Source organism: Nyctereutes procyonoides, unplaced genomic scaffold, assembly GCF_905146905.1.
Source record: "Nyctereutes procyonoides isolate TBG_1078 unplaced genomic scaffold, NYPRO_anot_genome, whole genome shotgun sequence".
In the NCBI taxonomy this organism is placed as follows: domain Eukaryota; kingdom Metazoa; phylum Chordata; class Mammalia; order Carnivora; family Canidae; genus Nyctereutes; species Nyctereutes procyonoides.
The window spans coordinates 1-129,158 of NW_026575146.1; the positions used below are offsets into that span (position 1 = coordinate 1).

Here is a 129,158-nt window from a genome sequence, read left to right on the forward strand (position 1 = left end):
TCAATCCTGTCCTGAGTTCTGTGCAAAATTAGAGGTTTATGCCCTTTCTGGGCTAGACTACACAGGTCTTAAACGTTTTAAATCTCAGAAACTTTAGGACTCCAAGAATATCTGCTAAAAACTATACATTAGTTCTGTAGTTTAGAACAGTATCAGAAAATAGTAATCAATAAATGTCAGCAATTTGTATATGCATTTGTATATGTGTGTGTGTGTGAAAGCAGTAGTAGAAGTTGCAGTAGTAGTAGTAGTAGCAGCAGTAGCAGCAGCAGAAAAAGATCTAAGCCTGTCTTCACTCCTCTGCTAAAGTTAAAAGCTTTGAGCAAGTTTGAGCAAGCAAGCGGGTACCATTGCGTCAAATTTTAAGCCATTTACTCAGAAAATTGATGGAGGCAACCTGGTCACTTCAAAAATCTTTAGAGCTGGGAGAGCAAAGATATGTTTTAGGGATTAAATCTACTCAAAAGTTCCCTGGGGTTCAATCCCATTGGTCTTGCTGAGCAGAAGTCCATGTCCTGGCATCTTAGTAGATCCTGAAAAAGAGACACTCTATCCCAAAAGGATTAAACAGAAATAGAGGATAAACATTGAAAATAGACATGCATATTTCAAAGTTACTGAAAGAGTTAATCTTAAAAGTACTTATCACAAGAAAAAAAATTGTAACTATGTATGGTAACAAACATTAGTTAGACTTATTATGGTGATCATTTTGCAATATATACAAACATCAAATCAGTATATTGTATACCTGAAACCATTATAATATGTCAATTATACATCAACAAAAATTTTTTTAAAAATCTGTGGGATTTTCTTGTTGTTAATTCTTCCCAAAAATGTTCTTAGTGGCCAATACAGATGTTCTTTATGTTGAATAAAGTAGTGACTCTTCCTTGCTTAATAAGGATTATTAATTTAACATTCTGTTGTCTGTATAACAAAGAAAAATTAATAGAAAACAACAGGTGATTAGGGATTTCATTAAATGCAAGAGGAACATGCTTCCAAATACTTTAATAATCTTCGTACAACAACCCTGTGAGATAAATACTATCATCATCCTCAGTTGGAGAAACTGAGATTCAGAGATGGTAAATAATTTTCTTGAGATCTCAGATCTAACCAAGTGGTAAAACCAGAGTTCAAAGATAGGTTTTCTAATTCCAGAGCCCATGATCATAGATACCAATGTGGTCCTTCCTCCTCACATGGCTACCAAATGAGAAAGAAATTAAGCTGACTTCATTTCTATGGAGTCCTTCATATTTCTCAAGTACTCTCTTGGCATGTATTTTATTGGGTTAGTTCTCTGCTTGGCTTTTCCTCTTCATATTGAGATCCAGGAGTGTGGGGAAATAGCCAGCCTCCACAGCACCAGTAACTCCTGAGCTCTTTTCAGGAGAAAATAAGAAAATCTTGACTTATTTCCTCTTAATTCCTCATGTTTCAGGGTCCTAGCAATTGCCTTAATAATATTCTCATGTGCCTATAGCTTACCAGCTAACAACAAGCAATTCATTCACTATCTTTCACCACCTGGTTTTGCCACCTATTAATTGTAATATTGGATAACTTACTTAAACTCTCTAAGCTTCATCTGTAAAATAGACCTATACAAGAACATATCCTAAAACAGAGTTGTAAGAATTCAGGGAGATACTTTGTTTAAAATTCTTAATAGCAAATAGAAACCATTTCACAGGCTAATATATTATTATTGGGTTTTTATTTTGGAGAGTTTTTTCCCATTTGCTCTAGCTCTTCTCACATCCTTTTCGCAGAGTGGACAGTATACAAGCATGGCCCCAAACTTTAGTTTTCATTAATTGACTCTAGGCTTCTCTAGGAAGAATACACATATTATTGATTCCCAAATTGCATTTTAAAACAAAGACTCTTGAATATTAGATTTCTTCATTTGATGCCCTTAGTCATGGGGGTGACTGTAAAACCATTACACGTTCTTCACCTCTTTACATCCCTGCCATTGGAATGCAGCTTCAGATCTTCCTACTCAGAGCTGGAATCCATCCAAGATTGCCACGAGTCTTGCTTTGGCCAGTGGGACATTAGCAATTCTGAAGCAAGCAGAGGCTTGAAAAACTCTTGCACTATTGGCCTTTTCAACTATTTTCTGTTTTGGAAACTCTGCAATCCCCACCATAAGCAGAAGTCTGGGCCAGTTTCCAGAATGACAACAGATATGTGCTTTAGTCACTCTGGCCCAAGTCTGTCCACCTCCAGACATGTGAGTTAAGTCATCCTAGATAATCCATCTGATCTGTTGGATTAACAGATCAATCAATCCAATCTGATCTGTTGGCTGACCACATATGCATGCAAGAACCCAACAGAGACCATTACTCAAGCCAGATTAGGAGAAATAACCACCTAAACCATGTGCTAAATAAATGCTTGCTTTGACCATTAAATTTGAGGGTGGCTTGCTATGAAAAAATTCTTAACTGATACAGATATTGGTACCAAGGGTCAGGTGCTTCTCTAATAAAAACCTAAAAATATGGCATCATCTTTGGAATCAAGCAGTAGGCAGAATGTGGAAAAGTAACAAAGAAACTAGTACCAAAGGCAGGAAAAGTAATGTGAAACTATTGGTGGAAGCTGGAAAAGCATTGAGAAAACAATTGTAGCAGGGTGGAAATATGGTAACTCTTATGACATAATACCAAGACAATTGGCATAAAAGTCATCTGAAATAACTTGGAAGATAAAACATGTACTAATGAAAATTTGGACTTGGCTAAGAAGCAATCCAGAAGGAATTCTAAAAGTAACAGTTTGGTACTCCTAGTCACATTTGATAAGGTATAAGAGGAGACCAATGACCTACTAAGGGGCCTAGAAATGAGTTTGCAGGGAAAATATAGAGAGATCAGGATTTGCTATGTGAGAATTCTTTTGTTTTCTCTTTCTTTCTTTTCTTTTCTTTTTTTTCTATTTCTAGTGTCCCTGGCAGGTAAAAATTCCTAGTGCAAGACATGTTAAAAAGCAAATCAACAGTATGACTATAACATCCTTTGATAAAACTCAGAATATTTAATACATGGCTAATTGATCATCTCTATTAGACAAAAATTTTCTAAAAATCATTAAAAGCATTGTCTCAAATAAGCCTAATCCTAAAATAGCAGTAAATGTATATGTAGAAAGAGGTATTTCTTTAAAATAATTTTAGGTATAACTTTTATTCAAACTAAGTGACTAAGTGCATTAAAACCAAAACATTGAAAACTAAAAATGCAATTAAGAGAGTTGTACCAGCAAACAAAACAAAACAAAACTACTAGTTTGAATCAAATGGATACTAGTCAGACTGTAAAAGACTTATGGTCCTCCAAATTTCTAGTAGGGAGCAGTCTGAGGAAGTTATCCTGCTTCAAATGCAATCATGTTTTAATGAAAAAGGTCAGATTTTTTTCAGCTAAGAACATAAAGGATGGAGTCACAGACTATTGACAACAATGCAGCAGGAAACCATTTCAATTAAGAAGTACAGTATAGGAGACTGGGGAGCATCTTTCAAGAAGTAGTACTACGTCTTAATCAGGGGATATTCTCTGCCTTCAGAATAGGGAGAACTGGCAATATGTTCCATGCAGAATTTCAGAATTACTATGGACCAGTGACAACAGTATGCCTCCTACTCTTCCATTTTGGAAGTGGAGGTATCTGTTAGAGTCATCCTACCCCTGTATCTCTATCGTGCATTAACATTGTACGGAAGATAATGTTTCCTTTTGTTTCATTAGATTCTGGATCACAAGGAGCCATATATCAGCCACACCCAGATCTGTACATGATGCAAATCACAGAACATTGCATTTCAACCACCCTAATTAGATGAGACTTTCACCATTTTGGAATGAGTGTGACGACATGTGGGAGAAATATGAATATATGTGTTCAGAGGGCATATTGTGGTAGCATATAAAATTAGTCACAAATTTTTCCTATTTCTGCACCCATGTGACTGCAGAACCATCAAGCAATTGTAGCTCTTTCTCATATCTGTGTTGGCCGTGTAACTTGCTTTGCCTAATGTAACATTAGCAGACATGAATCAAGCAGAGGACTAAATAATGCTTCCAGGTTGGGGATTGCCGTCTTTTGCTGCTTCTGGTATCCTCAACTGTTAGCATGAAAAGAAGTTCGGGTTGTCATCCCAATTAATAGCCCCATCAATTGCCAAACACATGAGGCCAGAGTAACTATAGTCACTATCTTATCTGATGAGTTTACCTTATATTTGGAAGGCAAAACTGAGAATTCATCATTTACTTCTTAGCATTTTCCCCCTTGGAAGCCAGTTGTCCACAGAGATTAGCAGTTCTACTCTGCTCTTCTCATGTATAAATCTTAAAGAGGCAGGGAGGGAAAGACAGACATGGTACAGTATTAACCAGGCCTGCACTTGTGTCTACCTAAGAATCACACTTTCCCAAAAAGAAAAACCACATCCCTCATCCAACATAATCTTTATGGTAATAATAGCATAATAAGGGTGATATTTTAGCAACCATATGCTTTACTCCTTTGTCTTATGACTCAATTGGATCATAACCTATAAAGGGAAGAGCAGTATTATATATTTGGTCCTTCATAGCTCCCAACAATAAAAATGATACTGTGTTTCTCCCATCTACACATGCAATTAAGGTTCAAGCCAATTTTGTTCCTCTCTGAAAAAACAAAGAAGACTTCGATGATTTTTACATGTCTGACCTTAGCATATAATGGGCTAAATAAACACATTCATAATTGTACATGGTAGGAGTCAAATCAGAATTCCTCCCATGCAAAAGATAGTTTTGGTTTTTGGATGCCCTTTCATAGGAATCCATACATAGCAAACCTGGAATTCTGTTTCTTTTTTTAAGATTTTTTTAAAATGATTTATTAATGAGAGATACAGAGAGAGAGAGAGAGAGAGAGAGAGGCAGAGACGCAGGCAGAGGGAGAAGCAGGCTCCATGCAGGGAGCCGGACATGGGACTCCATCCCAGGTCTCCAGGATCAGGCCCTGGGCTGAAGGCAGCACTAAACCATTGAGCCACCCGGCACTGCCTTGGAATTCTGTTTCTGAGAAGAGGAGAACATATGCCAATTTCTTTCATCCAACAGCTCTGAGGGATCATTACATTGTCCATGTTTATTTTCCGTATTCAGTACAACACTCTGATTCAACATGGCCACTGCCCCTTACCCACTGGCTGCAACTGCATGTGTTATACAATCACTTCTCTACTTGCTAAGGAGAGCAGTGAAGTTGTCTAGAGTTACAACTTTCACAGATCACAAACAAAACAAAAATGAGAAAGGCAGGTGAAGAAAAAACAGATGTGATCTGCCATTAGCTATGGAAGTATGGGTAGGTGGAAGATACTCTACAGATGTATTAGTTGGAAGGCATCTCCTTGTCTGTTTTGTCCCCTGCTGATCCCAACACCCATATCAATGTCTATCTAGCACTTGATGTATTTATTGAAGGACAAAAGAAAGAAAAGGCAGGATTATTCACATGATTTTTGCCAGATCCTGAGTTCATCTTGGTTGGCAGTACACTATGTTTTTACTCAGAATGGAGATCTAACTACAGATTTTTCCATGTCCATAGTAAGCATTCAGCAAAAAGACAAATATAGCAAGATATCAGTAATATTTGATGTTGTAATAGCTATCATAATCTGTGTTACAGGTTTTTTTTTAAGATCTTATTTATTCATGAAAGACACAGAGAGAGGGAGAGGCAGAGACATAGGGAGAGAGAGAAGCAGGCTCCATGCAGGGAGCGCGATGTGGGACTCGATCCTGGGACTCCAGGTTCACGCCCTGGGTGGAAGGCGGCGCTAAACCGCTGACCCACCCAGGCGTCCTTGTGTTGCAGTTTCTTAAATGTCCCAGAAATTAGAGCTATTTTACAAAAGTAAACAAGAAATAATCAGAACTGTTTCCTATGTACTTATCTTTTCAGACATACCTAAATGAATGCGGGGGAAAGATCACTGGACATTTTGGCGAAAATTCTAAGCTTAAGAATCCACTGATTTACATATAGGCAATTCTCAGGTAATTGAGAGGCATTGAGTACTCAGAGCCCTTGTTGGATTGGCTTCTTGCTTTGCTGGCACTCCTGTCTGGCTGGCTGGCTCTGCTGACAGTGTAAGTCAAGGGATTATTAGATTGACCACATGCCCTCTGCTTTTCTTTGTTTTTGTTTTGTTTTGTTTTGTTTTGGGAGAGAGATAGGAAAGTTGACTGGGGCCCCAGAGATCTATGAAAAAAAAAAAAAAAAGACAGAAAAGGAGGATGGGAGAGAAATTTGCAGTGATAAGTGTTTTCTGCTGTAAGAGTCATGAGGGAATATGAGTTTGAGTCTGACAGAGGCGAAGTGGCAATGTGGGTCAAAAATTAACCCACAGGGATGCCAGGATAACTACTCCTGAGACATGTCTCTAAATTACATCAGAAACTTCTATGAAGGATGTGTAAGTATTATACAAACAAGCAAACAACCAACAATTGTTTGAGTCTTGTCTTGTATTTTAACCTGATTTGCATAAATGTTGATGAATAAGAACCTCTACATATATGGAGAATAATATAAATATCAACCATATACTCAAAATATTCTGAATTTAAAACTTATAAGGAAAATAATTCAGGAAGTACTTTTAGCTGTTAGTGTTTTAAAGTAGCTCACTCTCAATTCGATACGTAAGAAGTGGAAAATAAGCTGTAATGACAATTAAATAAACATAATTTGGTTGTTAAGACAGTGTGCATACCAATGAGTTTAATATTAGATCTGTTATCTAATTTTCTAAAAGAGCTCTTAGATATTCTAAGATTCTCTTGATTTTTTTGCAAAAGGATTACAGGGGTAGGGAAAGTCATTGAATGCAGAGCTTTTTAAATATTTCCAAAATTATACATGTGATTAGCAACATGTCCCTATTTGTTGCATTTCATATTTTTGGAATGGAAAGGAGTGAGCAATCTATGATGAAGAATTTGCATTGGACTTGATGAGGTCTAAAGTTATATCTTGCCTCAAAAATTCATGAATCTTAAATATTTTTAAATGTGATAATGAAAACACCCTTTAAAATGTACATATTTAATGTTTGTTTTCAAAACATCTTTTTCTCCTAAAACCATTAACAGGTGAAGCCTCCAACCGTGATCGGTCAATTCCACACCCTTTTCTTTGGATCAGTAAGAATGTTCTTCCTTGGGGTATTAGGCTTTGCAGTCTATGGGAATGAGGCTTTGCACTTCAGTTGTGATCCAGACAAAAGAGAAATAAATCTCTTTTGTTACAATCAGTTCAGGCCAATCACTCCACAAGTAAGTTTTTCTGTGTGCACGTAAACCTTCCTCTACACCAGATAAAAAATTGATTTTTTTAAATGTAAATAATGTCATAAGACAATGAAGAATGCTTTAACAGGTATTATTTCTAGAAATATTACTTTTTTCTAACTGACTGTATATTTCAGGTAAATTAATTTGAGTTGGTCAAGAGTTTCTTCCATCTCCAGAATTCTGTTATTTATTGATGTTAGAATTGTACTCTAGGCCTATAGTTAGAAAATGGAACTTGGGTAGCTACTAAATAAAATATTTCATTATTATTAGTAATTGGTAGCTGATGACAGCAAAATAGGATTATCTTTTCACGATTACTGAGATGTTGAAAATTTTAAATTATCTTAGTAATTGAATATGTTCAACATGACTATCTTCATTATATTAGTTTTAGAATTGAGACTTATGAAACTTAGAATTGTTAAGTTTGCCTCTGTTGAGAGTCATTCTCTTTGGTGTGTTTTTGGTAACATGTTGATTGATTTGACTAAGATATTTCTGACATACTTTAGGTGTTCTGGGCGTTACAACTAGTGATTGTCCTGGTTCCTGGAGCTATTTTCCATCTTTATGCTGCATGTAAAAGCATCAATCAAGAATGCATTCTTCAAAAGCCTATCTACACTGTAATTTATATCCTCTCTGTTTTATTAAGAATTAGTCTAGAGGTGATAGCATTTTGGCTTCAGATTCACCTCTTTGGTTTCCAAGTTAAAGCCCTCTACCTGTGTGATGCTGGATCTCTTGGGAAAAAATTTACTATTATAAAATGCATGGTGCCAGAACACTTTGAGAAGACCATTTTTCTCATTGCAATGTATACATTTACTGTGATTACAGTGGTATTATGTGTTGCTGAAGTTTTTGAGATCATATTTAGAAGATTATGCTTTCTAATCAGGCAATGACCAAAAGGTTAATTATCTACTGTCAGGCCACAATTCTTCATCAATCATTTTTATTAGTTTCATCTTATTCAGTGAATATCTCAATTTCAAGCATAAATATCCGTTCCTAAAGCTTACCTCAGTGTGTCTGAGCTTCATGTCTAATATAAAATATTATACTAAGTTCTAAGGCAGGTATTCTTGAACAAACATTTCATTCTATTTTAATTTTGTCACATGTTAGAATATACATGCAGAACTAATGTTAACTCTTTTTTAAATAGTACTCTTACAGAGTTTTCTCACATGAAACATCTTAAATAATTACAGTGTTTTGTGGCCAGAGAAACTTTGATTATCTCTTTTACACAGAGTGGAAAATTGAGTCTCAGGGAGATTAATATTTATGCTCAAAGTCATCCAACCACATTAGAACTAGATAGAAGGCCTAACCCTTTTGGCTAAACTTTGAGGGTCTAATTCTATTTGCATTCATGTAAAATGTAACTTATTTAAGCACCAAAGTTGTAAATTAATCATTAAAAGTCATTCTATAGTTTGATCACTAACTTAAAGAAATGGAATAATTACATTTTTAATATTACACTGTTTTCTTGAAATTTTTAACATTAAATGATATGGTAATATAGCCAGCAAATAAATTAAAAATGCTATGGCAAATATTGTGAATGGTTTCCTTGTTTCTTGTTGAAAAAAAAATCCTCTCACAGATACCCTAATAACTATAGCTTTTACATTCAAGATTTTTGAACTGGAAAATTATATTTATATTGAATTAGACTTCCTAAAGAGCTATAAAATTATCTCAGAGAAATTTGTATCAGTTCAGCGTATTCTTTGTATCTGCCTGCCTTACCTTTATTTGATATCATTTAAAATTTTTATGTATGACTGCCTTGTATTGATGCCTTATTAGCAAAGAATGTATAGTTAGTCAAATCTTGAGGATTTCAATTTTTTTTCTTAGGCATTATTTAGCCTATGTTTAATACCATGTATTTCTAGATTTAGGATTTTAAGGCATTGAGATTTTTCTCCACAAAGAAAGCACAGGAGAAGAGCCAAGTTATTTTCACTTAGCAAAGAGCTGCTAAGAATTTGCTGTTATTTAACATGTACTGCATTAAGACTTCATATACAAAGATAACCCAGATTTAGTGCCTTTATGAGATATTTAGTGAGTGGTCTAGTGCACCCTAAAGAGCAGGGACTGTGGAAATAGCCTACCCTGAAAGGAAGAAGTATTGATTCTTTGTTTAGAATCTCTGGCCCTATGTGCTAAGAAACAGCAATATTTATTCCACTTTGTTATTATTTTTAAATTCTCTATAGATAACACACCTTTTATTGCCTACACTCAGGGTGGATTGCTTTCACCAATCCTCCCACAAACACATTTATCTTCGATCTATTTTCCTGTACCTTTGGAAGGCTGGTAATTTTTTTACTCGATGCCTGATATTGTATGTTTTACTTTGTTGGATACAAGATATTTTTGTCTCCCCATGAATATTCTTCTTTTAAATTTAATTTATTTATTTATGAGAGACACAGAAAGAGAGGCAGAGACATAGGCAGAGGGAGAAGTAGGCTCCATGCAGGGAGCCTGATGTGGGACTAGATCCCAGGACTCAGCCAAAGGCAGATGCTCAACCTCTGAGCCACCCAGGCGTCCCTTCCCATGAAGATTCTTTTTTTTTTTTTTTTTTTTATTTATTTATGATAGTCACACACACACACACACACACAGAGAGAGAGAGGCAGAGACACAGGCCGAGGGAGAAGCAGGCTCCATGCACCGGGAGCCCGACGTGGGATTCGATCCCGGGTCTCCAGGATCGCGCCCTGGGCCAAAGGCAGGCGCTAAACTGCTGCGCCACCCAGGGATCCCTCCATGAAGATTCTTAAACTTTATGCTGGAGCACAGTTACGTTACTTGCAAATGGTTGATCCTCTGTGCTTCCTTTTAAGTTCTCTAGATAGAACCAGTGTAGCTCTCTCTAAAGGGCTAATTTTGCCACCTTACTAAGGCAAATCTTTGCTGAGTACTCTATAAGATAACCTTTTGGTATTTTGGAAATGTTATCTTTCCACCACACTCAGAATTCTATCCTCAAGCGGGTTGACTCCTGTTAGTCCATTTAGACTGTTATTGACAAGATATCATAGATTGGATGGCTTATAAACACAGAAATTTATTTCTCACAGTTCTAGAGCCTGGAAGTCTGAGACCAGGAGGCTAGCACAGTCAAGTTCTGGTGAGATCCCTCTTCCAGAGTTACAGTCTTGTCCTGGGTCCTCACATGGTGGAAAGAAGGTGAGGGAACTCTCTGGGGTTCCTTTTCACAGACACTAATCCCACTCATGAGGGTTTTACCCTCATGACCTAATCACCTCCCAAAGGCCCAACCTTTTAATATCATCTCATTAGATGTTAGGATAATAAAATATGAATTTGAGGAGGGGCACAATCATTCTGTTTATTGAATTCTGATTGCTACATAAATTGCTGTGGCTACAGGAAACAGGTCTTTGAGGTATCAAAAGAAAGAAGGGAGAGGGTAGCACAGGACATTCTCCCTCTTAGGATTTTTCTCAGGAAAGACTTCCTCAACCCCCCCCCGCCCCCCGCAAAGGAAAAAAAAAAAACAACAGGCTCCCCCTTCATGTTACTGCCCACTCATAGGCGAACACCTATTTATTCTTATTCTGATTCATCCTCTAGTAAATTGTTAAAGTATGATTCTTTGTAAAGAGATTTTCTATCTTGCCTGTTGTGAAAAGCAACCGGTCTCAATCTTGTGAGTATCTTGGTTACTGTTTCTTTCAATGTTTTCAGTCGTTCTTTTCCTTGAAACATATTTAAAGACCTTTCACTGAGCAGGACTCAGTTGGAGACCCTTTACAGATCTCTGGAGCGCTCTCGCTTTGCAATTCTCTCCTCTAGGGTAGTCTGTCCTGCAAAATCTAACCTCTTTGGCAGGTGCCCTCCCCCCCCATCTCCTCACTAGACAGGTGATGGCATTTCTAAGCCACCATAGAAACCCTACTTGCCTCTGCTTCTTTTCAGCAAATAGTACAAATTGTTATGTTTCAAGATACAGATCCAGTGAGAGAGTTGGTTTGGATAATCTTTTTAATTACTTAATGATCTACTATTTTATGATTTTGTTTGGTTGGTAACTATATCAGGATTGTTAGCACACAGTTATACACTCCTGAATAACAAATGATAAACATACATATGGCATTTATACAGTGTAAATATAAAGTATTCATAAAAAAGATTTTTCTCCCAAAATGCAAATGTAGTAAAATTAATAAGACTGTCAGTATTTTATAAACAGCTCATAGATCAAACAAGGTAATTTAAACTGAAATTTTTCTGTATTTAAAAATGAATAACAGGGCAGCCCGGGTGGCTCAGCGGTTTAGCACCGCCTTCCGCCCAGAGCATGATCCCGGAGACCTGGGATCGAAAGCCACATCAGGCTCCCTGCATGGAACCTGCTTCTCCCTCTGCCTGTGTCTCTGCCTCTCTCTCCCTCTCTCTGTTGCTCATGAATAAATAAATAAAAAAATTAAAAAAAATAAATAAAAATGAACAACAGAGTACTACATATTGAAACCCATGAGATAGGACCAAGTCTGTAGTACACAGAAAATTGACAGCTGAAAATATATTTATTATTAAAAAGAAATATTAAATATAATTTAAAAAGTAAAAATAAGAACTTCAAAGTAAAACTAAAAAATACAAAAATAGTTTAATAAGGAAAAAGGCAGAAAGTACAGTAATAAATTAGAAAATATCAGAAAACAACATATAAAATATATACAAAATGGTAATGGAAAATAATAATAAAATAGATAAACATGGTGAATCAAATTAAGTACGGAGGTATACTATTAAAAGATTCTCATATGTAAAGCTGTATATTATCTCTTGAAGTAGACTGTGATAATTTAAAGATGTATACTGTAACATATAAGATAACCGGTAAAACAAAACAACAAAATTTGGGCTAAAAGCCAACAAAGGAAATTAAATAAAATCATAAAATTAATTAACATTCAATTCATCCAAAAGATGGCAGAAAAGAGGAAAAGGAAACCAAAAAATGATAGGGAAAATTGAAAGGAATGACAAGGCAGTAGGCCTAAATCTAAAAATATCAATAGTAACAATAAATATAAAAAGTATTAGCACCCTAAACAAAAGCAAAGATTGTCCAGATGCATTTTTTAAAAAACTAGACCAAACAACAAGAACACCACTTTAAATATTTTTGAATATTTAAAGACTTAGTATTTAAACCATTCAAATATTTTTACAATAGATAATAAGATAAAATGGAAAAAGATATATCATGCAAAAGCATAAGAGAGCTGACGTGGCTAAATATGAGAAAACTCAAGTAGATTTCAGGACAAGGGAGAATGGCAGGTATAAAAAAGACATTTAATAGTGATTAAAGTATAATTTCATCAGGAAGCAGAACACTTCTAAATGTTTGTCACCAGTTACAGAGTAGCAAAATACATGAAACAAAATCTGACAAGATTCAGAAGAGAAATACATTCAGTTATAATTAGAGATTTCAACACCCCTCTCTCACTAATCAGTTCACAAATTAGAAAGAACATCAGAGAGGATATGGAAGATTTACACGTTACTGATAACTGACTTGCACTGATTGATATTTTCAGAACCTTTCACCTGACCCCAGCAGATCATATATATATTTTTTTTCATGTACATGTGGAACATTCACCAAGAGAGACTCTTTGCTGGGTCATAAGAAAGCCTGAAGGAATGAAATCATACAGAATATGTTAGTTGATCACAATGGAATTAAATGAGAAGTTAATAAAAATAAGATATCAGGAATATATCCAAATATTTGAGAAACTACCAATACAATTCTATTAGCCCATAGATCAAGGAAGAAATTAGGTGGAAATTGAAAACCACTATAAACAAATGCTAATGCAAACACAGTTTCTCAAAATTTGTGGAAAGCACATATGTGGAAAGCATAAATATTCTGTTAGAAAAAAATAAGTTATAAAGTGATTTAAACTTCTCACCTTAAGAAATTATGAAAAGAATAGCTTAAATACAAATTAAACAGAAGCGAAATAGAAATAAAAGCACAAAAACCTTGAAATAGAAAACTGAATGACAATAGGGAAAAAAATCAATGAAACAAGAAGTGGTTCTTTGAAAAGATTTGTAAAATTGATACATTTCTCGGTTAGACAGATTGGGATAATAGAAGAAAAAATGAAAATGACCACCATCATAAATGAAAAAAAAGAGACATCACAATCAAATACTTAATTGATCATAAGGAAACATCAGGAACAACATTGTGTCAATAAGTTTGATACTTACATAAAATGGACACATTCCTTGAAAGGCACATATTACTAAAAACTTAACAATTAAACAGAAATATGAGTATCTTTATACTTATTAAAGAAATCACCTTTAAAATTAAAAACCCTTCTGACAAAGAAAATGACAGACCCAGATAGCTTCACTGGTGAATTCTATCCATGCCTTCCCCTAACTTGCCAAGATCAAGCCCCAACCTTGAGGATGACGTGTTATCCTTCAGTAATTGTTCAGAGCTGGAGAGAGGAGAATTTGCGTCTTTCTTCATAGTAATTTCTTTATTATAAAATATTAACAAGAAGGAACAACCTCATGTTATTAATATCTATTTTCTTTTACACTATATTTTTAATGTGCCGTTTTGCTAACGGTCTCTATTAGTTTTCTTCCTCACGTCAATACTCCTCTTTTGATAGGAGTACAGGGCTCGAAAAGAAGAGAGCGTGTGTTGGCAGATGGACTAAAATCCAATTTTAACTATTTCACTTTACTTATTTTACCCCTTTCTTCCTAGAATATCTGCAAATGAAAAAGAGACCTGAGAAACCTCCAGTCCCAAAAGGAAAGATCAGAAGAGTAACAGGAAGATAGAGCTTTCTCTAGGACTAGGAACTCATGATTTTCAGACATAGATCATTCAACTGGAAAAATACAAAATACAAGGCTATATTGGTCTAGAGAGACATTAAAGTCAAGCATTAGTGGTTAGATTCGTAGGCTCTGAAACCAAAGCACATGGATTCTAATACCAAACACTCGTATTTACTGACTGTGACCTGAAGTTACATAACTTCTAAGTGCCTCATTTTTCTTATGCGTAAAATAATGAAAATGATAATACCTTCTTCATAGGATTGTGGTAAAGATTAAATCAGTTGATGCAAAGTTCCTAGAAACATACATGTAATAGATACTCAGCAAAAGCTAGCTAGTTATTATTACTTTGTTGTGGCAGAGGTGAGGTAAAAGGATTCATAGCCTGTGATCAATTGCAGTTTCTGGTCAAGGCAATCAGGACAGGCAATCTAACTTAAAGAGAGTAAAGAAGGTGGGATCCCTGGGAGGTGCAGCGGTTTGGCGCCTGCCTTTGGCCCAGGGCACGATCCTGGAGACCCGGGATCGAATCCCACGTCGGGCTCCCGGTGCATGGAGCCTGCTTCTGTCTCTGCCTCTCTCTCTCTCTCTCTCTGTATGACTATCGTAAATAAATAAAAAAATTTAAAAAAAAAGAGAGTAAAGAAGGCTTGAAACATCAGGTACATATTGATGACTTATTAGGGCACTGGTCCTCAACCCTGGATATACCATCATAATTCCTGAAGATTTTTTTAAAAGAACTAATATTTAGACTCCAACCCAGAACAATTGCATCTGGGTGCCCGGGGGTGAGACCTGTATATGAGACTAAAAACAACAACTTCTTAGGTGAACTTCAAGGACAACCACAGTTGACAGTCAAGAACAGGAAAAGAATAAATGATCAGTCATAAGGACAGAGAGATGACATTTATGGTTATCCCACTCTACTTTAGTTCCTCTACCAATCCAACTATTCGGACTGGAAGTTTGGATAGTGAAAATAAGAGGAAAGAGAAATCATACTGTCTTTGTCCCTTCAGGCTGCTATAACAAAATACCACAGACTGGGTAGTTTATAAGCAATAGAAATTTATTTCTTACAGTTTGGAGGGCTGGAAGTTCAAAAATCCGGGTTCCAGTTCAAAATCAGGTTCTAGTGAGACCCCTCTCCTAAGTTGGAGACTTCTAAGAAAGTTGCTTTCTTCTTGTATCCTCACCTGGTGAAAGGGCCCTCTGAGTCTCTGGGGTCTCTTTCATAAAGGCATTAATCCCATGTATAAAGGCCCTGCCAGGATCACTGCTCAAGGACCCCACCTCCTAATACCATCACATCGGGCATTAGGTTTCAACATATGAATTTTAAGGAGACACAAATATTCAGTCTGTAGCACATACATTCTCAAGTAGTAGTGAATGTGTTCCTGAGATTGGGGAGAATAGAGGACTCTGTTTCTTGTCAGGTGAGAAAAAAAAAAAAAAAAGCAGACCCAGAGTAAAGTAATGTACTCTGCAAGCAGAAACAGACAAAGGATGTGCAGCTGAGGTAATAATAAAAATAGAGCAGTTTCTGCAGGGGTGGGGGAGTGGGGAGGACGATCTGATAATTAGAGAATAGCAGGCAGGGCAAATTTCAGAGCTTGAGATATTTTTTCCTTGGAGATGGTGTGATTTCAGTGAAACCTAGTTTTAGGATGAACCTTCAAAATTGGTCAGTGAGAAAAAAAAAAGCAATAAAGATGGTTATTAGAGGCGGCTAATAAGTGTAAATAAAGTCCTGGAAAATGGCATAATGGGATGTAAGAGGAAAAGAACTGAAGTCACTGACGGTGGAAGGAAAAGTTGATGCTTACAGTGGGATGAGTCAAATACTGGGCAAATTATTGATCATTCTCCTGAAATAAGTGATCTCCAGGTTACTCATTCACTAGTGTATACCTATCCAGTTCGAACAAAAATTCATTTTGCTTTAAGCCTACTGTGCTTAGTATTGAAAAAAATTCTGGTTATTCTATCCAATATGTCAAGATAGAAGAACTCAGTATAAAAATTTCAACACACCATCTTTCATCTTCCACAATTACTGAATTTAAAGCTTCCAAAATAAAAAAAAAATAAAAATAAAAATAAAGCTTCCAAAATCAGTAAGGCTTCTAAGGATGCTATTAAGGTAATCTGAGAAATTGGAAGTGATAATTTCGGAAAGATGTCAAAGGCAATTCACACCTTTACTCTCCCTCCCAATCAACAAACTATTCTTTTGTTTTGTTTTTGTTTTCCCCTTTCTACCTTCCATTTCGCTGAAAGAGAGGAAGGAAGGAGGAAAGAAGGAAGAAGAAACGAAAAAAAGGCAAGAAGGGCGCTACCAAGTAAAACAAAAACTCTTTCCCTCCCCCCCCCCGCCCCCGCCGCAGCCAGCAGAGAGCGCTGATGCCACAAGCGGCACGACCGCAGAGCCAAGAGCCAGGTACACTGAGCTTGTCCCTGCTGGCAGCCCGTAGTTGACTTGCTGTCGCTTAGCAACGGGAAAGTGGGCGGGATTTGCCTTCGCGTTCCTGCGCGCGACCTACCAGACGGAAGCGGAAGTATCGGTGGCGCGCGAGTAGGAAGTGGTGATCCCTGGAATAGAGATGGCCGCGCTTGCTCCGCTGCCCCCACTCCCCCCCCAGTTTAAGAGCATACAGCATCATCTGAGGACGGCTCAGGAGCATGACAAGCGGGACCCTGTGGTGGCTTATTACTGTGAGTCTTCCCGAGTCGCCGTGCCCCTCCTTACCCTCCAGGGCCCACACACCACCCCCTGTGTTTAAGCCAGGCCCCGCCCCTTCAGCTTTAGACCTGAGCTTTGACCTCTCGCCTGCCCTGGGAACACCGTGGGGCCCGCCCTTTTCAGGAATCGCCCCACCTCAGCTGCTCTCCGCCCCCTCGCAAACCCCAGAGTAGCAAAACGTAGAAAGAACAGTTGGTGTTCGCCGCCTCCTAGTCTTGTGCTTAACTTCCTAAACTGGCAAATGGGCTCCTGAGCTAACACGATCTTGATTAAGGTTTTCCGTTGTGTACTCGAGAGAGGCTCCTGTCTCGAAAATAACCTGGGTAATTAAGTCATTGTGTTGGGGCTGAAGCGAAGGTGAGTGTCCCCAAGACAGTGAAGATGGGGACAAGAGGGAGGTAGACTAAATTGAGAACGTAGTAATAAGTGCAGATTAATTGTGACAACATGCACGCCCATCAAAAAACTCATAAATAGTAGTTGCTACGAAACTTAGCACTTGAATTTGACCATTTTCCCACCAATGAAAATTTTTTTTGTCTTCTTTGAATGATACTTGGAGTGGAGACATTTGGTAGACGTACTGTCACTTTGGTTGATTATGAGACATAGAGTCCACAGATGATGGAGAACAGATTAGGTTGTTCGAACTTTTTCCTTTGCAATAAGTCCAGCAATTTTATGTAAACTTTAAACTTGACTGCAAATAAACAAGTGACCAAGCATCCGTAATGTTCTGTAAAGGATTGTTAGCATCGAAAAGTTCAATATGATGTGTCCTCCGTTGCGAATATTGTAAGGTTCACTAAAATCTGGTCTGCTGTCTTCCCTACCATACTCCAGTACCCCATTTTCATTTCTCAAGTGTCTTGTACACTTGAGAACCTTCAACCTCCTGTTCTTCAGTTTCTTGGAATGTCTACTGTTTTTTCCCACTTGTCAAACGCCTCATGATTCAAGATCGAAGTCAGATGTAACCCGTTCTTATAGGCAGTAAGTTGTTTATCTGTAGGCTGAACCTCGTTTTGTTCAGATCATACAGTATTATTTCCATATTTGTTTTTCCAGTTCCTCAAGTAGGGACTATTAATCATGTATTCACCTTGTCTTTATTGAGCTTCTTCCTGTTATCAGGTATTACCAGGCACTGTGGCGGCGGTTCCTGCATCGGTTCCTGCATCCGTGGAGCTTATACACAAGTGGGGAGGGGGGGGGAGATTAAACAGTAAAATGAGTATATTATATGGAATATTAGAAAGTTTTGAAGAAAAAGCAGGGGAAAAGAATAGGGAGTGCTAGGAATGAGGTGTCAGGGAGTAAGGAGGGGATTACACTTTCAAGGTACTCGGAATGCTTCACTGAGTTCACTGCTGAGCAAGGACTTGAAAGGCATGAAAGGCAGGCTTTGCATCATTGGAAAAGAGTATTCTCTGTAGAGGGAATCACATATGCAAAAGTCACAAGGCTGGGGCTTGAAGGAGGATCAAGGAGCCCATTGTAACTACAGTGGATAGAGCAGTAGGTCAAAGAGGTAATTTCTTACAATGAAGTAGGAACCCTTGTTCTTGTCAGAAACTAATTCCTATTCATGAGCTCAGTATTATATACCTTTGTGAATAGCGAGGGACTTGTATTTTCTGTGTCATCATCCTCTACCTTTTGCTGTTTCTTTCTAAACTTGCCCCAGTTTCCCTTATTTAAAAAAATAGAATAAAATAAAAAGCTCTCACTGTGACATTCTCCTAAAGTTATAATCCTGTCTGCCTAACTTCAAGGTTAGCTTGAAATAGTTGTCGGTGTTGTCTTTGCCTCCTTATCTCATAGAGCCTTTTCAGCTCATTGCAGCATGCTTTTCATGCCCTTTATTTCACTGAAACTGCTCTCAGCAGGGCCGTGGACAAACGTTTTCATTGCTAAATCCAAGTGGTACTTACAAAATATTTTTGCTATGAAACGTGTGCATATTAAAGAACAGTACAATTTGTATATACAGTTTAAGAAATAATAAAATGAACACCAAGATACCATATTTGAAGTTATTAGACTTTATAATTTTTGCCAATCTGATGAGCATGAAATTCAAGCTAAATTTGCAATTCACTGAGTCTTAATGAGGTTGAGCATCTTTTCATATGTTAATTACTATTTGTGATTTCTCCTTTGAAATACCTATTTATTGCTTTTGTCCATTTTTTAAATTTCAGTGCTTGTTTTTTCTTAACAATGTAGATACTGCTCATTTGTTACATGCTTTGCAAATGGCTTCTCCAAGTTCATAGTTTGACTTTTCACTCTATTTATGAAGTCCTTTGATGTTCAGAAGTTCTTAATTTAAAATATAGCCAATTTATCACTTTCATGACTTATGTTCTGATTTTCTAGGACTTGATTTGTTTTCTTGTTTGGATTTATAGATGGTGTCTGATAAATTCTGGAAAATTCTCTGCTATTATCTCTAGAGGAATTGTCTTCTGAAGTTTTCATTAGACGGGCTGCACTTTTCTCCTTTTTTGTCTCTTAATGTTTTCATGATTTGCATCCCTTTGTCTCTCTGTGCTGCATTCTGTTGTATAATTTCTTTAGGTCTGTGTTTACTTCATATATCCATTTATTGAGTTTCTAGCTTCATTTTTTATTTCTGGATGTTCTCTTTTTTTTTTTTTTTTTAATTTACTTATGATAGTCACAGAGAGAGAGAGAGAGAGAGAGCAGAGAGAGCAGACAGGCAGAGGGAGAAGCAGGCTCCATGCACCGGGAGCCCGATAATGGGATTTGATCCAGGGTCTCCAGGATCTCGCCCTGGGCCAAAGGCAGGCGCCAAACCGCTGCGCCACCCAGGGATCCCTGGATGTTCTCTTTTTTTGTTGTTGTTTTTAAATCAGCCTAGCCATTTCTGATTGCCTTTTGTTACTATCTTTTAAACACTCTTATTTCTTTAAACACTTTAAAAATATTTAATATTTGCTATCTCATAATTTCTGTAGCTGCTATATATGTGGGTCTGATTCTGTTATGTAGCAGAAGACTGCTCATTGTGTGACTTCTTGTGTTTTGTGCTCTACACATACCAGCCAGTGTTCTTCAAACTTTGGTATGCAAGAAATTCTACAGGAATCATCTCCCCAATTCTCAACCTCTGTATTTCTTCTCTGACAAAGCTCCTTTGATCAGGGTAGCAAAGTAGTATACTGCTTCTTTTTTCCCACATCCTGTTCACAATTGCCCTTCTACTTTAAAGAAGAAAGACATACTCTCATGTATCATGAATATTTTTATGGTGTGTTGCCCTGGGAAAGAAGGTGAAAAACCTTCCAGGGTGTCCAGAAAAAAAGGGACAATTTAAATTACTGGTGAAGTGAAGTCTCTTAATTACGGTGTTAAGGAGAGCTTCCTGTCCTTCCCTGTCTTGTGTGGAAGAACATCAGAGCAAAGAATAAGCTTTTATTTGAAAATGCTGGGCATGAGAAAGGATGTCAAAAGCAACATTCTAATTTGGGGAATGAGGATGGAACATTTTGTAAGGGTGAAGAGGAAGAATCGTCCTTAGATATTAGTAGCCATTATTTGATCTTTTGGGACTTTATCCAGAGGGGTGGACAGGGGAACGGTTTGGTACAGGTCATGTAGGAGAGAGTGTGAAAAGCTTTAGTTGTGGAGGCGAGGACATGGAAGGACCACAATGAAAAAGTCTCTTTCAGAGGTCTCACACTTAGAAATATATCTGTTAAGGGTAAAGCTTCATGTTAAAACCTGGCCAGTATTGCAGCGTTCTGAATTCACAAAATGTAAAAGATTTCATGAAATGACTTAACGTTTTCATTCTTTATTCACTATTATAAGGAATATAATTCCTGTTATAAGAGCAAAACCAAAAGAGAAATGCTGAAGTGAGTAGTGCCTTGTTTCAATCCAAGTGACATAAGGATCTGTGGTTGAGTGAAATTTTGGAATTAGAAATCAGATGAGATGAGACAAATGGGGACATGGGTTAACATATTTGTTTGAATTGGAAAATTAAGTCATAATTTTCTGAGAAAGTAAGCCTCCACTGGCTGACTGGCTTAGCATTAACAGCAGGTTTTGCCATTTATGTTATATGGTAGATGTTCTCAAACTAAATGAGTGTAATCCTCAGTTCTGAGGTGGTTTTTTTGTTTTTTGTTTTTTTTTTCCCCCAGAAATACATGTTTTACAACAAGTGATAAGGGAAAAACATCTTAATTGGTTTTGAGTTTTGTTTTATTTTTTTGTTTTGTTTTCTTTGCCAGAGGATGTTGAAATGAACAATATTTCAGTTTTCCCACTCCTATCATAGTGTCTTAAAATAATCCTGTCTCAGTGTCATAAAAGAAAATGATGAATCTTTGTAAGATTTTTTTTGTATGCTTCACAGAATTAAAAAAAATTAATGATTTTAATGATGGGGTGACAAATTCTTTTTTAGCTTTAAAACAAATTTTGAGGCTGACCTATATGAAATGTCAGGTAAGGGATTATTAAAAATAAATTTGATAATAAGTGATTATATGCTTCTAAGCCAATAACCCAGAAAGAATTAAAAGAATTCAGTGAGTTTGCTGTGATGAAACTTCCATTCTCATCTGCTGCTTTATGTGAATCAAGTTTCTCCTGTGTTAAATTTATAAAAATTAAAGTGGGAATAAAACCAATGATTTAAAAAAAAAAACAATGATTCTGTATGATAGCAAATCATAATGATTCCTAGATACACCGTTTAGCTCATTATAAGGTGCATTTCCAATAAATTTTACCTTTTTATTTTTTATTTCTTCTTATTTTTTTAAGACTTTATTTATTTATTCATGAGCAACAGAGAGAGAGAGAGAGAGAGAGAGAGAGAGAGAGGCAGACCCACAGGCAGAGGGAGAAGCAGGCTCCATGCAGGGACCCTGACGTGGGACTTGATCCCTGGTTCTCCAGGATCAGGCCCTGGGCTGAAGGTGGTGCTAAACCGCTGAGCCACCCGGGCTGCCCTACCTTTTCTTTTTAATGAGTATTGTAATATGTAATGTTGCCATTGTTTTGATCAATTACACATTACAGTAATCACATAATTTTAACACTTAGAGGAAATCCATAGGAAAAAATTTTCATACTTAGCGTCTTATCTCACGGAAATTTTGATAAATTTAGACTTCAATTTTAATGCCTTTTTTGTTGCAGAGAAATATGATAATCAAGTTAGAACTTTTCGAGCATACAAATACATTCTTTTATAATATAATTCTATAGGATAAGTAAATGGAAAAGGTTAAAAAAAGTAATAAAATGAATTATTTCTGACTCTTAAAGAGCTTTATGTGATCTAAAATATATTATGATAATCAAATTGCTTTGATACAGTTGAAAGTGATACAATTTTTAGATGTCTATTTCATATACAGAAATTGCATCTTTTATACTTGCTTAACCATCTGATGATAAGTGGTAGATACCAACTTAAAAATGGGTGAAGGGAAACATTTCTATAATCTTAGTGCAAACAGTTTTCTAAATTCCTAGAGCAAAGAATTTTTGATGAGAAAAAAAAATCAAGATTATTATGCTGAAGTACTTGCTAACTGGTGTAAAGCTCCATTATTCTTTTTTACTTCTGGGGCTTTATATATGCTATTCTTTGCCTGGAATCTCTGACTTCCTCTGAACCTGGCTAACTTACTGATTCAGTAAAAATTACACTTTTTGCAAGCTGCTTTCCATTACCTGCTAAGGGTTGTCTAGAAGCTGTTCCTGTGTGCCCCTCATCTGAGTTACATTGTGTTAGGAACACCTGTTTACCTTTTGATCTTCTGGATTCTCCCAGAGGACAGGAATTACTGTCTTATTTTCTCTCACCACTGGATACATAACTGACATTCATAAACATTTAATAAATGCCATCTCTATAAATGTTGTTAATATTTCCCTAGAGTGTAAGCTCTGTGAGAGCAAGAAGTATGTCTTACGTTGATCTTTGAATCTCTAACTCTTAAGATAGTGCCTAAGACGTGATGGATGTGTGCAAATTTTGTCTGGTGATTGAATAAGTGAACTTTATAGTAGCTATGGGAATTTATGGCTTTTAACAGGTTCTAATTACAGTAATGGAATGTAATGGAAAGAATTCCAATGCTCTGGATTTTATAACTTACTATATTTTAGATTGTCATAGGTATGTTCTCATAGGACATACCCACTGTGTGTGCCTCCTCCATTTCAGTATTATTTCTAAAAATGATTTCTCTCTAGTCTTAGGGTGAATACTCTAGTGTTTTATCATTTTTTTAATTATTACCTTAATATTTCTGTATTCTTTTCTGTTTGGTCTTTTGTTTTCTTTTTAAATCAGGAATGTATTTGGAATGCTATAGATAAATTACTTTTTTTTTCTTTTTTACTATTTGTACAAGTGTTAATATGCTTATGCTTGCTTCTTTGAACTTATTAATGTAGTCCGTAATAAAATAGTAAATGTCCTCTTATTTGGAAAAACTCCTCCATTTCCTGGTAAGAATCCTGTTTGTTTGTTTGTTTTTATTAAACTTTTTATTTTGAGGTAATTCTAAATCCACATGCATTTGTCAGAAATAATGATCCTCTGCATTTTAACCCATGTCTTAGAGTTGTAATAACTTGCAAAACTATACTATTATGTCAGTATACTGACACTGACAAAAATCCACCAATTTTACTCAGGCTTCCTAAGTCTTATGTGTATTCCTGTGTGTGTGTGTGTGTGTTAATTTAGTTCTAAACAGTTGGTCAGGTATAGGTTCCTATATCACCAGTCAAAATAGACAACAGTTGCCTAAGAAACCCTCCTTACTTTCTTGTAGCCACACCTCTATCTCCTCAATCCTACCACACCCCTGTCCCCTGGTAGCCACTAACCTCGTCTCCATTTCTAAAATTGTATCACTTAAAAAAAATACCATGTTAATGAAATCATACATTTCATACCCTTTTGGAATTGACTTTTCCACTCAGCGAGTAATAATTGCCTGGAAAGTCATCTAAGTTGTCACATGTATCAATAGTTTGTTTCTTTTTTAATGCTCAGTAGTATCCCTTGGTCTGTATGTATCAGAGTAACAGTTCAGCCATTGAAGGACATTTGGCTTGTGCTTTGGTCTGAATATTTGCCTTCTCCCTCCCCATTCATGTTGAAATCCTAATCCCCAAAAGTGATGAGTAGTGAAGTAGTAGGTGAGCCTTTGGGAGATGATGAAGCCATAAGGGTGGAGCCCTCATGAATGGGATTAGTACTGTTAGGAGAGTCTACACAGAGCTCCCTACCTTCGTAGTGTTTATTTTATAAGAAATTGGCAAACTGTTTTTAAAAGGATTGGCTGTACCATTAAACATTTCAGTCAGCAACATGAGTGATGAGTGACCCAGTTTCTCCACATTATCATTTAGTATTTGGTGTTTCACTCTTTTTTATTTTAAAAAGTTCTAATACTTATGTTGATATCGTGGCTTTAATTTTTTTTTTACCTGATGGCTACTGAAATTAATATTTTTGCTTGTGCTTATTAACTGTATGTGTATCACCTTCAGCAAAATGTCTGGTTTTGCCCCTCCCCCCTTTTGCCTTTATTTGGTTTTGAGAGTTCTTAATATATTGTAGTTACTAGTCCTTGTTGAGATACATGTTTTCAAGTATTTTCTCCCAGTCTGTAGTTTCTCTTTTGTCTTCATAACAGGGTCTCACAAAGTTTTAATTTTGATTGTGCCTAGTTTATGGTTTTCTTTTCTTTTTTTAAAAGATTTTATTTATTTATTCATGAGAGACACAGAGAGGTAGAGGCATAGGTACAGGGAGAAGCAGGCTTCCTGTGGGGAGCCCAGGACCCCAGGATCACAACCTAAGTCAAAGGCAGACACTCAACCACTGAGCCACCCAGGTGCCCCCCAGCTTTTCTTTTCTTAATATCATGCTGTTGGTGTCAGGTCTTTGTATTTTATTGTGTATTTTTCTTAACATCCTAGTCTGTTTGTCCTTTTTTTCTCTCCCAAGAAGAGTTCCTAAGTAATACTGATTCAGCCTTTTAATTTTTTTTAAGTATTATCATTGTCAGATTTTTAGTAACGAAGCGATGTCATGCTAGTTTACTAAATATCGTTAAGATGGTCCGTGTATCTGATGTGGATTAAAACACAGTAGGTTTATCTCTTTCTTTAGCTTAAGGAAAAGTAATTGAGAGGCTTCTGGGTGGCTCAGTCAGTGGGTGTCTGCCTTTAGCTTGGGTCCCGTGTCTGGGATAGAGCCCGTCATTGGGCTCTCTGCTCAGAGGAGAGCCTGCTTCTCCTTCTCCCTGTGCCTGCTGCCTCCTCCCACTCCGACTGTGCTGTCAAATAGATAAAATCTTTTAAAAATGATAAAAAAGTGGGATCCCTGGGTAGTTCAGCAGTTTAGTGCCTGCCTTTGGCCCAGGGCATGATCCTGGGGTCCCAGGATCGAGTCCTGCGCCAGGCTCCCTGCATGGAGCCTGCTTCTCCCTCCACCTGTGTCTCTGCCTCTCTTTCTATGTCTGAAATAAATAAATAATGAATGAATGAATGATAAAGCAGAACTTTGTGCTGTTGGGGGGGGATTATTTTATTTACTTATCAGTTTATTCAATTTGAAATATTTTTGGTTTCAACCAGTATTGATATATTAAAGTTTTCTGGGATATTTCCCATTTCTGTCAGATTTACAAATGTATTAGCTAGAAATTACAAATTTTTAAAGAGATTTATTGGTTTATTAGAGAGTGTGAGGGGAGGGTGTGGCAGGGGGTGGGAGAGAGAGGGAAGCAGACTCCCCACAACCCTGAGATCAGGACCTGAGCCCAAATCAATAGTTGGATACCTGAGCCACCCAGATGCCCCAAATTACAAAGTTAACCTTTTCTCGCTTCCCTCATATCTCTCACAATCAGTCAGTCAGTAAGTTTTTAAAATTTTACTTATCTCCTCAAGTTTCTTTGGTATATCATATCCTCATCCTCTACCCAAACTACTGACAGAGCTTCCTAGTTTCTACTTCAAACAGGTAAGCTCTTTAGCCACTAGAAAAATCTGCTTTAAGTGCTTAGTTTAAAAAGGAAAAGAAGTAAAAGAATGATAACGTTGAGTATCAACATTTAGAAGTTCTGCATGACACCAACAGTATAATTAATTTAAAAAACATTGCAAGGGAAAAATTTTTCCAGTAGATGAGACAGAGGGCTGGTATAAAACACTCATACAAAACTATTTCATAAAAACTAAGATCCCCATAGATAAATGGATAAAGAACATGTATGTATGACTACTAAAGGAAGGAATGCTAATTATTAACATTGAGCTTAATTAGTAATATAAATTAAAATCACTTGTTTGGGCTGTAAAATTATAACTCAGTGCAGATGATTATATGGTGAAATTCCCATTGACAAGGCCTTGTGAGTTGGTACAAAGTTTTGGAAAGCATTTTGGCAGAATGAATGGAATTGTAAAATATTTGTAATTCAGTAATTTTGGTTTTAGAAAGCTTGTGCTTAGGAAATCATCACAAATATATTGAGAGCTTTATGTGGAGTCCTCTGGATGATTATACATTTGTGAAAAATGCAAAACAATCAAAATACATGTCATTGTGGAAATGGTTCGTTATGGCACTTTTACTGAGTGGAAGGTAATATCAGTTAAAAATTACAGAGCATCTCGTAACATGGGAAGAAGTTTATATGAAAAAGCAGGATATAAAATTATATATATATGTGTGTATATATATATATATATACACACACAATATGAATTAAGGTTTTATTGTGTGTATATCTGGAGAAAGAGATTGTAACATTTAGGTTCAAGGTGAGTTTTTCTTCTGTATTTTTTGTTTATTTTCTGTTCTATAAGTGAACATGTTCCATACCATAGGTTTATTTTTTTTTCCATACCATAAGTTTAAAAACAAAGCATTTATTAAAGACAAATTCATTTTTGAAAGCCATCTGTATAGTAGCTCCATATATGAGTGCTCTTAGTGATTTGAACTTGAATCATCTTTAGCAGGTTTTTTGTTTTGGTTTTTTTTATCCCTAAAGATTGATTCATTTACTTGAGGGAGAGACAGAAAGCAGAGGGAGAGGGAGACAAGCAGAGTCCCCACTGAGCAGGGAGCCCAGTGTGGGGCGCTCAATCCCTTGACCCTGAGATCATGACCTGAGCAGAAGTCAAGAGTCAGCCGCTTAACTGACTGAGCCACCCAAGATGCCCCTTTAGCAGTTCTAATCAAGGTGAATTTTAATCTGTTTCTGGAACCTTTCTCATTTTCTGTTGTCTTCAAAGCCTTCCAACATTGTATTCTCCTCTGGCTTCACAACTCTTTCGTTCTCCCAACACACTGGATTTTATCCTTAGACACTAGCTTGAATGTCACTTTTTCAGGGAGACCTCCTAAACTTCCTAAGGTGCTTTTTTTCTGTGTTCTCTTTGTGTCTTGTGTGCCTTACATTAATTGCTTTTCATTTATCTAAATTGTCCTTTCAGGGTTTAAACTTCAGGCTTGCACCCTTGTGGGTGCTTTTTAATTTATTTACTGTGCCTCCCAGTGCTAGGCCACTAAAGATACTTACATAAAAAAGAAAACGTGCTCAAAAAATGTTTGTTAAATTGACCAGGATTTTAAGGCATCAGTGTTCTGTTCCCTAAAGGGAACTAGGGACACAGGGTTGTCACTGAATAAAGAAGACAATTAACATTCTTGTAGCTCTTGACCATTTGCTTTCTTTCAGGATATCTGATTTGAACCCCACAATAATTCCAGTTCTTCTATTAGTAAGTGTTAGAACCAGGAACTGAATGGCATGCTAGATGAGAAATAGTTATATGTAAAATTGTTGATAGCAGGTAGTAATTAGAAAACTGGTTATGGAGTGAATGAGAGAGAGTAAAGGGCCTAGTCATACTGGTGAAAAATGAAAGGAGGGCAGAAAGGCAATGCAGTAATCTGGGAGATTTCTAATACGTGGAGAGTAGAAATGGAGGACAGGCTTGATGTTATTAACATAACTCTGAGCAACATGTGTTTCTTTTTTTGCTCCCCCTTTAATGAAGCCAGAAAATTTTTGAGTCTCTACTAAATTGAACACCATATGGTAAATATTTTGATTCTTTCAGATTTGGTGTTATGGATAAAGTTAAACCCATAAATATTCCTTCCCTTGAAATTTAGTTAAGTAGTTAAGCATAGTTTCAAGTGTGATTTTTTAAAGTTTCCTCTAGGGGGTGACGGTGTATAATTAACAGACTTTCAGTGAAAGTGTGTAAGTGTTCTTTCAGAGTAATTTGTTTATATGATTACAGGAAAATTAAATACACTCATTCAGGAAGTTGTAAGTACGTATGGATGTTTCAATTCTGAGATGTTACAGGTGTAAAAATTTAATTTAGTGTACTAAATAATATTGGATTTTTTAAACTGATGTGTTAAGTATGATGGATTTTAGGATTAATAGTTGCCTATTTTTTCTGTTGTTAATCATGCAGGGATTGGATCTTTTAGTGCCAGTGAGACATACTACCCAAACCAATAAAAATGAGACATTTTTTCTCCTTTTTTACTGATTTCTGAATCTGTGTGATTAACTGAAGCCCATAGTCCTGTTGTTTAAATACTTATTTTTTATTATAGGCTGACTCAGTATACTTTACTGTAGCAATGACAGGTTAATAATGAAAACACACAAAGTTGGATACCTGGTTTATCCATTAACATTCCATTTATTTACCATATGTTTGTTTTTGTAGACGTGCTGTTAACATGAATTTTATTTTGTAAAAAATGGTCATTTTAATAGTTACTCCTTTTTTTGAGTGAAGTAAATCAGTTTTTAGACTCTCAGCCTGTCCCTGAAGTTAAAGGGAGGGGTCAGTGGTGTCAAGTAATTCGTCCTTAACTGTCATTGTCTTTGTTTGGCACCCAGGCAAGTTTAAAGCATCTTTGTAAGTTTCATTTTTTATGACAGTTATGTTTGATGTTCAGAGTGAAAACTAACTCTTGAGCAGTACATTATAATATAAAAGAGGTTTCATTGCTTAAGTTCCTGTTTTCATTCAATTTGTCATTTATTTTTCTGTGGGTTCTCAAGGTTTTTTGGTTAGATTTTTTTTTTTTTTTTAACCTTAGTTACTGCTTCTCTTTGGAAGCACTTTGGATTCTATTGTGTCTCCACTAGGGGTTTATTATATTCCCTTTTGTTTTATTTTTTTAGCGATTGCTGTAGTGTTTACTAACCTTATCATAGCCTACTATCATATAATATACCGCCTCACATTCAAGGTAAGAACTTTACTTTTTTTTTTTTTTCCTTCTCCAGTCCTTTGGCTAAAGTTGTTGCATGTTTTACTTATAAATATGTCATTAACCCTACACTATATTTTAATTTCTTTAGTTGTCATTTTTTAAAAGAAATTTATAAAATGAGGAAATAAAATTTTGAAATATTGTCCCACATAATTACCATTCTCAACACTTGCTACTCCTCTCCCTAGATCCAACTTTTAAATCTGGTATCATTTTCTTTCCTGTTGAAAAGTTTTATCATTTCTTATGCAGGCTTGCTGCAGGTGAATTCTTTTTGTTTCTATTGTGTGAAACAAGCTTTTATTTCATATTTATTTTTGAAAGATAGTTTTGCTGGGTAAGGAATTTTAACTTTTCAGTTTGTTTTCATCAGAACTTTCCTTCCTTCCTTCCTTCCTTCCTTCCTTCCTTCCTTCCTTCCTTCCTTCCTTCTTTTCTTTCTTTCTTTCTTTCTTTCTTTCTTTCTTTCTTTCTTTCTTTCTTTTCTTTCTTTTTTTTTGTGCCACACCTCCCCATCTATCCTCTTTGCAGAATCCAGTTATGCATATGTTAGAACACTTGGTATTTTTTCCTAATTCACTGAGACTCTGGTTTTCTGTTTCTTTTTCTTTTCAATCCTTTTTACCTCTCTTCAAGTAGTTTCTATTGCTGTGTTCTGAATTCATTTAATCTTCTGTGGTGTCTCAACTACTATTAATTCTGTCCAGCAGATTTTTCATTTCAGATATTTTTCATACAGACATTCCATTTGTGTTCATTTGTGCATGTTTTGTTTCTCTCCTCATTTTATTCATAGTTTCCATTAAATACTTCATCATGATTTCCCAGTAATTTAATATCACTGTCTGCTCTTTCTGTTTTGTCATTGCTCAATCTTAATTGGGCTGTTCATATTTCCTGCTTATTGCCACCTGTAGTAACTTTGGATTAGTTGCAGGACATATGAAGTTTAAGTTCTTTAATGTCTGGTTATTATGGCCTTTGAACATATTTGATCTGGCCAACAATTAAGTTAGATGCAGTTAAGTATGATATGTTTGTGTCTTTGTTTTTAGTTTGGGGGCAAGTCTAAAGTAGTTCTAAGGACCGGATGATCCTACTACCAAAGGGTATCCCATTTGAGGTCTCTACTAAATATCTTGGGTAAGCATTTAGGATTCTCCATCCTTTTTGGAACTTGAATGCATCCCAGCTTTGGAAATGTGCTTTAGGGATGATCCAGCTCACAGTTTCTGCAGATCTTGTTTTTTTTTTTTCTTGACTTTGTGGTTTTCATCTTCATATGCACATCCTAGTATTCAGTTTGGCCTCAAGTTTATCCCAGTACAGATTTCTAGGATTCTTTTCTGAATGGCTTTGCATCTTCGGAACTCTGCCCCTCCACTTAGAGCTATTTCAGTCATCTGAGCTTTAGTCTGTTTCTCAACTCTACTAGACTGTATTCTGCTTAGGGCTCCCTCTCCCCACTCCTTAGTTTAGAATGTGCTTCCTGGAAGAATGCTGGACTGATCATTGGTGGAGTCATCTCATTTGTTTTTTCTCCAGGTGTCATGGTCTTTCCATCTGTTTCCATTTGTGAAAAAATGTTTCATATATTTTGTCTAGTTTTTTGTTGTTTATGGTGGAATGTCAAGTCTAGTTACTCCATCATGGCCAGGATTAGAATCTGGTCTCATTTTAGTAATCAAGTAGTCACTTAGTTTTTGCTCTTTGCCAGCACAATCTTTTCGTAAGAATTCAGGAGTAGCTCACTTTTTCTTAAAGCTACTATATTATGACAGGAGCTCCAAAAATATTTGTTTAGTGAAGGAATAAGCAAAGTAAATACCTTTTATTAGTAGGTACTCATTCGTACTTTCCTTTTTATCTTTGGCTCAGAAATGCCTTCATAAAAGCTAATACTAACCATGTAGCAAGTATTGACAATATACTTATGAATAGAGTAGTATATTCTATTTATTGGCATAAAATCTTTTAACAGTATATATCATAATGACTCCTAATTGAGTGCCATGTTAATTTAACCTACCAAAGCGTCACTCTTTGTAATTGCTTTATGTATCTTTTTTTTGTTTTTATCATGCATTTCGTAGTTTTATAGTTCTCATGTATAAGCAAGGATTTGTTAGAATGTTAGTGTTTAGATTTTATGGAACTTTGAATTACACATACCTTCAGGATTACTAAATGTTTATCTCCTAAATGCCTCACATTAAATTACAGTTAGGTTGGAAAGTATTTAATCCTTTTGCAAATGTGCCTCATTACTCATCTTCAAATAATATTTATTCATAAAAGTAAACATATTTCCTTGAAATAAATCAAATATATTTTCTTATAGATGATTTTAGCTACATATTCTGTTTTAGTAGGTAATTTTCCATGTTAGACATTAATTTTTCATCATCCTGCTGCTGCTACAATGAATTAGTTGTCTTAAGCTCTATGTGAAAGTAATTCCTTTTTTCATCCTTTATGGCAAAAAGATCTTCTGGTGCACTTGCTAATTTTCACAAGTAGATTTAAGGTCTTTTTGCTTTTATTAATGTTAAAAAATGTACCACAAGATAATTTTCTGTATTTAAGAAGTAAACTGTTATTTAAGAAGTAAACTGTATGAAATATTCAAAAATGTAAAAGCCAGACCTGTTTTATCCAAATATTTCCAATTCTGAGGTGATTCTTCCCAGTTCTTCAATTAAAGGTGTTATTATGTAATAATGCCCTGGTAATTGCAAAGACTTAAGTACGTGTGCTAACCAAGAAAGAAAATGCAGGTGAAACCAATAAACTATATTATCATTACATTGTATTTCAAGTAACAACCAACCATCTGAGTTAAGGTTAACTTTTAAAGGATAGAAGCTGATATTTTAATTTTTGTTGTGAAGTAGGATAATGTCTGTGGTAATATGAATTGGGAATAATTTGATTTTTGTCTCAAAGGAGATACAGATATTCTCCATTTTTATTGTAAACAACAGTAGAAATAGTTACAAATAATACAAACAGAGAGTTGTACTTTTTACAGATGAATAAATCACTTTCTCATGGTGACAAGAAAACTGCTCAATTTAACTTCTGCATGTTTGCTTAATGGTTAAGTCCTGGATGGCTGCCACTAAAGCCAACGTGAACATAGGAATCAACCTCATTTTTTCTGTCTATGCCAAATAGCCAATTATTCCTAAACTTGGTTCACCAACCACATTCTACAACCTACACTTCATGGATTGTAGGATTCATATAGTATTCACTACTCTGTTAGGAAGATAGGAGAAAGACATCGTAGGAAAATAAAACTGTTCTGTATTTCCTCACATTATCATGACATCATGTTGGCCAATAGTATGTATAAGTAGTGAATAATTAATTAACATCCATTAAATTTTCTGTGCATATTTTAGGGTGAGGTGTTATCTTAAAGAGATTGGCATGTGTTTTAAATAGTCATTTGGGAGGTTAGAAAGGCAAGCATGAAGCTCATTTCAGGTTGATAATTATATTTATAATGGCAGTAATCTGCCATGATCTCTATATAGGCATAGAGAAAGGCATATGGATTTGTAAATGAGTGTCCTTTTGCCAAAGAAATACAGTAAAACGATTAAGGAGTAGAAGGAGATAGAACAGTAAAGTTCTGGAAGAATATCTTATAAATTCAAAGCTGGTTGCAGAGAGAAGTTAAAGGAGAAAAGACTAATTGTATTGAACAGTAAAGTTCTATAAGAATATCTTATAAATTTAAAGCTGGTTGCAGAGAGAAGTTAAAGGAGAAAAGACTAATTGTAATGAAATAGATGCCAGTGAACTGGACACCTGTTGTAATAAGCATAATTTCAAGTTGGAAGAAAAAGAAATTGTTTAGAGTTGGTGCCTTACTCCCTCATTTAAAACAAACTCTGATGTTGGCAGTACCCAGCATGTGCCAGTTCCATGAAGTTATCAGGACCCAAGCACTTTCCAATTTCACATCTAGAAACCAGTGCATGATTACCATTTCCAAGGTTGCCTTCTGATCTAAGATGTCTTACTAGTGTTTCAGTCATACCATTTCTGTTTTAGGCAGCAGGAAGAAGAGGGAAAGCGACAGTAAGATCTTTCCTCCGCTGTCATTTCCCCTTTAAGGTGACTTCCAGTATTCTCTCCCAAGAACTTCTGATAACCAGTCTTAGTTACACGGCCACATCTGGCTTTGAGGAATATTGGGAAAATGTACTATTTTGGCTAGGTACATTACAACCCCCTTAATAATTAGGACTCTCATTAGCAAAAAAGATAGGAAGAAAGAATGTGGGTAGGCAGTTAGTAGTCTCTGCCACAAGTGTTTATTTTCCATGTGAACAGCCAAATTTTCAAGATGATGGAAAGACAAGGAAGGACCTTGAGGTTCTTGGTCAATTACAAGCATTAGCAAGATCAAGTAGAAGAGAGGGACTTGAACTCTAGACCAGTGTGTTTAGAAGACACTGAGAGAATACTATAAGTAGCAGTAGGATGAAAACAAACAAATCATACTTGCCAGTCCTGACATAGGAAGAATGTAAGAGAATTTCTTAAAGTGACATCTAAGATTTAGTTAAGACAAAGAGGGAGAAGGAATCTGAGGAGACACAGGGGATTTTGCTGATTATAAAGCCGTAGTTCCAGGAATTATGGTAAAAGAATTGGGGTTCTGTGGAAGAGGTATGGGCTAGGGTAGGGTGAGAAAATATAGTTTATAATTGAGAGGAGCAAGGATGTAGCTAGTAGTGATTTCTAAACCTTTTGATCACCTATCTATGAGTTTTAAAAAATTAATCTCAAATATTATGCAAATTACATACTGATGTACAAATACTATATTATAAAAATACATGTATTATTAAAGTTGTAGAAACATAGAATTTTTTTAAGATGTTATTTATTCATAAGAGACACAGAGAGAGAGGCAAAGACATAGGCAGAGGGAGAAGCAAGTTCCCTGCGGGAAGCCAAATGCAGGTCTCAGTCCCAGGACCCTGGGATCACACCTTGAGCCGAGGACAGACATTCAACCACTGAGCCATCCAGGTGCCCCGAAACATAGAAATTTTTAAAGAATTATTAAAAATCATCAGTAGAAATGCTAAAGATATTCTTTTCCACACTCTAGGCAGTTATCTTGCCAATCCCTGGGATTGGTCCTAGGTCCCAAAGGCCACAGTTTCAGTATAGCATAGGGTAGGGACTCTGTTAGGGGACATATGAGCAGGCTGGCATGGAATTGGTCCCTATTCTCAAGCAGAAGCCTTCCTCTTGAAAATAAGAACAAGAACACTTAAAACTCTTGGTAAAATTTTGGTAATACAGTAAGACATAGCAAGATTAAATTTGGAGGAAGAAAAAGCAGTTATCAGAGATACTGTCATGTGTAGAAATGGCATTTGATCTGTGATCTCAAAATATCAAATAGCCAGTAAATATAAAAAGTAAAAATATGCAGGGGCACCTTGATGGCTCAGGCAGTTAAGTGTCAGACTCTTGATTTCAGCTCAACCTCCGGGTTGTGAGACCCATGAGCCCTGTACTAAGTTCCGAGCTCAGCACAGTCTGCTTGTCTTCCCTCCCTCTGCTCCTCCATCCATTTGTGTGTGTGTGCTCTTTCTCTCCCTAAAATAAATAAAATCTTTTTAAAAATGATTTTTAAAAAAGTAAAAGTAGAGAACCACAAAATCATTAGTGAAAGGAAGGATCATTTATTAAGTGTATTTGAGATAGATGGCAGTCATTTGGGGAGAAGAGGAAATGCAAGTTAGAGCGTTAAGTTTGAAAGGAAAAACTAGAAAAATCATGTAAGTGAATATCAAGTCCCTTAAGAGATAAAAGAACTTTCCCAAGCTTGGAATTGACAGGAAAAAAAAAAAGGTAAATAATAGGTTTGAGTACATAAATATTTTAAACCTCTGTGTTTTATTTTAAAACAGCATTCAGAAATTGAAAGGTGGCATGATATTTGCAGCCAATATGTTTGTTTTCCAAAGAGCTCATGTGATGTACTGTAGAAGAAGAAATGCAACAAAAACACTGGAAGAAGAAACCTGAACAGCTCTCAAAGAGGAAGTGTTTGGGAGTTCTGGTCACAGTTTAAGAGAAGGAGTTAAGATAGGGAGAGTTCTAGAATAGCTCAAAAGAGATGTGACTGGTTTAAAAGGAGGTGTTTAACCATGCTTTAAGAGGTGTGGGGGGAGGGGAGAGATGATGAAAACCTTAGAGACGAATGGGTAGAGGGAAAACCTAGCCATGTTGCTAAAAAAAATATGACTAGTTAAAAGAAGAAAGAAAAAGAAAATTTGATCGCATTTGTTATCAAAGCAATAGACCTTGAAAATAAGTGGGTTTTTTTGTTTTTCAAATTAGAATTTGGTTTGGGGTCAAAGTGATACCCAGTGCTAGCTGGTATGCAGTGAAAACAAAAGCCCTGTGCTTTTTATACTGTGTGGCTATGTGAATCTGTACAGTACTTTTGGAACTCCATTATTTTCTCTTGTTAATAACTAGATAGACCAAACCCTGAAATCTGAGATATGAAAATAAATACATTAATAAATAAAGCATCAAACTCTATAACATGAGATAGCCTTAAAAGCCTAATCTTAAAAAAGCAGTTTCTTTAGAGAAAGCTTTTAAAATTAAAAACACAGAATAAATAATTGCGTATTATGTGTATACGCACTTCTTTCTTTTTAAAGAAGATATCATCAAGTAAACATAATTGAATTGGAAATCCTGAGAGTAACTAACAGATACCAAGCCATTTACAAAGGTCTAGTGATTAAAACAGCAATAGGCCAGTAGACTAATGAAGCAGGATAGACAGTATACAGAATTGGGCCCTTTTATCCCATGGAAGCTTAATATATGATAATGAATGATGAAAGTGGCATTTAAATCAGTGGCATAGAATGAGCTATTCTTTCATCCATGTATTTTTCTATTCAGAAAATGTTTATTGAAGGCCAGGCACTATCCTATATGCCAAGGGTACATCAGCAAACCAAATACAATAAAATCACCATCATGACAGAGTTTAAACTTGAATTGAGTGGAGGCAGTGGATAAATAAGTAGAAGATAATTATGTGCTAAGGAAGAGAAGTAAAGCAAGGAAGGGGGATAGTGTTCACAAGATGCCATTTGAGGGGAAAAACGTATCCCTTGTGTACACTGTGTAAAGAACTGCCACAAGGCAATTTGTTAAAAAGCAAACAACCCAATAGAAAATTAGGCAGATCTTTTTCTTTTATTTTGATAACTACTCCTGATTCGTAAAGGAGGATATAGAGATATCCAGTAAAATATGCAGTACTTTTTTAGTAGTGAAAATGAAAATCACTTAAAATCTTGAAACTGATAGGAATTTTAATAATACTGGTTATTTTTTACTTTTTGTGGGCTTGAGGAAATGGTGCTTGCATCTGTTAGAGATAGAACTGCATATTCATAATCTGTTTTGGAGGACAGTTTAAGAGTAGCTCTCAAAAATGAAAAAGATACACATACTATGACCTGAGTGTTCTGTTTCTCGGTATTTGCCTCAGGTATTTGCCTCAGGGAACTCTTGAATGTATGTACAAGAAGATCTAGTACTACAACATGATTTGTAGTAATGAACATCTGAGAACTACCTAAGTGTGCTTTGTTTAGAGTGGTGTGTCTACAGCACTGTCACAGATTTCCAGAACATATTTGGAGAATGTAAAAGAAAATTTTCAGGTAGTATATATACACACCAATGGTAACAAGAGCCACCAAACCTTTTACAACTCCTGTCACTGGGAAAGCTATTAGGGTCATGGTGTCACAGAAGTTTTTTTAGCATTAGCCTTATCTCTAATGTTTTTATTAAGTTTTTGAAAACGGTGTGTATTGTTTTGTATATATAAAAATGGCTATATTTTAAAAATGACTATATATAAAAATGTTAGCCACAGCTCAACTTATGTTTACCAGTCTTGTAGCTCCTCTCTAACTCCTATTATATATTTTATCAATATCACTTATCAAGGATTTGTTTAGTGCTCTTGTACATGTGGTGGTTTTTCTGATTGTCTTAACTTGCAATTAAATTACAGGTCTTTTTGACAGCTTAGGACCTAATCTCATTTGTTTGTTTGTTTCTTTCTTTCTTCCTTTTTTTTTTTTTTAACATAATGCCAAAAGAGAGGGCCTTACTTGGTTTTAAAAAAAAAAAAAGAATGAAAGAAAGAAAAAAGAAAAATTGGTATTACCATGAATCTGTTACATTCTTTGGTTAATATTTGTTTGTTCTTTATTTTGTAAATAAAATCCATAGTAAATCAAAGTTTTATTTCTAAATTCACTTAAATTTTAAATTATTTTTTAGACAGAACATGTATTTTAAACATTTAGTAATGGAAATTGTTGAAGTCTGCTCACTTTTCTTTGTAGGTCGTTTATATGCAATGCAAACTGGAATGAAGATTGATAGTAAAACTCCTGAATGTCGTAAATTTTTATCAAAGCTGATGGATCAGTTAGAAGCTGTAAGTTAAACACTGATCATTTATTTTCTGATTAATGTTTTAAGTCGCATTTTATTGCATTTTTGTATGTATATTTTGCCATTTTAGTTCTTCCCCTTAGCGGCAATCAATGTCATTACAGCAGAGGAAAAATTAGACACAACTTTTTAAATTTATATCTTACTGCAAAAGGAGTTGTAAGCATAAGTTAAAGCTTAATAGCTGTAGCTCTTTATTTACTTAGTTATGTGACCTGAAGATATGAAGAGAATTAGAAACCTAAATATTTTACTAGTTGTGTTATTTTGTGTAGAAAGACAAAATTTTAGATATATTAAAAATCAAAACGTATAATGGTTCAGAGCTTTTATAAATGGTGAAAGTTATTCAGATCAAAACCTAATTACATTAAACAGCCATAGGCAGTAGGGTTCTAACTTAATATGGGTGTCTGGCCTTTGGACCCAGAGTCTCTGTCATTGCTACCATTAACTACCTATGGTGGATCTGGTGGGACCACTGATGGGAATCCAGCTGCCCTTGAAGCCTGTCTGTTGTTTCTATTTCTAACATGGTTTCTGTAGGTACCGGAAAAATTTGAGTACTCTTTTCTTTTCTTTTCTTTTCTTTCTTTCTTTCTTTCTTTCTTTCTTTCTTTCTTTCTTTGTTTCTTTCTTTCTTTCTTTCTTTCTTTCTTTTTTCTTAAAGATTTTATTTATTTGTTCATGAGAAACAAAGAGAGAGAGGCAGAGACGCAGGCAGAGGGAGAAGCAGGCTCCATGCAGAGAGCCCGATGCAGGACTTGATCCTGGATCTTCAGGATCACCCTCTGAGCCGAAGGCAGATGCTTAACTGCCGAGCCACCGTGGAGTCCTTTAGTACCCTTTTTTGCAAGGTGGGGTAGGGGGTGAGAGGAGGAATGTGTCTCACACATATCCATATATTTATAAAATCGTATTGCTAGCAGAGATTTTATATAGAATATATCTCTTTATTAATTTCACTATATAGCAATAATAACTACATTAGCTATGGATAAGACAGAACTCAAAATAGTTATTTATAATAAGCAAAGTATAAAATCACATTTGTAAAGGGACTCAGCAGGAGTTTATTATTATTTAAATAACAGTAGAATAAGTCTATTCCATGGTGAGTCTATCACACCTTATAATGTTTAGATTACTCTGTTGGAAAACTGACTATATTATGTTTTTGCTGCCAGATATTTCATGTTGAAGATGAGATGAAGTGACATACTCCTACTTTTTTCTAGAATTAAATCCACTCCTAGAATTGAATCTAGAATCAAAGCACTTCATAGTGTGGATATAGTAAACTAGTGTTATATGTCAACTTTTTTTTCTGTTTAGGATAAATGTAGCTAACACATCCTTAAATTCCAACATTAAATCTCTTCTGGAACTTACATTATTCTGTTGTAATTATGAGAATATTTATTTTGCTGATTTTGTGAAAAATCCTGAAGCCTTTCTTAAATTTTTTACTTTATAACATTTTTGAGAAAAGCCATTTCTAAATGGTAGTGTGGTACTCAGATCTAATATTCCAGAGTCCTTTCATTCCAATGCAACAGTCTGTAAGCTATAGGAACTTAATTTGTTGTGTTTAATATATTTTAAATTATCATATGTGTGGGAAAAGGATATACTAAAAATTTACAGTTGTGAATTGTGTTAACTTGAGGTGTATTTTTGTCTAAATTTTAAAAATTTCTGTAATCCTAGTGAGTTTGTGATCTCATTCTGTAGAATTATTTTTTTTTATATATTATCCTCTGGGAGATACTATTTTAGGATATAATGATTTTATATTTTAAATTATGATTAGGAATTCCTAATCATAAGTTTTCCTAATTCCATTTTTAGGATATCTGCTGATATATTGGCTGTTATTTTAGAATATTTGTCTAATGCTTTATATAAATAGTTGGATGTGTTATCATTTTATTCTTGGTTATTTTGAGTTTTAAAGCTAACTTATCCTTTCAGGTTATCATGAGTGTGTTTCTTCAAAGTTTGTAAACATTGGGTTTTATTCAAAAAAGCCTTGGGTTGAAGCAGAGCAATTTTTGCAAGATTTCATTGATATATCTTTTCCTGAAATGATAAAATAATGTAAAATAATTAATGTAGAATAATTTTTAAAATTTAAAATGTTTCTTAGGATTATTTGTACTTAAGCATACATTTCTGAGAGTCCAAAATCTTAAGCTTTGTATCTGATTTAATTTTAGCTTAAGAAACAGTTGGGTGATAATGAAGCTATTACTCAAGAAATAGTTGGTTCTGCTCATTTGGAGAATTATGCATTGAAAATGTTTTTGTATGCAGATAATGAAGATCGTGCTGGACGATTTCACAAGTAAGTAAAGTAAAAGAAGAATTAAAAATTGTAAGTTTAGTTACTGTGTAACTGGAATTATCCAGTTTTCCACTGAACACTTTTAGACTTGATAAATGATTTAGATTTTTTGGTAATTCCTTGTAGAATGTCAGAATGATTTTAGGTTACAAAAGCAATACTGTCTTTTTAGAGAAAATGGCTGACAGAAGACTAGCCAGGGCAGATTTATTTTTTCAGTAATTATACCCTAAGTAGTCATTCTTTAACATTTGGTGAAATCTGAGAATTGATTTTAGCCAGCAACAACCTAGTTCAATACTGATACTTTAAATTATCACAACCTGCTAATTCAAAAGATTTGTGATCATTATAATAATGCTGAAATGCAAAGAAATCACATGGCTTGATATAGATTGAGATAACACTGTAGTTGCTTTGTTATGTGTACACTGGTGGGGGTTAGGGCAGATAGTAGGGGCAGATGGAGAGATAGAATCTTAAGAAGACTCCATGTGCAGCACAGGGCTCCATCTCACGACCCTGAGATCATGACCTGAGCAGAAGTCAAGAGACACTTAACCAAATGAGCCCCTCAGGCACCCCTATAATGCATTTTTTTAATAAAAAGTATACTATAAAACCTTGTTATAGTATATTTATTTGTAATATGAATGTTGTTACTTTCTCCTAATACAAATTAAAGAAGTAGCTTCATTGTATTCTTGAAATCTGATTTTATGGAGCACCTGGGTGGCTCAGTTGGTTGAGCATCTACCTTTGGTTTGCTCAGGTTCTCAGGTTGTGATTCTGCGGTCCAAGGATTGAGTCCCTCATCGACTTCCCCATGGGGAGCCTACTTTTCCCTCTGCCTCTCTTTCTGTGTCTCACATGAATAAATAAATAAAAATTTTTTTAAATCTGATTTTATTTAAAACGTTAATTTCACTTTTGTGAACACTAGAATTTTTTTTTCCTCATAGTTCCATGATTAATTCTACAACTTAATGTTTTTTATTTAACTAAATCAGCTTTCTCTTTTTTAGAAACATGATCAAGTCCTTCTATACTGCAAGTCTTTTAATAGATGTCATAACAGTGTTTGGAGAACTCACTGATGAAGTAAGTATACAGTTCTTATTGTTTTGTTAGCTGAGGCTCAGTATTGTTGCTCTTTATGAGTTTGTAATTGCATTGCTTACTTAGAACAGCATGCCTATCAGAAACCTAGTATAAGTAAAAAGTGTATTGGCCACATTTGTAAAAGTAAGATGAAGTAATTCTTAATAAGAAATTGTATTTTTTGTAGTATGTTCTTTAAATCTAGAATGAATTTCTAGTTTAGCAAATACACAGCTACTGTGTTGGGCAGCCCAAGTTTAGGGTTTGATTTTATTAAGGGCTTAAATATTCCTAATCCTGTATGCTGTTAAATTTCTGCACTGTTATTTGGTAAATATACTGGAGGCAGAGCCATTTTAGGACTTTTTTTCTGTTTAATTTCTAATCAGAAATATGATGATTTGTTTCATTGTAAAATACACATAGACCTTGATATTTTCTGAGGTACTTTCTATTTTATCATTTTGTTTTTCATAACCTCCATGATAGAGTATATATTCATTTTGTACATGAGCAAATTGAGGCTAAGTGACAAACTGTGAGTTTATATGAGTTCTGTGTTGTTTTCACTGTAGCACACCTTACCATTGGCATGGAAAATGTGATTTTTGGGAGGGGAGATAGTAATCTAGAAACAGAAAAGTAAAAGAGCCACAAATGAGACTGATATAGGTGTGTTATAATAGTGATTTGAAATTTATGAAGAGTATTGCTTTCTGTGACATGTTTTTCTAAATGATGAGCAGCTCATAGTAAAGCTCCAAACAAAACAAAGTATAATCTATCTATGAGAGGTGTACATTTTCATAAAACAGTATAGCAAAACTGCAAAAAAAAAAAGGCTTTATATTTAAAACAAAGTTAAGCTCTGGGCTTGATGATTATGAGCTAGGTTTTTGCATTACTGCAAAGGAGATGTACAGGACATTTGAAGATTGTGCTCAATTAAGAACAATTTTTATTATGTGAGACTGTCGCTTTTGTTTCAAAACATCCAGCTTCCCCGGCCTTGCCTACATGACATTTCCCAGTCTTTCTGCTAACCGGAAACCACCCCAGATATTTCAAAAACAGCCTCTAGGGTATGGGGCAATGCCCATCAAAAGTCAGTGTTTGTGAGTTGCCTTGAGACAGAGTAGTTAGTATAAGAGAAAACAGACCTAGATCATGAAACCTAAAGTGCTTCCAGTGGGTATGCCTCTTTTATATTCTGAAGGCTCTATGGATCCACTCTGTTTGGCTCCCTCTCTACTCCCATTTTCTGTTATTGCTGACCTGGAGTTATTTCTCCAGTGTGCAGCGCTATACTCGCTACTCGGGAATACAGAAGTGGTTTAAACATGATGGTAGAGAAGTGCAGTTTAACATTTTAGGTAGTTCAGTATAGTTTTAGAAAGTACCAGGTAGGGTAAAGGAGAATAATGAGATTTCAGATTAAAAAATAAGTCATAAGACAGATCAGACAGATGATAGAAGACCTGGAATCTTCAGTTAGTGGGTTTTTTGAATAAAGAACTATACTGTGGTATGCTTTGTATGATAGGAATCTGTAGAATGTAGGGTTAGGAAGAACTCCAAGTCATTTGACAAAAGAACTAGTTAATGATTATTGAACTTTGTACAATGTCAATTTTTTGTTTGGGGAAGAATATGTTCAGACAGATTATAAAATTTGCGGTGTAGGTATGGCATCCATAAATAAGCACAGGACTCTAGGAAATAATAAATCCGCAAAACATGACAGTTCAAGTTGGATTAGACACCGTCTGGTGAGAGGATAGTTTTGAAAGAAGATGATCAAGTAAACATCCTCGTAAAAACTCATATTGAAAATGCAAGAGGAAGACATGAATACAGAAATAAGGAAGTGGGGAAACTCATGATATCAGAAGAACATTGTATGGTAGAGTGGCAGATCCATTTGCCCAGTGCTTCCAAGAGGACTCTCCTTGCCCCTCCCACTTGCCCGTATTTAGAGAAGCTGCTCCCCTGTCTCAGAAGGAAGACCAGTCCTTTGAACTTACAGATGCCAACCGGGAGGACCTCAGTTAATAGGTGTAGTAGATGTAGGAAAAAAACAAATTATCCCAGAAGTTTCGGGTGAGTAATGCAGGGTTTGCTCTTTTTTTTTTTTTTTAATACCTGCATATGTAGCATGAGGTTCATCTGCATTTTAGGAAAAAAATTAGGTTTATATTTAGGTATCCTTAACAAAGATCAGCTTCCTTAATTATTTGAACATAGCAACAAGGGCAGGGACTCTGAATAGGGCAAATTGAGAGGTTCCCAATGAGTGGGAGAGATTGTTTAGAGACTGAGGATGCTAAAGGCTATATATATAGCAACAGAGTAAAGGGACATTTTCCCAGAATGTTGGCACTGTTTTCTTTTCCTGTCTCACCACCCAACCTGCTACCCGAGCTCTTCTGCCTTTCACTGGTACTAGACTTAAGTAGGAAATAGCATCTGTGTTGGTGGTTAAAGGATTCAGCTAGCAGGAGGGGTCTGAAATGGTACAGAGAAAAGAAGTTAGGCATTTTAAGGCCAGCCTGGAAAGGAAGTCCTAGTTACTTGATGGGACTGAGGTTATTCCATGGACCTGCATCATATAAGTTGTGCAGATTTAAATCAATAAATGTGTGTCTGCACAATTAGTGTGTAATTATATGTAGGTGCTTTTCTCTAACTTAATATGTTAGTTATAACATGCAAAGTTTGTACATCCAGCAAAGTTGTGCATATCAAAATTTAAAAACTGCATGATATGCAGGGCTGATGTTTCTTATTCATAATCATTCAGTGATCTTATCCTTCTGTGACTTGAAACTGATTTCTGCCCATGAACTGAGGTTGACTAACACAAAGCCAGCCAACAAGAAAAGTAAAATATGGGTGAGACTATTCATCTGCTACTGACATAATCCCTAGGCCAACCAGCTTATCAGCTTAGTTATGAATTCTTTTAAGTTTAATGTTGTTGTTTTGTTCCATCATTTCTGTATCTAGGAATGGCATCTTCATTGTCATTACTGAGATTTAGATTTTTCAGAATGATGGTTTGAGCATCAGATAATTGTAAATAAAGAAGCTCCACTGAGTGGAATAAGGAGGAATCCACCCTAGCCGTGACTTTACCAGCTTGTCACCGGTTCAGAGGAGCAGAATGGTGATTGGCCTCAACGCTCTCCTCTAAGTCTTTCTTGTTATCTTAAGAAAATCTAGGACTTGTACTTACTGTGATTGAAGTCTGATATGCCTAAAATAAAGCACAGACTCTTACAACATTTCTTATTTCAAAATAACTGATAAAAAGATGAGCTGTTTCAGGGGCACCTAGGTGGCTCAGTTGGTTGAGCGTCTGCCTTCTGCCCAGGTCATGATCCCTGGAATTGAGCCTTGAGTCAGACTCCCTGCTCAGTGCAGAGCCTGCTTCTCCATCTGCTACTCCCCACTGCTCATGCTCATGCTTGCTCGCTCTCTCTCAAATAAATGAAATCTTAAAAAAAAAAAAAAAAAAAAAAAAAGTTGAGCTGTTTTCACAAATATGGGTATAAATAAGTTACTTCAAGCATTTACTGGGGCACCTGAGTGGCTCAGTGGTTGAGTGGCTGCCTTTGCCTCAGGTTGTGATCCCAGGATCCTGGGATTGAGTCCTGCATCAGGCTCCTCACAGGGAGCCTGCTTCTCCCTTTGCCTATGTCTCTCTGTGTCTGTGTCTTTCAGGAATAAATAAATAAAATCTAAAAAAAAAAAAAAAAAAAAAAAAACATTTAGCAGTTTTAACTCATTCCCTCCTTTCCACTTCCACCATAGTTACATCCTGTACTGGTAAAACACTAGCCGAGACACAGATAGGAAACAAAGGTGGGAAAAGAATGAGTTAAGGATTTCAGGTAGGCAGATTTTTTTTTTAAATATATATTCCTGTAGGTATAGTTCAGGACTCTATAACTTATATGTTCATTTGTAAGTTAAATGCAGTGCTGCATTTAACTACATAATATGCCAGAGCTTTTTAACAAATCTGAAATTTTCCTCAAAAGCAGTTGTTTTCCTTGCTTCTCAGTGCTGTTTTGAGAAACACTACAATCTGTGACAACAGAAAATGGGGAGGGGAGATGACATTATAAATGTCTCATAATTTTTATTTTTGGGTTTTTATCTTTTTATCATCTTTATAAAACGAGAATGGTGGCTTTTATATTAATGTTTTCTAAAGTTTTTAAAATACTACATTTTTTCACTATCAGCTCTGAAAATGTATTTCAGAAGAGAAGAGATCAAGGTTGTCAGAGACAAGCCCCATTCAACTCCAAACCAGGAAGTCATTTTATTTCTTTGGATGTGGCTTTTCCTCTGTAAAATGGGAAGCCTAGATGAGCAGGTCTCTGAGGTCCTTTGCAGCTCCACCAGTCTCGATGAGTATATGTTCCACATGTGGGAGAGGTGATGGGAAAAGGAGAACAAAAAAACAAAGATGAAAAAGCAAACAGAAAAAGAAGAGGAGAGAATCAAAAATGGTTGTTGGTTAGAAGCTGCAAAAGGAGGGTTGAAGAACTCTAGAGGAGGTTATATAAATGAAAGTAAAAAGTAGACCTACTGAAAATGTGATAGCAGAGAACAAATTCTTAGTAGGAGGAAGAGAGAAGAAAGCTAGTATTGCAACACAGAGAGTAGGCAAGCTGAACACCTGGGGCCTTCTGTATGACATTTGTATGTGAAGATTTTGAGTCTTCTAAATAAATTCTTTTAATTTAACATGCCAGTCTTTTTTTAAAAAAGCCTGCTGGTTCACAAGCTACATTACTGCAATTTACCTAATTAATTTTCCTACTTGGGGCCCCTTTTCTCTACAACATATTTTCCTCTGTTACTGTTTATTGGCAGAAATAACAGGAACTTTTCAGTTCCTGGCATTGCATGTCCAGGCTCCTACTTCTGGTCCTTCATACCAATCCTGTGTTACGTTTGTCAGACCAGTCTCCTTACTGCCTGCTCACTTTCTACCATGGATAACTGTGTGTTTAGCCTGCTTGCCTAAGCCTTACCTTCTCTTGGGGCCAGCTGAAGTACTCTTGCCCTTAGATGAATTCCTCCATCTCTCAACTGTTCCAACCTTAGAGTCTTAACTGTATGAATATTACACTATGATGTATTGCCTTAAGTTTTATAGATTATATGTTGGAATAAATTATACTGCAAGTCCTCGCAAGAGGGGACTTTGTTTAGATGTTGGAATAAATTATACTGCAAGTCCTCGCAAGAGGGGACTTTATCTCTTTCTACTCTTATATCTTCTTCGGCATTAGGTATAAATTTTCACCCTGAGTAAAATCTCAGAGTGAAAAACAGTGGCTGATCAGTGATATTTCAGATGTTGCTACAGTTCAGCTTTTCATTTTTCTGTCTGTAGATGGAGATAATGTTCAGACTTTTTTACAGAGAACTTCTTTCCTAAGTCTTCTAAAATGTAATTAGATTTCATTCAGTCACAGCATTTTTCTTGGTTATTTCTGATATTTTTTATTTTACATTCACATCATTATTTATAGTTGCACAAAAATAAAGTATATTTTCTTTAGTCAACAACTTTTTAAAAAATATTTTTATCTGCCATTGTCTATTTTGTTTTGTTTTCTTAAGATTTTATTTATTTATTCATGAGAGAGAGAGAGAGAAAGAGGCAGAGGGAGAAGCAGGCTCCATGCAGGGAGCCCGACGTGGGACTCAATACCAGGTCTCCAGGATCAGGCCCTGGGCTGAAGGTGGCGCTAAACCGCTGAGCCACCCTAGCTGCCCCATTGTTCTGTTTTTTTTAATTCTACTATCTTTGTTTTAGTTATACCTATTTAACTCTTTTAACTGTGCCTTGTATAGTTCCATCTCAGTTTTTTAAACTTGTTGTTGTATAAACTTCTAGCTTTCTGTAGCTATATAGAAATCAGTGTCCCAGTTCAGGGATAGAATCACCAGAGTATATATTAAAATTTTTAATTTTGTATTTTAAAGCAGGGGGTGTTCAAAACATAAATACTTTGTTTTCCTACTGTGGCATCTTGTACACTCTGTTCATGGCTAATATTAATGATAGACTTTTATTGTATTTTAGATTTGTTTCACTTCTAGCATGTTGAGGAGCAGACATCATTTTGCCTTTTTGCCTTTGTAGTCTTTTGTTTAGGTTTAATACCACTAATTTAAGAAGAACATAAAAATCACATATAAAAGATGATAATACTGTTAATCTGTTGAGTTTCTGCTAATTGGGGGGGAATCCAGTGAATATGGTATGTTTTCCTGCCCTCACAGAGCTTGTGTTCTCATGTGGGAAGAGAAGCAAAATAACTAATTAGAAGGAAATATGGTATAGTAATGATAGAATATAGGGAAGACATTTCACTCCTGCAATTTGCCTGGCACTATGTTTGGACAATTTAGATATACCTTATTTCATCTTTTACAACTCTGAATCACAGTAAGAAAACCAAGAGTCAAAAAACAAAACAAAAAACCAAAAAACACCAAGAGTCAGAAAAATATAAGTACCTTGTCCCCAGATGCTGTGCCCCAGAACTGTATTCTCAAACTCTTGTGTGATGAACGTCCAGCTTTTTTTTCTTTGTCATTTCCATTCTGTGGCAGACTGATAGTTTTGTAGAATAAAAATAATTATTGAATTATTAGAAAAATGAAACTTAAAAAAGATCTGTAAAATAAAAGTGTAATTCTGGTACAAGTTTCCTAAATAACTCACAGTTTCTGTACTGTCTTGTCACAAACTCGTAAACGGTTTGCACACTGGGATTGGGACCACATTTTTTTTTTAAGATTTTATTTATTTAGTCATGAGAGAGAGAAAGAGAGAGGCAGAGACACAGGCAGAGGGAGAAGCAGGCTCCATGCAGGGAGCCCGATGTGGGACTCGATCCCAGGTCTCCAAGATCACGCCCTTAGGCCAAAGGTAGGCACTAAACTGCTGAGCCACCCAGGGATCCCCAGGACCACATTTTGATTGGTGCTGATCTAGAGGGCTCTCTGGAAGCCTCCAGGGAATCTTGTTTATATCCCAATCTGATTCTCCCTGTTAGAAAACAGGAGCTTTGCAACATCTCTGCAGTGATTATTTATATGAATAGCAGGTTGGGAAGGAAGTAGTCTGTTACAAGTATCCATTTGCACTGGAAGGTTCTGAATTAAGCAGTATCTTATTGCTAACCTAGAGAAACAATGGCAGAGCAGGATAAATTCATCTGATTACAAAAGCATGTGTTCAGGACATATACCATATCTCAGGTTTTCATGCTTTTACTATATATATACACTGAAGATCTCTTTCTTAGCAGTTACAATAACAGAAAAATATGAAGGTAGTATCTCTTTTACTAAAGTAAGAATTCCACGTACTTTGAATTCCTTTCTGTGTAATAATTGCCAAGAACAGTGTCTTGCCCTAACAATTAATTGTGAATGAGTGAGGTATGTTTGCATGCAGTGTTAGGATAATGTGACTAAGAATACTACAGGCATTGACCTCAAAATTCCATATGCCACTCATAACTGTGACTTTAATAAGTTATTTGACTTATGTAAGCCTATTCACGTGTCTGTAAAGAAAATTATAATTACCTATTCTTCAGGTCCTCCTAGATTTCAAATGAGAACTGTATGTAAAACCTTTAGTAAATAGTAAATTCTTAAAAAACACTAGTTGTTTTTACTAGTAGGTGGATAATGTTCTGATGATGTACTGTATTTACAAATGGCATCAGCAAATACATGAAAACTTTAATGGAAATTATCCTAAACTACTCAGTTATGTATTTACTTAAGATGAATCTATTCAAAAATAGGCATTATTTATATTATTACTATTAGATATAGAGGTCCTACATATGCAGTTGGAGTCCCAAGAAAGAGAATAGAAAGAAAATATAGAAGAAAAGATTTGAGGAAATAATGACTGTAGATTTTCTAAATTGGATCCAGCAAGTTCAGAGAACCCCAAGTAAAATAAATACAAAGAAACCACACCTGAGAACATGATAAACCAGTGAAGTTCAATGATGGAAGAGAATGTGGACATAAAAAGAGCCTCTTGGCAAGCAATACATTATATACAAGGTAACAGTGCATGGAAGGGTGATTGACTTCTCATTTTTTAAAAAAGATGATGACAAAAAGATAATGGAATTGATGTATTTAAAGTACTGAAAGAAAAAAAACTCCTTGTCAATTCAGAATTCTATATAGATCAAAGCTATCCTTCAAAAAATGAAGGTAAAATAAAAGACGTTTTCAGGCAAATGAATTCATTGCTAGCAAATCTGTTCTAAAGAACAGCAGAAACAAAGATTTTTAGAATGAAGGAAATGATACCATATGGCAACTTGGATTTATAGGAAGGAGTGAAGTACACCGGATATAGTATGTAGGTAGATATACTTTTTTAAAAACTATATATTTGCTTTTTTTCCTTAATTTCTTTAAAAGATATATGCCTACTTCAGTAAAAATTATTGTAACTAAATACATGTATTTGTAGACCCAAAAGAAGGCAGAAAAGGGAAGAGAAGGTAACAAAAACAGATGTGATTAATATGAAAAAATTAGCAAATTTTAGGCCTAATACAGTTATATCAATAGGTATTATAAATGTAAATAGACTAATGCTCTAAAAATAGAGATTTTCAGGCTAGATTAAAATAGCAAGCTATAACTTTATCCTGTTTACAAGAGATACCTTTTATGTACAGAAACACAGATATTTTGAAGAGAGAAAAAAAACTCAATGCAAATACTAACAAAATTTCAAGTGAACGTACTAATATTAGACAAAGTAAAACTTTAAGAAAATGTGTTAGTGGAGGTAAAATGAGACATTAGCAATAAAGAATTCAATTCATCAACAACATATTATAGTTGTAGATGTGCACATAATAACAGTTTTGAGTTATATGAAACAAAAATTGATAGAAATAAAAATACAGAAAAATTCATAATCATAGTCTGAGATGTTAACACTCCTCCAGTTATAGTTAGAATAAATAGTTTAAAAACAGTAAAGTTAATAAAGACTAGCCAAACATTGGCAAGAATGTGGAAAAACAAGAGTTTTCATACATTGCTTGGTGAAAATGATAAATGTTATAACCACTTTGGGAAAAGATTTGGCAGATTTTTATGAAGTTAAATATACACCTACCTTTTTACCCAGCAATTCCTCCTTGGTGTTTATCCAAGAGAAATGAATACCTATGTCCAGAAAAAAGAGTTGTTCAAGAGAGCTCATAGGACCTTTATTCATAATAGCCCAAAGCTAGAAACATCCCAGATGTCTACCGACAGAGGACTTGATAAATGAATTGTGCTGTACTGAGATCTAAAAAGCTAGTACTGATACATTCTACAACAGGGTTGAATCTTTTTTTAAAATTTAAATTCTGTTTGCCAACATATAGTATAACACCCAGTGCCCATCTCATCAAGTGCCCTCCTTAGTGCCCTTTACCCCGTTACCCCATCCCCCCACCCACCTCCCCTAACATGGATGAATCTTAAAGGACTTTTTTAGAAAAGGCTGAATTTAGGACTGGATCAGGGAAGGTACTAGATGAAGCTGGGCTTTCAGCTTGTGCCAGAAAGTAAAATGTTCATATGATCATGAGGACATGTCAAAAGGATCCAGAAGCTAGTTGGAAAGGATTTTCACTTGTCCATGCCAGGGACAATTTGAACATCAAAATAAGAAAGATATTAATAGATGCAACCTCATTGAATAAAATAAAAATCAGTGGGTCTGTACTGAAACATACAGTGAAATATTTGAATGAATGAGTGAACATAATGGAAAAATAGAGAAGGCCCTTTATAATAGAATTCTGATAGATATAGAAATAATGATAAAGGTAGAAATCAGTATTGGAGTTTATAACTAATGCGTGGGAAAGTGGTTGAAGAGTAGGTATTTACTTTAGTCTCTAATATCTTCCTTCAAATTGCTTATTAATTTTAAAGGGGAAATACTAAGTTTGATGGAGAAACCTGTCTGACACCACTTTAACCAAGTCATCAGACATAACAACCATTATTGGGACCAACCAATACCATATATGCCTTCTAATAAGATGAAATGAGAAAGATAAACATTACTTCAGTGTTAATCCTGCTAAAAAGGCATAACCTGAACCTTATCGTGAGGAAACATCAGGCGCATCCTAAAAAATAGATGTTTTACAGCTAGGCTGGTTTTTTCTTTTTTTAATGTCAAGGTCAAGAAACTAACAAAGGCTGTTCCAGATTAAAGACTAAAAGGACATGACACTAAATAATGCAAGCTTCTTAAATTCTATAAAGCCAGGCGAGAAACAGTTGCTGGGGACATTATTGGTACAATTGACAGAATTTGTTGGGACTGTGGATTAAAGAGTATTCTTGAATAAGTTTTAAGTTTCCTGATTTTAATAACCATTGTGTATGGTATTGTCCTTGATCTTAGAAATTGCATAAAGAAAAGGTAGGGGGTACCTAACATCCAACTTACTCCTAAATGGTACAGAAAAGGAATGCATATCTATAGACAAGCAGTTTGCATATTAATATATGCATACATATGTGTATATTAATAAGTTGATAAAAATGTAAACAGCTGGGGAATATAAGTGAAAGAAATATGGGAGAATCTTGTAGTATTTGTAAAACTTTGTTCTAAGCTTGATAAAACTATATAAAATAAAAAGTTATTTCACAGAACTATATATGTGTATATATATATATTTTATATATATATAAATGTGTGTGTATATATATATGTAAATGTGTGTCTATATATATTTTTTATATATATCTATATATAAATATATAACATTTTATATATTTTTAAAATGTTGAGTAAATCTCCATTAGGAAATACATGGAATTTGTTACTATACTTTTTTGTATAGTATTTGTATTTGAGTATTTGAGTCATGGTGGTAGTAAATTTGTTGAATATGTATTTTTTCAAGTATTTCTCACTATATTATCTTTAGTGTTCTGGGAGCTTAATAGAGCCCTTGTTTATATACAATATTTGGGAGAATTGAGAGCCTAGGTATATAAAAGTATTATCTGTGATGTTATCACCAAGTTAGAGATAATTCCTTTCATCTGTATCATTAAGTGCTTTGAAATGTTATGAAAACTATGGATTCTCTCCCATGCATTTTATGTATTATATTTTTGCATATAATTCAGGTTTCACAGATACCCTCAAGCCTAGCCACTGATCCTTCTTTGCAAGTCTAAGTCAAACTGTGTACTCAAATGTAATATTCACATTTATTCATTAGCAAAAATGTTTTACTCCAGCTTAGTGTTTTTCATAGTATGCTTCCAAAACAACCACCTCCAGAATCATTCGGGGTATTTGATTTTATAAAACATGGATTCCAGAATCTGCTATCCTTTCTTTCATCATCAAGTATTTGTTAAGCTCTGCTATATATCAGGCATGGTTCTAAGCATAAGTCATGCAGCAGCGAATAAAATCCCTGCCCTCGTGGGAATCATATTTCCCTGGTAGAGACAGACAGTATACAAATTAATAAATAAAATATGTAGTATGTCAGATGACAAGTACCATGACAAAACTGAAGGTAGGGATAGGAAGGTTCATTTCCGTAAAGTGGTTGGGGATGGCTTCGCTGAGAAGTAACATTTTAGCAATGCCTTGAAGAAGGTAAGGGAATGAAATGTAAAGATATTCAGAAAGAGGCAAGAGAAAATGCAAACCTTTTGAGATAGTAAAGAGGTTCTGTTCAAGTTTAAGAAGTATCAATGAAGATAATGTATAATGTAGCTGAATCTGGAGTGAGAGAAGAGATTGATAGCAGGTAAGGGTAAGGAAGAAGAGTTCAACCAGAATTGATGGGATTTAAATGCTGTTTTTAAAATGTTTCATAAATAAGTATTTCTTCCATTCTAATGATCAAGGATGGAAGTAGAGAGACCCATTAGTTCATTTTTAAATAATCAAAGTGAGAAGTAATTCTGGCTCAGAAAAAGAATTTGCAGTAGAAGAGGTGGTGAGAAGTGGTTGGACTCTGAATATATTTTGAATGGACAGCTCTCAGACTTTAAAAGATTCGTTGGTAGATTGTAAGAGAAATAGAGGACTCAAAATGACTCCAGTGGTTTGGGCTTGAACAACTAAACAATGAAGCTGCCATTTACTGACATATGGAGGAACAAATTTAATGGGAGAACATCAGAAGTTGGTGTTGAACTTTGATTGCTTTGAATTATGAGATGTACAAATGAAATATTGAGGTGAGTTGGAAGTTCACAAGAGAACTGAGCAGAAGATACGAATTGGGAGTTGGCAGCAGAAGGTGATATTTAAAGCCATTAGACTGGATGGTATCACCCAGGTGAAGTGTCAGAAGAGAAGACTGGAAGTCCAAGAACTGAAGCCTGTGGCATTCCCCACCCTGTCGATAGGAAGAATCAGGAACACCCACGCAAGGCAAAATCACAAGATCTTGTTACTCGGAAAGCAAGTAAAAGGACCTTGCAAGGAGGAGCAAGTGCTCAACTTTTCATGCTGATAAAGTCAAGTCAGATGACCTCTAAGCTTTGGATTTTGCAAGAAAGAAATAATCTGCAACCTGACAGAAGCAATTATGTTTATTGGGGATAAATACTTGACTAGGTAGGTTCAAGACAAAATCCAAGGGCAGCACAAGTGGCTCAACGGTTTAGCACCGCCTTGAGCCCGGGGCCTGATCATGGAGTCCCGGGATCAAGTCCCATGTCAGGCTCCCTGCATGGAGCCTGCTTCTCCCTCTGCCTGTGTCTCTGCCTCTCTCTCTCTCTCTCTCTCTCTCTCTCTCTCTGTCTCTCTCTGTTTCTCTCTGTCTCTCATGAATAAATAAATAAAATATTAAAAAAAAAGACAAAATCTAAGAGGAAGTATTGGAGCATTCTGTTTCAAAGTGGCTTTTTGGCATGACAATAGAAAATGGTTTGATTTTCTATAGTTTGATTTTTCTATAGATTTTTGTATAATTTAGATTTCCTATAGTTTGTGCTAAGAATTTGTTTTATTATTATTTCCTCCCTTGATTTTTATATGCACCAGGTTTGAGAACCCCTGGTGTAGCCTGTGGTTGGTGTTTGCTAACCAATCCTTCTTCAGTGTAACAAGTACAAACAATTTAAGACGAATGAAAATTCTTAGCACTGCTGACTCTAGTGGCCAAAATGTGCAGTTGTCAGTGATTCTCATAAATCCAGTTACAAAACAGGAACTTGGAGGCCAGAGACAAAAGTAAAAGTTCCTTTTGTAATTCCTGTTTCCCAGAAAGGATGTCTAATCAGCCAAAAGGAGTTAAAAGATCTTAAAAATATTGACATCTTGAAAATTTCCTCTTAAAATATTGTTGGATATCAAGCATCCTTTATTTTAAAGATTCAAGGCCAAAATTAAAAAGCGAATTAATTTTGAGTTACAACTGCCAAAATTTTCTGTGAAGTTTTATAAGCTCCAGTTTGCAGGGGTGTCTTGAAAATAGCGCAGAATAAAAAATAAACTGTTGTATTGATTTATCTGCTCAGAAGAAATTTTGTAAAATGTATTTACTAAAATGAAGCCATCTCAGGTTAGATTCATGTTTTTAAGCTTCACATACTAATGAAGGAACCCAATGTGGTTTAAACATCTTTACACTATTTTTTATTATGAAATTAGGAATGAAGGAACTTCCTAAAGTGACCGCAATACAACTTAACCCAACTTAGTCTTTAGACAGTGTTAAATTATTTCAGGCCAAGAATAATCTGTTATTCATTTTCTTTCAAAAGGGTCCTCTTTATGTATACCACATTATAACCCATATTAATATGTATTAAATATTTAAACCAGTTTTAAACCAGTTTTCCCTTAATTCATATATTCCCATCTAAGTTGCAAAATGTAATATGCTAATTGTAGCTTATTGAGGCAGCCCTGAATTGAGTGGATAGCTTCACTGCAAAATAGTGTGACTTTGGATAAGTCATTTACTTTTGTACTGCCATTTCCTCATATTTCTAATAATGGGATTGTAGAATCATAAAGAGAGAAAGGTGAAGAAAATATTATAGACTTCAGGTAGTACAGATGCCACATTTAGTGATGGAAATTATTACCTAGCTTTCACTTTGGACTCCAAAGCTCAGACCTACCTTGTTCATCCCCAGCACTTCGCATCTGTAACTGACTTGAATAAATGATTAATTGACTTGATGGTAGTCAAGGAGGTTGATAAGGGAGTAAACATTTGAACCAAGCTTAAGACTTTTGTCAGAAGAGGAAGACTAGCATGAGAAAAGACTGCAGATGAGGACAGAATCTCATCTACGTAGTAGGAAGTAGAGTAGTTTAAAGCAGAATCCACAATGTGGGAGGCCTTGAATGCCAGGCTAAACTGTATTTAACATTGACCCAGTCTTTTAACGTCTCAGAGCCTTGGAGTAAAATGTGACGTGCCTCAATGTCAAGGTTATTGTCAGGACCAAATAAGAGAAAAATGTCTAAGTGCTTCATAACTTATAGGGAGATATAAAGATGTTGGTCCACAAGTATTAAAACAAGTTCAATACTTTCTACCTACTATATTTTTATAGCAATATTCTTTTGTATTTTAGATGTATATCCATAACAAGATGATCAGCTCTCTAAGGGCAGAAGTCAGTGTATTGACTGACTTCTCCCCTATTGACTGTGTGAAGGTCCTGATAGCCATTATTTCAGAAGCCTAAAAAATGTTGAGGTTTTATGTGTCTTAGGTTTTTCCCCAAAACAGGGAAACTTTAAATCACTGGAAATTTGAAGTAAATTGCCTTCATTAGTAAGTGGCTTTCCTAGTATTTAATGATACTGAAACATAATTCATATTTAAAATTGTATATGAATCAGCATTGATTGAACCTCTCCCCTCCTCCCAAGTTTACAGTATCTGCTAGAACAGGATGCATAAATTTATTTGGAGATGAGATAGATGTTTAGTAGCCAAACATAGGAAAGAAAGCAGAAGAACAGAGTGTCACAAAAACCAGAAATATATGGGATGCCTGGGTGGCTCAGCGGTTGAGCATCTGCCTTTGGCTCAGGGAGTGATCCCAGAATCCCAGGATCAATTGGGCTCCCTGCATGGAGCCTGCTTTTCTCTCTGCCTGTGTCTCTGCCTCTCTGTCTCTGTTTCTCAGGAATAAATAAATTAAATCTTTAAAAAAAATAAGAATAGAGAATATTTCACAAAGTTTGAAATGGTCCAGTGTTTTGTATGCTGCTGAGACGTTTGGGTAAGATGATGCCTCCAAGTGTCTGTTGGATTTACCAGTGTGGAGAGAGCTGTTGGTGACAGTGAGTGCATTCCTTCCTAAGTGAACTGTGAGCTGGCACATTTGGGCTCACTGCCACTAAAAGGCATGGCATATTCATATTCTCTGACCTTTTATGTGATGAAAATAACCAAACAGAAAAGAAAGAAACTTTTTTCTCTCTAGAGTGAATTAACTGGTGAAGAAGTGAAAACATTAAATGTAGATGCTTTTTTTGAAAAGCATCTTGGTGTAGTAGAATAAATTAAAATCATACCTGGAAGAAAATGGAAATCAATGTAGAAAAGTTGTTTTTAGTGGAATACAGAAGAGCTTGTTTGATATGAAAAGGGAAATTAAATATGATACAAAGTAGGTAATTTGGGGGTTACTTCTTTTAGGTTCCTATATACTTATTTGTAGTAGTATATAGATAATTTTGTGTAAAATACTCCACTAAGTATCTGCTGTATTCTTTGTCAGTTGGTCTTTGCAAAGGTACATTACAGTTGTTTTCAACATAGTGAAAAGTGTGTTATTTCAAACTGTAATGTGCATGCAGATCACCTGGGGATCTTGTTACAGTGCAGATTCTCTGATATATGAGGTCTGGGATGTGTTTAAAGATTATGCATTTCTACAAGCTGCCAGTAGATACCAGTACCACTGGTCTGTGAGTGTCATAAAAGTCAATTTAAATATACACTAAAAATCACTAACCTATCCAAAATTCTAACTTATTTTACTTTTATATTTAAAGAAAACCGTTGTCTTCATTTTATAGTGTACAGCATAAAGTTTAAGGCAGGAAAGAAGAGGCAACTCTAGCAGATTCTTTACTGGTATTTTCATTTCCTAAAACAACCCCATGAGGTATATTTTCCCCTTTTTGGAATTGGGGTAATTGACATTCAGAGCTGATAAATAGCATGCTATGGGCTTGCCTAGTTAGCTGTCTAGTGTTTGTTTGTTTGTTTTAACCACTACATTACCTTAGTTTTCCTTTTGTTTTCACAAACGTGTTTTCATAGATGTGTACAGATCAGTTTTTTTCTTCTTTGGTGGAAATAGCTCAATCTACTCTTACTACCTTTTATATTTAATTTTAGAATTCCATTTAGTCTAGTTCTCCCCTATGCATAAGATTTACAAGTTTTGCTGGAAGGACACTCCCATATTTCCATTGCAGACCTTTTCTGAGATAGAAAATTCTAAGAGAACTAGGCATATGTTTTGAGGACAGTTAGTAGAACCCCGTGGTAGTGTGGGGGGGTTGCCAGATTTCTTTCAGAGATATAACATGTAGAAATGGGTTTTATCTCAGAAATATCATGTAGGTTATCATAAGTGTATATTTTATTTGATTTCTATACTGCAATGTAATATTGATATGAAAATATTCTTTCTAGAATGTGAAACACAGAAAATATGCAAGGTGGAAGGCAACATATATCCATAATTGCTTAAAGAATGGAGAGACTCCTCAAGCAGGGCCTGTTGGAGTTGAAGAAGATAATGGTATGTATTTATTTAAGTAAAATGATTTAGTAGATACATAATTGTTTAGAATATCATCTGAAGTTTTTGGAAGAAACTATATATTTTCATTTGTCCCATCAGGTACAAAATCCATGAAAATTAAGTGTAAAATAAATTCAGGGACAGTAAGAGATTAAGGCCAAATTGCTCTTTGTTAACAAAATGGCGTGGCCATCTTCTACCTGTAATCAGATTTCATTCTTATATGGAACAGATAATCCATTTATAATTTATAAAATATTTCCAAAATAATAGAATACTATTATTTTTACATATCTATTTGAGGTGGATTTCTTTTTTGTCAGAGGGGTGGGTAGTCCATTCACATGGTTCAAAATTTATAGAGAATATAAAAAATATGAAATGAATTCCTCATTTCCACTACATCCCTGATTTGCCCAGATTCTACCAAAACCCAAATAAGTAAATACTATTTCTGTAGCATTTCCTGTACCTTTACAGATTTTTTTGAATTTACAAATAAATAGGAATACACATCCTCTCTTTTTTTATACAATTGGTAATATACATACTTCTGCACCTCAGTTTTGTTTTGACTTAATAAATGCATGAAAGTTTCACCATTAATTAGTTTATAAAATTATATCATGAAAAAAAGTGTCTCCTCATTTCACTTCACTTTTCAGTTAATATGTCATTGAAAAGAAAATGAAAAATATTTTTCACTTGTTTTATTGATTAGACAAATAGGAAACTGTTAGGAGAATAACCACTGTATTCTAAGTTAAAATTCTAGGTGATCCTTGCATTTTGTTATACAACTTTTAGGCATCTGTGAAAATGATCACTAAATGTATGAGTTTTTGTTCAGATGGTCAGATAGTAAGTATTTTAGGTTTCTAGACCAAAAGGTCTTTGTTGCAACTTCTCAGCTGCTTTTGTAGTGCAAAAGTAGCCATGGGCAATATGTAATCAAATGAGATGTCTCTGTTCCAATAAAACTTTACTTACAAAAACAGGCAGCCAACCTATTGGCTGGACTCCAGTCTAATCCATCTCTTTAGATCTGTTATTATAGTGAATTCTATTAAAAGACTGCCTAAAATTGAACCAGCTTTACGTTGTGTAATCCTCACTTGGCTCTGTTTTTGTTTTTTTATTGTTATATTGCTGGATTCAGTTCACTACTACTATATCATTTAGTATTTTGACATTCATAAGTAAGACTTGTCTACAGTTTTATTTTTTGATGTCAATGTTCTCCTTCATAAGTATAATCTGAAGATTTCTAGTGGGGTTTTTTTTATGCTTTGGGACATTTTGATTTGCCCTATAATTTTCTTTTCTTTTAAATGCTTTCTAGATTTTTTTTCGTGAAAGCCCACCAGCCCTGGTACTGGAGATGACTTGTTGGCACTACTCTTCTATGGGAATTAATCGTCTTAGTTTTTTTTTTTAATTTTCTCAATGCCCAGTGAATGAATGTGCTGATGAAATAAATATTTAGTTGTTTTAGCCATCTAGGGCTAAAATTGAATAAGCTAATACTCTCAAGTGCTGATGAGAATGCCAGGTAGCCAGAACTCTCATACATTACTCATGGGAAAAGAAAAGGAAAACAGTTTGTCAGTTTTACGTAAAATTAAAAATACACTTGACATAATATCTAGCAGCCCCACTTCTAGGTATTTTTTTACCCCCAGAGAAATGCAAGCATATGTCCTCACAAAGGCCTGTACATAGCTGTTATAGCAGCTTTACTTGTAATTGGCAAAAACTAGAAATAATTCACATGCCCTCAGCTGTTGATATTTGCAGCAATATGGTAGGGACCGATTTCAAAAGCATTATGCTAACTGAAAAAGCCAGGCACAGAAGGCTGCATATACTATATTATTGTATTATATAACTTTCTAGAGAAGGCATAGCTCTAGGGACAGAAACCTGGGGGGTAAGGAAGGGATTTCCTATAAAGGAACATGGGAAAGGTTTGGGGATGGCCAGAAGTAGTGGTTATACATTATATAAGCTTTATGTCAAAACTGTATACCCAAGAAGTATGAAATTTACTGTATGTAAATTATACCTCAGTAAACCTGCCTTTAAAAGACCAAAGGGGATGGGAGGAGAGAACAAGTGGGGAAGACAAGAGAACCTTTTTGTTCTATTTATTTGTTATTCAGAGGATTATTTAGAATGTTACAGTGCCATTTGGTGAAAAAGGTACAATGCAGTTTTATATATGAATACTCTATGTAAATTATTTTGCAGTTTAGCCTCTAAAGTTGCAAGCTTTTATACAGCATTTTAGGTTAACCTTTTGCTATCTATTGCTGAAACATACTTCATGATATGTCCTTATCTAATGTTTTAAGTCTTTTTCACATGGAATTCTTCTTACAGTCATTTTCTGTAATAAATACCTTGCATTCATAAAGCACCTTAAAGTAACAAATCATTTTCACATATCTCAGATCCTTGAAATCCCTTGGGAGGGATCCCTGGGTGGTGCAGCGGTTTGGCGCCTGCCTTTGGCCCAGGGCGCGATCCTGGAGACCCGGGATCGAATCCCACCTCGGGCTCCCGGTGCATGGAGCCTGCTTCTCCCTCTGCCTGTGTCTCTGCCTCTCTCTCTCTCTCTCTGTGTGTGTGACTATCATAAATAAATAAAAATTTAAAAAAATTATTATAAAAAGAAATCCCTTTGGAATAGATTATGTCATTTACAGTTGAACAAAGGAGGAAGTTGATGTTCCATGTGGCTTAGTGATTGCCTAAGGATATAGAACCACAAAGGAGAACTAGAACCTGAGTCCTGGCTCTCCTACTCTTGAGTCCTGTGTGTGTTTGGGGTGTTTGTTTGTTTAATACCCAATGCATGTGTTTTCTACGTACTTCCTTTCCTACTTTAATACTGACCATAAATCAGGAATGTTTTATGTCTGTCCTGTTAATAAGTGTCCACAAAAAAATATCCAAGGTCGTCAGGCTACCAAGCAAGTAACCTACTCACCAGTTTTATTTTGTTCTTGTCTCATACTGTGTTATGTGGGTAAGGCTGCCACAACAAAACACTATAGACTGGGGTAGCATTTATTTTCTCAGGGATCTAGAGGGCAGAAAGTCCAAGATCTGTTCAGTGCTGGTGAGTGCCCATTTCTGGCTTTCAGACATCAGCTTTCTCTTTGTTCTCATATAATGGAGAGAGAGACAGATCTTTCCTCCTCCTTATAAGGCTACATTTCTTATTAGAATAGGACTCCACTCTTATGACTCATTTAACCTTAGTTACCTTCTGAAGATCCTATCTCCAGATACAGTCACATTGGTGATTAGGTCTTGACCATATGAATTTTAGAGGGACACAGTTCATTTCATAGTACCTGTATATATATATTCCCTTTATTATAGTCATAGATGTTAAGAGCCAGAAAGTGCCTTTGTCTCTTTCTTTAATTATAAAACCATCTCCCCTTCCTAAATTGTTCATTTTTTCTACCTATCTGAATGCTGCCTATCTGTGATGTTTTCTCTTTCATCTGAATTTTGCAGAGCTATTTTATGTATGTATATAAAATCTTATAATAAAACATATAGCACTTAGTAAATAATTCATGTTAATATTTATAACTTATGGAGCACTTGGTATTATGCATTGTACTTGGTATTATGCATTATACTAAATATTTTACATATATATTAGCTAATTTAGTTCTCATAACTTCTGAAGATAGCTGGGCATCCCTATTCAAGCTCTGATAACTAGTTAATGAAACTCAAGATTTGAACCCATATATTTCTAGTTCTAAAGTCTGTGCTCTTGTTCTGCATTTAAACAGATTCATTTTTTTCCTTTAACAAGTTCATCATTTGATTATAAGACTTAATACAGATTTTCTACCCCATTGAATCTTATAAGAAAATTTCTCGGGTAGTCAACATAGCTATTATAATTTCACATTCTCTTGAGAACAGAGAATCAATGTTATGAGGAACAGTTCTGTGCTGTACACATGATGGTAGAGCCCTAAATTTGGAATGAACTCCCACTTCCCAGGACATACCTTTCTTCTTGGATTTTTAAAATGTAATTGTCTTTCATTCATTTTTAAAGAAACTTTTTTTTAATATCATTTGTCAGCGTTCGCTTGGTACCGGGAATGAATAAAAGACACAATCCTTTACTTACAAGAACTTATATTCTCCTGGGGAGCAATAGGTTTAATAAGCAGTTATAATACATGGTAGTAAGAGATTGTTCCTGAGCTGAGCCTCAAAAGATAAGTTGAGTTCAGTCAGGTAAACAAAAAGAAAGGATGCTACAATTTCAAAACAAAACACATCTTCAAAAGCAGCAGGGAGGCAGATTTAGGACTAGTTAAGACTGGAAGGTCAGTGTGTGGAGTGAATCTTTGAGAATGAATTGGAGAAAGATAATTCTGTAGATTGTGAGATGAATTCAGGGGCTACTAGTGACCTCAATTTTTTTTTAAAGATTTTATTTATTTATTCATGACAAAGAGAGATTGAGAGAGGGAGGCAGAGACACATGCAGAGGGAGAAGCAGGCTCCATGCGAAGAGCCTGATGTGGGACTCAATCCCCGGACTCCGGGCAGGCAGACACTCAACTGCTGAGCTACTCAGGCGTCCTTATGACCCAAATTATAAATAACAAAAGCCTGGGTGAGACACTGGCCATGGGATAAAGAAAAGGAAGTGTAATCAGTAGAACACAGAACACTTTAATAAGGGAGGAAATGGAAGATGGTCCCTAAATTTCCAGCCTTTCAAAGAAATGACTAATATGAGCAAGTTTGGTGGGAAAAATTAAGAGAAGATACTGAGATGCTCCTGTGATTACTACTTGTAGAACTCCCAACTGGCAAGGTCTCCTTCCAAAGATGACAAGAGAAAATTCTGGGCTAAAAGTAGAACTTGGGAGTTGTCAGCCTAAAAGCAGGAGATAAAGCCAAAGTAAAATGTTTCTTCAACCAGGGAAGATGGATAGCTTAAGGACTACAGCCAGGATCGCCTGGGTGGCTCAGCGATTAAGCGCCTGCCTTCAGCTCAAGGCGTGATCCTGGAGTCCCGGGATTGTGTCCCACATTGGGCTCCCAGCATGGAGCCTGCTTCTCTCTCTGCCTGTGCCTGTGTCTCTGCCTCTCTCTCTGTGTCTCTCATAAATAAATAAATAAAATCTTTAAAAAAAAACAAAAAAGGGATCCCTGGGTGGCGCAGCGGTTTGGCGCCTGCCTTTGGCCCAGGGCGCGATCCTGGAGACCCGGGATCGAATCCCACATCGGGCTCCCGGTGCATGGGGCCTGCTTCTCCCTCTGCCTGTGTCTCTGCCTCTCTCTCTCTCTCTCTCTCTCTCTCTCTCTCTCTCTGTGACTATCATAAATAAATATTAAAAAAAAAAACAAAAAACAAAACTACAGCCAAAGATGAAACCTTTTTTCACATTTAGGAATTACATTACATTGGAAACTGAAGCTGAACCACTTCTATTATCTGATTATATTTAAGGTGGCTTTTACATCTTTGTAATAAATATAATGTTAGATCTGTCATTACCTTTAAACATCTGACTTGGAAGATACTTCTTATATATGGTTATATGTATATTTTTAAATATGTGATGAAAATACCTTTTTGTTTTAAACATATTTTACGTTTCAGTAGTATTTCACATGTGTCATTTTAGGGACATTGAAGTAGCTAATTAATCAGTGGGTTTTTTTTTTTTTTTTTAGACATTCAGTATCAGTGACTTCTTTAATATCAACATTTTTAACTTTTGCCCTTGAAAGTACTACCTTTTTATTATCATGATTTGTTGTAAAATGGTTATTTCAGGCTCTTTATAATACTAACTTAATAGATGATTAGATAGATAGATAGATAGATAGATATATAAAGATATATATAATTTTTGTTTTGTTTTCCAAATACTTGCTTAAGTGGAGCTTATAATTTCTGTTCCTTATTCAGTTTTTATAGAGCTTCTAGGTAGTAAAAAATTGGAGTTACAGAATACCAATAATCCTTTTAAAAATAAAAGAGAATGTTTTCACTGTATGCTTTTTCAAAATAACTTAAAATATTACCTGGTGACTTAATCAAGTGGTTATGGTCTAAGAGGATGTCCTTAAATCTGAACATATAAGAGAAAAGTTGTCTTTAAACCTTAATTTTTTTTTCTCAGAATACCATTATATTCTTTTGTGTTCTTGAATTAACTCAAGGTATAAAAGGTATTATGTTTAACAAAACTCTAATTTTCTGTTACTCTGGAATTGAATTTCCATTAAAAAAATAATAGTTATCACACCTTAGTTAAGTAAGAAAAAAGAGAAATACACTTATTCCTGAAAATACTGCTCTGTGAAATTAAGTCATATTGTCAAAAAATACATAAGCCATTATGAGTAGTACAAAAGAAGTGTTCTAAGAAAAAAATAAGGCTCAAATGAAGGGAATTCTAACATTCAAACTCTGGGTTCACATGTCAGTCTCAATTCAGTATCTGAAAATGGCATTATTTTTAAGTCGTTGTTATTAACCTATATTCAATAAAAACTAAAGAAGTAATTTCTTATCTCATATTTTACTGATTAAAATTTCGCTCTTTCGGGAAACTGTAAGATACAGTTAACTTCAACATTTTTTATTCTCATTAAATATTTGCTGCTAATTAAGACCTGCAGTTGGAGAACATAGGATATGTAAAATAAGTCCATACATTAGTGTTAATGTCATAACTTTTAACAGTATTTCCTCAGAATTGGTTTATGGTTCTATGAAAGGATATAATTTTGCATAGATATATTTTTTGAAGTATTTGAAAATGAATTGGAAATATGCTCTTTTATTTCTAAGTACTTCATTCAAATATAAATTGATTCAATAATCTCCTTTGTTGCTTTTTGTCCCTTGTCCAAGGTATAGTCCAGGATCAACCCCTACATCTAACTTTCATGTCTCCTTAGTTCCTTTAACCTGGAATGGTTCTTCAACCTTTCTAGGTGTTTCTTGGCCCAATGTTTTTTGAAGAGTATAGGCTATTTAGTTATAGACTGTGCCTCAACTTGGGTTTGTCTAATGTTGCCTTATAATTAGATTACAGTTATACATGTTTAACAGAAGTACCCCAGAATGAGATTGTGTCCCCTATCTCACAATGGGAGTATATAATATGGATGAAATATTGGTGATATTAGTTAATATCACTCAGATAATGTGGTATCCTCTGGCTTATTACTGTTTAAAACAATATTCCTTTGTTATTAATAAGCTGTTTGTGTTATTAATAAGTTATTGTGGAATAGGTCCCTTTGAGACCATGTAAATATCCTATTTTGAATGAAACATCACTCCACTGTCTTTAGCATCTACTGATACCAGTTTAAGCTTACTGTTTGCTGGGACGCCTGGGTGGCTCAATGGTTGAGTGCCTGCCCCTGGCCCAGGGCATGATCCTGGAATCCCAGCATCAAGTCCCACGTTGGAGTCCCTGCATGGAGCCTGCTTCTCTCTCTGCCTATGTCTCTGTATAACCACTGTCAACTTATGAGGTCAGTGTAACTCTTATGGCAAAACCTCATAAACCTGAACAGAGACACAAAGATCCTTAGTATCCAAATAAAATCTAGCCATATATAAGGATACATCATGACCAAATAAGGTTTACCAAGGAGTGCAGAATTGATTTAACTTATGAAAATCAATGTGACTCATATTGATAGAATAAAGGAGAAAAACTATATGATAACTTCAATATATGTATAAAAATCACTTGATAAGATTTAATATTCATTTATGACAAAAGAATCCAGCTCCCTAGGAAAAAAAAACCAAACAAACAATTCCTTAGTATGAGACAGGGCCAAAAACAAAACAAAACAATGGACATAAATATCAGTGCTGATGCAACAGACAAGAAAAAAAAAGATATAAAGATTGGAAAGGGAGCAGAACTGTCTCTCTTTGCAGATAACATGATTATACTCCCAAGGAATCTATAAAGCAACCACCAGAAGAGGTAAATTTAACAAGGTTGTGCAATACAACATCATTATACAAAAATCAATTGTATTTCATATATTAGAAGTAAACAAGGGAATGAAAATAAGCCAAATACTTGAAAATAAATTTAACGAAAGAGGCACAATATCTCTACTCTGAAAAATGCAAAATACTGGTGATGAAGATTAATGGAAGCTTAATAAATGGAAATATATATTCATGTAATGAAAGACTCAATTTTGTTAAGGTATAAATTCTCCTTAAATTGATCTATAAATTCAATGCAGTATCAGTCCTAATTCCAGCTGGCTATTTTTTTAAATACATACAGTGGTTATTTCTGTTTTCTCTACATGTTTGCATAAGGTTGATATTATCTCTTAAATATTTGATAGAACTTGCCACTCAATTTATCTATGTCAGGCATTTTCTTTGTAGGGAGTTTTTTTGCTATGAATTAAATTTCTTGAATAGACATAGAACTACTCAGGTTCTTTCTTTCTTTTGGGGTAATTTTTGGTGTTTATATCTGTTTCATAATGATACTAATCCCACAGACATTGAAAAGAGTGATATTTCCCTTAGGTTTTTCAATTTATCGGCTCAATATTTCCTTATTATCCTCATTATCCCTTTAATATCTGTAGAATGTGTATTGATAGCACCTCTTACTAATATTTGTAATATCCATTTCTCTCTTTTTCTAATCTGTCTGGTTATTTTTCAGGTTTTTTGTTGTTTTAACAAGATTTTTCTTCTTTATTTTCTGTTTCCATTATGTTTGGTCTTATCCTTAATAGTTCTTTCTTTGTACTTGAAGTTTAATTTTCTCTTAGTTTTTTTTTTAAGCTTGTTAAGGGGAAATAGACTTTTTATTTTAGGTTTTTATTAATGTAAGCACTTAAAGCCATCAGTTTCCCCCTCTGTAGGCACTGATTTGATGGCATTCACAAGTGTTTATATCATTCAATTCAAAATATTTATTTCCTTTGTGATTTCTTTATTGAGGGATTATTTAGAAATGTATTGTTTAATTTAAAAATACTTGGGACTTCTCTAGCTATCTTACTATTGGTTTCTAAATCAATTCTCTTTTGGTCAGAGAACACACTTTGCAAGATTTCAGTATTTCAGAGTTTACTAAGATTTGTTTCATGGTTCAGAGTATGATCTGTCTTGGTGATTGTTCCATGTACATTTGAAAAGAATGTATTCTGCATTTATTACTTGTGGTGTTGCATGAATGTGAATCATAGAAGCATATTAAAATCTCCAACTGTGGGGATTTTACTGGGTCTATCAGTTTTTGTTTCATTAGAAACTTTGTTATTTATTTATGTACGTTAGGCACATATACCTTTATAATTGTTTAATTTTTTAATAACTTGACCTTTTTTTATCATTTTGAAACATCTCTCCTTATATCTCTGCTAATATTCCTTGAAACAAAGTCTGTTTTGTCCGTTATTGGATTTAGCCCTTCAGCTTTCATCTGCTTGGTATTTACACAGTATATCTCTGTTTATCCTTTTAGTATAAACATGCCTGAGTCTTAAAGCATATAGGTGTTTTTTGGTTTTGGTTTTATTTGTTTGTTTTTTAAGTCTGTCAACATCAGTCTTCAAAATAGTCTTCGGTCCACTTAATGTAATCATTGTTTTAGCTAAATTTAAGCCTATTATTCTTGTTTCTTTTCCATTAGTCCCATCTGTTTTTGTCCCCCCCTTTTTTTTAAGATTTTATTTATTTATTAGAGACAGAGAGAGAGAGAGAGACAGGCAGAGGGAGAAGCAGGCTCCATGCAGGGAGCCTGACGTGGGACTCTATCCCGGGTCTCCAGGATCACTCCCTGGGCTGAAGGCGGCGCTAAACCGCTAAGCCACCGGGGCTCTCTTGTTTTTGTCCCCTTTTACAGTTTTTTTTCTCTAGTGGGTTTTTCCTCATTCATACATTATGGCTACATTTTTCTCAATGGCTTTGAATATATTTATAGCACCAAATTTAATGTTATTTTTTTGCTAATTTTGATATCTGGGTCTCGGGGGTCTTCTGTAGACTCTCTTGTTCGCCTAAATCTGGTCAATTTTCTCCCCTCCCCTATTTCTAATAATTTTTAGTGTTAATAACGTTATGTAGCTCTTCTGCATTTTGTTATCTTCTTCTGCAAGTTATTGATTCTTGTTCTAGCAGGCAGTTAATAACCATACCTGAACTCAAACACTGCCTTTCTTTCAGCTTTAAGGTTGTTGCTTTCACTAGGACCCTTTAGAATCTTCCCAGAGTGTGCATGCATAGTTCAGGATCATAGTGTTTAGTTGCAGTTTAGACACAGGTTTCAAGGCTCACTTCTCTGCAACTCTTTCTTTTGCACAGACTGTTGAGTGCACTGCAGGTGAAAAGCCTCATGAAAGCAAACCTTACTTGGTGAGATTTCTTCTCGAAAGGGCCATCTTCACTCTAGTTTCTACCAGCTTTTAGTCACCTTCTAGTGCTTTTAAACAGTGGAGGGAGGGGCTCCTTCCCCAGATGTGTAAGTGTTATAATTCCCTAATATAAGGGAAAATTACTTTAGTGTATGTAAAATATAAATACATCTACAAGGTTACTTACTAAAATGTGTATTTCAGAGTAGGGTTTTTTTTTTTTGGTTGTTTAAAATTATCTTTGTTGAAAAAAAAATAAACCCTGTCATTTCCACTTATAAATATGACTTTTTCTCATAAGGAAGGATTTGAGGGATCCCTGAGTGGCTCAGCAGTTTTAACATCTGCTTTTGGCCCAGGACGTGATCCTGGAGTCCCGGGATCGAGTTCCGCATCAGGCTCCCTGCAAGGAGCCTACTTCTCCCTCCTGTGTTTCTGCCTCTCTCTCTGTGTGTGTGTCTCTCATGAATAAATAAATAAAATCTATTTTTAAAAAAAGGAAGGATTTGCTGTTTAAGGGTTGTGGTGTGTAAATTGCTTGTTGCTATACTCTGGGCAGAGGGGGATCTGGAATTGGATCAGCTAATGAATTAATGGTTATTACTGTTTTAAATCCCTACTTGCCAATACTGAGATATTAAAATGGTGATGCAGGAAATGAATGAATGAATAAATGAATGAGTAAATAAAATTAGCTTCATTGAATGTATCATATGGTTATGATCAGACAAAAATATTATCTAAAAATTTGATAATTTCAGAAATCTGTTGCATTTGCTTACATTTTAAATTATGCAGATTCCCAAAGGTGGCTAATTGTCATTTTAAATAGACTGTCAACATTTAATTTTCCCAGAGTAGCTTTCAAATTTAGCTAATATACTGTATTTTAAGTCTGTATTTCAAAATTTATCAAAACAAACTCATTACTCCTTTCTGTGCAGATAGTTCAATGTGAAATTTCATTCCTTTGTTTTTGTTGATTAAGCTAATATTTGAACAACAAACACACAGGTAATCATTTAATAGCTGGCGTGAACAATAAATGCTGATTAAAAGGCAGCTGTCAGAAAAATTAAGTTCTTAGGGATAGCATAGATGTGACATGTTTTACCAAAAATACTGTTTTTCATAAGTTTAAAAGTTTAAAGAGAATTTGTTTTTAAGAAAAATGTACTATATGCAAAGACTTTATAGAATTGTAGTAACTTAAAAGAAGACAATCATATTGTCAGGTGCAATTAAGTGATTTAAGAAAAGAAAACAAAACTATTATTTTAAGAGCTAGGGCCTGCTTATCAAAGCTGCTTTAAATAGAATTGCATTGTAAGGTCTGTTCCTCATATCTGTATAGCAAAATAAGAATGTTTGGCATTTTTATTTCAAATAACTTCGTTTAACTTTACATATATATTATATAATAGATGTTGAAGAAAATGAAGATGCTGGAGCAACATCCCTGCCTACTCAGCCACCTCAGCCATCATCTTCAACTTATGACCCAAGCAGCATGCCATCGAGCAGCTTCACTGGAATACAGATTCCTCCCGGTGCACATGCTCCAGCAAATACGCCAGCAGAAGTGCCTCATAGCACAGGTAAGAAATTAAGTTTAATAAGTTTTGATCCCCTTTCATAAATATGAACTGGACTTTTTATTGCGTTTATGCCTCATAGTGATGGTCATAAAGCATAAAGTGATGGTCATAAGGCATGAACATAAGATCTTTAAATTCTATTTGAACCCACACAAAAAAATGTTAAATCTTTTTTGTTGAAATTTTAGGGTTAATTGTTAGTTGTTTTGAGAAAGGACAAAATATGTTACATATGTTACTATTAACTTTTTATTACTAAGATTAGCTTCTGTGCTTTTCATGTATGATGCTATTCTCTCTCCCTCCTCCCCTTTTCTTTGCTCTTCATTGTTGTTCAAGACTAGCACTGAGGTGTGCGGGTCTATTATAGGATGTGTTGGTCAGTGTCCCACTGTGTTAGCAAGATTTAACTTTTCTTGCCTTATTTCCTTAGGACCTGACCTCTGCCTTGATCATAAATATTATTGATGAGGGGAGCGGGCATTGAGGTATAAAATCTCAGTAGCAGTGGAATCATAGACAACTGAAATAACTGCGGGTTATTTCTTTTCATATTATAAACAGTTGTCTAAAGAAGGGGAAATGATAGCTACTATATTTGAATAAATCAGAACTGTTATGTCTGTGTTTACATGGAAAACATCTAATAACACTAATCTTCCAGTAATGAGTCAGTGTCAGTAAATGAAAGATAATTTTTAAAATTACAGGCAGATACTCTTCCATTCACTTGTATTGTTGACAAAGTGTCACTCTTACCTTCAAATGGAAGGGCATTTAAAGCCATAACCTACATCTTGAAGTTTTTCCAAAAATTGTTCTTATAATATTTCCCTTGCATAAATGTAATCTGTGGTAGTAAACTGTACAAACATTTCAAAATAATAAATTCATAGGATGAAAGTCATCCTTGGAACCCTAATTTCTACTGTTTCTATTAAGTAACACACCATTACTTCACTGACTTTTTTTCAGCCTCAGTTTACCCAAACCATTTTAGGTTATTTTGCACAAATTGCATTAACATTTAAAAGTTTTCTATTTGACCGTTATAGCACCAATTATTATTAGTTTCTTTCCCCCTATTTTAAAACTTTTAACTTTATATTATCTACCAATACTGCTATTATTTTTGTCTTGAAGAATATTGATGAATGTGATCTTTTTAACACTAATCTCTGTTGTCATTATTCTGTATATTTTACTCTGACTTTGCTTTATAGTCTGTATGATTATTTTAATAGACAAACCAATTTGAATTTGTTTTGTAAGTAAAATTTCACAGAACACTGTTGGAGATATTTTCTTTTAGAAATACTCCGTATTTCCAGTGTAGAATAATAGAAGCAATACCAGGTACTTAGATGCATTTGCCTTAGATAAATACTGTAACTATTCTAAGTGAATTTAAACACCAACCAGCAGCCTCTGATGTACCATTTTTATAAAGGATGAAGTGAGAATAAAATGCATTTTGAAGTCCTATGGTATTGGTTATTAGTTCCTACTACTTACTAAACCACAAACTCAGATGTTATTCACCTTCTCTCAGCCTAGGTTTTGCCTCTTTCTAAAATGAAATCAATCATACTTCTCATAGTGATTTTAATTATCAAAGGAGAAAAAGTTTGAAAATTCACTATTACTATGCCTAATCACAAAATCAGTGTTCAGCAAATTAGCTTCCTTTTCCTTTTTTTTATACTCTTCCTTCCTATCTCTGTGCCAAAGACAGGGTATTTAAGAGCAAGCTAATGAACACTTAAAATCATTTTGTGAATCAAGGGAAGTGTCACCTTTGAGGGTAGAATATTGACCTTAAAAAAAGTTGCCTAAAGGGTACCATGTTAGACAACATATCTTAGGGCAGAGTTCTGGTACAGGCATATATATACATATATTTTATATAGTCATACAGTGCGTATATAGAAGAGAGAAAGCTTACTTCTAGGAACGCTATATTAGGTTGAACCATATGAAATTGCTATTTCTGTATAACATAAATGATAAAATCTGAGTAGTTTCATATGTTCAAACTAACAGTATCTTCTGCTTAGAATATCCTTGACAGACATAAACACAGATATTAAGGAGGTAGTCTTCTATTAGAAAGTTTTCTGGCATGGCATGCTGTTCATCTTGATCCACCTAACTCTGGCATGAGCCTTTATTTTTTTTTCCCCTTTCGTTCTTCCAAATGAGCACATTGGAACTTTGTTGAGATCCTATCGTGTTACTTTATATACACTCTTATAGACTTAGCATTTACATAATTATCATAGATGTTTTATAAATTAATTCTTACAGCAACTATATTAACTATATTAGATATTGCTGTCACTACTTTACACACTATAAAAAAATTAAGCAATTTTCCCATGCAAATGTATAAACAGATCTATTAGTGACAGAACTAGAATTTGAACTCAAGTCTTTCTGATTTCATGTTTTTGGCATCTCCTTTCTATGTCTCTTCCTCCAAGGAAATAAAACCCCATTAAAACAAAATTTACTTTTCTCACAGTATTTTGCCCCTTAAAATTGGTTTGATAAATTGGAATCTCCTCCTAGCTGGCAGATTTTTTTTCTATTATATTTAAAATGGTTAAAAAAAAATCAGTTCATAGCGAATAGCAAATGAAATAACATTTTTAGTTTATAAATATAGCAGATGTTTCCCCCTCTTACTCACTTTAAGATTGATTTACTTTCCCTCATATAAAGATCCAGGATGCACTTTTATCAAAGGGAAATCCTCAAGATAGCTGAAAAGAATAGTATGTACTAATATACGGTTTTTAGTTCTTCCACAAAAAAGCACAGAGGGTGCAAGGAGGGCAGCTAGAACAATTGTTTAACAAGGCAGAGTGTTTGCCTCTTGTGCTGCAACCACTGTGGACTATCAGATGGATGTGATAGAGTGGACAGCTTTTTCGTTCTCTTGAAACATATGCTTATACAGCCTATAAATACTGATGAAGATCTCAGTAATTTAAATAGATTAAATATTAGAGTTATGTTATAATTAATGCTTGCCTTTTGATTATAAATGCAGCTCATCTCACAAACTTAGCTCTTTTCTTGTTCTTTTACATATGAGAAGTCCTGCATTTGAGTTATCCTGTATACTTTCCAAGTTGTTAACATTTTGTCCTAACCATTTCTATCAATGCCATTTTCCATGATTATACTGAGATTTTACTCAACCCAGTCCTATTTTCTTAACTTTGCTTCTAGTGTTCCTTTTAGATAACATGTCTTTCTCTCTTTTTCTCTGCCTCACCAAAGGCTACTCCCTTAAGGGTTCTGTTTATTTATAATTTTGGGTAATCTCTGGTTTTCTGACTAACACCCGTTTCCCCCTTTTCGGAATCCCCATACCGGGTAGACAATAGAACAATTCAGTACTTAATTAGAAATCTTGTAATGTCTAATTCTTGAATGTGTATTAATCCCATTTAATAGGCTATATGTAACCATCTACTTACTTAAAAACCACAAGTTACTTGTTGACACTTCTTTTTTGATAAATAATAGAAAGGAAGAAATTTCCAACACAGTTCTACTTTCCCCCATGAATGTTTTTATGGTCACATCACTCCCAAGACATTGTAGTCTTGAGGATTGCAGTCTATTGGTGAATTGACAAATGAGACCTTTCCAAATCCAGAAAGAAAGGAAAATAGATTTGAGCATCTCAAAAAATAAGTAACATAAATTAAAAGCTATTTTTACTAATTTAACAAGTATTTATAAACTTGTGTTGGGCATGTACACTAGTCCCCCATGGGAACATGTCATGATGGCTGTCCAAAGGACAGGCCTTGGCTCATGTGCGTCAAGACAAATGGTAGCAGCATCTTCTTACTGCTGCCTGAGGCATGTTGAACAACCTGTGTTGTCAGTCCAAGTCTTAGTTGAATGACTATGACCAGAAGTTCTTAATACAATACAGACTACCTTATTTTTTTAATATTGCTCAAATAAAATTTTACTACATGACTAAATTTCTTCCCTGTAAATTAAATTGTTTTGTTTTATTAATTAATATTGCCTACTTAATCATATGAGGATGTACAAATTGTATGAAGATGTACATCTTGCATTTAAAAGTTAATACAAAATGCTGATCAGTAAAAGTATTCCTTCTCCATAGAGAAAGGAATTTGGAGAATTTCAATTTAGGCAAAAATACAAATTACTTAGTAGGAATGGCATTGATACCTAGATTGATCCGTGAGCAGGTTATACATAGACTTACCTTTTTTTCTTAATATTATGTGAAAACTACATAATCACCTACCTATGCTTTAGGTACAGCTGCTTCAAAGCACTAGACTTGACTAGATAGTCTCTGAAAATCCCTCTCAAATTTGCATTCCTTTTTTTTTTTAATCAAATTATGTGTCTTTAAAAGTTAGCAATTTTTGTGGGGATAGTTATGTTGGATGTTGATACTTCAATATATTTGGTTAACACTTATCAAAATCAAGCAAAATATACTTATTGAAGTGGTCAATTTAAAATTGGTATGTCACCTGACTTTTAGTTACACTTCTTTAAATTTTTCCTATAAATAAATTCATACATATGTGTATTTATGTACAAAATATGTAAGATTATTCACTGTAGTATTATCTATAGTAGCAAAAGATTGGAAACAACCTAAATGCCCATCAGTAGGGACTGCTCTATAAATTGTGATTAATACACGGAATGGAACACTATGTAGCAATGTAAAATAACAGTGTAGGTTTATATATATATATATATATATATATATATTTATATATATATATATAAATCAATCTAGAACTATTGATAAAACATATTAAGTGAGGAGTACCTCGGTGGCTCAGTTAGTTAAGCCTCTGCCTTTGGCTCCTGCATTGGGCTCTCTGCTTGGCAGGGTGTCTGGCTTCTCCCTCTCTGCCCCTCTCCACTCCTTCTTTCCCCACCCCCACTCCCCACCCCCTGCTCATGCTCTCTATCACATAAATAAAATCTTAAAAAAAATTAAGTGAAAAATGCACGAAATAGTATAGGATGCAGCATACTACCATCTCCATTAGACATGTGTGTGTAAACACTCAAAATATATTTTCCTTCATATTTTCCATACCAGCCTCTGACATCAAATAACTATGTCAAATTACAATTCTTTAAAATTTCAAAAAAGTAATTAAGAAATGAAATTCTTTCATGATTCTTTTTAAATGTATTCCTAGAAATATCAGAAAGGGAGACAGAACATGAAGACTCCTAACTCTGGGAAATGAACTAGGGGTGGTGGAACGGGAGGAGGGCAGGGAGTGGGGGTGAATGGGTGACTGGCACTGAGGGGGGAACTTGATGGGATGAGCACTGGGTGTTATTCTGTATGATGGCAAATTGACACCAATAAAAAATAAATTTATTATTAAAAAAATAAAATAATATTTGCTTTTTAGAAAAAATAAATAAATAAATGTATTCCTGGTATATAATTAAGAATTCTAACTTTTATACCCATTTGTGGTTTTCTGATGCAGGTGTAGCAAGTAATACTATCCAGCCTACTCCACAAACTATTCCGGCAATTGATCCCACACTTTTCAATACAGTTTCTCAGGGTAAGTCAACTGGCTTTTTTTTTTTTTTTTTTTTTTTTTGGAGATATAGTGTATTTCCTGTCCTCGGGTGTTGTTTTGTAATTTTACCTTAAGAAAGTGTTATATATTAGAATGTTTATACATTTCTTTGAATGTCTGTGTTCACTAGATTCTTCAGTGAACCAAGATTGTCTCATATTATCAAAAATATCTAAATTTGAAGGCATTCCCTTTTTGGTTTTTTACAGTTCCTTTTTTTGTATACTGCTGGATATAGTGGCACAAACATAAAGCTAAAACTATCATGAAAGCTGATATTAGGTTTAATTTAGTTCAAAATTATCATGTGTTATGATTATAATCTTCCTTATTTACACTAAATTATTAGATTATCCAAAAAAACCGGAACTGACCATAATTGAAAACAAAAATAAAAAGGAACCTATAATAAAACTGGCAAATTACCCCACAGTACAGTGGAAAATATTTATATGCTAGTACACAGATAACCTGCCCAATGAATACTATATTCCTCTTAAACTTGGTTTCCAGACTTCCTTCTATAGTCCTACCCAATTTTAAAAGCTCCTCCTAAAATCTGATGTGAAAATATCTGAAATAAATCATTGAAATAAAGTAGAGAATCTGGAAATCAAGCTACATGTTACAGGAATTAAATTAATGATGAAAGCAACATTGGATTAGTGTGCAAGAATATATATTCAAAAGTGATGTTAGAACAATTGGTTATCAGGACGCTCCTGGGTGGCTCGGTTAGTTAAGTGTTTGACTTTGTTTAGGGTCATGATCTTGGAGTCCTAGGATAGAGCCCCATGTCAGACTTCCATTCAGCAGGAGTCTGCTTTTCCCTCTTCCTCTGCCCTTCCCCCTCACTTTCTCTCTCTCTCTGTCTCTTTCTCAAGAAAATAAGGTCTTAAAAAGAAAAGAACAATTGGCTATGAAGAAAAAATATATATTAGATATTATCTCTCAATACTCACCATAACAGGTTTGAATAATGAAAAATAATAAACTCATACCACAAAAGACTCCCTCTTCCCCACTACATTTTTAGAATGCTACTAATACACCAGGAGGAAATTGAAATTTAAAAATAAAGAGTAATGTCCACAGCTTATATAAAGAACTCTTCTGAATGACTAACTGAAACTGGATTCAGTAGAAAAAACAGGCAGAGAATATGATACGTTAATGCAGATATGCAATGAACACATGAAAGCTTTCCCAACCATATTAATAATCAGGGAAATTGAGAATTAGAATTAGTTCGGTTTATGTCAGTAGATTAAAAAAATACTTTAAAGGACTGGTAATCTACAGTATCATTGAAGACCTAGAGAATGACTCTTAACATGCTCCTGATAGGAAATGTACATCAGCAAAGTTTTTTTCAGCAGCATTATGTCACTATCAGAATTGCAGATGTAATTTTTTTTGAATTAGTTATATTCCACTTTTAGGAATACTTAAAGAAATACTCAGACGTGGGCACAAAATTTGCAAGGATATTTTATTTCAACATCATAGTAATAGTAGAAAATAATCTTTTAAGTACTTATTAATGGGAAATTATGGTCCATTCGTCATTGGAATACTGAGCAGATATTAAAAACAAAATACGGTAACTGTGGCATGTAAAGGTCTCCTAAACATACTGAGTTTAAAAAACATATAAAGTTTAAAAAGCAGGTTGCAGAACACTGTGTATAGTATGACCCTGCTTAGGAAAATAAAAATTGAAATAAAACTATATCTTCCTGCATGTACCTATGTGCTTAAGTACATAGAAAAATTCTACGGAATACACAGACTAAAACTAGTAGTATCATAGCCATCACTGTCTTTACTACCACCTCTAATAGTCCCTTGCCTGCTATATTTTTCTCTTTAGTGCTTAGTACTTATCACCTCTTATACACATAGTATATGTGTGTTAGTATTAATATATTAAACATTTCTGTAGTGAATTTGTGGCTGGCTGTAGAGAGAATGGAATTGGAAAGATGGTAATATTTGAAGTAGAACATTTCCTTTTTGAACTTGTGTATCTGTGTTAGAATGTGAATAACCACTTACCTCATGAATTTTTTTGAGAATTAAATGGAATGTCTGAAAAGTATGTAGCACAGTACCTAACCTAATCAAATTCTACCTCTAATTCTAATTACCATTTCTAAGGAACATATCTTAGCAATGCCTGGATATAAGGGTTCAGTACTGAGCTTTACCCCCAATATTTACTACATATCAGATTGTCCAAAGCCTTTGGCATGAATTTTTTAAATTACCTGGGTAAATAGGGAAGAGCGTCTAAAGACCTATTTTGGAAATGTTTACAATTAAGTATTCTATTGTCTATCATGACATTAGATAAATCAACCTTAGAACTGTTATCTTTGGTCCGGTGCTGAGCCAGGCTCTTTCTGCTGTAAATAGGGAACTTGCCTAATAGCTTCGGCTGTCTTCTGCTTTCTTGTACTGCCTTGTGAAGAAGAGCAGCCTTGAGGATGAGGATGGTCTCTGAAGCTGTTGGCAACATATTTAGCATAGAATTCAGAAAAGAGATATTCTATTAGCCTCTTTAATCCTTTAAACACCTTTTAGTTCCACTATGTGCTCTCTCTCTGGTCTGATTATGACCTCTAATAAGTTTTAGTAATAGAAAAAACAGCTTTTATTTGTGTGTATTAAGTAGTATTTACTATTTCGTATATAACATCAGATATGAAATTGAACAATTGTTCTCTTATGTATTTTCCACTTATCTGGTTTAATTAAAAACAATGCTCAGCTGAAAGAATCATAATTGTATGCAGATCTTCTTTGTATTTAATTTAAAATTTTAATCACATTTTATTATTTATGACTCTTAGGTGATATTTGTTAAGGAAAGCCTGAAATGTTACGAAATATCAAAAGTACTATTTGACATGGGTTTTTAAATTCTTCTTATTTTTAATTAAGAAACCTAGCATCTCTATTTAAATCTATAAGTTACATTTTGTATCTGAATCTGTAAGTCGGTTATTATTTAGTAATATTTTATATGATATATAATTTCATACATGTTTATAAGCTCTGTATATATTACATATTTGTAATATTTTTCTGTTAAAATATTTTCATTCACATTTCTGAATATTTAAATTGTTTCATGAAAAAATTCAATATTTTTGTTTAAAACAGTTTTATCATTGGTGGATAAGTTTAGTTTACAAAAACTAAAGTAGTAACAGAGTTCTTCCACTACATACATCTCATTAATAAATAAGTGATAAATCAGCAAAACAGTGCTAAGGCTAATGCTGTAAAAATAAGATTAGTTGTGAGCATTGGGGCTTTCTTCCGGCAAGCCCGGTAAATTCTGGATGGTTACCCTACATATGTAAAGATTGCCCTGAGAGAAGAAGACAGGCTATTAAAGCACAAAATGAGTAGTGGGGTAAACTCAATTTTCAAAGGTGTCTCCCTCCCCTAGATAGGATGTAGAGCTCTAGATGACTAGAGCCTTTTAATATATTTGGAAAAACCACTCAAGAATCTAGTAGGTATTTTCAAGAAAAAAAAATACAACCTAAAATGTCCTGACTAAATTGTCAACAGAACAACTGCAGGATAATTGTATTTGAAGTTTAATGGGTAACAAATGCCAAGTCACTAAAATACTAAAAGATTTGTAGGAAAAAATTTTATATATATAGTTGCATTTTACTAGTTTATTGATTTGTATTTCTTGCTTTTTAAGCAAGGCTGAAATTCAAGAAAATTGAAACAAGTTCTGTTTAAATTAGAATGTATAATCACAACAGTAAAGACTAACCATTGTGATCTTTAATATTCAACAAATATTTGAAGACTTATACATAACACACTGGGCTAATTAAGGTCTACATCTATGTGTAGTATCTTAAAATCTGGAATTTCATTAATGTTTAATTCTATGTGAACTTTATTGTAAAATGTAGGAAATAAGGTACAGGCAGCATTTTTACATTCATTCTTTAAAGTTAATCAGTACTTATGGGTGCCTGGCATTGGCCTAGAAACTAGAATACATTGTTTGAGAACTCTTAAAAATTTTAGAAAATAATAATTTGGATCACAAATTAGTATCTGGATATCTGGAATGACTGCCTACTTTGAAGTCCTTACCTAGGTAATGTCAGTTTCCATTACATGCCATATATATATATATAACACAAACACCTACATTCATATATTATAGCAAAATTAAAAGCAACTAAACAAAAGATAGTCTACTTATATAAGTACATGCTTATAAACAGAATTGAAATATGTTATCTGTTCATTTATAAACAGAATTTGAATGTATTATTTGTTATATTCTGTGCCCCAGCCTTCTCATCAGTTCTTAATATCCCCATAAAGAATTCTAAATAAAATGGTATTTCAAAAGTCAAGATAAAGGTCAGTTTTTCATTTCATCTTTGTAAATATGTAGTCAAGTATATTCAAATTTTAGATTAAATAAAATGTTTTTGGTGTTTTATATTTTACCCAGATTATTTAGTTGACCTCTATCCATATTAATCATAATGTGAACTGAAAAACTTGCTGAGAATAAATTTTGAAAATAATTTATGAAGGTTGTTTACAGGTTTAATTTTGTAATTAAATGATAATCTTATTTGAAGTGTAGAGATCTTTATATGGATGGCACAAAAAGGCAAAATATTTGCATGCTTAAATAAAAGTTAAATGACTTATGTAATTTTTAAAAAAATAATGTTATTTATTTTTTCATTGAGAATTATATTTATATTCTAGCTCAAATGAAGTTTGAATGGTTTAGTCTGTGTGTATTGTTCCATGAAAGAGAGGCTCAGCAATTCTAGTATAAACACAAAAGCTTCTGTCCTTTTTTACACAGAATATAATTTTTTTGCAATTTACCAAAATACAAAGGCTTCTAATTTATTACGTCTGGAAGAAAAATCTTTTCATAAATGTTATTAGTATTGGCATATGTATGGCTTATATAAGTAAGAAAAAAGTAAAAAGCATGAAAAAACTTATTTAAATACACCTAGGGTTGAAAAAAAAACCCTTTATGTTTTTATGTAACATTAAATATTTTCTGTAATCTTCAGTGTAAGTATTTACCTAACCTCTTCTTTCAGATATCTTAATTACTCTATTTTTCTTCTAGGGGATATCCGTCTAACACCAGAGGACTTTGCTAGAGCCCAGAAATACTGCAAATATGCTGGCAGTGCTTTGCAATATGAAGATGTCAGCACTGCTGTGCAGAATCTACAGAAGGCCCTCAAGTTACTAACTACAGGCAGAGAATGAAGCCTTTGTACAGCAGATCCATGCATTTTTGGCTTAAAGAACTAACAGTCCATTACTCGATCTTCAGCCTATCAGGAACACAGTTTTAAGGAAGACTTCAGTTGCATTGACTATAACAATGAAATCTGTGTCTGTGTATCAGATTCCTGTTGAAGCATTCAGCAGCAGCAGCCTCAACCAGTTTTCATTGTCCATTTAGTGGATCCAGTAATCTCTGGGTATATAGGGCTGATGTGAGCAAAATCTTAAAAATACCCATTGATTCCTGATTCAGAAAATGAACACACTCTTCTATAAAATGTTACTGGAGTTCATGTTGTATCTTAATATACATAATAAATTAAGGATTTTTTTAAATCATAATTAGGACACACAGACTATATTACTTTGCTATAAAAACTCTAAATTCAACTTTTAATAAAAATTGCCAGAATACATTAGATTAATGATCATGTTTTTGTTTTCCTCTGGGTTTATAAAACAAATATGAACATACTAAACTGTTAGATGAATCTAAAAGGGATTATGTTCAGAAATTTATGTTCATGTTTACTGTAACTACATTAAAAGTTAAAATTTTTATGGAAGAAGATACAAGGTAAAGAGGTAGAATCACTTTTTTAGACTTAAGAATAATGTTGGTTTCCCAGCTGCTTTCCTTTTCCATTGAAGCTTAAAGTTAATTGGTATTTATTCATAGGCAGTTTGACTGCATGTACTAGGGAATGAAAAAAAGACATTTGTAGTAATGCCTGCAAACTTGGTGCTTGAAGTGAAGGTTCTCCTCTGCTGCTATGGAGTGGATTCCATACGGTGTATAGATAGGAGCGATGCAGAAGATTATAAAAATTTAGACTCTCAGTTGTTAAGTTTGTACATTTTGTGGGAAATTATAGACTTACTGTGTGTCACCTGCATTTGTGCTGTGTAAAAAAATAAATACAAGGATTCTTTTAACTTGTTCAGCTTATTACAGAAGCAAATGTGTTTTAATTTGCATGCTAGAGTTTGTCATTTTTTTTAAGTCATTATGTTTAGTTACAGGAATATGGATATTTCTATAGTAAAAAACCAGTTTTTAAAAGGAAAGAGGAAAATTGGCCAAATTTCCCTGAAATTTATGTTTCCATTTTGTTCATCCCACTTGAGATTGGAGTCATTTAACGTCTTAGTCCACAAACTATGTAGAGTCAATGGGCAGATCACCTGTTGTGTAAATAAAGTTTTATTGAAACAAACCATACCCTTCATTTATGTTTAGCCTGTGGTTGCTTTCCCTGACTGCAAAATCAGATGGCCTGCAAGTCTAAAATAATTACTATTTGACCCTTTAAGAAAAAGTTTGCTGACCCCTGTTCTAATAGTCTATTTGAAAGAAAATGAATCATGAACTCATAATCATTTGTCTTTCGATTTTTTCTTTGCCTAAGTGTAATGCTGTTGCATAGGGCTTGATAGAAGGAATATTCAGACAGAATAAACTACTCTAAAGTATTGCAAATAAAAACAAGCCCCACAAACCATGCCTCCTGAAAAAGTATTTTCATGTCTTTCACAACTAAATTCCTATAGCATTTATAGAGTTCAGCATTTGCATCTAGAACTCCAGTGCTCTGCTGCATTTCTCTAGACTTTTATTGTAGTAGTAGAGTCTAGGATGATCTTTAATGTTACAAGAGGTAAATATAGCAAATTTTAATTCAGATCTTAACATGTCTGGACACTAGAAAGAAAATTGTCACCTCCCATTTTACACCCTACTTTGTTGCTCCCAATTGGGAGAGCACATTGAAGGAAAAAGATAATGTGGAAACTCTGGAGTTCACTGATAAGTGGGCTGTGGTGTAACAACAGCATTTATCTATAAAATGGAAGCAACTTCACTAGCTCCCTCAGAATTTGTTAGGAGATACTTTACGTGATGCGCTCAGCAGCCAGTAGCAGACCACAAATGTTTATTGTTGTTAATAAAGATGATAATGTTAATTATTAATAATTTATTTCCCAAATATAAGGAAATTTCAGTTGTCTCTGTGGCCTAGTGCTTTAAAATGCATTCTTGCCTAAAAGGATTTAACTGTAAAGATTTTTAGCTTTGTATGTCTTCATATAAAATTCGGCAAGATAGAGTTAGACATTTTTTGATGTAACAATAGGATAAGTGATTTTCATTTAGTCACTCAACATGTATTTATTGAGCAGTTACTATTTACCTGGCATTGTCCTGAGAAAACAGCAGAAAATAGGAAAACAAATCCTGCCTCGTTGAGTTTATACTCTTATGGAAAGGAAACAGTTAAACTAAATGAAAAGTGTATCATATTCAACTGTTAGAAATGCAAATCTCGGGGATCCCTCTGTCTGTGTCTCTGCCCCCCCCCTGTGACTATCATAAATAAATAAAAATTTAAAAAAATACATTAAAAAAAAAAAGAAATGCAAATCTCAGGTTCTTGCCCCAGTCTTACCCAATCAGAAAAAGCTCTTAAGGAATGGACCCAGCATTCTGAGTTAAGAGACGGTTTAGGTAGTCTGGGGGTCCCTGAAGTTGAAGTAATTTAGCCCTACCCAAATCATGAAGAATGAGAATCTGGGAGGAGAGATTCTCGTGAGGCAATGGTTCACAGTGTGGTTCCTGGACACCCAGCATTAGCATCACTTGGGAACTTGCCCGGAAGTTCTGGGAATTATACTTTAGGAGTTTCTGTATTAGCGATAAATTCAATGGAGAAAACTATATAGTATGGGATAAGAAATGCGTAGGGGTGGTAGACATGTATATTTTAAGTAGTATAGTCAGGATGGGCCTCACTGACAGGTGGCTGCTTGAAGAAGGAAGAGGGAGGAAGAGAGTCCCTCGCAGAGGGAGGTAGACAGGGAAGATCAGAGGTAGAAGTGAGGAAGGCTGTGAAAGGAGCCACAGGCTTAGTTAGGACCACATACAGGCTTTTTGTAAGAGACCTGACTTTTACTCCGAACAAGATGGGGATCTGTTGAGAGGTTTTGAACAGAAGAGTGGCCTGATTGTGACTTAACTTTTAAAAGGATCATCATACTTGCTACTGTGCGGAGGAGACTAAACCAGCAGGTGGGGTAAGAGTGGAAGCTGGGAGACCAGTCAACAGTATTGCAATAATGAAGCTGAGATAGAAGGCTTAGACCAGGAGTAGCAGGGGAGGTGCTAGGATGTCATTGGTTGCTGGCTACTTTTTAAGTAGAGGCACAGTATTTCTGATAAACTGGATACAAGGTATGTGCATAGGAGGACTAAAGATTGATTCACAAGTTTCTAACCTGAATGCCTGGAAAGAAAGTAGTTGTTCATTGCCACCAGGATATATCGTTGCTGAGTTCTGCTAACGTTTAGGCTGAACTATAATGTTTCCAGGTTCTTGAGACTATCCCAAGTAAAACTATCTGATAACATTGTTTTGCCAGTCCAGACAGAGGAGGAAGAAAAATAAGATAAAGTCCTGTCTACAATGATTGTCACAGACGTCTCACCAGATTGCTGCTGAGCTGGTGCTGGAAGCCAAGGACAGTCCCCATGGTTAGCATGGCCCAGGAAGTATGCAGGCTTCAAGATTACACTAAGAAGAAGACCCCAGCTGCAGGTCTTGTAAGTTAGCAGCCTAGTGTTCATATAAATTGATCTCTCTCCCTATATCTATCTATTTATCTATCTATATGACTTATACTTCTAGAAATTTGAGGTTACTGTGTATGCATTAAAATTAGGTTATATGCTATTCTTTCTAAAGAAACTTACACCCTAATAGTGTCGTTAAAAATATATTCAGCTCTACAAGAGCAATAACTGACTGGGAGTTGAAGAGTTTTGGTTATCTGGAGAGCTTCCCCTACCCAGCCCCCCCCCCTTTTTTTAATTTTACTCATTTTAAGTATCAGAGCAATTGGATCAGATCATCTACTTTGGACCATAAGTAAACCTCCACCAGTAGAAAAGTTGTGTTAGAAGAGTTCACACAATTTTACGACATCCCTCATATGGAGGCATGCTTACCTGGCTGGTTCTAATCTCTGATGTCTGTATAGGATTCTGAGACCAAAAGCTCATTCACTGGAAGGTATTGAACAGTAGGACTATTTCCAAGTAAGGAAGTAAGTAAAGTAAGTACTTCAATAATAGAAAAAATAATAGCTAACAGGTGCTTATTAAGTACCAGGCACCATTCAAAGTATTTAACGTGAATTCATTTAATCCTGCCAGTGATCCTAAGAGGTGGGTCCTATGTTGTCCCTGTTTTACAGGTGAGGGAATAGCCACCAGATAATAAATGTGCATGAGGCTGTACAGCTAATACTGAAAGTTTACAGTCTCAGGCTACCTATATAAGACGATATGTATCATCCACTTAGATGAATCATTAGTTAAATTATTGTGAGTATAGTGAGATGTTCTAAGTGAACTACACATTATCAACATCATGGCTCATAATTAAGGTCACCATCCGTATTATTAGTGGGAGGTGTATCAGCTAGATTTTTCTGTTATCTAGGCAGTGTGTCCCAATTAACTGTAGGTGCTAGGCAGTGAATAAAGGAGGTGAACACACTCTGGAGCTGATGGCCCAGCAGTGAATGGACTGTGTCAGTTAGAAGAGAAGCAGGATTTCAATGGTGCAGCAGATTAATATATCATTTTAGGATGTCCCACATCTCTAGGGAGACCTGAGTTTCCCATTCTTTATATTTTAAGTAACATTACAGTTTTCATTTCAAATATGCAATGTTTATCTTAAGTATTTTTATTTTAAAAATACCTTAGGCTGTACCTTCAGGAAATCAGATTGAGATATGAACATCAATATAAAATTAACAATAATCTTTATAATTAGTTATTTCCTCAAACTTCCGTCTGACTACCTGAAGCAAGAACTCCTGTCCTTTCAGAAATCTCTTGAGGTCTGGGGGGAAAGAGATGATTGTATAACAATCACTTACCATATAACTTCCTGGAGAGCTAGTTTTTTAGTTCAGAAATATTAGGAGATCTTGTAAAAGTATTAACATTCATATGTTCAAAAATATTAATATGTATTGAGCATCCATGGTCAATTAAAACTTTACAGAATAATGCTATATTATTGGAGGTTATATACAAGACATAGTAATTCTTCCTGGGAAAAATCAGGGAAGGCTTTGAAGAAGAGTTGGAACTGGAGGTTTGCCAGGCAGAGAAATAGAGAAATGAGCAAAAATAAAGCAAGCAGAGCACGAGGGAAAAAAATGTAGGAAACTAGGGGAATTTGAATAATTTAGTGTTGCTATGGCAGAAAGCCTATCAAGATCAGGAGTTGTAACTGTGAGATTACATGGTGGAGAGGTGCTTAGGACTGAATCATGTCCCGCCAAACTTCATGGAAAACCCCTACCCGCACTATGGCTGTGGAGATAGGGCCTTTCGGGAGGTAAGTAAGATGAAGGGAATGTGGGGCCCAAGTCCCATAGCACTGGTCTCATGAGAAGAGGATGAGACACAAAAATACCCCACTCTCTTTCTTCCCTCTCCTTACCCTCTCTCCCTCCCTCCTCTCTCTCCAAGCACACAAAGAGGTCAAGTGAGGATGCAGCAAGAAGGCAGCCATCTACAAGCCAGAAAAGAGAGGCCTCACCAGACACCAGCCCTGATGGCACCTTGATCTCAGTCTTCTAGCCTGTGGAACCATGAGAAAATAAATTTCCATCACTTACGCCATCTGTGGTATCTCGTAATGGCAGCCCAAGCTGACTAAGACAGGAGGCAAGAGGATAAAGGCAAAGAATTGTTAGTCCTGCAAAGAATTGAGATTAACGTTTTGAAAGTATGATTTCAATTATCAATTTCCTTTAAAATCTCTGGCTCTGGGATCCCTGGGTGGCGCAGCGGTTTGGCGCCTGCCTTTGGCCCAGGACGCGATCCTGGAGACCCGGGATCGAATCCCACATCGGGCTCCCGGTGCATGGAGCCTGCTTCTCCCTCTGCCTGTGTCTCTGCCTCTCTCTCTCTCTCTCTATCATAAATAAATAAATTTAAAAAAAAATCTCTGGCTCCATTTGCATGTTTAAAAATTAACTTTATCCATGTATCTCTATGAAGGTTTTGATGCCCTCAAACACACCCTTGACCAAATTGATTGCTTGCTTCCTGGTAACCCAGAGAATTGTTTTTTGTCTTTTAGACTCCTCAATTATGAGACTTGTGTTGTGATATGAGGGCCATTCAGAGTCCCTTACGAAGAAGGAAGGACATTTAGTTCTGTCTGTGGTGCCATGCTTCTATGCTTTCTTTCTAAAACTAATTATACCCCTCTAACTGTAACTTGGCAAAATTACAATTTACCTCTTCACTTTACATATCATGTAAGTTAAGCTTTATTTATACAAATCTCCCTTCATGAAGATGCTAAGCTCCTTAATAGTGAGAGCTATTTAAATCTGCAAATCCAAAAAAATAAAATAAATCTGCAAATCCCTAGTACTTTGTGTGATGCCTGATACAGACTAAGTATCTCTAACCAGCAAAATTAATAAATGGGTGAGGACTGAAGAAATACTGAAATCATCAAATAAAGATTAATTATGTTCAGAAAACTCTGTTTTCTAATATTGTAGTGTGAGATAAAACCATAATGATAATTGCATCGAAAAATTCTGCAATCATTTGCTAATCATTCTTGTCTGAAAAAAAAAAGTTATTCCACAACATTCAGAATACTGGGATGTTGAGTAGAGTCCAACCACACTACCTAGAGAGTCTTGATTCCTAATTCAAATACATGGTTCTTTATCTGCTGAAATCATGAAGGGTAACAGAGGATCAAGTGTGCTCAGAACATTCTCTTTTTTTAAGATTATTTATTTATTCATATTCATATTTATATTCATATTCATGAGAGACACAGAGAGAGAGAGGCAGAGATACAGGCAGAGGGAGAAGCAGGCTCCATGCAGGGAGCCCGATGCAGGACTTGATCCCAGGACTCCAGGTCACGAAGGCAGGCTCTAAACCGCTGAGCCACCCAGGCATCCCTGCTCAGAACATTCTTATAGTATCCACAAATCACATCCTAGTGACAACATACATGTTTTCTGCAGGTAGCTTATGTGTTCCTGGTCTATCCATACTCTTAGATTAATATGTTCAACCCACAGCAATGATTTAAGAAAAAAAAAACCTGTATATGTTAAAAACAGGAACAAAATATCCAGTCTACATTGAAATTGAAAATAATTATTGTCTAAGGAAATTGTAACTGAAAGATAATTTTTATAGGTGAATTGACAAAATAGATGGAAGTTTAAAATTACAGACGCTCCCACTGAGACCTGAACACTTTTGGGGAAAGTCAGAACTGATTTGATTTTTTTCTCCATGCATATACTCTTTTCTTCTGTCCATTGCTCCAGTGACAAGCAACTGAAGAAAAGGTGTGAAGATTATTAAGCCATGGGCCTAGGGTGACATCATCTAGAGTGTACTTTTCTGAGTCAGGAAACTGGGTTTCTGGTCCTCTTGTTGTCTTAGTCTATCAACTAAGAACATGTGCCCTTCCTGACCCTCCTCTGAGCATTGGTTTTCCCACAGATAGCACAAGCAGGCAGGGCTGGAGAGCTAACATCTTTTGAAGGTCTAAGATTCTTCAAGTCTCTGAATAATCCTTGGATTTCTACAAACACCATTTGAGGTCTGTGGTCCTTGAATCACTTCTTATTTGAACTAGATGCATGCTTGCATTATGGTTCCAAAACTCAAAGCCTAACATCCATCCTATTTAATAAATAAACATTGCCTAAATATCTTATGTTAATATTTCAATAATTAAGTAAATACATCCCTTTGAATAAAGCTGAAACCAATGACCAGGACAGCAAAATAATTACTGTTCCTTTAGGTAGGAAATTTATTTCTGCTGATGTGAAGATCGCCAGTGAGCAAAAATCTGACAAGGATTTCAGAGCAAAGAATATTCCCAGGGATAAAGAGAGTCATTTTGAAATGATAAAGTGGTCAATTAATCAACAGAGCATCACAACTCTTAGGGTTTAGGTGCCTAGCAAGAGAACTTCGAAATACATGAAGCAAAAACTAACAATCACAAGGAGAAATAACACATCCACAATTATAATCAGAGATTTTAATACCCATTGCAATAACTGATAGAACAGTAAGAAAATATGACTGGTATACTGAACCCTTAAAATTTGTCCTTATGACCAGAATAAAACCAATCCATTTTTTTTTCTTTTTGCAGTGGGTTCCTTTTTCTTTTCTTCTTTTGGGATGATATGAGAATGATCTTCTAACCCTGTTTTCCTCATGATTGAAGACTTTATTTCTACATGTGTGAAGACTGCAAACATGTCTGTCTTTTTGAGTGATGAATTAAAATAGGTGCATTTATAAATGAGTATGTAAATCTATTGAGTAAATACATTGATTTTTTGACGGTGACTCATTTATTTATTTTTTATGTTTTTTTTAATTTAAATTCAATTTGCCAACATATAGTATAACACCCAATGCTCATCCCATCAAGTGCCCTCCTCATTGCCCATCACCCTACCTCCCCTTCTGCAACCCTTTGTTTCCCAGAGTTAGGAGTCTCTCATGGTTTGTCTCTGTCTCTAATTTTCCCCCTCAGTTCCCCTCCTTTCTCTTATAAACCACTTCAGTATTTCTTATATTCCACATATGAGTGAAACCATATGATGATTGTCCTTCTCCGATTGACTCATTTCACTCAGCATAGTACCCTCCAGTTCCATCCACATTGAAGCAAATGGTGGGTATTCGTCCTTTCTGTTGGCTGAGTAATATTCTATTGTATATTTAGACCACATCTTCTTTATCCATTCATCTGTGGAAGGACATTGAGGCTCCTTCCAGTTTGGCCATTGTGGACATTACTGCTATGAAAATTGAGGTGCAGGTGTCCCGGCATTTCACTACATCAGTATGTAGTGAAATACCCAGTAGTGCAATTGCAGGGTCATACGGTAGCCCTATTTTTAACTCTTTGAGGAACCTCCACACAGTTTTCCAGAGTGGCTGCACCAGTTCACATTCCCACCAACAGTGCAAGAGGCTTCCCCTTTCTCCACATCCTCTCCAACATTTGTTGTTTCCTGTCTTGTTAATTTTCCCCATTCTCACTGGTGTGAGGTGGTATCTCATTGTGGTTTTGATTTCTATTTCCTTGATGGCAAGTCATGCAGAGCATTTTTTCATGTGCTTATTGGCCATGTGTATGCCTTCTTTGGAGAAATTTCTGTTCATGTCTTCTGCCCATTTCATGATTGGATTTTTTGTTTGAGTGTTGACTTTAATAAGTTCTTTATAGATCTTGGATACTAGCCCTTTATCTGATATGTCATTTGCAAATATCTTCTCCCATTCTGTAGGCTGTCTTTGAGTTTTGTTGACTATTTCTTTTGCTGTGTGGAAGCTTTCTATCTTGATTAAGTCCCAATAGTTCATTTTTGCTTTTGTTTCCCTTGCCTTAATTCATGTATCTTGCAAGAAGTTGCTATGGCCAAGTTCAAAAAGGGTGTTGCCTATGTTCTCCTCTAGGATTTTGTTGGATTCTTTTCTCACATTTAGATCTTTCATCCATTTTGAGTTTATTTTTGTGTATGGTGTAAGAGAATGGTCTAGTTTCATTCTTCTGCACATGGCTGTCCAATTTTCCCAACACCATTTATTGAAGAGACTGTCCTTTTTCCAGGATATTCTTTCCTGTTTTGTCAAATATTAGTTGACCATAGAGTTGAGTGCCCATTTTTGGGTTCTCTATTCTGTTCCATTGATCTATGTGCCTGTTTTTGTGTGAGTACCATACTGTCTTGATGATCACAGCTTTGTAATACAGCTTCGAAATTCAGCATTGTGATCCCCCCAGCATTGGTTTTCTTTTTCAACATTCCTCTGGCTATTCGGGGTCTTTTCTGATTCCATTACAAATCTTAAGATTATTTTTTCCAACTCTGTGAAGAAAGTCCATGGTATTTTGATAGGGATTGCATTGAACATGTAATTGCCCTGGGTAGCATAGACAGTTCACAATATTTATTCTTCCAATCCATGAGCATGGAATGTTTTTCCATCTCTTTACATCTTCTTCAATGTCTTTCATATGTGTTCTGTAATTTTTAGAGTATAGATCCTTTACATCTTCGGTTAGGTTTATTTCTAGATATCATATGGTTTGGGGTACAATTGTAAATGGGATTGATTCCTTAATTTCTCTTTCTTCAGTTTCATTGTTAGTGTATAGAAATCATATGGTTCTTGTTTTTTTTCTTGTTGATGTAATCTATCACATTGTTTTATGAGTGTTGAACCACCCTTGTATCCCGGGGATAGATCCCACTTGGCCATGGTGAATAATCCTCCTGATGTACTGTTGGATCCTATTGGCTACTATATTGGTGAGAATTTTTGCATCCATGTTCGTTAGGGATATTGATCTATAATTCTCATTTTTGGTGGGGTCTTTGGTTTTGGAATCAAAGTAATGCTGGCCTCATAAAACAAGTTTGGAAGTGTTCCCACCCTTTCTATCCTTTGAAACAGCTTTAGTAAAATAGTTATTATTTCTTCTTTAAACATTTGGTAGAATTCCCCTGGGAAGGCGTCTGGCCCTGGACTTTTGTGTCTTGTCTGCTTCAGTTTCTTCACTGGTTATTGGCCTGTTCAGTTTTCTATTTCTTCCTGTTCCAGTTTTGGTAATTTGTGGTTTTCCAGAAATACATCCATTTCTTCTAGATTTCCTAATTTGTTGACATATAGTTGCTCATAAAACATTTTTAAAGTTGTTTGTATTTCCTGGGTATTGGTTGTGATCTTTCCTCTTTTGTTGGTGATTTTATTAATTTGAGTCTTTTCTCTTTTCTTTTTAATAAGGCTGTCTAGGGGTTTATCTATCTCATTCTTTCAAATAACCAGCTCTTTGTTTTGTTGATGTGTTCTACAGTTCTTCTGGTATCTATTTCATTGAGTTCTGCAGTAATCTTTATTATCTCTCTTCTTCTGCTTGGCTTATGCTTTATTTGCTGTTCTTTCTCCAATTCCTTTAGGTGTGAGGTTAGCTTGTGTATTTGAGTTTTCTCCAATTTCTTAAGGGAGGCTTGTATTGCAATGTATTTCCCTCTTAGGACTGCTTTTGCTGTATTCCAAAGATTTTGAATGGTTATTTTTTCATTTTCATTAGTTTCCATGAATTTTTAAAATTCTTCTCTAATTTTGTGGTTGCCCATTCATCTTTCAGTAGGATGTTCTTTAACCTCTATGTGTTTGCATTTCTTCCACATTTCTTCTTGTGATTGAGTTCTAGTTTCAAAGCATTGTGGTCTAAAAACATACAGGGGACAATTTCAATCCTTTGGTATCAGTTGAGATCTGATTTGTGACCCAGTATGTAGTCTATTCTGGAGAAAGTTCCATGTGCACTTGAGAAGAATGTGTATTCAGTTGCATTTGGATGGAATGTTCTGCATATATCTGTGAAATCTATTGGGTTCAGTGTATCATTCAAGGCCCTTGTTTCTTTGGTGATGTTCTGCTTAGAAGATCTGTCCTTTGCTGAGAGTGGGGGAAGTCTCCCAGTATTAGTGTATTATTACCTAAGTATCTCCTTACTTTGGTTATTAATTGATTCATATACTTGGCAGCTCCCACATTAGGGGCATAAATATTCATGACTGTTAGGCCTTCTTGTTGGATAGACCCTTTAAGTATGATATACTGTCCCTCTTCATCTCTTACTACAGACTTTGGTATAAACTCTAATTTATCTGATATGAGGATGGCTACCCCAGCTTTCTTTTGAGGACCATTTGAATGGTAAATGGTTCTCCATCCCTTTGTTTTAAGGCTAGAGGTGTCCTTAGGTCTAAAATGAGTCTCTTGTACACAGCAAATAGATGGATCTTGCCTTTTTATCCAGTCCAATACCCTGCGTCTTTTGCTGAGATCACTTAGCCCATGCACGTTCAGAGTAACTGTTGAAGAATATGAATTTAGTGTCATTCAGAATATACAATTAAATGTATATTCTTCCTTCTCAAGCTATCATTTATTTCCCTAAGCCTTTCCTCGTGGCACTTACTTGTTTTTCTCTTTTTTTCCCTCAGCTTCCTTTCCATCAACTTGTCTTCTATGTCACTCACTCTCTCTTCCACCTCATTAACCCTAGCAGTTAGAGCATCCAGTTTGGATCACATCTCAGTTAACCTATTTTTAATTTCGGCCTGATTAGATCTAAATTCTGCCTAACAGTGTCCTTTATGTTTTTTTCCAGAGCCACCAGTAATTTATAGTTGTGCTTCTGAATTGAATTTCTGATATCATATCGAAATCCATATTCTGTAATTCTGTGGCAGAGAGTATTGCTTCTGGTTCTTTCTTTAGTGGTTAATTCTTCCTTCCAGTCATTTTGTCCAGTGCAGAGTGGCTCTATGAGCAAGCTGAGTCAAAAATATCAAGCACGACCTAAGTAGAATACACCCTTGTTAGAAGCGAAAACTTTTCTTTCTGTAGCATTCCATCTGTTCTCTCTTTACATTTCAGGTCAAATTCATAGGTGTTCAGGATGTTTTGAAAGTTATCTTGGTAAGTTTGTGGGCCCAGATGAGTTGAGGACCCCTCCTCTTCTGCCATTTTGTCAATCTCCTGCTATTGATTCCTTTTTTAATATTGTCTTGAGATACTGCTTATAAACATCCCCTGATATTCTATGTATTTTTAAAATGAATTAGTCTGAGAGCTTTGCAGTCAGCTTGGGAAAAAATTTATTCCAAGTCACCGTAGCAAAAACTGTCAGATTAATTTATTATTTATTGCTATCATTTTTGAGAAATATCCTAGTACTGCAGCATTGCAGGTAGAATAACACAAACCATCCTGTTATATATGTGTTTGTGTATAAAATATTATATACATTATATATATCATTCATACATATATTTATGTATCAGATAGTAGTAATCCTTTTGAAAATACTCTTTAGAATTATGTGGAACAAAAAGCAAAGAAAATTATAAGGTAATTTATTTTCTATTATTGTAACCTGAGGGCACAAAGTTTCATTAGAAGCCTCTGCTATTCAGGAGCTTAAAATCTATGTAGGACACAGATGTGCACAGATAAACATAACTAGAGGCATGGTTTTTTTTTATTTATTTATGATAGTCACAGAGAGAGAGAGAGAGAGAGAGAGAGAGAGAGGCAGAGACACAGGCAGAGAGAGAAGCAGGCTCCATGCACGGGGAGCCCGACGTGGGATTCGATCCCGGGTCTCCAGGATCGCACCCTGGGTCAAAGGCAGGCGCCAAACCGCTGCACCACCCAGGGATCCCTAGAGGCATGGTTTTAAGTGCCATCATGAAAACATTCATGAATTGCTATTGAAATTTTAACATTTTTTCCCCAAACTGGGGAAGCTAGAATAGGACATTACCCTGGGATGGTGACATTTGAATTGCAGCTTATTGCAATAAAATGAAGTGGGTAACTAAGGCAAAGGGGAAGCATAAAAGGAAAGTGGGAAAGTGCATGATAAGTTGTTTTCAATTATAGTAAAATAGTCATAAGGAGAAACTGGCTAAACAATATCATCACACTGAGTGAGTATAGGTCACATTGTCCCAATGAGATTGATAGCGATCTCTTAAAGATGGAATAGATTCGAGTCTAAATCCTTTCCTTCTATATAAATCCTAAGCAAATTCTATTTTTTAAATATTTTATTTATTTATTCATGAGATACACACACACACACACACACACACACAGAGAGAGAGAGAGAGACACAGGCAGAGGGAGAAGCAGGCTCCATGCAGGGATCCCGACATGGGGCTCAATCCCAGGTCTCCAGGATCAGGCCTGGGGCTGAAGGCAATGCTAAACCACTAAGCCACCCGGGCTGCCCAAGCAAATTTTAAATCCTTCTAAATAAGCTATTGTTATTCTTTCTGAAGTTGAATGTGCATTTACTTGTAGGTCCCAACTCTGTATAAGCCTCAGTCTTCTTAATGATCATCATCCATCCTGCTCTATGCCTTACATCTCAGAGACCTAGGATGGAAGTGAGGTAGAGTTCATCGTAAGGAGGACAGTGCTGTGGAGCAGATGGGACAGAACAGGGCTGTGGGGAGAGAAAGGTGGGGAGGGAAATCGAAAGCAGGTTAAGGGGTAGGTATTTTAAGATCTTCAGAAGAAATGTAAGGCATTAACTCAGACTCAATAATTTACAGGAAATGTCACTGAATTCCAGCTTGGAGAATTGCTGGTGGTTATTACTGTCATAACTGTCTATCCAGTAAGTGCTTATGGTAAGTTATCAGGATGCTTAAGTTTTTGTAAGAAAGTTTTGGAAAAATTCACAGCATGCTCTCATAAAAAGGTTTCTGAGGACCTTACCAACTAATCCCTCTTTCATCTGGGTATGAAAAAATCTGTGTAGGATCGGAGATAGCATGTCACTTCAAATGAGTCTTTTGACCAGAAGGAATAAATCTTATTAGGAGTGTGTTTGATAAAGTCACAACTTATCTTCTCAGGAAAGCCTCAGTCTTTAGACATTTAAATTCTTAAACTGCTTGGGGAAACGGAATAATCTGGAAACTTGAATTCAGTCCTAATGAAGTGTTAAAAAGTGACAGTAACTCTTGATTCACAAACTCTGAAAGATGGGAGGCCCTTAGAAATGATCTAATCCAGTCCCTCCATTTTACAAACGTTGGACTTGAGGCCCAGGAGAAATGCAGCTACATGCTCAGGATCACAAAGCTGGTTAATCAGTGGAAAGGAAAAGAAAAAGAAAACAAACAAAAACAAACCTCCAATTCTCAGACCATGGATCTTTTTCTATCATGTATCTTGTTCTGAAGGCTAGTTGAAAAAGACTCTGCAAATTCTTGATATTTGCACATCTTCACCACAATATACATGTAAGTTCAGTGGGGAATATTAATTGGAGAGTTGGTCAATCTCATCATATATATTCACTCACTATTACCGTGCTAAGTCCTTATTGCTACACCAAAGAATGAAGATGTGTATCACTTTTACTTATGGAGGTTCAGGGTGATAGATAACATGCACTTGAAAATACGGCCAGCATCCCAAGGCCATGCATAAAAAATGCCAAGTTATGAGAGAGGAAAGAACAAGGTGCTAGCAACCTTGTGCGGAAACAATGGAAATGTGCTATGGAGAACCAGAATTGAGAGAGCAGCCAAGAGAAGCTAGAAAAGTCCAAGAAGGCTTTGTTGAGAAAGCAGAGCTTGAAGGTGATAGGATTTTTCTGGCATTATTGAAACTCTCACTTACCTGCTATCTTCACTCAGGCTCACTACTCAGGATGATTATGTGGCCGCAGGAGGGTCTTCCTGCCACTGTCAGGCCAACATCAGCGTTATCGTTTCTTAACATCTCCTTACAACAGAGCTTTTCAACCCCAAAAAGAATCTGTGGTTTAGGGTGAGAGAAAAAGAATGTATGTCTTTACTATTTTAATGTCTAGCTGACATGTCACATTTCCTACAATTATGAATGTAAACAACAAACCACAGTAGTAGTAGTGCTTCTTGTGACTCTGTTACCAATAAAAATGACAGATGTTTTCCTACCTCATTACAGCTTTTGCAGTTGTTACTGATATACTGAAAAGTCATTTGTGGTTACCATTATTTTGAATTTATGGACATAATGTGATCTGCTCTAAATATTATTGTCTTACTAAATACAACCATATATTATTGTATTGCAAATTTGTATTTTAATACTATTTCATCCATAACTCTAATTAGGTAAAATAATGGCCTTCAAGAATGCTCACACCCAAACCCCCAGAATTTGTGAATATGTTACTATATGTGGCAAAAGAGACTTTCCAGATTAAGGTTCAGGATTTTGAGATGGGGAGATTTTCCTGGATTATCCAGGTAAACTCAATCTAACCAGAAGCATTCTTAAATGCAGAGAACCCTTCCCAAGGTGGTCAGAGAGGAGAATGTACAAAGCACTATATTAGCTTATGCAGATTTTGAAGATGGAAAAAAAGAAGCCAGCAGCCAAGGCATATGGATGGCTTTGCAAACTGGATAAGACAAGGAACACAGATTCTCCCTTAGATTCTCCAAAAAGAAGTGCAGCCCTGTCAACACCTTAATATTAATCCACTGAGACCTCTATCAGACTTTAAGATAATATATTTGTGCTGTTTAAGCCAACTAAGTTTGTGGATATTTGTTTTGGCAGCAATAGGAAAAAAGTACACTACTCTACACATTTAAAAATAACATTCTGAGAAACTTCTCCAAAGAGATACACGCACAAAAATAGGTTGAAAACTCCTCCCTATCACTGTCTGTTGCTACTTGAAAAGGAAAACCTTAGGTACTCTAACAATGACACCAGTCAGTATGTGGTGGGGCCCCAAGGTAAATCATATTTTTTGGACTATTGTCCAAATGTCCCAGTAAAAACTTTTGCAGCAAAATCACTACTATATTTCTTAATCAAGCTTTACTTTTCATCTCACCTTCTTTCTTAGGGGTTCTTATTTTTTCTGGCTTCCGCCATTTCCAAATCTGGATTACATTCATACATGCAACTCTTTCATGCAGGAATGAGAGCCAAGGGAGGAGTGATATTAATCCATTTAATAGTCACTATTACTTTATGAGCTTCCAAGTGAACCCAGCAGCTACTAAAATATCATGCTAGGGAATTGTTGTAGGAAAATGAAAATCAATAAAGAAGTGCTATGCCAAAGGAGATGTGTTTTCCATTCCCAGTGATGATAGAGTCTCTGATAATCCTTTACTGAAATTCTTGGGATCAATTCCTAATTTGCTATAACATGTTAATTAATGCAAAAATGACTTACAAAAGAGTTTCCATTATCCTACTTGTTCAATGTAAATGGCTCCTTTTGAAGTATCTGGTTAATTAAAATTGGTAATGATATTTGGGTTCCGTAAAGTTCTAGGGAAGTACCTGATATAATTCTACCAATGCATTCTTATCAATGTTTTTAGTCTATCAGAAAAAATCTTTCTTCGTAATTCCAAAAGAGGTGTTTGTTCCCTCATAGAAAACCACATGAGGTAACTAACATGAGTTTGCTTTTGTTGACAGCAGCATGATCTGTCTGCTGTTGGGCATAACTTGCAACATACTTGTCAACATGTCCACCTTCTCTTATTACAAACAGTCTTGCTAAATGTGTGCATTTGGATCCTAAGAAAATAAAGAAGAGTTAAAACTGACAATGCAAACATTATAAAATTCTAAATTATTGATCAATTTGCTTTTGAAAATACACTTAAAACAATCTAATCCTCCTTTCCCAGAACTGGCTCCTTCGAGTAATTAAAGACAGACATGCTAGTTTTGCTGAGGTCAAGTACATACAGTATATAATAAAGTATGATATCTGGACCTTGGACAAAATGTAATGCCAAAACTAGAATGTTGCCAACTTTCCACTGTGCAAGGTCTAATTTAGTTGATACGTCTGCTTTCCATACTTCATGAGTCCTAATACATTCTCAGGAATTCAAAGCTAATATTTCTCAGGACTAAAAGTGCATAGTCATTCTGGCCTCAGGGATATAAAGTTGTGTTAAATACTCTATACTTTTACATGGAAGATTTTGAGACTCCCTTGCAGAGAGTTTTCTAAAAAGTAAAAAAGTAAAGTGATGCTAAAATCCCACTTAAAATCCATAAATATTTAACTTGTGCTTCATAACAAGTTTTTTCATTAAAGCATTTACATACTTTCACACCTCAAAAACATCTCATATCTCTAATAGCAATCCTCAACTAGGACTAGCATTTTATTGGTATTTTCATATAACTACACACTTCCTAAATGCTTGTGTATCATATGGCAAATAGTGACAAAAGGCAGAAACTACATATTGGTTTGCAAACAGTTTGCACTTAACAGCTCTTATTTTTTTAATTAATTTTTATCTCATAGAAACAGCATACTACTAAAACCAGACAAGGATGCCATAAGAAAATAAAATTCCAGGCCATTATCTTCAAACACAGATGCAAAACTCCTTAACAAAATGTTAGCAAATCTAATTCACTAGTCCACTAAAAGGATCATAGACCACAATCAAGTAGGATAGGGATGCAAGGATGGTTCATGGTCCACAAATCGATGTGATACACCACATAAACAAAATGAAGGCTAAAAGTTATATGGTCATCTCAATAGATGCAAAATATGCATTTTACAAAATTTGACATCCATTTATAGTAAAACTCTCAGGAAAACGGATATAGAAGGACTGTACTTCAACATAATAAAGACCATTTATTTTTTTTTAAAGGTTAACCTTTATAATTTTTTTTTATTTATTTATGATAGGCACACAGTGAGAGAGAGAGAGAGGCAGAGACACAGGCAGAGGGTGAAGCAGGCTTCATGCACCAGGAGCCCAACGTGGGATTCGATCCCGGGTCTCCAGGATCGCGCCCTGGGCCAAAGGCAGGCGCCAAACTGCTGCGCCACCCAGGGATCCCAATAAAGACCATTTATGATAAGTCCACACCTAATATACTCAACAGTGAAAAGCTGAAAGTTATTCCTCTAGGATCAGGAACAAGACAAAGATGCTCCTCTCACTACATTCATGCAACCTACTATTGGGAGTCCTCGCCAGAGCAATTAGGCAAGAAAAATAAGCAAAAGTCATCCAAACTGGAAAGGAAGAAGTAAAACTGTCACTATTTGTAGATGATCTGGTATTATATAAAGAAAACCCTAAAGATTCCATCAAAAAACTATTAGAATGAATTAACAAATTCAGTGAAGTTGTAGGATACAAAATCTGTATGCAAAAATCTGTCCCATTTCTGTACAACTATGAACTATCAGAGAAAGAAAGAAAACAATCCCATTTACAATTGCATCAAAAACAATAAAATACCTAGGAATAAATTTTACCACAGAATTAAGAGACCAATACATTGAAAACTACAAGACATTAATGAAAGAAATCAAAGAAGACACAAATGAAAAGATATCCCATGCTCATTGATTGGAAGAATTAATATTGTTAAAATATCCATACTACCCAAAGTTACAGGTTCACTGAAATCCCTAGCAAAGTTTCAATGGCATTTTTCACAGAACACATAATCCTAAAATTTGTGTGGAACCAGAAAAGACCCCGAATAGATAAAGCAATCTTGAGAAATCCCTAGCAAAGTTTCAATGGCATTTTTCACAGAACACATAATCCTAAAATTTGTGTGGAACCAGAAAAGACCCCGAATAGATAAAGCAATCTTGAGAAGAAGAAAGCTGGAGGCATCACACTCCTGGTTTCAAACAATATTACAAAGATCTAGCAATTAAAACAGTATGGTATTGGCATAAAAACAAGCACAAAGATCAACAGAATAGAATAGAGAGCTCAGAAATAAGCCTACATATATTCGATTAATTAATTTTTAAAAGTAATCTCTACACCTGACATGGGCCTCAAGCTTACAACCCAGAGATCAAGAGTCACATGCTCTACCAGCTGAGCCAGGTAGGCACCCCTATGGTCAATATATCTACAACAAAGGTGCCAAGAATACATAATGGAGAAAGGACAGGGACACCTGAGTGGTTCAGCAGTTGAGCATCTGCCTTCGGTTCAGGGTGTGATCCCAGGCTCTGGGATCGAGTCCCACATCGGGCTCCTTGCAGGGAACCTACTTCTCCCTCTGCCTATGTCTCTGCCTCTCTCTGTGTGTGTCTCTCAGGAATAAACAAATAAAATCTTAAAAAAACAAACAAACAATGGGGAAGGGACAATCTCTTCAATAAATAGTGTTAAGAAAATAAAACAGCCATGCAGAAGAATGAAACAGGACCACTCTCATACACCATGCACAAAAATTAACTCAAAATGGATTAAAGATTTGAATGTAAGACCTAAAACTATAAAATTCCTAAAAAGAAAACATGCACAGTAAGCCATTTGACATAGGTCTTGCCAATAATTTTTTAATCTGATACCAAAAGCAAAAACAGCAAAAGCAGAAATAAACAAGTGGGACTACATCACACTAAAAAGCTTCTGCCCCGTAAATTATCAACAAAATGAAAAGACAACCTACTGAGTGAGAGAAAATATTTACAAATCATATATCTGGTAGGGGGCTAATAACCAAAAATAAAAAAAGAGCTCCTACAACTCAATAGCAAAAAAAAAAAAAAAAAAAGAAAAAGAAAAAGAAAGAAAGAAAGAAAGAAAAAGACCAACAACCTAATTTAAAAATGGGCAAAAGATCTAAATATACATATTTCCAAAGAAGACATACAGATGGCCAATGCATACATGAAAAGCTTCTCAGCATCACTAATCATCAGGGAAATGCAAGTCTAAATCACAATGAGCTATCCCTACATGCCTGTTAGAATACCTAAAATCAAAGTGACAAGAAATAAGAAGTGTCAGCCAGGATGTGAAGGAAAAGGAAACCCTCCTGCACTGTTGGTGGGGATGTAAATTGATGCAGCCACTTTGGAAAACAATATGGAGGCTCCTTGAAAAATTAAGAATAGAATTACCATATGATCCAGGAATTCTACTTCTATGTATTTAGCAAAAAAAAAAAAAAAAAAAGAAAGAAAGAAAACACTAATTAAAAAAAAAAAAGATATATGCATCCCCATGTTCACTGCAGCATTATTTACAATAGCCAAGATGTGGAAACAATCAATCAACGAATAAATGGATAAAGAAACTGTAGTATCTATATGCACACTGGAATATTATTCGGCCATAAAAGTAACAAAATCTTGCCATTTGTGACAACATGGATGGACTTCAAAGGCATTATGCTAAGTGAAAGACAAATACTATATGATCCCTCTTATATTTGGAATATATATATACATGTATATTGCCTCACGCCTCAAAGAATTGTGCATTTTATGTTTTTAAATATAACATCTATCTGCTCCCAGAAAGGTGATATCAAGTTACAATCCCACCAGGGCATGTGATAAAGCCAATTTCCCAGATGGGCAGCACTTGGTATTATTCATACTTTTTTTTACCTTTGCAACATGACAAGTGAAGTATATTTCATTTTTAATTGACATTTCTTATATTATTAGTGAAGCTAACTATTTTCAGTTCTTTGGGAGCCATATTTGTCTTTTGTGTCCCATGAATTGTTACTGTTCATTGCCAATTGTCCTACAGAGATTTAGTTTTGTTATATTAATGTGCACATGCTCTTTGTACAGAGATATCAAGTCTTTGGCTTTCATATATATTACAAATATGTTTCCAGTGTGTATGTCAGCCTTATCTATGCTTTTATATGTACATCATAAGAAAAAATTGAATTTTCTTTGTTTTGACTTTTTAAATTCTAGTTAGTTAACAGAAAAAAAAAGTTTTGAGTGAGCCAAATGTATTTTTACTTTCTCTTCATTGTTTCCAGGCTTTATGACATGCTTAGGAGGCCTACTTTTTTTAAAGATTTTATTTATGTCTTCATGAGAGACACAGAGAGAGAGGCGGAGACATAGGCAGAGGGAGAAGCAGGCTCCTCATGGGGAGCCTGATGTGGGACTCAATCCAGGACCCCGGGATCATTGAGCCAAAGGCAGACACTCAACCACTGAGCCACCCAGGTGCCCCAGAAAGCCTTCTGTAATGAAATTTATAAAAATATTCACCACAACAGATTTTTTTATTCTGATGTTTCATTATTTAAACTTAGTTGAATCCCAACACCAGAATAAAATAAGAGACCTAAGTGCTTACTCTTCATTTGCTTTACCAATGAACATCTGGGAAAGGAGAGACTAAAGCTAATAACTAGTTTATTAAATTAGACCTGGGGAACAACGTCAGGGCTCAGTTTACTGTTTGTTTACATAAGGTCCAACATCCCAGTTTCACTGATCACTTTCTTTGAATTGATCACGTATTAGTTACGAAATAAAATACAGCTTTTGTATTCTTTGCATGCTACTTTTCTTTAATAAAGATGATGGTAAACATGAACCTAGAGTCCATACTATATTAGGTATATAAAACACAAGTATATTTGGATCTATTTTGAACAGTCAATCCATACACACCCATTTATTTCTATTGATATTCTCAGTTAATAATTTCCCCTGTGGATTCCTTTAACTATGAGATGCAATTAAAACCAAACTCAAGAAATAAGCAAACGTGAGTGTCTGGGTGGTTTAGCTGGTTTAAGTGTCTACCTTCGGCTCAGGTCATAATCTCAGGATCCCGAGATAGAGCCCCCTGTTGGGCTCCCTGCTCAGCAGGGAGTCTGCTTCTCCCTCTCCTCTGTCACTCCCCTTGCTCATGCTCTCTCTCTTTTCGTCTATCTCTATCATAAATAAATAAAATAAATAAATAAATAAATAAATAAATAAATAAAATCTTTAAAAAAAGAAATAAGCAAATGTTTAAATAAATACAATTTGAAAGAAAACTTCTTTTCATAAAAGCATCCATAATTATAATTGTGCTAATTTACTTTATTCTAGTTATGCTAATGTACTTTAATAACTAAAAGAATTCAAAGAATTATAGGTATCCTTGCTTCTCTGCAAACAGTAAATCCATGTATCACCTTGTCACAAAATGCTGTGATGTAGAGCACTGACCTAGGAGTCTGAAGACCTATCCTTCATACTCCGGGCTGTGCCACCATTTAGCCTGTGACAGAAGCTCCCTGTGTCTGTTTCCTCAGGGTGCACGAGATTCAATGAGATCTCTGACTTTTCTAAAACATTATGGCTTATTTGTGAAATAAGTATCTCTTCCTCTTTTCAGTGTTCAGCACAAGATATCCTGGATCAAAAGCCTGCAGGAAACCAGTCTACTTCTATAATATGAATTGCCTATTAAGGGCTGTTGTGTGACAGGCCCTCAGCAAAGAGCATGCTGTGGAATCTTACCGTAACTCTGCAAGCTGTGTGCTGGTTCCTATTTACATCAGAGGACACTGCAACCAAAGAGATTGAGTCAGTGACCAAGGCCGTGCAGCTAATAAAGACATGAGGTGGTATTTATATCCTGTCCCTGTGACTTCAAAGTCTAAACGCTACTATTATGCACTCTGCACTCTTGTCACATGCTGTCATTGATGCTTCCTGGTCATCAGTCTCAGGAACAATTTTTGTCTTCTAAGATATAAGATTGGATTTCTCTGAAAAGCTATGGCAGCTTAGCCATTTTGTCCTTTTAGATAGTGAGAAGCTTTGGGTGATTTTTTTTAATAACAGGCTTTTTCTCATTTTAAAGATAGACGTTTTTCATTTCAGAAAATTAAGTGTAGAAAAATATATAAATAATAAGAATCATCCATAATCCCACCATGCTGAGAAATTTCCCCCAATATATTGGGAGAAGGGTCAGTGACCACCCTTCTCAGACACTGAGGAGAAAAGGCAGTTCGATATGCTCAGGGGTCAGGCTCCCCACAGCCAACCAGTCTGCAGTCCTCAAAGGGACAGTAGGAGACGCACCCTGGGGACAGCTCACAGCTTCCCAGAGCATGGGGTGGAGACTTTGAAAAAGAAAAGCCCTGCTCCCCAGGAAATACTGGCAAATCTCCCCCCACCTCACCCATGCACATCTTTTTGCATCTCTGTGTGTAAGAAGGGATCCCAATGTCTGGTGTATTTTTAAGCTATATCCGTGTAGAAACAGCATGACAAAACCTCCTGCCCGGCCAGCTTTTCTTAATGAAATTCCTTTTATCTGTGCTGATCTGTCTTCCTCTCTCTCCGGCCTCCTAACACTGTGGATAGAGAAGAATCATGAAAACCATAATCCCCACTGTGCACCACTATCTCAGCTCTTCCCCGTGAGGCCACCTGTCACCCTCATCCACCCACTGCATTGAATTTGGAGGATGTCACCGTCAGTTACATCTGATGGTTACTTCCTGCAATGTTTGGGGGAATTGGGATCTCTGACAGGACCCACAAGAAGAAAAGCCAACAAGGAGAAAGGGAGCACTTTGGTGGCCTCAAGAAGCAGTACTTGCTGAGCAGAGGGAGAGAGGTCTACTTGTCTGGTTAGTTCAGACTTTTTTTTTTTTTTTAAGATTTTATTTATTTATTCACGAGAGATACAGAGAGAAAGAGAGAGAGGCAGAGACACAGGCAGAGGGAGAAGCAGGCTCCACACAGGGAGCCCGACGTGGGACTTGATCCCAGATCTCTAGGATCACACCCTGGGCTGAAGGCGGCGCTAAACCACTGAGCCACCGGGGCTGCCCTAGTTCAGACTTTTGTTCACCATTTATTGTCAGATGCTTTATCACTCCATGAAGGCAAAGACTCTGTTTCCTGCACTGCTTTATCTCCAGGCCCTAGACAGGTGTCTAATACATTGTAAGCACGCAGTAAATACTTGGTAAATTATTTAGATTGAAAGAAAATCAGGTACCCTCAATAGGATCCCAGCCATTAAAAGTGGAGCGCCTCACAGCACTGCTCTGGGCTCTAATACCTCTCTCCCCACCCTGTCTCATCTGTGAGCCAACCTTCAATTAGCCACATACTTGCCGATGATTTCTAACTGTGTTACTCAGACTCAGTTCTTTCTTCTGTATTCCAAACTTCACTTGACATTTCTATTGGGGTGATTCTAAAGGTACACAAAAATGCCCTAAACTAAACAATCTCTTACACCCTCCACCACCTGACCCCTCACCAATGTCTCAAGGAATGCTACACTTTCTACTCAATCAATTGTATAATCTAGAAGTGACATTTGACTCCTACTTTGCATTATTCCCCACCTCCAGTTCCCAAACCTTGTGTTTATCCAGTTGGTGAATAGCATGTTCTTTGATCTCTACTACCACAATGCTAATCCAAGCTACGGTTCTCTTACTTGGACTTTTCACCTGGATTCATCTGGAGAAGCCAATGATTCTCCCTGCATGCTCTCCGTCCTTCCCTCATTAGTCCACTTTTTGCCAAAATCAAAGTCACTTTTTATTTTTTTTTAAATTTATTTATTTATTTATTTATGATAGTCACAGAAAGAGATAGAGAGAGAGAGGCAGAGACACAGGCAGAGGGAGAAGCAGGCTCCATGCACTGGGAGCCCGACGTGGGATTCGATCCCGGGTCTCCAGGATCACGCCCTGGGCCAAAGGTGCGCCACCCAGGGATCCCCAAAGTCACTTTTTAAAACCTTAAATCTTATTCTTCTGTATCACTGTTTACCCTCAGTATGAGCCCATTGCCCTCTGGATGAAGACCAAAATCCTTCACAGTGCCTCTCAGGTGCTCTGCCATCTGATCCATACCTGCCTCTGGTGGGCCTCATATCACTCTCTGCCTCACTCTTTGTGTTAAGACACCCTAGGCTTCCTATAGGTCCTCCAAAGTCATGCCCCAGGACTTTCACATATAGTGAAGCTTTATCTAGAAATATTCTCTCCCTCAACCTCATTCCATACTTAACCTTGTTCAGTCTCACTCATGTTTGATATCAAATAGATTGTAAATAAAAACAATTGTATGAGGGACGCCTGGGGGCTCATCTGTTTAGCGCCTGCCTTCTGCCCAGGGCGTAATCCTGGAGTCCTGGGATCGGGTCCCACGTCGGGCTCCCTGTGTGGAGCCTGCTTCTCCCTCTGCCTGTGTCTCTGCCTGTCACTCTCTCTCTCTCTCTCTCTCTCTCTCTGTGTGTGTCTCATGAATAAATAAATAAGATCTTTAAAAAAAGAAAGAATTGTATGCTAAGTATTAATGGTTACCTCCTCATGGGGAAAAATAAATAAATAATAAAAATACAGGCCCTGAGGTTTGGTCACCAGAATAAATCCAGGTTCAGCATTTGGCCATGTTGCCATGGACAAGTTACTTAAAATGACAAAACTTCTATTTCCTTTCTTATGAAATGGTGGAGATACTAGTACATACCACATAAGTTTTGCTTGAATAAAAATAGAATATTTTTGAAGCACTTATGTGTTGTCTTATGTAATTATATACAGAAGTGTTTCAGCCCATGCTTATGATGAATCCTGCAGGTGGGCCTATCAACTTTTTCTACCTCTGGACATTAAAGTTGATTATGAATCAACTGGTGCAGAGTCCTAATCAATGGTGGTGAAAAAAGTCCTACATCTGCTGAATCTGATTCTCAGTAAGAAGAGAAAGCACAGCAATGAGCCATAGTGGAAAAGCTATACCAAAAATCCACTTCTTCCCCACTCAAGGTATAAAATTGATATATTCAAAACTCCAGTAGCTTAAGAAAAAAAATATTAAAATATGAAGAATGTCTAACTAAACTGAGAGGCATACTTCCTAAAAGACAGGGAATTACTTTTTTGAAATAGAGGAAATCAATGCTTCTCAAATGTTCCTCTCCAGAAGACAGAGAATGAATAGACACCTGCCAGATGCTCTGGAGAAGAGCAGAATAACATGATATATCTCTGAAATCAGCTGTAACTTATGATTTATAGAAATGTTAAATTCTACATCTTATTTTTTATATTTATTACTTTAAAATCTCAATGAAAAGGTCCATTGTATACATTTGAGAGCTTCCCGGCACACTGCTACTTATCAGGTGAGAAACACAAATTGAACAGAGGTTCATCTAAGGTATATAACCTATTGAGGGAATTCTCTTTAAGGAAGAAGTTAATTTAGTAAGGGAAAAAACTATCACCCTGAACACCATCTAAAAAGTTAGCTATAATAGTTTTTCCCTTAAGCCCTATAGGAAGCTAGTTGTGTAATAGAAAAAAATGAGAGTTTTGCAGTCAATGTATTACAAACCTGGGACTGCCTCTAAGACCTGAAAGAAAGTTGTTTAACTTCTCTGAGCCTCAATTTCTTTAGCTGCAGAGGGAAATAACAATGAAGAGTTGTTTAAACAACCAAAAATAATGTATACAAAATGCCTGGCTTGATTACTACGTGGAGTGGATGGATGTTCAACATAGTAGACACTCAGTGTAATGCTTTATGAGGTTTTATTCATTCATTCATATTCATTCATATATTTATTTATTCATTTTGGTAGAGGAGTATGTCACTGAGACAAGATGAAAGTAATAGTCTGAATACCATTCTTGCTAAACATTTTATTGATCTTACATGCAGAGGCTTCTCCAGGTACAAATATAAGATCACAGTGTGCAATGGCTGCTCAGTAGCCCAGAGCAGTTTGAACAATTTGTCTATGTACAAAGCAATGAGGTTATAATTCCATTAGGGTGAGTTTGCATATGCATTCACCTAAAAATAGTTACTGAACTCTCCTATGCAAAAAGCACCATACTAGCCATAAAATGCAAAGGACTCAAATAAAATGGAAGTATAAATGATAAAGGGAGCAAAAATTGCTATTCCTAATTTCTAAAGAGCTCACTTCTAAAGGAGGATAAAATGAACATGCGATAGGCCCAGTGTTTTTCAAAAAACACAATTGACTCTAGGCTCAAGAAAATATATCTCAAAGCTTATGAATAAAATTTTTCACATAAATGGAATACTTGCTAGAGGGAGGAAGCACTCAAATTAAACTCAGCATGGTCAGCTCCAAAACTGTTAGGTAGTTGGGGCCTAGAGGCCATCTAGTTGGAAGAACCAGACAGATTTGCTTTGAAGCTTGGTTGACCTGTACTCTGATTTTATTTAGGGTGCCTATGGTGGCGGTGAAGAAGATTATGGAGAATGTTTAACCACAACCATTACCCATGTCTCTGACTCAGGGATCCCTTAGCAGCATCTCAGAAATTTGGGTTGTAGAACTGGTTTTATCCTTATGTTTGGAACCTAGAGATAATGTCTGACTTTTTAATATATATTAAGTACTTTATAGGACTCTACCAAGTGCCAGGCAAAGTCACAATATATTCCCAATAAGCTCACGGTCTAGTTGACGGGACAGAGACCCCCAAATTAGTAAGTACAGCTATGTGATAAGCATTCATGTGGACTTCATTCTTTCCAAGGAAATATAAATAAGGTGGAAATCAGGCTTCCATCCATAATAAGCAGGGTAATCTTTCCGTAATTGGGGTTGTTGGACATAAATCCAACAAGATCCAGGAAATCTTTCTCCACAGCCCAATTTCTAAAAAATAATATGTTTATTTTCAAAGCTCATGTTTCCTATAGATATTATCTCCTCTGGTAAGTTTTAAAAATGGCTCAAAATACAAAAGATTTACACATAACTCTCCTGAGGAAGCCAAAGATTGAAAGAAAAAATCACTTAATCTTGCATTGGGAGAGAAAGAAATGTACTTTGGCTGCCAGTTGCTAATGTAATTAATTAGTGCCTGGTGAAAGCAAAGCCTTGTTTTATAAAAAGTTAAATATATTGAGTTACTCTCATGAGCCAGAGATGGTGTTGGGTGATTTATATATATTATCTCTGTCAGAATTCCCCAGAATAATGGTCGTCTTTCTCTTCTTCTCCTCCTCCCCCTTCTTCTTTTTTCTTCTTCTTCTCTTTCTTTTTCTCAGAATAGTCTTCTTAGACAAATTTATAACCTAAAGCCCTGAATTACTCTTCCCAACAATATTTTGATTTCTAGGAACATCCTTCTGTTCATCTACCAAATACCACTTCAAGGGCAGAGTTTGAAAAGCAAGGCCCTAAAAGGCTTAATTTCCTTTTGATTTTTGGTCTGTGTGGGATCACAAATATTTGGTTTAGAATTGACCATTTCTACAGTACACCATAAGCGAGCCAAATTCCAGTGTGGCTCTACCTGAAATATTTGCCAAAGTCTTGAGGCTCTCAGGATAGTATTGACTCTATAAAGAAATGACTTTCACCTAAGTCTAAATATGCTCTTCTCCTCTACCTAAAAGTAGTAAGGAGAAATATGTTTGCTATCATATTAAATAAAATATTTCTTTACGTCTTAAGTTTATTCATAAACAAATCATGTACACTTCAGATCACATAATGCAAACAGACATGTAGGGTACAGCTAACCCAGGCTGCTCACTTCATAAATGAGGAAGCCAACTCAAAGATGAGGAGTCTCCCTTGACATGTTGCTTGAAGAAAAAGGTCAGGATAAAATGCACTTCTCCTCACTCATTTCCCTGCCTCTCCCACTGAACCTCTGCATCTCTTGTTGCTGGCATATTTGTGTGCAAAGTTCCCAAGGAGTGCTCTCCCAGTGTATCATTTTCATTTTGGTACATTATTTTTCTACTCATCCATTATTTTTCCTAAGTACCTTTGAACTTAAAAGAAGGTTAAGAAAATCGTTTTTCATAAGACAATACCCAATTGTAATATAAAAGCTTACTGACAGTTTGCTATGTCAGGAATCTCCGTCTTCCATCAGATACTGTGGAATGCAAATTTGTAATAACAGTAACAAAAAATTCATTGGAAAACCAAGATAGCACATGACCAGAGTTTAATGAAGAGGCAGGCATATCAACTGTTGGAATGGCTAAGAGGTGATGATGACATAAACTCAAAAGAATATGTTCCAATTTCTGTTAATTAGCAGGACACAAAATTTCTTGTCTTTTGTGGAGCATTTAAAATCTCCTCTCCTTTTGAAACTGTTTTCCATTGTCTTCTAGTCCATTGTTCTACATTAGTTCTTCTCTCCCTCCATCTCTCTCTCTCACCTTCTAGATACCTGCTTAATAACATCTTTCTATGACCCTGATATCCTTTCCTCTCTCTTTCTCACCATTATTTTTCTATGGAGCTACAATTTTGCACTTTCAACCCTCCCAGAGTTTCCACAATTCGTTTCTAAGACATCTCAAACTCTTGTGTCAAAATGAATTCATTGTCTGTACAAATTTATCCTTCAATGGAGTGGAGCATATTTCTTCATTCCTTTAAGTGTGAACTGTGCATAATGACTTCTTTCCAAAGAGTATTGTAGGAAAAGGATAATTTCACAATGGAGAAGCTGGGCAAACACTACCTCAGTCAGAAAATCATGATCAACCACCATGTACAGACCCCTAATATGATGTGATAAAAATGGTACTTTTTCTCTGTGGTCTTTCTTTCAAAAGTCGTAACCCTAGTCAAGTCATAAGAAAAACATCAGGCAAATAATAACTGAGGGACATTCTACAAAATACTTGACTAGTACTCCTCAAAATGGACAAGATCATCAAAAACCAGGAAGGTATGAGAGGAGCCTAAGGAGACATTACAACTAGATGCTCTGTAGTAAGCTGGAAGGGATCCTGGAACAGAAAGAAGACATTAGATAAAAACTAAAAAAAAAAAAAATCTGAATAAAGTGTGGACTTTAGTTAACAATAATACATAAATACGTGATTATTAATGGTGACAAATGTACCACACTAAGAGGCTAAGAATAGGGAAACTGAGTGTGAGTAGATGAAAACTCTCTGTGAAGTCTTTATAATTTTTCTGTGAATCTAAAACTCTTCTAAAATAAAAGAGTTAAAATAACAAATTCATAATTTTCCCTCCCAAGTATTTTTTTCTTATGTTCCCTATTTTTGTCTGTGTAACTGTGGTAGGACAACCAGAATGTTGCCCCAGCCATCCACAGTTATAAGGCTCACAGATTTTAGTGAATGTTTTATTAGTTTTGAAATTTAATATCTGAGTTTAGCACCTACATATTGAGAAAAAAAATAGCTAAGATAGAAAGCTGCCAGATAGCCTCCGTTTGTTAATGACGCAAATCTGGGCACCACACCATAAAGTACAAAGTTGATTTGAAGTCATCTATAATGGAGACATCAAAGTGGACCCGCTTTTACTTAGATTCAGAAAACTTTAAACTAATTTTTCTATAAATTATCTACACTGCCTAACATGAAGATAACCTGACAAGACCTCCTGCCTTTTCTGCTTGCCAATTTAAAGTCATTAACATCTTTCCAGTTAAAATCCTAGAATAAATTTTGAATAAATACTCATCCCTCAAGTGTTTCTCCACCTTCCCCTATCTGCTTCTCCAGAGATGATTTAATGTCACACAGCCTATGTTGCATGAAGAGGGAGGAAGTACAACTTGTGCCAGCATCCCCTTGCCCTAGTGGCCTCTTCTATGCTCTAGGTTGATCCCATTGGTCACTAAAATGGTATGTGGGTTGCCATCCACACCAGATGGCATAGGTAGGCCCATCCTGTTCTTTCAGATTCCATTCTTCTCCCATGTTACTTCTCAACAATAGCCTCTGGTGCTGCTGTTCTCTCATCCTTTAGCCTCTGCTTCCTGACCTCTGGCTTTTTCTGGTTCTATTACCACTTCCCCATTCCTTTCCAAGATATATAGAAAGTTCTGGATACTTTGCAATCTACATACAGGCCTTGGGAGCCAGGAATGGCATAGAAGGCCCATCCACCTAAACCCTTTTATCAGTGATGATTACTGTTTTTGTTCACTGCTGTATTCTTGAGATGGCATGCTGCTCTGGGACCATGATGAATGGAGGCCTTTTCAAAGGGGCCATGCCATAGGAAAGAAGGAACAAGTCCTCTTCTTTGGGATTTTCCCAAACCTGCTGGGGTTTTTCCACCACAGTACCTAGCACCAAATCCTCTCCTCCTTCGCCTTGGTGAGGTAGCAATGGAGCATGGACTAGATCCCCCAAATGGTTCATCTCTTGCTCTTCATGCCTCATTGTGTTCATGTGCTCTCTTTCTTTCTTCTACCTTCTTTTTTGCCCATCACACTCCTGTTCCTCTCCTTAGACAAGTAAAGGATTTTTATTTCCTTTTCCTCCCTAACAGGAACTGCCTTCTCGTGCCACAGCCACATCCTTCTTTGTTCTATAATTTATATTAAAACTTTATGCTACAGTCCCTCTTTTTACGACTCTTAATATTCAAAGCCTAGCTTTGGAAATTCTAAGAAAACTCTTTCTCTCCAATAAAGAAAAGCTCTTACAAATCAAAAGGCCTCTTTTCAAGCCATTATCTCGCTACAGACTTCAAAAATCTCTCTTTGAAATTCAAAGCAGAACAATGATTACTGTTGAACAATTTCTTTGTTTGGACCTACCCTCTGCTACCTTTTGGCAGTAAGATCAGATTTAGGTCTTAAGCTTCTTGGCAGAAGGACTGCCAGGGACAAATCTCAGTTACTCAGAGAAAAAAAATGCGACAAGTTATATTTAAGCTATTATCTCAAAGTAAATGTTTTTGCTCTGCTTGGCTTCAATCCCAACCAGGCTCCATGGAGCCCTCATTTGCTCTAGCCACCAACACTGGTAATCAAGACATTTCTTGATCTCCTCTTGTGCCTTCACAGTCAATCAAATGTTAAGTGCTGTTAGTTCTGTTGTAATATTTTTACCAGTTTCCCCTTTTCCCGATTGCCATTAATCCACCCTTTATTTTTCACCTCGATTATTTTTGTCAACGTCTAACCTCACTGCTTAAAGTTTCTCCTTCAGTTTTTTTCAGTTATTCTTTCCTCAGGCTGCAAATCTGAACCTTGGACTGATGTATACCTGAGATCCAATTCTATTTTGACATTGGTCAATTTGAGTAAGCTTTTAAATGCCTGTCTCCTCAACCTTGGAAGGATACGATGAGATAATATATGCAGAGCGCTTAGCATGGTGATTGGCTGATGCAAAGTAGGCACAGAAGGTTGCAATTATAATATAATATTAATATTTGTTATCATTCTCAAGGTATGAAGTGTTTTCAGAGCTTCATGGATGAGAAAGACACTGAAGGCAGAGTAGGCTTCGAGGCAATGAAGTTGTGGGCAAAGATGGTGAACAAAAGTGTAATGGCAGGAAGGTGCAGAGCAGTGAGTAGGCAGCAACATGGAAGCAGAAGATGCCAGGAAGGTAGGGAGAAAAAGATTGGAGGGGCAAGTTACAGAAAAGTTAGGGATGCCCATAATTTCTAAGGTTAAGAACTTGTATTTTATTTCATAGGGCATTAAAGAAATTGTTGCTTTATCCTAGCAGTAAAGTCATGTGTGTGTGGTGTGAGCACATGGGTTCATCTACAAATGAAAATCAGAATGTTCCAAGGATAGCAAAAACAAAAACTCATCTGCCTGTTGAAACAAACGTGTTCACATTCTCTGAACAGTTACTTTAGAGTTTTTCAAAGGGATGAATTCTTTTTTTTTTAAAGGGATGAATTCTTACAAATGAAGTTTAAGTATCATAATCTTTCATTCCCATTCTGTTAGCCAAATATCTCATCGAGTTTATATACAGTGTGTGTTAAATATTTTAATGTTTTTTAGCCTTAGTTTTAATTTTGCAGTAGGGTTTTGCCTTCTGCCTTTGGAAAGGGAAAAAAGAGAGGGGTGTGGAGGGGGAAATGAGAAATGGGAGACAGGGAGAGAGAAACGCGTCAGGACCAGGGACCAAGAGAGAAGGAAATTAACAATGTAAGATTTGGGGAAACCCAGGGATACCATCTTAAGGGTGAGAGGCTCATGGAAAGCAAACTTGCTTTTGCGAAATGGCAATAAATGAACTCATATATTTAGAATAAATATTCATTAACTGTTCTGCCTCCCCCTGGGAATGAATTATGCAAATAAAGGAGTAAGACAAACCATTTGCCAGGTAAAAAACTGAATCTGTTTTCTTTTCAGAAGCAAAAGGCTCCACGTGAACCCAGGGTGGCGCTGACAGTCAAATTGGGAAGAATTCAGGATTCAGTTCATCAGGTGACCAAGAGCCACGTTCTCAGCAGGAGGAACCCTTGCCTTGTGTCCTGTATCAGCTCCTGTCACTAACACATAACTGGTCTTCTGTAAGCTTATTGAACTGAATAAACTGAAAACCTGAGGACTGGAGAATATGAACGTTGGCCATTGGTCTAAGCTGACCCTTCCCAACCTTCGCAGAAGCTCTGTAATATGCTCTGCTGGCTACATGATACCTGGCCTATAGAACTTGACATTCTCACCGAGGAATGTTTTATGGGCTTGTTTATTCTCGTATTGGCCCTTCAGTGTAAAGAGCATCTACTTAGCATGATTTCAAATACAGTCAACGATTCAATTGTTTCCTTCAACCTAGGTTCTTGGGAGCTGCACAGAATGGGCCAATTTACTGCATTTCCCCAGAAGGACAGGGTTTTATATACTATCCTGATTCACTCCATTTTCCTTCCTATCAGCTCCTTCCTAAAAGACCATCCTCTGCAGGCACTTCAGAATTGCTCATGATAACTGAGGAAAAGGACAGAGGTTAAGAATGCTAGGATTGGTGGATTAATAAAAAAATAATAACATTCTGGTTCCTTTATCCCATGTCCTTCATGCTCTTAATTAACTTTTTCAGTGTACAAGAAAAATAGGACCTAACTCCCGACGGATAAGTGTTCCTTGAACCTTTATGGTGCACTTCAATTACAGTTATTAATAGTGAGATCATGGAAGAATGAGTAAGACATTCCTACTCATTAAAGAGCTCCCAAATGATACATCCAAAACGTTAAGTTCTTTAAGTGGCTGTAACTTTCCATTAATAATGAAAAGATTCCTTATTTTAAAATTTCTAGAAATTTGGGCCTTGAAAACTATGTACCACTAAAAAAGTTCAATTTATTGGTTGTGAAACATCTTTTTTTCTTTTTCCTATTATGGGGGAGGAGCGATGGAGTCCTATCTCTTATTTCTAGCTCTCTCCAGGAAGTCAGAGGCAGATCAGCGAAGATTATGTTAAAGATTCAAAAAGCCTAAAGGTGTAAAAAAAAAAAAAATGCAGATACTATTATTATCAACACTTTGTCTTTGCTCTCATTCTGCTACCTTCCATTTAACCCATGAACTTTCTATTCCCAGTCAGTGGTTTTATTCTGTAGGAAACTTTTAATTTTTAATTAATATTTTAACTTTTAAATATCAGTTAAATAACGAAACACTTTCAATCCTTGAATTTACATGGAAATGAAACTAAAACAGCTTTTTTATAAAAGGAAAGGGGAGGGAAGCCTGTTCCTTGAGTTATCAGACACATTTTGGGGACATCTGTGTCCCAGAACAGCCCTGGTTGCCTGGAATTTTCATAAGCCAAGTCTTCCTTTGAAAAGCAGCTGCATGTTTCTTTATTATTATTCAGTTTGAAAAGCTGCAAGAGTCTTCTTAAAAGTAAGAAAGTGTGTGTGTGTTTAAGACAAAGAAAATCCACAATTAAAAAAAAAAAAAAAAAGAATCGAATCCGCCCAGGCCTGAGAAGAGCGCCAATTCCATTTCCTTTCTCCTACACAGCTGAGGTGCTTCAAAGTTTGCAATGGGAATAAAATTGAAATGAACCGAGAATGATGTTGATCGTAAGGGAAAACTTTTCAGTTTTACTTTTATTCAATTTCCTGATGGATAAGGCTGTACCACAACCCGACTGGGGGAGGAGGTGAGGTTGGCCCCTGGGTAGGCTGGAATCCTCCTGCAGGGGCACAGAGTAAGAACCAGACACCGAGCCAGATCCGCGTTTCTGCTATACACTCCGTCCCAGGAGGTTCACAAATCTAAAACACGTGAAGAAAGTAATTGAGTAGCTATAAATTCCATCATAAAAGTTTCCTACTGGGAATAGGCAATAAGTCCATTAAAAATAAACCACAACAGGGATTCTTGATGGTGGAAAACATTACAAATAACTCACACGCTGGCAAGAAATGACAACCAATAAGTGCATTCTAAAAATAGTGGACCAGAGGAGGGAAGCTACCTACAATAAATGATTTCCAAAGGAAATGCCAATTACTAGAAAAAGGCCAACAGAAATGGTGAGGAGGGCCCAGGCTCCAGCCTGCAGGTCTCTCTCTCTCCACTGGCTGCAGTTAAAAGGAAGAATTTTTTTTTTTTTAATTTCCCCATGATGAGTAGTTCCCATGCTTTAATATGGGTAGAAGATTTACATGTTTTTTTCCCCATAATGTAAAAGGTGGCCTTGTTCTTAAAGAATAGGAATTGCAAACAACTTTTACCATGTGGCTGTCGAGCACTTGAAATGGGGCGAGAAAAATTGAACAACTAAACTTTTAATTTAATTAGTTCAAACTAATTTAAATTTAAATAGCTGCATGTGGCTGATGGTTTCCATCTTGTAGGTCAGTGCAATTCTCATATGAATGGCTGAGGTTGAAAAGTAGAGAGAAGTAAGGGTCTGGAGACCTAGGGAAAGGAAGAAGAAGGCATTACAGATCAGTAGCGAAACAGGGATATTTAATAAATGGCTTTGGGGGAAAAAAAAAAGAAACAAAAAACAAAAGAACCCAAAAACTGTGGGAGACAAAGAGAAAATTAAATCTGTAGCTCGTATCAAATATATATTTTTTTTAAATCCTGGAAAAATAATCAAATGCTTTCTGCATTCAATATAATTTATGCTGTCATTAAATTCAAAGCATCTATATAGATCAACATGGATAAACTAAAACATAAAAAGTCAAGAAACATAAGATTGCGAGCGTATGTTTGGCACGCCACCTCTTGTTCAACACTTTAAAATAGAAAAATAAAACAATAGTGCATATTGTTTACCGAGACATACAGATATGCTAAACACATAAAAACATGCAGACAACACTCCTAACTTTCAGATAATGGCTGCCTCAGGCAAGAGAGCTGAGGTGAGGGAAGGGAGTGGAGGAAATTTTAGTTTACAGACCTGAAACAAATATGACAAACTATGAATGTTTAATACCAGCACTGGGTACAACTGGATTATACTATCTTCTGTGCTCTTCTCTGTGTTTAAAATGAAAAATGAAATTTTCAAAATTGCAAATTTACTTATTGTTAGTGACAAAGTTTTGCCATCAGTCTGGGCAGCCTTGTGGGAAGAGTTGGTGGGCAAAATTCTTGCAGTCCAAATCTGATGATAAAATGCCAGATACCTTTAGATATTTTCACAGGTAATTGAAATTCACAAGGATTTTATAATGGAAGGTATTCTATATTTATTATTTTTAGGCAATATACTCTTCTACTCTATACCATACCTCCTGGTATGGTTCCACTAATCTAGCAAAACTTTCCCATACTTAAAGTTTTACGTACAAGAATTCGTGATCATCACCTTAGAAAACATCAAAGACAAAAATTTGATCTTTTGAAATACAGGACCATGAATAAAAATAGATGAAATGACTATTATTGCCATATATCAACAAAATGGTTCCTGTTTCTACTTCACTTTCATCTTCAAACATGCTGACAAAATCTTTATAGTTTTAGCAAAAATACAAGGTAGCAATTTTGATTCTTTCCAGTAAATCCTCTCATTACTGTTAGAACCTAAACAACAACTAATAAATGGTGAAACTAATATCTGAATCCAGGTTTATCCTATTTCTAATCCTTACTCTGAAACACTAAGCTACACTCTCTTGCTTTCCTTATCCCTAACACAGAGAAGTATTAAAATGAGCAAATCATCAAAAAGACACAGCACAGTTTTCCAAGGTCAATAATTGTCTTTGTTCTCTTTGGCCAATCTACGGTGACTGTTCTTGCCCATTGTCTCGATAAAAGTACACAGGCATGGACTCGCGCCAATCTTATTCAGTGTTGTTAAACAGGGAGGATGAGCGCATTCAACAATACGTTTGTCACTAAAATTTCCCGTGTAAGCTATTTCATGTGTGAAGTTCCCAGGTAAACTTCCCTTCTAACTAATACTAATATTACCTAACACAAATAAAATCCTAACGTAAGTGTAATGAAAATTTAAAAAAAAAAGAATTCTTATCACATGCTAGGTAGAAAACACTTCCTCAGATAACTGTAAATGATACAGCTAGGGGCGCCTGGGTGGCTTATGGTCAGTTAAGCGTCCAACTCATGATTTTGGCTCAGGTCAGGGTCCCAGGGCGGTGAGATGGAGCCTGGTTTTGGATTCTGTGCTCCTTGGGGAGTCTGCTTCTCTTCCTCTCCACCCCCCCTTCTGCCCCTTGCTGCTCAAGCAGTTATATGCAAACATGTTACACAATAGGCTTAGGTCAAGGTTAGCTCTGGCTTAGAAAGATACTGGAAAGTAAGGAAGAAACCTCTTCTGCATTAACAGTGCAGAGGAGAATGAAACATCTTGAACAGCAGGCAGTCAGAGAAGTAAAACTTAGGACTACTCCCACACCAGACTGAGAAGTAGGGAGTTTACTTTAGTATCCACTGTAGTACTGAAACTCCACCAAGGAAGGAACCGTAATTTTTCTTTTCCTCCTCAGCAATATATTCAAAGGATCTAGCATAGAGCAGACATTCAAATATCTGTTGGTTAATCATTGAATAGATGTATATCCCCCACCTTATAAACCCACATCCCTGCTAGTAACTCAGAATACTCTTCTCTGGAGCTTGTGGCCCTAATTCTTTGTTTCTAACTCACTCCTTATAGTCAGGGCTAGAAACCTCCTGAAGCCTTGGTTTCCTTATCCATAGCTGAAGATCTCTTTCCTGAACCAATCGAAATATGACTTCCTTTAGTTTTTCCAGAAATATGTTTTCTTATCCTATCTCTCAAAGCTGGACTTTGTCTATTTCCCAAGGAAACAGCCACTCACTCTATCTGATGGACTGGCTCTTACTCATGTGCTCATGGGCGTGTGTTAGCTTCAGACCTCTGAGAAGCAGATGCCAAAATGGGACTAGAGGTGCAAGAGCTATTGGGGGGGGGGCGTGCTTATAAAGGTTAAAGGGAGGGAATAGAAAAGGACATGAGCACCTTCCAACCTGACCCTAGTGAAGGAAAGGTGAGGGCAGGAGGGCTGGAGTAGGGGGAGGAATCTGACTCTAGCACAGTTCTGAGATTTCACCCAGGCCAATGAGGGCTTTTGGGACAAACTTACGCATTACAGGAGCCCCAGCCAGGTACGGAAGGCTGGCTCCCGCTGGCTGGGAGGGGAACAGGGGATGGAGAGGCAGGGTGGGATGTGAGCAACGGCTGGAGCCATTGCGCAAAGACGCTCTTTGCATTCGAGTTCCTCCTTTTTCTAACTGAGCCAGGAAAAGAACAGAGACACGCCCCCTTCTCTCCTTGCCCTGGTAACAAGTGGGTAGTTGCTAGTGCTCTCTGGAGACAAGGCTCTGCTCTCATTTACATTCACACTTTCCAGGCTTCTGTGTGTGTGTTTGGGCACACATAGAAAATTATACTATATTGGCAGGGCATTATGGAAAATAGAAGAGCCTGTGCCAGGCAAAGGCTCAGGAGCAAAGGCTCAGAGGACTGAGGGAATCGGCATCCCAAACTCTTTTCATCCATTTGAAGCACACTGCAGGCAATCTACAGTGCTTTAACCCTCTGTACAAAATAACTAGTTATTTTACAGAGGGATTTTCTCCGTGCCGTGGTTCTCCACTCTGACTGTACATGTAAATTACCTGGAGAATTTTGCTTTTAAAAAATGAATTCCCTGATACCACTCCAGACCAGTCACAGGCTCTATGGTGGGCCCCTGATACTGGGATACTGATTTTGTGTATAGTCAAAGTTGAGAACCACTGTTCTGGTGACTTCTATAATGCCAGGGCAGTAGAAAAGACACCATGGGGCAGGCAGGTCCTATGGCATACATCCCTTTCTCTAAATAGACATGGCCCAGAGAAGAATGATAATGGTGAAGAATATTTGGATAGTCATTGCCTTCATGATCCTTTTTCCTTATACCTCTGGGTTTTCTAGGAGCTGGGAAGTCTGTGTGGGACTGAGTTTCATCACTTGCCATCCGAGCCTGATGTTTACTGAAAAATTGATACTGAGTTCATATGGAAAGGCAAAAGAGGGGTGCCTGGATGGCTCAGTTTGTTAAACATTTGCCTTCAGCTCAGGTCATGATCTCAGGGTCCTGGGATAGAGCCCTGCATCAGGCTCTCTGGTGGGGAGTCTGCTTCTCCCTCTCCCTCTGTGTACTCTCTCATTCTCTCTCACTCTTGCTCTCTCTCAAGTAAATAAATGAAATATTTTTCAAAAATATTGTAAAAGGCAAAAGACCCAGAAAAGTCAATATGATACTGAAAACGTTTTGTCGTTTTTTAAGATTTTTATACCATGGAAATTGGCAAACAAAAAAATCGTGACTTTTCCCCAGAGTGAGTTTAATAATATATCATTGTTTTTAAGTATTTTTTAATATTTAGAATTCTCCTTCCAATGCTATATATGTCATTGTTCTTGTACGACTTATTTGTTGCAGATACCTGGTTATGTTTGCTGATTATAACACACCATGGTGTGCTCTGCCCTGCATTTCCTACACATGAGCAAGTGGCATGACCAAGTTCAAGTTGACAGTTTTGAAGACCACTTCACTAGTTTTATGTTCTTCTATTAGGAGACACACAACTAGTGCTTCTCCTTTTTTTCGTGATGTTTACAGCCACTGATGCTCAAGAACCTGACCCGTTAGTTCATTATGGAGTGTAGTGCCATTCTTATTATTACTTGACTGGAACACATCTATAAAGAGAAACTTTACCCTTACTATGATTTGGTTGCACAGTGGCATCTATTTTACAGGAAAGGCAGGACACTCGTCTTTTTTTTCCCCTTTATTTACCATCCTCATAATAATCAATCAGTTCCACGGCATCCTCTAAAGGCAACCATTGTGCTGTGTTTGTTTTCCAGTATTACTAGAACTAATGCATATAAACATATGCAATGTGTCTTATCCACTGTAGTCATTATCCTAATAGATGTTCCGTCTTTGATTGCTGGGAACATTTTATGCTAGATCCTGAATCCTTCTGACACAATTCTAGTCTTTGATAGTTTCATTCATCTGAGATAATAACATGTTCTAAGCTCATCTCATACGCTTCTTGTCAGACCTAGGAATCATACATATCTTTAAAATAGGTTTTTTTTTTAATTAGTGAAAAATAACATTTGGGGGCCACAATCCAGGCTCTAAGAGTACTTGGCTACTACTCATCATTTCTAGATCTTTTCAGTGAACAGAGCTACAAAAAATATAAATTAATTCTCCTATTTCCAATACCAATTCGGAACTGTATGGTTTTTACATTTCCTCAAAAAATCTTACATTTTTGTTTCTTTTCTCCAATACCAAGAATTCTGGTTTTCCAGGACAATGAGATGCTAAAATTTGAATATCACATAAATTATTCATTTGATTTAATACATGTGATTCACAGAACACCCTCAGAATAAGAAAAAAAATTAGTACTAACTAGGAACACCTGGATGGCTCAGCGGTTGAGCATCTGCCTTCGGCTCAGGGCATGATCCCAGGATCTGGGATCAAGTCCCACATCGGGCTCCTTGCAGGGAGCCTGCTTCTGCCTGTGCCTCTGGCGTGCTCTCTCTCTGTCTCTCGTGAATAAATAAAGAAATAAGATTTTTTAAAAAAATTACTACTAACAATACAATTATTGAAAGAACTTAGCATTTTACAGTGTTTCTGTCCCTTGGTAATGCACTAAAACTACATAAATTCCTGTGTTTTAAAGTTATTTGAAATTGTTCCACTTGGTATGTGGCGTCAATAAATACAAAGTAGATTAACTTATTTTTTTTTTAAGATTTCATTTCTTTATTTTAGAGAGAGAGGGTACACACAAGCAAGGGGAGGGACAGAGTGAGAGGGGAAGAGAGACTCTCAAGTAGACAATATGCTGAGCACGGAGCCTGGACAGGGCTCGATCTCACAACCCTGAGATCATTACCTGAGCCAAAATCAAGAGTCAGATGTTTAATCAATTGAGCCACCCAGGTGCCCCAATTCACTTGTTTTTTAAAGTTATTTCTTTATATTTATAAATTCTTTTTTAAATTAAAATTTTGTTTTTAAATTATGTAAAATACAGATATGTTTCCACATGCAAATCTATAAAAATGGGAAGTTGTATATAACTTCAAAATTAAAATTTCAGAAATAGTTCATGTGAAACTTAAACTTGCCTTTGTGAATATAACTTTCTATAACATCAGTTTAAAACAGCAGCATGGGGGGCACCTGGATGGCTCAGTGGTTGAGCATCTGCCTCTGGCTCAGGTCGTAGTCCCAGGATCCTGGGATCGAGTCCCACATCGGGCTCCTCAGAAGGAGCCTGCTTCTCCCTCTGCCTATGTCTCTGCCTCTATGTCTCTCATGAATAAAATAAAATCTTAAAAAAAAAACAACATAGGACAGAAGTGATGGTATTGTCACTTCATATTTTAAAAAAATGAAACAGCAGCATGGAGTTCCTAATCTTCAATGAAGAAACACCTTATTCACAAAATAAAGTGACAAAAATAAATCCAGCCTCTTGTTTTATCCATCCAAAAATTTTAAAAAGTTTAAATTTTACTAAAGAAACTAATGTCCCTTTTTCTTCTTTTATTGATAAATGTAAAAAAAAAAAAATGACCACGTGTTGTGATTATTGAGCACACAGGCTTGAAGCCACCACCTGATGCTGCTGTTGCCAGGGGATCTGGCCGAGCTTCCTCAGATCCACTAACCCAGGTCCATAGCCTTTTCCCCCCCCGAGGCACCGGGAGAACAAGCTCCTCCCACAGCTTCCCCAATGAAGGAGCATGAGGAACAGTGGCATTCTCTGAAACTCGTTGCAAAAAGAGTTGTCCCCCTGCGTGGTGATCTTGTTTTACTGGTCACATCACTGAGGAACGGTGAGTCCTGAATGCTTGTCACCTGCAGGGGTAGTGAGATGCTCCACTGGACCCTGTGCCACTTCGTACCATTTGAGGAAATCCAGACAGATCTACTTGTGGTCAGAAATGATCAACTCTGGGGCTCCAGGTACCCTGAGGGCTGAGGGGATCATTATCTCCTGGTACACAAGTGACTCTTACTAGTTGAGAAGAGTTGCTATCATGTACTATGAATCAAACACATCTGAGAGAAGTGTGCTTTTTAAATCCGTTCCTTACTACTCTATCATGGCTGCTATAAAGGGAACATAGGCTCAAACAGTTATTTTTAGATGGAATGTTTGAAAACCTTTTAAAACTTGAGAAGCTGGGGCGCCTGAGTGGCTCAGTTGGTTAAACACCCACCCCTTGATTTTGGCTCAGGTCATGATTTTGGTCATAAGATTGAGTCCCACATCAGGCTCTGTGCTGGGTGTGGAGTCTCCTTAAGATTCTCTCTGTCTCCTTTTCCCTCTGTCCTCCACCCCTGCCCTGGCTTCTCTCTCTCTTTCAAAAAAGAAGAAGAAGAAGAAGAAGAAGGAGAAGGAGAAGGAGAAGGAGAAGGAGAAGGAGAAGAAGAAGAAGAAGAAGAAGAAGAAGAAGAAGAAGAAGAAGGAAGAAGAAGGAAGAAGGAAGAAAGAAGAAGAAGAAGAAGAAGAAGAAGAAGAAGAAGAAAAGAAGAAGAAGAAGAAGAAGAAGAAGAAGAAGAAGAAGAAGAAGAAGAAGAAACCCTACTGTAGATTTTATCTTACTCACTTGGATTAAAAAAGAGAGTTTTTAGATAGAAAAACTATGTGATGTGCATGTGGGTTGTATTTCCTGGATTACTTCTTACATTGTCAACTAACTGTACTTAAGTAGTTATGGCCTTCCCAACTGGGTGCCTCAGATTGTGAAACACATCATGGCTTTGCCTTAACATTCCATTCACTGCAACTAAATCAGGGAAGTATAACAATTATAGAGAAGAATTTTAACTCCAAAGTTCTACTGCTTGAAGAAGATATCCTATAAAATTATCACTTCTGTATACATTGAAATCCATTGGCTTGTAGGCACCCAAATTCTGTCAATTGGTTGAGGACAGCATAGCAAATTTCTCACTTTTCCAAATAAATCTTAGAAATAATGTAAAGGAGTGTGTGTGTGTGCGTGTGTGTGTGTGTGTGTGTGTGTGTGTGTGTGTTGGGGAGAGGGTAGTGAGACTGAGGTAAAGGCTGGAGAGGGACAGGATTTGGTCACAAGGATAGAGGAATAAAGAGAAATATGTGGTCAGAGACAGGGATTGTTGTCATAGGCACAGAAGTGCACTTTTAGATATTATTGACTAATTCCACAAACTTTGTAAGTGCCTACTGTATTGGCAGCTGGGATACCACAGTGGATCAAACCAGACACACCTCTTGCCCCTCACATTTTACATTCTAGCAGATTCGGTGCAGCTGCCAAACCTAAGTGAATCACCATCTTATCAGATATTTAGGAAAAACCCCTATTAATGGTGCGTCTTGAAGGAAAGACATGCATTCGATTTGAATTCTAATCTTGAGAAATGTACCAAAAGACAAAGTAGTACACAAATGTCTTATTTCAGAACATGATGATGTCTAAAAATGCATAAAATATCACAAATGGTTTTATTAAAAGTTCTAAGAGCAACATTGTACATTTCATTATCATCATACTTTCTCCTTCCTATATTTTGAAAGGAATTCTGTGAAGTCTGTGTTTTCAGGGAATTGACTTTCATATTGCTCATGGATCCCAGTATGTAAAAATCCCTTCATAAATGATAAAATTATATATGAAGGGGACACAAGGAATTCTATTCCCCACTTGTCATATTTCAGGGAGCTTCCCTACCCTCCTCCTGGGGCCCTGATCTACCCCAGGGTAGGTTAAACAGAAAAGGCCATCTTATCACTCTTCAGTAAATGAAACAATAGAACCAGAGGTCTTGTTGTACTGTGACTTACCAGGAGAAGTTGGGGGGGGGGCATCTGTCTGAGGCTGTTTTATGCAGAGTACTTCAGGAAGGACCAGTTTCTGTCACTCCTTCCAGATACACATAGGACCTGAAAATATCCCCTCTTCCAGCTCCATCAAAGGGGAAAACCGGATGGAATTGCCCAATTCTTAGCTCAAACCCAGAAAAAGAAGTGTACCCCTGGGAAGGAGAAAGAAAAGGGAGTGTGGCCAGAGAAAGACAAGGGACATTCTGCTGCCCATATAAAATTATCAATTTGCATCATGCCTTGATCTCCAAAAGGAGATTTTCGACAAGTAAGAATATGCTCAAGAAGTTTCATAAATACTTTATTGTTATAGTTACTGTTGTTGTTACTATGGAGACAGACTCTAAACATGCCTCTCTGTCTACCTCCCATGTGATCAATGCCTGCCCCCAAGATTCAGACAAGAGGGGTCACAATGAACGTCATAGAGCAGCAGACCATGCCTGCTACACCGTGTCCATGGGAATGAGGAGCAAACAGCAAAATTCTCCACATCCAAGGACCAACCTTCACCTTTTTCTTCTTTGGATTCTCAGTATGTCCCTTTATGTTCGTCCTGCTTTCAGAATGCAATGAAACTCCAGGCTATGGGCTGTGGTCAAATACAAACTACTCAATGGAATCATTGGAAATATGTGAGGTGCCCAAAGTTCTGCTTTTCTCATTTAATCTTAGCAATAATGCTACTTATTATTATTATTATTATTATTACCGTTATTTTACAGATGAGCAAACAGGCTCAGAAAAGTTAAGTGAATTATAAAGTTGCATTGGCCAATACATGGTAAAATGGAATCTATCCCTAAATGGATCCAATGCCAGAGACTCTGTATTTTGCACTATGTATCATTGTCATGTTAATTTAAGGGGCTCTGTGCAAATGCTCTATGTACCTACCTGTGCACCAAGTGCTGTGAGGGCCACGAATGAGTCACTATGTGTGTGCTTGGTAAATAGCTTTGACTCGTTAGCCAGACCTGTTTCACTTAGAGGAGGCAACAGGCCTTCTGAGGAGGGCATTCTAGGTGTTCATCTCTTCTGATGCTATGAAAACTGTTGCCCGAGGAAAATATTCTTTGGATGCCTTCTTTTCCAGAGCCTGCTTTTATTTCTTTGTGTATGGTATTAAAGTATATTGGTCAAAAGATGCAATTTGGAGTCAGACCAGATCTGGATTCAAAATCTGGCTCTGTCACTTTCTAGCTATGTGCTTTTAGTGCAATTTCACCTGCACAATGGGGATAATGATAATATCTACTCAGGGAGTAACCAAGAATTAATGAAATAATGTACCTAAAATCATAGCACAGTGTTACATAGTAATCCAGGTAGCTGAATGAGTCTTCTTGGAACAGTACGTGCCCTGATGAAGACATTACAATTTAACTTTCATCGCCAAGGGCACTAATTCTGACTTTTTAAAAACCTGTTTCTCATTCATTTTTCTGTTTAAAAGGTCATAATTTCCCTATAGATGATTCTATCTCTTCTGGAAAAAAATAATTTCCTCATAAATAACAGTCCTGTAAGGATTTGGTGCCATTTTAATCTTAGCCATGCAGGAAAGGCATGTTTGTAGACAGCAATGATAACTCTCCATCTCAATTTTCCATGGTGAAGTTTGTTGTTCCTTTTCTTCTGCAGCCAGGCACCAAAACATAAAAGCTCTTAGCTATATGAGTGGGTCAAATATGTGTCAGACATCTCTAAAAGAGTCTATTTCTCAAAAAAAAAATTCCATGGCTCCCTTCTTAATGCCTAGGTATGAGAAGAACTCAATTGTCAATCAGGAAAGTGTTTGGGGTAACATTTTTAACCAGCCACATCCTTCTCTTCTAAATATTTTAGTGAGTTTGAGTGGATTTGTATGCAATTTCACTTAATTCAGAGATTTTCAATTATAAAAAGGGAAGTTAATTCACAAAGATGCCTTTCTTGGGTGGGAACAGAGACCCAGATATCATCAGTATTTCCATGTGATACACACAAATCTGGGGAACTGCGAAGGTGGCTGCCAGATGGTAAGAAAGTCAGCCTGATGTGGGAGGAAACAGATCAAAGAGCTGCCTGCAACTCTTTTACTCCAAAAAGCCAGAGGAATCCCTTTTAAGTATCTTCTGATTCTTGTATGCTGTATTCTAATAACCGTGTCCTTCCTCAACTCCTTAGGTGGCAGGCTGAAGTCCATAATGCACATGCTAAACAATTTGATTGGTTGCCCTTGTGTTCCCAGCAGGCTGCTAGGGGCTCAGGAGGCCACAAAGAGAAGAGGAAAACATGCATCCTACCTTAGGAGTTTATATTTTGGTTGAATAGAGTTGAAACGACTTTTCCTTAAGACAAGCTTGCAAGGCTTGTCCCTCAAGAGCAAAGAACTCATAGCACTTGACATAAAGTTAAATGTGTATAGACTCCAAGTTGATGAAGTGTGGCCACAAAATGGAAGGGAGGAGGTTACTTGGATCTGAAGTCAATAGATCTGGACTTTAAGCCCAAGTTTGGGGGATCCCTGGGTGGCGCAGCGGTTTGGCGCCTGCCTTTGGCCCAGGGTGCGATCCTGGCGACCCGGGATCGAATCCCACATCGGGCTCCCGATGCATGGAGTCTGCTTCTCTCTCTGCTCTCTCTCTCTCTCTCTCTCTCTCTGTGACTATCATAAATAAATAAAAAAAAAATTTTTTAAGCCCAAGTTTGTCTAACTTTCTAGGTCATCTAAGTCAATCATTGTATTCTGGCCTTCAATTTCTTTGCTAATAAGGCCCTGATAAAATAATCTTTAAGTCTCTTTCAGTAATATATTTCTGCAATTCCAAGTGAGATTTTATAATTCCAGGCAACCACACTATATGCAGGAATCTCTGAGCGCTGTGCACGTGTCTCCTGGAATGGAAAAATGGGGGATGTGTGAGTCATTGATCCTGTGGACAGGGGCTTACTTTCTGTTGGGCAAACTGGATGTGCATCCAATATGGATCTATGGCCATAGAACAAAGGGGACTATGTGCTCTAACAGAGGTCCCAGAAAAGTAGGTTAAGAGTGTCTAGATATATTCAGTGACTTCATATCTTTTACTTCCTAAGGCACTGGAAAAAAACAAAAGACATCTCATACCAGACTGATAACCTCTCTCATCTGAATCTCTGTTGTTATTTCAATCTATATGCACATCTCTCTCATGTATATCGATGTATATACACGCACATACACACAATATACATACACATTACTTTGTACATCATGGGCAAGATGTATTTAAATTATGTTTTTTTTAATATTAACTGATGCTCTAGATGCACAAGGAGAACTGCTACATTCATTAGGGTTCTTCAGTTGCTAGCAATGTAA

At 36.0% G+C, this 129,158-nt stretch overlaps 2 protein-coding genes across 2 annotated transcripts; both read left to right on the forward strand.

Annotated features, from left to right (window-relative positions):
* Positions 1-6,469: 6,469 nt before the first annotated feature.
* GJE1 (gap junction protein epsilon 1) lies at positions 6,470-8,299 on the forward strand. Its single transcript, XM_055309735.1, has 3 exons — positions 6,470-6,508; positions 7,188-7,370; positions 7,904-8,299. Exons 1-3 carry the CDS (start codon positions 6,470-6,472, stop codon positions 8,297-8,299), a joined length of 618 nt encoding a protein of 205 aa, XP_055165710.1.
* An 8,578-nt stretch (positions 8,300-16,877) lies between these two features.
* On the forward strand, positions 16,878-82,427 carry VTA1 (vesicle trafficking 1). The gene is made up of 8 exons (XM_055312031.1): positions 16,878-17,018; positions 37,813-37,907; positions 40,144-40,271; positions 41,297-41,372; positions 58,121-58,229; positions 70,085-70,258; positions 75,790-75,870; positions 81,041-82,427. Exons 1-8 carry the CDS (start codon positions 16,907-16,909, stop codon positions 81,184-81,186), a joined length of 921 nt encoding a protein of 306 aa, XP_055168006.1. The 5' UTR covers positions 16,878-16,906; the 3' UTR covers positions 81,187-82,427.
* The last annotated feature ends 46,731 nt before the right edge of the window (positions 82,428-129,158 follow it).

Bases quoted from the DNA above. Each gene is read 5' to 3' on its own strand.
- GJE1 (XM_055309735.1), top strand. From the start codon at position 6,470: ATGTCTCTAAATTACATCAGAAACTTCTATGAAGGATGT. The intron at 6,509-7,187 runs GTAAGTATTATA...AACCATTAACAG, and splicing joins GAAACTTCTATGAAGGATGT to GTGAAGCCTCCAACCGTGAT. The intron at 7,371-7,903 runs GTAAGTTTTTCT...GACATACTTTAG, and splicing joins TCAGGCCAATCACTCCACAA to GTGTTCTGGGCGTTACAACT.
- VTA1 (XM_055312031.1), top strand. From the start codon at position 16,907: ATGGCCGCGCTTGCTCCGCTGCCCCCACTCCCCCCCCAGTTTAAGAGC. The intron at 58,230-70,084 runs GTATGTATTTAT...ATTATATAATAG, and splicing joins TGGAGTTGAAGAAGATAATG to ATGTTGAAGAAAATGAAGAT. The intron at 75,871-81,040 runs GTAAGTCAACTG...TTTTTCTTCTAG, and splicing joins TTTCAATACAGTTTCTCAGG to GGGATATCCGTCTAACACCA.